Raw genomic sequence first — 144,179 nt, 5'->3', positions numbered from 1 at the left:
TACCAGACCTAAAACCAAAATAATCATTAATATAATTTATTCCAAAACATCCCTTGGTGTGCTGGGTAATGTTGCTATTTTTACTAGGTTACCAGGTTAAGGTAGACATCTAAAAAAGATATCCTGGTGAGAAATACAAATAGCTCTTGCATGGAAATTTAAGAATACTCCCATTGAAGAAGATATAGACATATGCTTTCATTATAGATAGCCCCAAAGAAAGTTACTGATGACTAATTTAATAACTGAGGAGATATTTTTGGTGAGTATTTCTCTGGATATTATAACAACATATTATAAAAGAAAAAAGTCTACTAAAGTCAATTCTATCACTTACATTTAGAAGAATGGAAACATTACTATTTAAAATTCATATTTTATTTTGTTTTTAATAAACAAGCACTCTACTAGCCTCTCGACATATAACTACAGTATAATATTTTATTAAGCTATAAATAGCAGCATTATCTGCAAAAACAAAACAGATCAAATAGCTAAAGGAAGTAGCTTGGGTTTTAGGAAGAATTTCATTTTCCAGGTGATATAAATAGAAACCTATTGAAAAGTTTTATTTGCTATAGGGCTATTCTGGAGATTTAAAGCCTCAGAGATGGTGAATATGAATACAAAAGGCTGAAAGGATTCTAGTTGTTCCACTCCACAGAGTAGGAGGGGAAAGATGAGCAATAGGCCTGCAAACTTTTCTGCATTGAGGGTCCCCCAGGGCCACCACCTTCAGACTGGGTAACTTGCTAGGAAGATTCACAGAATTCAGAAGCTATTATAGTCACAGTTATGGCTCATTTCAGTGAAAGCATCCAGATTAAACTTAACAGGGAAGTGCACACGGAATGAAATACAGGAGAAACCAGGCACAGCTTCTGGGTGTCCTCTCCCAGCAGATTCACACGGAGGTGCTTAATTCTCCCAGCAATGATGCGTGTCAATTGGTGCAAAGTGTTACCAACTGGGGAAGCTCACCTGAGCCTTGGTTTCCAGCTGTTTTTAACTACTCAGATTCCAATCCCACCCCCTCCCACCCCACCCCAAACAAACATACACACTCACTGTGCATCACATTGTTCAATTAAACCACAAGGAACAAACAGCATGGCCCAAGGCTTCAGGCCTACAAAAACACTCTTATCCAGCAAAGCATGCCATAGAAACCTGAGTTCCACTCTTAGGAGTAGCCAAGGGCCTATCCTGAAGAAAGGCCTTTCTTAGGAATGTGCAGGGTTTGAGCAACACAGTCCTGCTTGGGTTAACCCTTTCCTGCATACATGCAAATGACCAGATGTCATGCATGCTAAAGGCTTTTATTAGGAACAGAAAGAATAGACAGTCAATATATATTCAATGTGTTTAGGAGGGAAAACAAATATATGAGTTATTTAAAATAATCTGGATTTACAGATTTATGGGTGGTATGATTTGCTAGAAAATGGCAGGGAGGGGCAAGTGGTAATTATGCAAACAGTTAATTATGGGGTATGAAGAAGAGATTTTCTATAACCAAAGTTACTCCTTTTGTTTGAATAATTTCTCTGCATGTATTACTTAGAAAGAAACTTGTCTGATATATTTAATACCCAAACTCATCTGGGATGAGGGGTGTGGGGGAAGATATGCCAAATGTTCTCAGTCTTCTCCAAGAAAAGGTGGTTTTATTTATGCCTGGTATTTGCCTAATCCCTTGAATCTTTATTCAAGTTTGGTGACGGTAAGGAATAGAATTCAAAAGCATTTAATTTGATAATTCAAGCCTTGTGTTATCTCAGGGACACAAGTAAATAAAACAACTTTTCTCAGCCTAAGGCTCAAATTATTTACATATATATCAAATGGCACACTATCAATATAATAAATAATTGGTAATACAGTAACTGTTAGAAGAGAGAAGTCCCTTTAAGTAGTTTTAATAGAATAATCTAAAACTTACATTTCAAACAACATCCATACATGCCATACACAGGCTCTAAATTGACCAAGGAATGACATAATGTCCCTAAAGCTTTTCATTTTTAGCACAAGTCTGTGATTGTCTCTTTTCTCCCCCTTGGAAGCTTCTGTAAAATCCGAAAACCCATCTCACTTGTTCACACAATCACCATGGTCATTGGAAATGGCTGGAGCATTGACAATGGCTGCTAAGAAGGTAAACACTTCCAACAAAAACACGTCCTACCAAACATTACCATAAACCCACAGGAAATGTACAGGTGCTTTTCTTACACGAGATGTATGTTGGACTTCCACAGCCAACATGAAATCAGACTCTTGAAGAAAATGACCAAGAGTGTCAAGTGTGACATAGACCTTATTCATACATTGAAAATTAAGTTTAAAAAATCACCATTTCATTAAGCATAATGAACATATAACTTGTCTGGGATCTTTTCATTCAGGGAGGAAAAAGTAATTTTTTTAATGAAATAGCAAGGACAGCAATTTAGTCTTTTCAGTGATTTTTGTGGCTTCAGGAATGTTAAGAATCTAAGATCTAATAATTTCCTATTTATTTTATTTTTAGGGTATATGAATAAATTTCTTTACTTTCAATAAGTATCTTCTGGTATATGATATTTGGAGACCCAGAAAATATGAGCTCATAGGCATCTTTTCAACAAATATTTATTGAACACCTACTATGTGGCAGATACTTTTCTAGGCTGTGGCAGAACCATGGTTAAAACTTTTAAGAAACAACAAAACAGAAAAAGAAAAAAAAAAAAACCTTCCTTCAAGGACCTTAAAATTTTGCTCATTAGTGGTTTGTCATAAAACATCACATGCATGTCACAGTATGTGGAAGTCAGCTTGGCCATGATTCGTTACTTCCCCTGTGGGTCACATGCAGCCTAGACATTGGGGAAGAACTATCCCAGAATCTACACATTAATATAAACCTTTAAACTAACATGAGCTAAATTGAATTTATAGGCTAGAAATGTAAAAGATGCATTTAATTATCAGGCCTCCAGTGCTTCTGTTATATTTTGGCATTTATGAGAGTTAATAAAGTGCCATGGTTTCTGCAAATATAACTGGCAGTAATCCATAATTGATTGAGTTAATTAAGCATAACAATTGTAGAGAGCTAAAAATAATGAAAAGGAAGAATTTTAATGAAATGTGCGTAACACCGCAGAGCTGTACCAAGAAGTGCAGACAATCTGCTTGGAGATTTTCTCTAAGAGATTTTATGTGTGTTTGCTTTTAATGTGTCATTTTATAAAGTATTGTATGTTCAGAATAATGGACAATAAACTATTAGAATCTTGGTCCTTTCCAATATCTTCAATGAATACCCTCTAATGCTGACATTGAGATACAATGAAAGCATCTTCACAATATGAACACACAAATTTTTGTTAGAGCATTACAGTTACACATCATAATTGAGTTCATTGTGACAAAATCATAAACAAAAATGGAATTTGATTTACTCCATTTCAGTCCCTGTTTTCCACCCATCCTCCCCGCTCTCCTTCTACTCTATGGATCTTCCTTCCACTCATTTTTCTTTTTTGTTGTACCGGGGATTGAACTCAGCTGCACTCAACAACTGAGCCACGTCCCCAGCCCTATTTTGTATTTTATTTAGAGACAGGGTCTCACTGAGTTGCTTAGCACCTTGCTGTTGCTGAGGCTGGCTTTGAACTCATGATCTTCCTGTCTCAGCCTCGGGAGCCGCTGGGATTACAGGTGTGTGACACCGCGCGCGCCCCGCCTTCCACTCATTTTTGATTGATGCTTTCTACATATACATAAAAGTGAAATTTATGTACATAATGTGATTTTGTTAAATTCATTCTGAATTTCCTTCCCTTTCCTGTTCCACCTCCCTCCCTCTCGATCTTCTACTCTTCTACTCCACTTCCCTACAGGTGTGTGATATCCGACTGACTCCCCACCCCTTCTTTCCCTTATTTTGCTCTAGCATCCACATAGAAAACATTTCAACCCTTGCTTTTCTGAGTCTGGCTTATTTCACTTATCATGAGGTTCTCCATTTCTAGCCATTATCAGCAAATAAAACAATTTCATCTTTATGGCTGAGTAAAACTCCATTATGTATAAAACCATTTTCTTAATCCATTCATCCATTGACTGGCATTGGACTGATTCCATAATTTGACTATTGTAAATTGTGCTGCTATAAACATTGAAGCGTCTGTATTTCTATGGTATGCTAATTTTAGTTCTTTAAGATAAATATGGAGGAGTGGGATATCTGGGTCATGTGGTGGATGAACACACCATTAATCAACTCTTTTAATTCTAAGAAAGGAACCAGATAATGGTGCTAAAGTTACTTTTTTAAATTCAATATATTCATGAAAGGTTTAAAAAATCTTGCATTGCTTTCTTATGTCTGTGCTATGGCCCAAGGAGTCTGGACTGCAGGATATTTGATGCTTACATACATAAGTTCTTACTGAGCACCATACCCTGGGGTAGTACTCTGTCCCCTGGTATAGGTACCAGCTAACTATTGCTCTTGTAGCTCCTGAGGGCAATTATAATCAAATACCAGGAGAATCAGGAGTTAGAGGACATGGACAGTGAACTAGTAGGCCTCACATCCTAATAGTTTAGCTATGATCTTTGACAGTTTTCTTTCTAAAGTTATATTTATTTCTCTACTTCTACTGTGCCTTTTAATGACTGCTATCTCAACATAACTATTCCAGAGTGATTACTTTTACTTGGTATTTCAAGACATACAGTTCATAAGGTATATTTTATACAAAGATGGAGGGTTTGGGGACTAACAATACCTCTGTTGGAGTAGGCAGATAGGGAAATAAATATGGTCTAACAGGCTATTTCCAAGTCTTCATGGAACAGAGTTCAAGAGTGGACCCAGTAGAAGAAAGAGATCTCATTGTAATGTGGAAGTGTGACAGGGTATGTTGCAGGAGAAATTGTGTGTGGAATTAAATTCCTGAAATAGGTATAGTCCAGATGTACATGAAACACAGATGCAATTGTGCAACTGTACTATATCTACAGCCATCTGCATGGTAGATGTACATCTAAACCCATCTAGCATAAAACAGACAAGATGTGATATATGTATCCACGGACTGATGTGAGTTATGCAAGCACATCTCCTCAGGGCTTAAAGTGATATAAAGAACCTGAGAGTAATGATGAGCATAAGTCTAAATCTGACTAGCTCCTGAACTAAAAACATGGGACAATTTTTTAAGTGGAAATGTGGAATTAAAGGTTTGATGATTCAGATGTTTTCTGGAACTATCTATATCTTAAAAGACAGAAAATGGAGAGTGAGGAACAATTATCTAGCTCCTTACAATAACTCCCAGAGAACATGGTGAAGATGAATGCCCAGATGCTGGGATTCTGTGTCAGGAGGGGGACGGGCAGTTCCTTCTGTGTTTCAGTTGGGCAGGGTTGCCTCATTTGATAACACTTCCTTGAGGTTTTTCTTCCATCGACCTAGTAGTTAGTAATTTGGGAAATAGGTTCTCTCTTGGGCTTTTGTTTTTGTTTTCTTCTGTGTTTTATTATGGGGCTGGGTCTTCACAAGTTTTCTACTATGAATTTGAGAGAAGCCACATCAAGACTGAAAGCCTGATCCCATTTCAAACTCAGAGTCCTACACATATATTTGACTTAGAGATTGACATAATATTTGATTTAAAATTAGAGAATGAACTACTGGGCGGGGACGGGGGGAACCCAGGACAGACTTGCAGCACCTCCCTGACTTAACTGGTTGCTCTGAAACCTCAAGATAGGTCTGCCTTCTCCAGGGTGACCACACATCTTCAGGCAGCGAAGTCTGTAAGACCCTTTGTGCTGTCAAAGCACAAGGACACCTCTGGACTTAATAGTATGCACATCAATTGCCAAGAAAGGTGTGTTGATTTGCAGTCTTATCTGTAAGATTTACATAACAATTTGTAAAGTATTAATTTGAGAGGCAAGAAGGGTATCTCATTATTTTAATTTGCATTTCTTTGAATATCATTGAGGGAATCTTTTCAAAATGTGTTTATTAGCCACTTATTGCTTGCTTCTTAAATGACCTGTTCATATTCTTTATTCAAAAGGCCATTTTGGAAATAATCATAGCAAACCTACAATTAAGTTAAAGGACACCATTTCTTGGAACAGACAGTTTCCCGGTATATTTTAAAGAAGCAAAGGCAGTATACAAGTACACAAGGTATTAATACTATCAGGTGGCGAATGCTTGGAAATAACAAGTACAAATAAAACTCCTCCACTTTTAAAAAAGCACAAGGCTTTCACTTTGTTTCCAGGAAAGGACTGGTGGAACGGAGATGAATGTTTTTCAAATGTTTGTGCTATTTTGGTCTCCGCTTTTTTATTCCAATTCTAACATGAAAACAGCATTGGTCAGTTATAGATGCATAACAACCATTTCTCCCTTCGGAGTTATCACCCAAATGTTTGTTTTATGGGGCCATAAAAATTTTCATCATTTATCTGATAGAAAAATTCTCAAAAGAAAAATGTGTGCACACATGTGTGTCTAAAGACACTAGCAGTTAGCTATAGCACTAACTTGACAACATTTTTCACATCTAGCTGTTACCAAGGGCATCATTCCTTGCAGGAGAGGGCATAGACTGGTTAGTGGTTGAGGTTTACCTAGCCTGCATACCAAAATCAGACTAAAAAGAGCTCTCATTTTGTCTCTCCCCAAATCTCCAGAGCCACTAGGTAACACTCTTCCCACCAGATAATCATCTTCTGTAAGCTCCCTCATTTCTCCATACAACCATGCCCCACTCCTATTGACCCTGCTGACACAAATTCTCACATCTCCTCCAATCTACTAGAACAGCCTCTTTTGACATGAAATATTTGTCCATCCTCTCTCCAGCCAATCCAAATTCTTAAGGGCCTGGTCAGTCCCCACTTTCACTAAGGAACCTGTCCTAACCAGTCCAGTCTCCCCTGAACTCCCACTTGGCTAAATGCTATTGCACTGGACACATACCTTTGCCTGGACACGTTTTCTCCTTTGAGTTTTGAACTATTTTGCAAGTGCATATCCTCTCTTCCAAATTAAATATTAGGTGGAAACACTCATCCCTTACCCCTGCTTCTACATGGAAAGTTGTATCCAAAGGGAAAAGCCTGACCTTCCCTCACCTCCCAGTCCCTCACTTGCAACTCCCATGTTGTCTTCATCAGGGCAAACAGACACTTAGCATAGAGATCTGTCTTAACCAGAGCATGCAGATTCCCACTGACACCTGCTGTGCATCAGGATTATACTCTGAGTCTTGACGGAGAAGTGATGTTACACTGTGTTCACTGTGGATCATCAATGCCAGCCCTCACACTAGGACATTAAGTTCAACTACCAGTAATTGGTGTACACCTTATGCATTACTTCAATGAAATATTGTTTCTTGGCTATTTCCTGGGGTCATTTCCAGGCCAAAAGAAATTTAGATAAAGAGACTGAAAGTAGCCAAGTCTTTCTTTGCAGCACAAAACAACCAGAATTAGCCAAACTTTAGAGAATTTTTGGAGTTGTCAATGACTGTTACAAGAGTTTCATGAGAAACTCAGTTATGCATTTGTATCTTTTACAACAATTCTTCCAGAAAATTGAACAAATTCCTTACATATGCTCATGTACCTCCAGGTCCCTCACAATGTTTGTCCTGTTTGGCTGTGTTACACCACCCCCCTACACTTATGCCTTGTAGCTTCATGTAAGCCACTGAGAAGAGAAGTCAGATACACTCTGATCTTACATCCATGCTCTTTAACAAATTTCTCCCCAAGGTTTGAGAATTAGTTGGTATATGTTATATCAATAATAAAAAGAAAATCACCTTACTTTAGATCCAAATTAGACTTAAAAAAATATTTAGCACCTTACAACCTCTGACTAATTACCTTAGTTTTTTCATTGATGAATTCATAGATGACATTATGTTTTTACTATAAAAAGAACTGGTAAAGAAATTGAGGAGTTGGGTCAGGCCTAGATCACCCATGAGGGTAAGATATAAAGACTGAACTGGTTAGTGCACAGGTACAGTACTTAGAGCAGATGAATGATAATGAAAATGTTAAGTCAGATCTCCATCAGAGCAGCAATAGGAAGGCAGAGCTCAGAACTAAGAGGTGGATCAATGCAGCATGTCGAGTTTTATGAACCAGGGCACACTAGCAGCATGAAGTGAACCTTGGAGAATAATGCAGTGTGCTAGTCAATGTGGGGCTAATAAACCCCAATCGAGCTGGCATCTGGAGTGATGGGTATTATCATCCAAATATCCATAAGTATGGAGTGATAGCAGAGCTTCCCTGGAATAGCTCCATCACTATATAAGAAAAGGGCCCAGCAGAAGAAGAATTCACAGCCTACTTTCAAGAGGTAGGAGAGCTGAGACTGAAATGAGGTGGGATGGGGAAGTTGAGGCAAAACTCTCCAAGCCACATCAATATGTACCTGCTCCAACCATACCTTCCATGTATTATGTAGGCAATTCCTACACTGACAGACTGGGAAGCTATTATGAGATTCTCTTATTTTGTAGCCATAGAGTATTACAGTACTATTTAAAGACAGAGTATGATAGAACCATTTTGGAAAGCAATTCCACTCCTGTATATTTACCCAAGAGAAAGGAAAATCTATTTCTACACAAAGATGTTAAGTGAATGTTTAAAAAAAAAAAATTATCCAGAACAGCTAAACTGGTAATGCCCAAATGTCCACAACTGTATGGATAAACACAAAAATGTCCATACAGTAATACAAGAATATCCCTTCAATGTAATACTACTCAGCAATAAAAACAAACTACTGACACATATAACAATGTGGATGAACCTCAAAAGCACTATGATCAGTTGGGCGCCATGGTGCACGCCTATAATCCTAGCAACTTGGGAGGCTGAGGCAGGAAGATGATAAATTCAAAGAGACCCCAAGCAACTCAGCAAGACCCTGTCTCAAAATAATCATAATGCTGTGTGTGCCCTGGTTCATAAAGCTCAACCTGCAGCATTGATTCGCCCCACAAAAAGGTCTGGGGATGTGGTTCAATGGTTAAGCACCCCTGGGTCCAATCCCTGGTACCAACAACAACAAACCCACTATGATCACTGGAAGAAATTAGACTCAAAAGGTTACATACTCTTCCTCCTTGGCTGTGTGTGCCACTCCCCTAAATCTCTGCCTTGTTGTGCATTAGCAGCTGAACAGATGCTGGGTACACCTTCATTTCACATCCACTCACACTCAAGCTCCTGCCCTAGATCTGACAATCAACTGACACACTGTGCAGGGAAGATTCCATGCATGTGACATTCTGGTTGTAGGACTGAAGTCCCTGTGTTCTTGTCCAGATTCAATTAGTTCCACCCAGGATAATCTCCCTTCTTAGTACCTCAAAGTCAACTGATTAGGGCAAGTGACTCAATGGGGAGGCCACTGGGATGTACAAGGCCATGTGCAAGGCTTAGGCCACTGGGAGTCACTGCAGAATTCTACCTCCAACAATGATGAAGCCCTCCATTCCCACACTGCTCTTCCACGTGTTAATTCATGAGTGTGATTTATTCAAAATTTAAGAATATTTAGAATATGTAGAATATTTATTTTGTATTATAAAAATTAATGAATATGTATTATAAAAATTAATGAATATGTATTTTATTACTATCAATTATGCCAAATTCAAGAAAATGTTAAAAATAGGAAATAAAAAAATGCTGTGGAGTTACTGGATTTAATATATTTGGGCGATAAACGGAAATAATTCAGACACTGAAATAGGCACTTCATATATTTTTTATTAATTCTCACAATAACCCAGTGAGATGAACAGTATTAACAGATTAGGTTCTGAGGGGCTAAACAACTCTCCCCATATCACAGAGCAGATAAGTGGTAGCCCAACATATAACAGTTTTAAAATAAATAACATGCGAAAAGGAAATAAGATAGATCATGTGCTATATTGCAAAGTGTACAGGACTTTGTCCAAAGATTCTGGTTTACTAAGTGAACCCAAATCATTTTCTCAATGTTTTTTATACTTTAGTTTTATTTATTTTTATATGGTGCTGAGGATCGAACCCAGGGCCTCACACATTCTGGGCAAGGGCTCTACCGCTGAGCCACAACCTCAGCCCCTCAATTTTTTTTTTAACCTTGATTTTCTTGAGATGTGCTGGGGTTCAAGAAGAAAAGGAGCAGCTTTCTATTCCTCACAATCAAAACATGTACACATGGGTTTAGCAGATGGAGACCATTGTCACCTTCACTACTGATAAAGAGTTGATAGGTGACTTAAGACCACCATATAACAATCCCTGCCTGATGAATAGAGGGTTTGGGTCCTTCTGTACAAGGGAAAGAGGATTCTCTGGAACAGGCACACTTCACAAGCCCTGGGTGAAGAAAGCAGAGAGACCTACCTGCATGTGGAGCTTTTTTTTTATTAGACCAGTTCCACACTTGTGAAATTTGACCAGTGGCTGCACCTACCAGCACAGTTACTCACTTTTATCTCCAAAGACATTAAGAGAATCAGGGGAAAAGGCCAGGGGCATTTAGGAAAAGTCTTTAAGTTGCAAGGACAGTAACAATGCAATAGCAACTCAAAACACTGAATCATATACATAAAAATCTATTTATTTCCAATAAAATACAAAGTATTTTTCAATCATGAAGATGAAAGTCCTGATGTGTATAACTTGTAGACAGGATTTTTATAAAGCTCAAGATGAGAAGAAAAAGTGATGACTAATTTATAAATATCATCATTTATGTCAGGCACTATCATAATTCACATATAAGCATCTTGTGAATTTAAAGTTTGTCTTATTATCTTCAGTTGTTTCCTCTGCTGTGTATCTCCCTGAGGCTTCTTCATACATTTAACATCAATTCTCATGATGTACAGGAACTTGCTAAGGAAAATAACATTGACTGGAAAGTTATTCTGTGCCAGGGAAACTTGATGCACACGGTTCATTGAACCCTCACTACTGTCCTATAAGACATTACAGAATTCTACAGTCAAATAACTTGTACATGTTCATACAAATCACATGGATGGTATCAGGAAATGACAATGGGAAACTGGTTTGGGATGAATTTTTTCAATGCTAGAAACTGGGTCTAGAATATTTTGTGTAGAATACTCCTTACCAAAGGTCTCTTTATGTAGAACTTAAGGTCCGTTTTCCATTATTAAACTCCTAATGTGTTAAATATCATTGCTTTGCTGCTTTGACAACTTTCAGCATAGCAAATATCTTTTCAATGAGCAGAAGGCAACTATTACTAAAGTTTACCTATGAAGAACAATGGCTGAATTAGTTACTAACTGATTCACTTACTCCAGAAGTCTTCCTTTATGAATTATTAGCTAAATAACTATAAGATTCTGGCCACCAATTGTATAAGTGTACATTTAACCCGACTTTTCCTTTTTGTACCAAAATAAAGACATTTCAACAAAGAACATTATCTCTGTACTTTATTAATATACATTTTTCTTGCCATGTGAATAGAAAGCTTAGCACCCAGACTGGGCTCAAACATGGTGAAGTCAACGACTTGGTAATAAGGGTGGTAAAACTGTAGAATGGGAATTTGGATGTTGCCCAAGAAACCGTATGATATGTATAGAACGTGTTTCCCTGGTTAACTCTGGCCTCCAACTACCTCCCCAGATACACCACGTACTGACACCAGGCACTGTCCTGGCCAGTGCATGCACACATTCTCTAATCCTCTCAACCACCTTGAAAGGCAGCTCCACACCTCAAGCAAACTAAGGCTCCTTGGGAGAACTGTCCCCCTTCCCACTACTGTCCATTCAGGCAGCCATGGACTACATGACTTAACAAAAATGTTATTCCTCACAGTTCTGGAGGCTGGGAAGCCCATGATCAAGTTGCTAGCAGATTTGGTGTCCGTTGAGGGCCTTGCTCCCTACTTCACAGATAGCTGTCTTCTCATAGTATCTTTGCATGGCCAACGAAGATAAGAGAGCTCTCTGGGGTCACATCTCTGGGGTCCCTTTTATGATGGCATTAATCCCATTCACAAGAGCTTGACCTTCATGACCTAATTACCTTCCAAAGGCCCTGTTTCCCAACACCATCACATTTGGGGTTAAGATTTCAACATATGGATTGAGTGGGGTGGGTACTTCTGAGGGCAAACATCAGTCTTATCTGAGCTATTTGAATGTGTAAAACACATTAATATAAAACAGTAGGCACTTTAATTTATATTAGAACTATTCTAAACTAATGTGTATAATAAAATTCCTTCTCAAGCTTACCTGTTTGGTTTTCTTTGTAATATTTTTTAAAGTACTGGTTTACATATTTAAGAAGCCTAGGCTCTCAGCCAATACTATTTAACACTATATTATCTTGGCAAACTCGGCCATTAGCTACTAAAAAACAGTGAACTAACATAAGGCTAATTGCTAATGGCCTGGCAAACTGACCTGCTGTTCACTGATGTGTGGAATGGCAGGGAAGCAGCCATTCACTCCTTTTAGAATTATTGGTGCCTAAATATAGTGCAGATTCTTACAGGCAGTAAGGAGCAGCTGTGCCTCATTATATGACAGGCATTTATTATTTGTATGTAGGAAGACAGGAAACCCTGGACCTATCGGGCTGTTTCAAGAACTAGAAAGTTCAGTGCCATTCATAAGAGAAGAGTACCTGGGCAACACACAGAAGTGCCTGGGCCAGGGCAGCGAGTCATCCTTTAAAAGCTGTCTTATTCTCTACTGAGCCCACTATACTTTCAACCCTCTCGGATTCTGTCTCCACCATCTCAGCTACTACACTCTGGAAATTAAAAAGTCCATGAAAGTGAATTTTATTGGATTCATAGGCACCATCCAATTTAAAGTCTTTTCACTGGACAGAGAACTCGAACTGGATGGCCTCACAGGCTGCCGGTCTCCAGCATATCGGTGTGCAGAGTTGCTTTGGGCTTAGGAAAGGGTTGGATCAACCAGTAATGGTCATTGTAATCAGGAAACATGACAAAAAAATGTCTAAGTTATACAAAGAAATTGCTTATGGCCTCTTTATTCTAACAGGAAAACTGCCATGGATAGTCCTAAAGGTCTGTGGCCTAGTCAACTGGCCTACAGTTCAACTACAACTGTGAAAAATAAAAAATAAGTATTTGTTGATCCTGGCCTTCATAAAATAGTTTTGAGCTGCTCACAGCAGGTTTTCAGCAAGATTAAGGTAGGTTGTCTTCACAAGGGTTTTGCATTATCCTTCTACCTTAGTTTACATCAGGTTCTGTGAGAGAGGCTTGAAATTAGGTATTCAAGTTAAATATATTTTCTTCTAAAAGATTAACATTAAACAGAGACATGAGATGGGAGGGAAAGGGAGAGAAAAGGGAAATTGCATGGAAATGAAGGGAGACCCTCATTGCTATACAAAATTACATATAAGAGGTTGTGAGGGGAATGGGAAAATAAACAAGGAGAGAAATGAATTACAGTAGATGGGGTAGAGAGAGAAGATGGGAGGGAAGGGGAGGGGGGATAGTAGGGGATAGGAAAGGTAGCAGAATACAACAATTACTAATTGGACATTATGTAAAATTGTGGATGTGTAACCGACGTGATTCTGCAATCTGCATTTGGGGTAAAATTGGGAGTTCATAACCCACTTCAATCTAATGTATGAAATATGATATGTCAAGAGCTTTGTAATGTTGTGAACAACCATTAAAAAAATAAAATTTAAAAAAAAATATATTTTCTTCTTCTACTTGAAGTTTGGGGCGGGAGGAGGAATAGGGGGTATATCACTTTGAAAGTAGCTGTGTAAAGTTTATATCTATTTAAAAAAAATCAAAGATTTGAATAACATTATCGTCTGAAATTTAAAGTGTGAAAACAAATCTCTAAATTCATTTACAGATAACTTTCTTCAAGTCAACAAATTTGTCATGTTGAAAACTGAACCAACACTCTCTGAAAATGTTTACTGCCATCCAAAACAAAACAAAAACAAAAAACAGACTTTTATCAGTCTTTATCTCACTCATGATTATTTTACAGCTATTGCCACAACTGTTCTGCAAGATCCTTAAGGCAAGTAGTGGCATCTTTCATTTCTGCAGCACTAGTACCTAGCCAAGAGTTTGTAGCCAAGTTTGTTGACTGAATGAGTGCAAGCACTGCCTGGATTTAGTTGCTTAAAAAAAAAAAAAAAAAAAAAAAGTCTTTTCAATTAGATTTCACAAGTGTGTTAAATAAAAAATAATCTTCAAAGGAGAAATCAGTAATAGGTAGAAGGCAATGAGTAGGGGGTTAGGGGGGTTGGTACAAGGTAGCAGTAAATGTGGCATGAGCCTTCTCAAAGTTCTATAATGAAAAGTGACATAGAAATGAAAAAGCATGGGAAGAATAAGGGCCACTTTTGGGAAAAGAGGCAATAAGACAGGAGAGTAAGGAATCAAAAGCTGAAGAGGGGAGTTGTGAACCCTGGACAGAAGGAACTCTTCCTCCTTCAAGATGCAATTACCAATAATACAAATGAAGTGAAAATAAACACATCCAGTTCACACAGTGATTTAAAATATATGCAAACATGAATAAGCTATTTGTATTACTTGGTATTCTGAGTAATCTGAGGAGACATTAAAAATTTCACCTATTTTATTGCTGCCCTGAAAACAAAAACATTCTTCACTCATACATTTGTATATATTTTTATGGAACAATGGTAGGAACTGTCAATTCTTGTTTACAATATTTAAAATCAGTGAATGCTGTAGCAAATATAATTACCAAAATTAAAGCTTGTAAATCTCATCTATGAGATAATTTAAGCATGAATATCTCAAAATCATCAACTTATTTATATTACTACATGAATCAACATAAAAATAGCTTCCATTATACACAATGTAGGTTTTCCTAGTTAAGTAAATTTGGTTAGAAGCAGAACAAAGACAAAGTATTTTAGAATTATCCAGCTATGCTGATAATTTTTCCAGTGAATCACATATCCCTGTACACACACACACACACACACACACAGCAATTAGGAAAAAAATTGCAAAATCTGAAAGCAGGGGCGGGGGAGAGAACTTAGTATTAAAATGATATGAAGCAAAACAGCCATGGATGGATTTATTCTAAAGGAATTTCTATCCACCAGGGGGTCTTCACTGACAGTATAGAACAAAAGTGTTGCTGAAATAGCATTATGAAGAGCACACACATTAATGACAAGTAGAAGGTAAAATTCCTACTCCTATGGCAGGCAGAATGTGTCACCAGAAGCTCCCATGCCTGAATTAACCATTAAGACAACGAGTATCAACTCCCATCATAGCCAAAGAACTAGGATTTCCCAAAGATGTCTCATCCAGTTTGTTCAGTGTCACACTTGCATTCACTTCCAAAAGACAGAAGAAAAGAGCAATCTTCTGAAATTAGGCTAATGCTTGGCATTTTCACCTATGAGCATTTAGAAATGAGCACAGTAAAAATAAACCAGGGCCCCTAAAGAGCAGTGGTGTGGCCAGGCAAACAAACATTGCTTAGAAGAATCACTTAGAACACCAGGCAGACTCTGCCTATGCACACCTTCTCAGGAGTGCTGTGTGTAAGTGATGTTCCTGAAGGTGTGATGACAGCCAGATCCTGTGAGGCTAAAACTGCCAGAAAGTTTTTCCCAGATAAAGTAGCATGTTTGCAGCAGAAATGTTCATCAAATTCTATGTGGAAAAATCTAGATGTACTGATAAAGCTCTGCTGCCAATAAGCTAAACTCCAACCTAATTATACCTGGACATTCTTGAAAACTCTGAAGTTCAGCAGCACTTCCCAGACAAGAAGCTGAAATGCAAGGCTGGCAGCAATTCCAGCTTCTCCACTCCCAGGAGCTTGCTCCGTTGAGGCAATGACATGCATTCATGTCCACAGTACTATCTGATGGTACCTCAGACATATTTTTGTATATTGACTAAATTATCCCTCTCTTGTTATTGTCAATTCTGATTTGTTGCATAAGATAAGGACTTCAATTAGAGGAGACTGGATTTTTAAATGATTTTTTTAAATAGTTACAAATAAAGAATTATCTCTCCAACAGATAAAATGTATCAAATACATCAAATATTCAATACAACATTTACCCAATCTTTCTAAAATTCTATTACCAAGAAGGCCTCTCTTCTGAGCAAGACAAAGCAACCTCCCTCCAAAAACAGCCAAGAAAACCAAACAAAATTAATAAAAGCAGTTATATATCATCCTAGAAAGGACAATAATCCTTTAGAAATGGGAAATAAGGTGAGCCCTGTTTGTCCCAGATTACACCTGGGAAGGTTCTAGGTGAAGCACAGAGGGGAGCAAATAAGAAAAACTTGTTCCACTTCCTGAGCTAAGACAGGACTGAGATTTGGGGAAATCAAGGCAGCTCAAATTCATATGAGAGAGTACCAGCCTGGTAAGAATCGAAGAGAAAGAGAACCCCAAAGATTTGCCAAGGGCTCAACTCAGGTGTCTAGCAGAATACTGATCACATAAGTGAGAAAATTACCCAAAACCAGGGAAAGAACCATCAGAAACAGCAGCACAATAGGCCCTCTGTACCTGCAGGTTCATACTTAACAGACTCAACCAACCACAGATCAAAAATACATTTTAGAAAATTGGGTTGAATATGTACAGATTTTTTTCTTGTCATTATTCCCTAAACAACTATTTATGCAGCATTTCCATTGTATTATAAGTAAGCTAGAGGTGATGCAGGATGATGTACATAGATGATATGCAAATGCACTGCCATTTTACATAGGGGAGATTTATATCTCCAGATTTTAGTATCTGTGGGGTGAGGGGAGTGTTTCTGGAAATAATCCCCCACAGATTCCACAGATTGTATGTCCTCTTTTCACTGCCTGTTTTTTAGAACAGTTGATTCTCTGAATTGGGTAGGGGGAGAGTATTTCAATAGCATAGTAAAAATGAAGGGCAAAAAAGCCACTCCCACTGAATTTCATTAAAATCAACATCATTAAGTTAGGGCTATTCCTATATAAAAAGTACAGTCATTCTGTTTTACAAACAGCCTTAGATCTACTATTTCAATGACACATGGACATCAAGTACACATAAAACCTGTGGTACTTTTAAATATAAAGCTTTCAGTGTTGTTTTCATTTGAAAAAAATATACTTCTGAATACAATATTATTTATTAAAGTCTCTAAATTAAAACTAAAATTTCTGAGATGTAACAAAACATAGTTAAAAGAATAATCTGGATGACTTTTAGGGCTCAGGTAAAGATTTTGGGGACTGGGCTTCCCAGTGGTCCCTAGAGCTTTGCTTGCTCTAAGGATTAAATCAGCAAATCACAGAATCCAGAGTTTTTGGGGCCCTCTACTGGCCAGTGTTCACTACTGCAGTCTCATTTGAGTCCATGTTAATCCCAGTCATCTTCCTGCTATAATTGTGGAAAAAACAGTGTGGATTAGTTGAAGCAAAACCCATTTTGAAAGGGATATTATCATGGAAGGAGGAGAATAAAATATGTTAAGGGAAAGAATAAAATATATTAAGACAAGTAATCTCTAGCCAATCTTTCTATAAATGAGAAGGGACAAGTTTTGTTTTAAAATGATAGGAAAAATATAAAAATAAATTGTCAAGGAAGAGAGAAGAGCTCTGAGAAAAGATAGATGGAGACTATACTCTACATCTGAGACCTTGAGTAAAGCTTTCTACTTCATGGTATCATCTGTTTCTGAAGCCTTTAAGTTGGTGCTGTACCTTCTGTTATATAGTGATGATCTGGGTCTAGATATAGCTTGTGTGAATTCAGGTAGGCTTTAATTTGATGACTGCATACGTAAGTGGTTGGAAGTGCTTTCCTAGGACATCTCCCAGTAAGGTGACAGTATGTGTTTTCTTCTAAAAACATTGATGCATGCTCACTGCTTGGTAAAAGGTATGGCAGAGCTTGTCTGCTCATGATGGCTATGCCTTTTTCACCTGTAACAAATATGTCCAAGTACGTTAGTTCTTAGATATACCTATTCACAGTATTGAACTGTTCCTTCAAGTCCCCATGATGCTGGCGCAATACAGGAATAAAGACTTAGAGATGCCAATAGGTATAAAACAGCCAATAATTATTTCAAAAGTGGTCAATCCATGTTCTCTTATTTGAGTATTCAGATCTTTAAAAGAGGGCCAGCAGTAATGCTTCTGGAAATTTGAATCCAGTTCCTTGACTGATTTTTCTACAGTTCTCTTTATATTGAGATTTTTACATTCCATTTGCTGTAAGGATTGGGGATAAAGGGTGTGTGAAACTTTAATGAAAGCCCCAGACACTCTACAAAGCAAATAACTTATTTCTGCTGTAAAATTAGTTTCTTGGTCCAAATAATCTACAAAGGAAAGTAAAAATGAGGAATAATCTCAGTTGCTAGTTTATTTACCATTTTTTGTAGCATTAGTATGCCTAGTTTGATGGTATTTAGATATAGAAAGTCCATTTGATTCCAAATACAATCCATTTGATAATTTTTTTTTCAGATTGCGGAAATTTGTCTGAGTTAATAATGTCATTCAGAAATAAGACTTGGGTTGCAAGTTGAGTGTAGCAGGCATGGGACATCTATTTTTAGCTACCCACTGAGTGCTTGGTCAGCCCTACAATTTCCTGGAGCTACGGTAGCTTCCTTGTTATATATACCTTGGTATATACCAGGCAGTGAACAACCTCAACTTCAGTTGGAAGATGAATAGCCTGCAATAGAAATTATATCTGTATAGGTCAAGAATCCATGGAACTTCCAAGCTGAATCACAGCATGGCAGGCTCCACGGCATATCAGGAGTCTGTGTAAATAGTAGTGGTTTTTCCTTCTGCCAACGTATAAAGCTCTAGTAAGAGGTTTGAGTTTGGTGATGGGCTGATTTTTTGGTGGACAAATAGTACATTTCAAATATTTTGTGGGGAAATAAGATAGCCGGTTATTACCTTTCCCTAAGAATTTCATTGACAAGAGCTATCAACAAATTAAGAGTAAATTTGGACTGCTCAAGGGAGTGTCCAAGAGGGTTTCTTGTGGTTTACAAACCACCTCCTTGTTTGTAAAGCAATCAAGGGAACACAATTCTCCATAACCATCAAGCAGGGAAAAAACAGTAGCCAAGTTTAGAATATTACATCAGTACAAATTGATGGAGGGCTTAGTTAATAGAGCCCCTTCATAGACGATGGTCTGTTATCAAGTAGAGATTGTGTTTTATCACTTATAAGAGAACTGACTTAGCATGGGGAACACGGGTGAAGAGGAGGATAATGTAAGGGCACTAAACATGTCAATTAGGAGGTAGCTGAGGCTACTATGCATAGGCATTTGTTATGCCTGATGATACAGAGCCCAACTGGTGTGGAAAATATGACGTGGGACCTATCTGGACATGAGAAATATGCTATGTGACAAAAAGACTCCTAGAATATGCACAGCAATTCCAGTTTTTATGATCATAAAAATAAAAATGGTTGTCAATATTGGTTAGTTTAAAGATGGGGGATGAGGACAATACTTCCAAGGAAGTCAATGCTTCAAAGAGCAAAGTGTTCCATGGTTGTATCTGAGAGAAGGGCATATAAAGTTAGGCAAGGGCAGCAAAACTGGGAATCCATTGGTGGAAACAGTCAGCTGCCCTTAAACACTCACATACTGTGTCTTTGTCTTTGAGAAAACAATGGATAAAATTGACTCAAGGCTTTTTGGTGTGGTTTATTTGAGACACTGAGATATTTCATGGCCTAAATAGGAAACAACTATCTGTACCTACTGGTGTTTGGACCTCAGTCAACCAGTGCCTGCAGGAGTCTAGAGACCCACAAGAGCACTCGGGTTAGTTTACAAAGTAGGAGGTCATCAACACACAGGCAAGAATGGAATCTGGAGAAAATGCTATACAACATAAATTGGCCTTGAGAACTTGGAAAAACAGAGGGGCCGGTGCAGTGTCACACGCCTGTAATCCCAGTGGCTTGGGAAGTTGAAACAGGAGAATTTCGAGTTCAAAGCCACCCTCAGAAACTGCAAGGCGCTAAGCAATTCAGTGAGACCCTATCTCTAAATAAAATACAAAATAGGGCTGGGGACAGGGCTCAGTGGTAGAGTGGCCCTGAGTTCAATGCCCAATACCCCCACACACACACACAAAAAAAAAAAATAGAGGGGACTCACAATATCTTTGATATATTCAAGGTTGTGTCAGTTGTTTCTCCTTAAATATGAATGTGAAGAGTAATTGTGGAACAGGTTGTTATGGTATCAAGAAAAGAGTTGAGCAGAAATGAACTATTATAAACTAGCCTGTGCCAGCAGGGATTGACGTAAGGATGGTGACTTGGTGAAGAAATACAGGCTGATGAGGAGTCACAAGGGAGTTCATGGAAACTAAATCTTGCATAAATCAAATCTGATTCCCTCTTGAATCAAATGGTCCTTTTTTCTTTACTAGTGAGACAGGGGAGCTACAAGGTGAAGAGGAGAAGATAAGGACACTCTGTTGCAAAAGAGAACTTGTTACAGGTTCACTTCTTTGTTCTGCGTATCCAGTGAGGAAGTACTGGCCTACAAATGGAAAAGGATTATAAGAAAATACTATGAACAGCTAGCTGTATACAAACACACTGGATAACCTAGAAGAAATGGACAAATTCCCAGAAACACATACCCTCCAAGACTGAATCATAAAAAAAGAGAAACTATCTCAACAAAGAAAAGCCTAGGACTAGAAAACTTCACTACAGCATTCTACCAAACACTTGAAAAATTAATAACAATCCTCAAAACACCCTTCCAAGAAATTGAAAAGGAAGGGAATCCCTTCAAATTCATTCTTTGAGGGTACTATTATCCTTATACCAAACCTACACGAAGACACTATAAGAAAATAACAGACTAATATTCTTTGATGAATACTGATAAAAATCATTGGCAAAATACTAGCTACAAAATTAAACAGCATATTAATAGAACACTATATTACTTTATTACTATATTACTTTCGACAAAGTACAGCATCCCTTTATGTTCAAAACTCTAGAAAAATTAGGGATAACTGGATCATACCTCAACATTGTAAAAGCAATCTATGATAAGCCACAGGCCAGCATCATTTTGAATGGAGAAAAATTGAAGGCATTCCCTCTAAGATCTGGTACAAGACAGGGATGCCCTCTCTCACCACTTCTGTTCAACATAGTCCTCGAAATACTGGCCAGAGCAATTAGACAGTCAAAAGAAATTAAAGGCATAAAAATAGGAAAAGAAGAACTTAAATTATCACTATTTGCAGATGATATGATTCTATACCTAGCAGACCCAAAAGGGTCTACAAAGAAGCTATTAGAGCTAATAAATGAATTCAGCAAAGTGGCAGGATATAAGATCAACACGCATAAATCAAAGGCATTCCTGTATATCAGCGACAGAGCCTCTGAAACGGAAATGAGGACAACTACTCCATTCACAATATCCCCCAAAAAAATAAAATACTTGGGAATCAACCTAACAAGAGAGGTGAAAGATTTATACAATGAAAATTACAGAACCCTAAAGAAAGACATAGAAGAAGACCTTAGAAGATGGAAAAATATACCCTGCTCATGGATAGGCAGAACTAACATCATCAAAATGGCGATATTACCAAAAGTCCTATATAAGTTCAATGCAATGCCAATCAAAATCCCAACAGCATATCTTGTAGAAATCGATAAAAGAATCATGAAATTCATATGGAACAATAAAAGACCCAGAATAGCAAAAACAATACTAAGCAGGAAGTGTGAATCAGGCGGTATAGCGATACCAGACTTCAAACTATACTACAGAGCAATAGTAACAAAAACAGCATGGTACTGGTACCAAAACAGGCGGGTGGACCAATGGTACAGAATAGAGGACACAGTAACCAATCCACAAAACTACAACTATCTTATTTTTGATAAAGGGGCTAAAAGCATGCAATGGAGGAAGGATAGCATCTTCAACAAATGGTGCTGGGAAAACTGGAAATCCATTTGCACCAAAATGAATCTGAATCCCTATCTCTCGCCGTGCACAAAAGTTAACTCAAAATGGATCAAGGAGCTTGATATTAAATCAGAGACATGGCATCTGATAGAAGAAAAAGTTGGTTATGATCTACATGCTGTGGGATCGGGCTCCAAATTCCTCAATAGGACACCCATAGCGCTAGAGTTAACTAATAGAATCAACAAATGGGACTTACTCAAACTAAAAAGTTTTTTCTCAGCAAAAGAAACAATAAGAGAGATAAACAGGGAGCCTACATCCTGGGAACAAATCTTTACTCCACACACTTCAGATAGAGCCCTAATAACCAGAATATACAAAGAACTCAAAAAATTAGACAATAAGATAACAAATAACCCAATCAATAAATGGGCCAAGGACCTGAACAGACACTTCTCAGAGGAGGACTTACAATCAATCAACAAGTACATGAAAAAATGCTCACCATCGCTAGCAGTCAGAGAAATGCAAATCAAAACTACCCTAAGATACCATCTCACTCCAGTAAGACTGGCAGCCATTAGGAAGTCAAACAACAATAAGTGCTGGAGAGGATGCGGGGAAAAGGGCACTCTTGTTCACTGCTGGTGGGACTGCAAATTGGTGCAGCCAATTTGGAAAGCAGTATGGAGATTTCTTGGAAAGCTGGGAATGGAACCACCATTCGACCCAGCTATTCCCCTTCTGGGTCTATTCCCTAAAGCCCTAACAAGAGCATGCTACAGGGACACTGCTACATCGATGTTCATAGCAGCTCAATTCACGATAACAAGACTGTGGAACCAGCCTAGATGCCCTTCAATAGATGAATGGATAAAAAAAATGTGGCATTTATATACTATGGAGTATTACTCTGCATTAAAAAATGACAAAATCATAGAATTTGGAGGGAAATGGATGGCATTAGAGCAGATTATGCTAAGTGAAGCTAGTCAATCTTTAAAAAACAAATTCCAAATGACTCCTTTGATATAAGGAGAGTAAACAAGGACAGGGTAGGGACGAAGAGCTTGAGAAGAAGATTTACATTAAACAGGGATGAGAGGTGGGAGGGAAAGGGAGTGAGAAGGGAAAGTGCATGGAAATGGAAGGCGATCCTCAGGGTTATAAAAAATGTCATATAAGAGGAAAGGAGGGGTAAGACAAGATAATACAAATGGAAGAAATGATTTACAGTAGAAGGGGTAGAGAGAGAAAAGGGGAGGGGAGGGGAGGGGAGGGGAGGGGGGATAGTAGAGAATAGGACAATCAGCAGAATACATCAGACACTAGAAAGGCAATATGTCAATCAATGGAAGGGAAACTGATGTGATACAGCAATTTGTATACGGGGTAAAAGCGGGAGTTCATAATCCATGTGAATCAACCATGTAATATGATGTATTAAGAACTATGTAATGTTATGAACGACCAATAAAAAAAAAAAAAGAAAAAAAAAATGTGGTATATATGCACAATGGAGTATTACTCAGCCATAAACAAGAATTACTTTATGACATTTGCCAGCAAATGAATGGATCTGGAGACTTATTATACTAAGTATTATGAAATAAGTCAATCCCAAAAAACTAAAGGCCAAATGTTCTGATATGTGGATGTTAACACACAATAAAGTTGGGGAGGAGAACAGAAGTTCAATGGATTAGACAAAGGGGGATGAAGAGAAGGAAAGATAGAAATAGGAAAGACAGTAGAATGAATTGGACATAACTTTCCTATGTTCATATATGAATACATGACCAGTATAACTCCACATCACGTACAACCACAAGAATGGGATCCTAATTAGAATAAGTTATATTCCATATATGAATAATATATCAAAATATGCTCTACTGTCCTGTATACCTAAAAAGAACAAATAAAAGATTTTAAAAAGAAAATTTGAAATTGAAAAATAGATGCTAACCTCTTCCAGAAAAACCCTTCCTAATACACCAAGAAATAATGTCTGACCAGGTATCTGGCCATCCCTTAGTTCAGTCAAGTTGACACATAAAATTAAGCATTTGTGGAAGGATTCATGGATACACAAAATATGGTATATAAATACAGTGGAATATCATTCAATCTTTAAAAAGAAATTCTGTCACATGCCACAACAAAGGTGAACTTCAAAGAATTATGCTAAGTGAAAAAGACAGTCACAAAATTACAACACCCTAGGATACGATGAACTATCTTAAATAGTGAAATTAATAAAGACAAACAGAATGGCGGTTACCTGGGACTTGAAGGGATAGCAGGTGTTCTGTGAGATAAAAATATTCTGAATATCTTATATAAGACAATGTAAGTATAATTAATACAACTGAATTATACACTTAAAAATTGTTAAGGTAATAAAACTTGTTATACATTTTTAAAATCACAATAAAATCTCATTTAAAAACCTTACTTTTATTAATTCAGGAATTTTATAAAATAATTAATTTCCAACACAAGATATTTATAGGCTAATAGGGACTAGAGAATTCACTCTGCCTCTTCCCTACCATCCACTTCTTCCACCCTACAAGAGAAAAGCAAAGAGGTAAATGAGCCAGAGATACCACCCTTGCCACTCTGTGCCAGGCACTTATTTTCCTGCACAGCCCAGCAACTTCTGGGCATACTCAGAAGCAACCACTCTCACCGTTGCCCCAATGAATCCAGGTAAGAGGTGGGCCTTGTAGCTTTAGGCTCAAAAGACTGATGCAGTTCAGGTAGCATGGGATTTGCCTCCAAGCCATGGAAGAAATTGTGGTTGAGAAAGCCCTACCCACCTGCAAATTAGGCCAATCCCACATAGTAAAGAGCTTGACTTCCTTGAGTGCCCTGTCAGGAAAACTAAAACTCAAGAAGAATGTGAAAGCCAATACAGCCCTGTCCCTTACTGGCCAGAATGAACCGCAGGTTTCAACAAAAGAATTAAATTCTTCCATTGGAAAAGTAAGAGGAAAGGAGTGAACAGAAGGCAACACCAGCAGGCCAGGAACAAGGCTTGCACATCCAACACCCTTTACTTTTGTAATTTCCTCAAGTGGATTCAAGACTAAGTAAGCAGATTCAAAACTGAGTAAGCAGATTGCAGTTTATTATAAGTCTTCTTTATTTACAGTACAAGTCTCTAAAAGGTAAAGGCAGTTATCTTTTAAATAACATGTCAATCATATAAAACAGCTGGAACCAAAGTAGAGAAATATATACATTATAATACATTAAGTACTTTCAATATTGTTAAATGAGTTTTTCATATTAAATTAAAAGTAGCTATTATGATTTACAACATTATTTCTCTAGTTTAAAATTCAACCTGTCAAAAGACATAATATACAACTTGTATTTTACAAAACAGACACAGTAGTATTAATAAAACTGTTCATGATTTGTAATTTCTATTTTTTCTATAATACATTGCACCTGTGTTACCAAAGAAAAGAAAAGAAAGGCATTGCACTAGATGGTATGAATACTGCATAAGTCAGTGTTAACACTTGCAGGATAATGAATGGCCTGATCTGATTTTCCACCAGGCTCATTGATCACACTGATTTTTACTCTTTAAACTGAGCCAACTTTCTTTAGGAAGATATATTCTCCTTGGAAGTTTCATTCAAGTCCACTGGTAATAGGCAAAATGTCAAGATCTGATGACCACAAAGCCATCACAAAAGATGCCAATATGACCCTACTATTTACAATACTCAATAAAAGCCAAAGCTAGAAAACCACTCACTACTAAATCAAGAAAAAAATTATAAGACATTCTGTAGGAAATTTTGATTATCTATAAATTTAAGGTATTCAACAGACTATAAAAGGACTTAGCTTATTCCCCTTATTTTTCTTAGGCTGAGATAAGAAAAAAAGTAAATCCTTTCTATTTTTCAAATATATTTTGATGGAATCAAAAAGCTTCACATTTATAAATGAGATTTTTATAAAAAGCAACATGTTGACATAGTTTTCTCATGCTACTATCAATTATTTTTAGGATTCATACTGTATTCTCAGGAAAGAAATACTAAGATTTCTTCCTAATTTCTAACTTTTCAGCATTAATATAGAAAGGGAATTCAAGAAAGGAAAATAGTCACTCAATGATGAAATTGACCGGCATAGTAATTTGAAACACCTTATATATCTAATAGTGGCATAAAGAGGAACAGGAAGGAACCGGGCACATAGTTGTACCACTCAAACCAAACAGTTAAATTGTGCATTTTCCCTTCATGAATACAGCTCAGACATTAATTTTATAAGGACAAAGTGTCCTTACAAAGCAGCAACTCTTGCTTCAGAATGTTTAACCACCGAATTACCCATTAGGCAGGAGTACTTTAAAAAATGTTTTTTAAAGTCATGGGCAAGGTAAAGAAAAATCAGTATGCCACATTATTGTCAGGAGCTATTCTCATGGAGAGTTCCAGTTGTGTACATAGTATTGAAACTAAAAGAATGGTTAGTAGGGGACATCTTTCACTTCTACAGGAAATTGACAGGATAAATAACCCTATGTGTCCTGATAGGAAAAATAAACAGAGACAAAACCGTACTGGTATTTCAAATCAGACACAAAATCTCTTTTCCCTAGACACATAAAAATTTAATCATCTTCCACACATCTTCCATGTCTACACAACTCCTTTACTAATCTTCTGTATCAAAACTAAAATCATCAGTGTTTTGTGTAACTTCAAAAGGCACATATACATATTTAAGTGGGAGAGGAAACTTAGCATCAGATAAGTCTCAAGTCCTTGGCCAACTTGCTTCTAGTTCAAAATTAACTATATTTTTAATGAGCACCAAATACAAACCAATGCTTTCATTCTTTAAAGCAAGCTTTCCAAAATGTTCCCATTCATGTACTTACCAATGCATCTTGCTTTTTTTTTATGTGAAAATTAATGTACTATTATTATAGGAAGTCTGAAAAAGAATGAAATTCTAAAAATTTTACAAATCCCTATGTTGTTCTCATGACAGAAAGAAGCCAAAAAAAGAAACATTCTGGGATCAGAATTTCCTCAAAGTTGAATACTCCGAATCACTTTTTAAAACAAACAAAATTACTGGCCATTAAAAAAGAAGCTCCTTAGTATGATAACTTTATCTCTTAGTATGTCTCAGGAGCAGAACTAGTCAGTGTGTAGAAAACTGGAAAATGGGAATGTCCTGGAAATAAATGCCATTGAACTTGCTGGTTATACTGAAAGATACTTCACCCCTATATAAAGCAACCAAGTGTTTCCTTCTCACCCAATTTCTTGGATTGGATCTAATTTATTTTTTATACTCATAAAATTCCTGTGTTAATAATTCTTCCTTTAGAAATTCAATTATTCCAGACCAATTTACTAATGATGACTATTTCCCTAAAATAAGGGGGGGTGGCAAGACCTAAAATATGAACATACAAAGATGAGTGGAGTTTAACATAATGATTAGTCGAAAGTTTTAAACAAGCTTAAGAAGTACTCTAAAAAGGACTTTAAGTTAATGGCTGCATCCTCTTGTCACCAATAGAGAAGGCAGAATTATAAAACTGAACACTTGAAAACAAGGTAAATTGAGAAGACACAGAAAATTCAGACAGGATTTGTGATTTAAGTTAAATTCTTCAATAAATGCAAACCTGCTTACCTGGCCACTAGAGGAATAAATCAAAATTTTTCTTAAAGTTTTCAGAAATCCTGACAATAGGTAACATTAAATTCAGCAGTACTACAAATGCCTTTTAAGGAAAGAATGTGTCAACTGTAAGGCCAAGATAGTCACAATCTATAAGATAGGGTTTTTCTTCTCCAATTAAGTTAACAAATACAACTCAGTTTCTCACACCTTTGACTCATCTCTAATCTTAGCTCTTTGAAATGATCTGTATTTCAGCTTAAACGAGGAAATGTTCATGCAACTTCCAGACTACTAATTCACAGGTATCAAAATCCAAAGTGCAAATCCAAAGAAATTTTTACCCTTCAGACATGGACGATCTAAAGAGCCAAAGAACTAAAAGGACTTCTGGACACAGGTGAATGGGATGAAGAAATAAAACATGTCACTTATTTTTGGTCTCTTGTTCCTGACTGTTTTCTTTCACAGTCTACTTCAAGAAATGTGCTTGATTTCAACAGTTCAGGTCCAATCCTGTCCAGTGGTCTGGCACCATCAGGAAATATTTGTCCATTGCTTCACAAAATCTAGTCCTATACAACTCTGGAGAGACCACAGTTGGCATTTTACCTAAAATTATGAAAGAGAAAAGGGGGGGGAAAAAGCTGATATATATATATTTGATTGGGTATCAGATTTCAACCAATTATGTTGTTTCGTATAAACTTCCATAAAGACACATAAAGCAGAGCAGTCTAAGTGAGGAGGTAGGGTTAGCCACTGTGCCACCTGCCATGTGACAGGGTTCTTCCTGGTGGAAGCTTTCATTCTAAAAGATAAATTCTTTCTTAGAGATGAGAGATGGCTAGAGGCACAAATGAGGCTAGCAGTGCTCAAAGAACTTAGAAAATATCAAATGTTTAGTAGAGACAATCTCTTATTCAGAACTCTAGCTTTTTCTTCCTTTTTAACTCTTATTTTAACACAAATTTAACACAAATTTAAACCCAACATTTCCTACCTACACAATTCCCCTTAATATCTGGCCATTCTGGAAATGAAATCAGAGATAACTCTACATTTTTTACAATTTTAATAGCTCTTAAATTTTAAATAATAAGAAATATATGAGAATTTAAAGAACAAACAGAACAAAAATTTTACTTACCTTGTCCTCCTAAAATTCCCGTTGATTTCACCACCATCTCAAGCTTTTTGTCCCACGTAAATGTTCGAATATAATCTGAGGGTTGAAAAAGGCAGGTGCAATTGGCAATCAAGTTATGTTAATAAATATAAGCAAATGACAATAACTATTACTACTATTTCTATAATACTTAGCATTTATTGAGTGCTTCAATATGCTAGGACTTTTCTAAAAGTTTTCTCCATATTAATTTGCTTAATCCTTAAAATAATGACACAGGCCTAATCTGCAAATCACTTTAAAGGTTTTCTCCAAATTAATTTGCTTAATCCTTAAAACAATGACACAAGGCCTAATCTGCAAATGATTTTTGAATACATAGTTTGTGTGTGTGTGTGTGTGTGTGTGTGTGTGTACGTGTGTATATATGTGTAGATACACTTCTATCTCCAGAGCACTCTACCATTGAGCTACATCCCCAGCCCTTTTTATATTTTTTATCTTCAGACAAGATCTTGCTAAGTTGCTGGGGCTAGCCTCAAAATTGCAATCTTCCTGCCTCAACCACTAAAATCACTGTGATTACAAGCAGGTACCACCAAACTCAGCCTAAAATTATGTATTTTTGACAAAAATAATGATAATGGAGATGAAAAAATTGAATAGAAGGAACTAGGATGAAAAACTATTATTTTTAAAATTTCAAATGAAAGTTTGTTAAAGTACTCAATAAACCTAACAAGACTCAAAAGAATTTTACAATTTTTTCTCTTTCAATCATGAGCTATAAGTAGCATATATCTATTAACTTACCTATAATTCCAACTACCAGCTCATTGCTAGTATCATCTCGCCCAACCAGCAAAGAATAATCTATAATGAGGTGGCTAGAAAGGAAGTGGGAGTCACTATGGATGGAAGTTCTCAGAACAGCTTTGGAATGAGAACGAATATACAAAGGGTTGTCTCGAACCATCTTCAAGAGGTTTTCATCCAGCAGGACCACGTCACAACTCTCTTTTCCAGTGTCAGTTTTTACATTTCGATTCCTAAGTGAACCCTTCAAATCAAACACCTAGCAGAAAAAAAATTCTTTGTTATTTATGTATGAGTTGCCACAATGGTTAATTAATGAAATTAAATTAAAAAGGCAGACAGACTTTTTGTAGTGGTTACAATTATATACTTTTAAATTTAGTTTAAAAACTCAATCATAAATTTTAAAATAGTCATTAAATTTATAGCGAAATAATTGTACAATGCATAAAATACATGGTGATATAAGTATATCATATGAAACTAATACCTAGGTACTCAATTACTAAAACATTTCAGAAATTCGCTGATCAATTTAATAAATTTATGGTACATTAAAGAGTAACTCCAAAAATACATGATTGGATTATAAAGCAGTATAAAAAAAGATTCAAATTAACTTTCTTAAGAAACTTAGTCTTGATATCAAAATTGTACAATTACTATGGCAATGGAGAAAAAACTGTATAATTTTAGGAATAATTGGGTAGCAGGAAAAGCGGTACACTCAAAGGTCAGAGAACCTGAATGCGAGAACCAGTATGATTTGAGTGTAGTTTATAGACCATTGCTGGTCAATTGCTCCTGGCTTTTGATGATGTTAAGGAGCCAGTGACAGAATATAAATAAATCATTAGACTATTAAGCACACAGTTTAGTTCAGCTAATATTATTTCTCAGATGAAGATTTTCTCCATGAAGAAGCAGTGCACTAGATCACAGTTTGGCATAAGCTCCTTAACTCATTGAAGACTGGAAATAATTTAAGAACCAGAACTTTGAAGAGCACTTTTCTAGAATCTAGACCAACTTGAGATCTAAAAATAACTAAGTTACTCAATTTCTATGGGCTTCAATAAATTTATTTTTAAAATTCAGGTGGTGGAAGTCTGCTTTCTTATTCTACCAATTCTATGATTCTAGAATATTGATATGTTACATTTTAGGATCAGTCCATAACAATAATTTTTCTTTATTCTTTTTTCCAAGTCAAAAGTCCAATTTCATCTAGTAACCAAAGTTAAATATTTACTATAAAATAAGAAGTTATTTGAATTCATTATATTCAAGTACCAAAAGTACAAAGAGTTCCAATAGCTAAATGCTTCACAAAGTCCAGTGCCCTTACCTGTGCCATCTTTCTCCCATAGAAAAGATTTTCCATGACAAGAAGATCTAACTTCTTTTCTGTGTTGTTCTGAGAGTTCTTATAACCAATTCTATAAACTCCAAGAATTTTGGCTAAGGCAGTGGGCCTCTAATCAAGAAAAGATCAAAGAAAACTATTATTAAAGGGATTATTTGTGATCCAATACTATTTTTTATATTATGTGGGTTATTCACATGTTGTAAAAATGATTTCATGATTTACTGCTGATACAACCAGCCAAAGGTCCTGGAAAAGTAACTCAAACCCTTGAATCTCAGAAGTGCATGCAGTAATGAAGCCAATGAAAATATTAGACCCTTACCATTTTCCAAAGGGTCAATCCTTCACAGTTGTTCAAATTCAAGCACTTTATTATGATATCTAGTTTCCGCTAATAACTCACAATAAAAAGCACCCAAAATTCTATTCATAATTTTATGGAGGTGGGGGAAGGAGGGTGGTCATTGCTCGATGAAAAGTAGGCAAACCTGGGCCAATGACTTCCTGCTTTTCTAGCTAAAGGAGGCATATCCTGATTTCTCAACATGTTCCAAATTTCTGTCTCAACAAAATTACAAATTACAATATTTGCAGTTAACATTGTTAGTCTTAAATTTAAATTAACTTTCATATACATACTAATTAAAAACACTTTGCTCAAGATCACTTGACTCCTTACTGGCAAAGATAAGAAAACTACAGTGCAAAATCTGCATTCCACAAGACCTCAATTGCATCCTAAGATCCAGTCATGTCCCGTTCAGGGAGAACTATCATTAGTACTAACCCTCAGGATTAAAGAAAGCCCAGTAAAACTCTGATTGTTGACCAAGATTCAAGATTTGGATTTCTACCTTTTGTTGAACGGCATTTGTAATATAATTGAAGTAGTGTGGCGCAAAGTCAAGGAAAGACTGGACTTCCAGACGAGGCATCTGCTTCAAAATGAATCTATCATCTAAAAAGCAGAAATTTCAAGTATTTATTCAATCATAATATCTACTATCTTCTATAATAAATCATTCCAGAGATCCGAAATCATCCTTATTTTATGTTTTTAATGGATATTTTCTGATATTACCATCAAAATTTTGATCAGAACATAATTCTCAAGTAATGGAAGGGCTAGAAGAGATCCTGAGGATTTATGTAGTCACTAGTCTTCTACTCGGTATCACAAAATTTCTGTACCACAAAATTCATCGCTAGGTGACCTAATTTTTAGAACTATCAAATAAAGTTATATAAACTCCATTGTTAATAATCCACTAAGTCGCTATTATGAAAATATTTATCAAACAACTGTATTCTCTTAAATAACAGCTGTATTCTCTTAAATAATTTTGCTTTCAGTGGTTAGAGCAAATTGAATCTGAAACACAATGGTCACATATTCTGCAAACTTTTTAGGTTAAGAACTTGGTCTTTCTACTTTCAGGCTAAAAATATTTCTATTTTCATTTTTCATCAGTTCTGATATACCCTTTTGAGCTTTCTAGAAGTACTCTTTCTCTTTACCTTTGGAGAGCTCAGAACTAGAGTTTACTAAGGTAAGGACTTGACCAATGCCTGAATCTCATTACAAACACATAGAGGTATATTATTTTAAATATTTTATTAAATCCTCTTAAAATAAAATGGAAGTCAGAAAACATCATTTGCCATTAGCCAATACCCTACTACCTCAATTCAAGTATCATAAATCATTTCAGAGGAAAAGATGAAGACCACTCAACCAGAAAAATGATTAAAAAGTCTTGCCTTCAGTTGCATAGAAAGCAGCTCCTGATTTGCCTCCTCGGGCCTGCCAGGGCGATGAGTGGGAAAGGGAACGAATGAAATCTTCCTCACTGCTGCCCAGAATCACTTCACGCATCTTATGAAACTCTCCAGCGTAGTACAGTCGACAATAAAATTTGGCATTAGCATCAGAAAATTCTACAAAAGAGTTTTTTAAAAAATCTCTTATGAATCAAAAAAATACCTTTTCCTTCCCTTTCCCACCACTAAATGCAACCATGTAGGTTCCTCCAGGAAAGCATCTTTCATGTTAAGTTGAAATGCCTGTTTATTACCATGCTGTCAACATGATCCACAGGGGAGATTAGAAAATAATCATATGATCACTATTACACACTTTTAAAAATTTTTTTTTAAATAGAACCCAGTTCTACCTTTACATTGGTTACTCATTGTACTATTATACAACTTCTTTATAAACATCACAAAATTTATAGTATATGATACTATTCTGAACAATAAGTTTCTAGTACCCATATACAATTCTAAATGCTCTGTGTATATCCATTATACAACAGGAAAAGATTTAAATATTAGAAATTAAAGTATAATTTTATAAATTTATGAATTGTAACTTTAATTAAATTTCTTTATAAATTCAACAATACATTTTTAGAAACTAAATTATACATAAATAAACCTCATGTTGGCAGATTTTAATATTCATCTCAAGAAACAGGATATTTAACTAGTATAAAGCTAGAATTCCCAAGTAACAGTTTGCTTAATTATGGTCCCTGTGCCTAGGCAGACAACACATTATTATATACTTACGAAGTTCAACGTGAGGATTTGTGAATTGTTTCTTTTGTGGATCTCCTCCATCTACCTCATCTAAAAGGTTTAATATCATTAGTAAAGGCAAAGTTTTAAATAGTTATCAGTTCATTTTATCTTTTGTCCCTGATATAACAACAAAAATTAGTAAATCAACAATAAAAATAACCTAGTAAAATCACTATTAAACTCTGTAAACAATTACAATAAAATGTGTTATTTTAAAAGTTTCAATATTTAGATTAAAGAAATAGAGAATTCGGTTTGAATAATTTTACTTAACTCCTATTATAGCAAACTCAACTCTGACACCAAGAACTTCCATGGCTTCTTTATCAATTAGTGACTAGTTTTCCAGATATGTATAGAATAACACTTCCCCAAATATTAAAATCTAATTCAGAGGTTGTTTTTTTTTTAAATTTGACTGATGTTTCTGACAAACCTACAAGATTCACTGTTTACTGTATACTTGAAATACATATTAGTATCAAAAAGAACAAATTGTCCCCTAAGTTTTCACATTTCAAAATCATTTTCCAAAGAATCAAGACTCTCCAAGGATCACATTATAAACACCTGCGGGCCAACTGCAGCCTCCAGAACACTAAACAGATCTCTCAATTGCTAATCAAAATTTATTATGGTAATTATTATATTTTAACTACTAATTCATGATATAACCTAGGAGTCACTCAACAATTTCTCTAAAGGGACAGATAATAAATAATTTACTCAGTTGCAACTACTCAATGTAAAATCAAGCAGACAAAAATAAACGAATGGATCTGCCAAATACTGTTCTAAACCCATATACAAACACAATCAGATAGACATGGTTTTAAAATATCAAAATATAGATGGGCATAAATAGCCACAATTTTACAGGAATTAGAAAAGGAAGAGAACATCTTGGGGATGGGGCAGAGGAATGAAAACGTGAGGATTTGAGTTACATAGTGGGACCTCTGACCCATGCTTTAGTGTATAATGTCATTAAGTCATCAGCAAACCTTGGAATACACTGTTTTAGCCACTTTATAGGTATGGCAACTAAGGATTTCTGATTGTATCACACAGTAAATGATAGCAACAAAATCTGAAACCAGCTGGACTCCTCAAATGCCATGCTTTTTCTACTATCATGTTGAGGAGTGAGAACAGTGGACATGCCCTGGTTTCAGTAGTTAAGAATTACCTATGCAGCACTATAAGAAAACTTTAAAAACCAAAATAAATAAACTAGAGCCTGGAACCAGCACATATGGTCTACACACCTTGAGGCTCAATGCCTTGATTGTCCGTCCCCTCCTTTCCCGTCTGCCCAACCTGGTAGTAAGCACTATCTGCTCCACGTAAGGTCTCTCTCTTCTGGGAAGAGAGATCAGGGCTCTTGCCTGCTGTCCCTCTGAAGAAGGACAACATTCCAGAAGCCTTTTTGGCTAAAAATAAAAGGTAACACATTAATTTCAATTACAGGACACTGCAAGTGGAAAATAAAAATTTTCAACTTATTCCTGTGTTAGCAAAGATTATTATTCCACATGTTATTGTTGTTGTTTTTTGAGTAGTCAAGCACTTATGCTATCAGAAACACAGAAGGACAGCAATGCTCAGCTAGTTGACCTGTCAAAATGTGAGAAATTCTCTAGAAGGTCTTTCAAAACTGTCTTCCAAAAACAGTCACATCTTCAGCCAAAAGATTAAATTATAGCTAAGTTCTTATTACAATACAGTCAATTCAACTAAAACAATAATTCCACAAGCTAAAAGAATTCAGAGTTAAAGTTTACGTCTTTTCATCTTTTGTGTTGCGAAATGTTAAAATGGGAAAATGAGTTCTTTTTCAGCATCTTGCAAAAAATAAATACTATAGGATAGCCAAGAATTTACTATCTTGTTCTTTCATTCCTAGTTTTGAGCTTCCTTCATTAAATCACACATATTGTGATTCTAATACTATAAATTTATCATTTACCAAAATAAATGACCATTTACATAATCAATAGAAAATATCAGTCATGAAAATACTTACTTAAAGTGGTAGACACTATTATTTCTTCCTTAATATCCACTACTACCCAGTTCCTTGCTAAGAGAACTTAAATTTAGGGGGACAGCTATGTATGCAGTCTCAGGACAATGCTCCCCCTATTTTTTCACCAGTTAGAGGGGGCCCTAAGACTCAGTTCTGACCAATGGGACCAAAGTGGGTATCTCTGCTTCCTCAGTAAGAGAATAGCTGCAGGTTCTACTGCCCTTCTTCTGCCTCAAAAGCAAACAAAATGGAATATTATTTAATATGAGAAAAATTTAAGAGTATTCAAGAGAAACTATCCCTCAGTTGTCATAACAATGCTGAGCAGCTTGACCAATGCCAGCAACTGCCCACCTCCAGGCTGACCTATTTTAGAAAAGTAGACTGTCATATATGTTTAAGCCCTTAAAGACAAGTGAATTTTTTGTTCACTGTAGCTAAATGCATTCCTAACTGATAAAGTCAATAAAACCCAAGACCAAATCCCATCTCCACCACTGTCTAAAACTCAAGCAAGCTACTTAATCTAAACCTTAACTTCCTTTCTGAAAATAGGGAAGTCAAATAATCCTTATGGCTTATTGTGGAGATTAAAAGAAACAACGTAAAATTTTCATAGTGCCAACTAACAATATAAACTCAAAAAAATATATAAGTTCATGTTTTATTTTAGAATGTACATTTTAAATCGAAAGCTCAAAGAAGGAAGATGATACTCTTTCTTTTTGCATAGAAAAAGGAATTTCTAAGAATTTGAAGTTCAATAACTTGAATTTATATTTAAAAATCACATCTATAAAAGAGGATATTCAGGGATAAAACTGTAGTTAAGTGGTAGAGCACTAGCCTGGCATGTATAAGGCACTGGGTTCAATACTTAGCACCATATAAAACAATTAAAAATAAAACAAAGGCATTGTGTGCATCTACAACTAAAAGAAAAAAATTTTTTAAAAAGCATATTCAAAAAAAAAAGTTTAAATCCATACTATATTTCAAAGACCAGAAATAGTAAATCTTTTCCAAATGGTATTTCTGTGTTTTCTTCTTCAAATCATATTCACAAATAAAACAATTATAAATACTTCTCCATTTGCGATCATACTTGGTTGTGATTCTGCTTCTGCTGTGCGGCTGGTCTGTCCTCCACTAATTTCAGGTAATCTAATAGGGCTGCTACTCTTTGGCCTGCTGTCTAAAATACTAAGAAGAAAGACAAAGGAAAAATTAATTTAAACTATTCAGAACATAGAGAGTATTCTGATTCCTACACTAAACTACTAGACACCTAAGCCAACCCACAAAATCAGAAATCTGATTAATAATTTACATAAACACAGGTTAGAACATTAAACAAAAAGTTTTGGAATATCTACTGAAGAAAGTAAAATGCTTTAACTATAAAAACGTATGGAAATGTACAAAAGCCACAGACTCTTATAAAATTTTCCCCTAAGTCCATTAGAGTTAGATTTGTATCTGTCACCAAACAATTACAGAAAATAACAATTTCATTTTTTTCATTCTATTCATAGTGATAATTCAAGCAAATTTAACTAGACTAGTAAAATTGGAAAACCTATTTCATTAATAATGAGACTATGACAATTTCTATTTAAATGTCTAAAATAGTGAATAACCTGGTTTGGGGCTTTTTTTTTTAAATGTTAGGTATATAAAATTCACAAACACTTAAAATTACAAAGCCAAGCAGTGGTGTACTTTTTACAAGTTACCATTTTTAAAATAAAAACAGTACCTTTTTTTTTCCCCCAAAAAAAATGTTGGGAAGTTTAGAACATACACGGAACTATATGGCAATTGACAGAAAACTACATGCTAAGGGACTATTTAAGGTCTTTTGCTGTACTTTAATTTTGCTGTCTCAATTACTGGCTGAACTGAATGCCATTATCTGGATCCTAAAAATTTTAATACTGATAATATGCTATGATAGAACCGAAACACAAGGATACAGAAAATGACAACATAACTAAATTAAAATACAGTGTACTCAATCATGAATCACCTATTTGTTGGAAGCCCTTCTTCAGCACTGTTCCACAGAGTTGCTTTAGACAATTCTTCTAAGGCATTTCGGTATTCTTTACAACTTAAGGTAGAAATAGGTTAAAAAAAATGTTAAACATTAAGCTTTCTTTAAAAACAAATCATAAGCTTTAGAATAAATTTTGCATTACAGAAACATAACCATTATTAAATGTCCATGATTAAACAAATGCACTTCAGTTAATTAATGAAAGTGATCAATTAGAAGCTTCATAAGGAAGGTCTATGTATTTGTAAAGAATGATACAAATAAGGACCCACTGACTTCCAACCAGTACCAATAACCTTAGCAACGATCAAAAGAACCTAGTTACTAAAATTTAAATCAAATTAATCCGGGTATTGAACAGGTAATCGAAAAGAATAAATCCTCAGGATTTGATTAATACAGAATAAAGGAACTTAAGTGTGATTTTCTATTTAAAGGTACTAAATTTGAAGAAAAAAAACTTTTTTTTAATGTTCTATTAGCCCAAAACATTTGACTCCTGGACTAGTAATCTGGCAGTCATGCTTTAGATAAATCAAATGTCATAGAACAAAGAGGCATGTTGAGTATATTATTCTTTTAAGACATTGAAAAAAAATGTCTTCAACTAGAATACTTTCTTCCTAATAGTACAAAATATATATTTCATTTTGGCACCTTTCTTATCTATTGATATGCTATGATTAATCAGTAAATTAGAATAAAATGCTATCTTCACAAAGGATAAAAAGGCAAAGATCTTAAAAATTATCATATAAAATCTTATAAAGAAAAAACTCTTATTATCCCAACAGTAAACTCTAAATATCATAAAAGCAGAGGCATGTAAATCTTCCCAGGTGTTGTGGTAATCTCAGTGGCTCAGGAGGGTAAGGCAGGAGGACTGCAAGTTCAAAGCCAGTCTCAGCAACTTAGCAAGGGCCTAAGCAACTTAGCAAGACCCTGTATCTAAATAAAAAAGAAAGGCCTGGGGAGTGGCACAACAGTTAAGGACTCCTAGGTTCAATCCCTGGTACAAAAAAAAAAAAATTGTTTACCCCTGTATATACAATGCCAAATATTTGTTGAATAAATATACACCTTGTAACAAATATCCAAAAGGAAAAATTTAACGCCTTACAATAGAAAAAAACTTTTGATTCAACACCTTAGATTCTATTTAAACGGCTGAACCACTGTCAAGATACTTTTATGATCAAAAAGCTGAGGTTTTTTAGACATATCAATATTTTTAAAGTGGGCTGCTTCTTTTTTTAATATTTATTTTTTAGTTATAGGTAGAGACAATATCTTTGCTTTATTTTTATGTGGTGCTGAGGATCGAGCCCAGTTCCTCACAGGTGGTAGGCGAGCACTCTACCTCTGAGCCAGGACCTCAGCCCGGTGGGTCACTTCTTTAAGACACATGATAACTATGTCAGAAAGTCAAATATACCTACGACTTAAGGAATAGAAATAGCATTCTCAAGGTAGGAAAATTTACTTAGTGTGTATAGGAAGCAGAAAGGAAATGAGAACAGAATACAAAAACAAGATATTCACCTGTTATTAGGAAAATATGTCCCACGTATTATGTTAATAAGTAAATCAAAGTAAAGGATACAGGGGTACAAATTAAACAGTTACAGGATTCAAGGGGCAGTAAATAAACTCTCTAGTCAGTTCAGTTATTAGGAACTTGCTTAAGACTCATACTATACCCCATTATTTGAATAAAGAGAAGGTTTTCAGGTACAAACAGAACAGACTACCATGCTGAAACAAAAAGTATTTTTATTAATCATTTTGTTATGCTTTATGTGAACAATCTCCCAAATAGGATTATAGACATACATAAAATACACAGATATAACCATTGGGGAAAAAGTCCCAAGAACAATACCTGAGAGCAAAAGCAATGATGGAGCTGGGTTCTTTCTCACAGACTGCAATGGGCACCCGTTCATGTTCATACATTAAGTAGTGTTTATCTGGATCACTGTTTAAATTTTTAAAATGCATTAAATAAATAAAAATAAAATTAGCAGAAAATCAAATACAAAATCCATTATCACTCTGTAAGTAAATCTCAGGACAATTTTACCTAAATACTACAGAATTATAATTAATTAAGCAAAAATGTATGCAAATTATGAGAACTTGAATAAAAAGGAAACAAAAAACAATCAAGAAAAAAATTTGAAGGCAACCGGAAAATTATCAGAATTAGGTTTCAAATCACAGGACTATAGAATATTGACTCCAAAAAACTTTCTATAGCACCAAAATTTTGGCCATATTAATCTCAAAAAGAATTTCCAAAGAACCAGAGAAGTCTAAAGTACTTTGTTCCAGTATAAGCTTGAGAGAAAAGTCTTCTAGAAACTGTGAAGAAGACATACTACTAGTCCAACAAGAATAACCCAGCCACTCTACTGTTATTACATGAAAACTCAATGGCGACTCCCTCTCAATGTAAATTTTGCTCCCCTGACTTCCACTCTAACTCTTCTAGGTACTGTTAAGGCACATTCATTCATTTTATTTAGGTGCTATTTACTCAGCCCCTAATGGGCAAGGTTACGACATTAAGGAAAACAAAGCATTTTACATAAGTGAGAAATTAATAATGGTGAAAAAACAGACATGGTAGAGTTTGGAGTGGAATAAAAACACAAAGTTTGTATAATACTCACAAAGGAAATGGAATAGGATTATAGCTATTTCCTGGAAGCAAATTTGCAAAGATGGCTTTCATGGTTGACTTCTCTTTCACCTGGCTGTCTGTGGATCCCAGCAAATGTCCATCAAACACATCTAGAATAAAAAATATTCCGCTTGTATACTAACATTCAGGAAGAATAAAAAAATTAAAGTGTCAACTTTATTTCCCCTTGGGGAATACTGGCAGACATATCAATATCATAATTTTCAAATGTGATTGAAAATTTCTAATCTAGGAAAAATGACTCTTATGGAACGAAAGAGAAAGCACAGTGAAACATATATATCATTGACTCTAGAGACAGGTTTTCTTCTTTACATTTTAGCACCTCTGAAACTGAGATTATTCTACTATCAATGGTTTCTGCTGCAGGAGACAGTGAGTAGCCATAAGGGTATAACTGCCCAAATATGCATGAACTTCATTACAACTATTCATGTGATGAAGTTCAGGTTCAACTAAGTAATGAGCACTGTGGCTATTATCCCTGAAATTAGTAGCAATTGTAAAGTAATTCCAAATTTTATATTGAGCAATTTATTACTTAAACAGAAAGCAAGGAAAGAAAGGACAAGGCACTAATTTACTGTTAGGAAGTAAATATTTTTGTTGGGAGAAATGGCAGTGATTTCTCTTATTTCTTTCTTTCTTTCTTTTTTTTTTTTTTTTTTTTTTTTTTTTTTTTTTTTTTACAAAGCAGCAACCCTATACTTCATGGAACTTACAGAAGTAAGAGCCCCCAGAAGGTAAATAAAGCTGAATCACATTTTGTTATTGTACTTACATGTCAAGTAGTGCAACTAAATAAAGAAGTGACAGAATGAAAAGCTCTACCTTAAAAAGCACTTTTGGTAAGTATAAAATAAATATTCTAAGGGTTAAGAAAGCATTGTCAAAGAATTAGCAGTGATTTTTTTCTTTCTCAGAGACCCATATAAGCCAAAGAGACAACTAACAGCCTTAGAGTCAATGAAATATAGAAAAAGTGACTTAAACTGTACCTTCGGAACCACTGGCTGTATCTAGTTCAGGTGGGCCTCCCACTGACTGCTCAGTCATGACTTCAGGTGAAGTAGGCAACTGGAGATGGGTAGAACTGGTAGAACTTTGGCTGGACAGTGTTGTCAAGAAACGATCCTCTAAAAAAAAAAAAAAAATACAATCCTAAGAGTCATTTAAAAATATTAAGTCTATTTCAACTTACTATTAATGTTTTTAAATGCCAATTCATATTTTTAATTGCTAAAACACAGAATTTTAGCTTTTTAAAAATTATCAAGGTCAGGTAGCTCATGTCACAGAAATGGAAACAAAATTCCATATATGACTTGACCACAATCAAATCTCAGGGGACTATAACTATCAATCAAATCTGACTCCTATTTAACACAATACTCTTTCCACTATAACACAATGTCTTAGGACACTATGGAAAAAAAATCAGATGCTCATTCTGGGGGAGAAAAGATACTAGATCATAATTATTATAGAAAAATACCAAAAAAATTCAGTTGAGCTCTTGCCCAACAAAAATAGTCTATGTAAATTCTCCCACAAGGTTTCTACAATAACACCAAATTATCTAATGAGATACTAGAAAAGATATTTTAAGCCTAGTAAATATTTTAGTGACATTAAAAATATAAATTAAATGTTACAAGATTTTTGTAGTGAAACCTGGGGATTCAGGAATGAGCAAAATAGAAATTCAATTTCCTGTTCTCTATTCCTTCTTCCTTCAATAGCAGTCCTCTCTATATTTCATGTGATTCTGTCTCCTAACTTATCTTCTTACAATATATTATATGATAAGCTTAAGATGATAGAGTTACAAATGATCTATAAGTAGGAGGTTAAAAGTTTCTGAGTAATTGCATTGGGGAAAAAATGCTAAAATTGACAGTTAAAAACAATTCATTCAGTTATAAAACAACAACTTATGCAAACTTTCCAATGGCAAGTGGTCATTAGACTCAAGGACCAACCTTTCTCCCCATTTTGAAGTCCTGGAGAAATATTCCGTGGAGACGCATCCATTGCATTTATCTGTAAAGAAATAAATACTGTATTCTTAAGGGAATATTAAAATCACATTTTTAAAACTATCTAACCAAATGAATCTTGAACTTTTTCATGTCAAGACCTGTTATACTAAAAGTAACAAAGAACCACCTTTATAATTTAATGTAGCTTTTAATTAGAAATTAATTAATCTAATTTTTTATTAGAAATTAAACCTGAGAACATTTTATAATATTCATTTATTCATTTAAAAATAATAAGCCCAAGATGGGCTTGGTGGCACAGGCCTATAATCCCAGCGGCTCAGAAGGTTGAGACAGGAGGGTTACAAATTCAAGGCCAGCCTCAGCAACTTAGAGAGGCCGTAAACAACTTAGTAAGACCCTGTCTCAAAATAAAAAAGTAAAAGGGCTGGGGGATGTGGCTCAGTGGTTAAGCACGCCTGGATTCAATCTTCAGTACTCTAAAATAATAATATAGTAATAAGTCCATTATAATATTAGCACAAGTATAAAAAACATTGAGTAAATAAAAAATACTTATTTTCCAAAATTAAAAACAATTGGTGAAAAAGTGGCACTGTTTTGCATTTTTTCAATTATCTTTAGTGTCTAGCTAGCTAGATTCCTATTTGGCTTCTGCATTTAATCTGATGAATACACTGTTATGATTAAAGTTCTGGCTCCATACAGATATGTGGTTAATAAAGAGAAACTTACAGAAGCCCTGAAAAGGTCATAAACTCTCAACAGTCCTTGAACCACACTTTGAGAATATTGTTCTAAACAGAAGCTTACTTCTTGGCATTAAGGCATCTAGAACTATGTAAGATTATCATTAAGCTAGTAAACTTTTATTATCCACTGAACCTTCTCAAGTCCTAATTATCTGTGGATAAAATATATTTTGAATGACTATCAGTGTCACATGATTTCAATAAAGTCATTTCTAAGTTCACTGATTAAATATCATCACATCAGAGAGACCTCCTTGGGCACCCTACATAAAATAATCCACCACCACTTCCTACTCTTTCAGCAAAACTATCTCCCTTATTTCTTCCTTCAGAGCCTTTTTATAATTATAGGTTCACATGTGTACTATCAGTCTCTTACTTACTAGAAGAATATTTCATGAGGACAGTAACTCTATGATCTTTATTCCTAATTGCATCCACTATAACCTAGAAAAGTTCCCAGCACATCATAAGCACTTGAGAACTATTTATCAAATAATTAAATATAAAGGCAGTGCAACAGAATTTCAAATCAATCTTTAATCTTTCAAAAGGATAACTTTCTGTTGAATGATGGTATCTTTTCAATTCTGTATCAACATCTTACACCATTACCTTTGCAGTGCGTTCAGTGGGCAAATGGAAAGGTCACCAGGGGTTTGTGCTTATTAATAGCCCTGAACTAGCTGGAAAATACTAAAATTTAAATGATCATTAGTAATCTTTTTCTTACTCTCACCTAAACTGTAAGGGAACAGGATTCCTACACATTTGTTTAAGAGACAAAAGGAAAAATCATTATATATTACTAAAAAGCAAAAGTTTCCTGGATCCATCAGTGCATGAAAATATTCCTTTACAAATACAAAACACTACATAAAAAGAAAACACCCGCTCAAAGCTGTTGTGATATCAAAGCATGAGGACCTGAAAAATACTGATATCAACTCATGTGAAATTTGGGCAGCATGATGAGAATTCTAAGATGGTCACCAGCCCCTGGTGTGTATATACCTTCTTCCAACTACTCAAACACTGACTTAGGTACTGCTATGAAGGATTTTGCAGCTGTAATTAAAGTCCCAAGTCAGTTGACCTCAAACCTCAAATTCCAGGTGGGCCTGATGTACTCTCATGAGTCATTAAAACCGAGTCTATAAATAAGAGACAGAGGAAGTAAGTGATCTGAAACACAAGAGGGATTTGACTATTGTTGCAGGCTTTGAACAGGTCAATGAATGCAGATAGCCTGAAGGAGTTAGGAATGGCCTCCAAATCAATAGCCACCAACAGAAGGGAAGCTCATTCTTTTTTTTTTTTTTTAATGGGGAATTTCCACAGCCAGACATAATCTTTTTTTTTATTTGTTTAATTAGTTACACATGACAGTACAATGATCTTGACATATCATATATTTGAATCAGATGGGGTATAATTTCTCATTTTTCTGAGTGTACAGGTTGCCGAATCACATTGGTCATACAGTCACATATATACATATAGCAATAATAATGTCTATTTTATTCTGCTGTGCTTCCTAACCCCCCTTCCCTTCCCCTCCCCTCCCCTCCCCTCCCTTCTCTCTACCCAATCTGATGTGACACACTTCTTTTTTTTTTTTCTCACATCATCATACATGTATTCTGTAATGATGAAGGTCTCTTTCCATCTTCCGTGCAATTCCCCTTCTCCCTCCTTTTCCCTCCCACCTCTCTTCCCTATTTAGTAGTAATCATCTTCTCATGCTCTTCCTCCCTACCCCATTTTGAGTCACCCACCTTATATCAGAGAAGACATTCATACTATGTTTTTTAGGGATTGGCTAAACTTCACTTAGCATAATCTGCTTCTTATTACCACCAGAAAATGAATTCTGCCAGTAATCTGAATGAGCTTGGAAGAAGACCCTGAGTCTCAAGTAAGACAGAAGCACTGGCCAAAATCTTCATTTCAGTTATGTGAAATTCTATGCAGAGAACCTAGCCATGCTTGCAAGATCTCTGGCCCACAGAAACTATGAAATTATAGATTTATATTTTTAGACACTAATCTATGGCAATTTGTTCCCCAGCAAAATAAAGCTAATTCAGTTAAATTAAGATGTAGAACTTACCCAGTTCAGACACCTTAAGAACTTCTCATTTTAAGCACAGAGATAAATACTCATAGTAAAACAAACGAGGACTGTATTACACACTCTTGAGTACCCACACCTTTTCCTTTGTAGCACTTGCTATCACCATGAGAGTATCTCAGTGACTCCAGTGGAGAACAGATTTATGATAAATATTTCAAATAAATGAAACAGAACAGATCATTTATTTCAGGCTAGTACATAAAAGTATTCCAAGTCCTATATCTCCTTGAAACCTCACAACTTCAAGATGGAAAATCTATTAGATATTAATCAATTATGTATTAAACTACCACTTCTAAATGTTATGAATGGAATCAATTATAGTGAAGGACCAAAGACAAAAGTTTATTTTCCTACCTTGCTTTCTTCTCCTTGTCTCAGTCTTCCAGGACTTGGAGGAACTGAAGGTCTCTTTCTACCTTTTTCCTGCTGAAAAAGGTCCTGCAACCTGCAGTCAAAGAATATGTTTTGTTTTTTAGCACTTTTAATATTTATAAATTTTCTTTTTACACTCTGAAATCACAATCGTTTCCTATTTGGATTGCAACAGACTTTAAAGTTGTACCTATCTAGGACTAAATTCTTATCATATCTAACCAACAAATCAAGAGCTCTTGTTGATATGACTACAATTACAAAAGAATAGCAAATTAGTATAAAGAAAAATATTTCTAAAAATAAATATTTAAATAATGATATAAGATAAATACAGTAACATATTTGGAATTCTCACCCGTTATGGTTTATATATGGGGTATCTCCCAAAAGCTCATGTATCAGACAATGCAAGAAAGTTCAGGAAAATGATTGAATTATAAGAGCCTTAACCTAATAAGAGCATTAATTTCCTGAAGGGATTAATTGGGTGGCATATAGACAGGTAGGGTGTGGCTGGAGGAGGTGGGTCACTGACGGTATGCCTTTGGGGTATATATTTTGTACTTGGTGAGAGAAGTCTCTGACTCTGCTTTCTGGATCTACTTCCTGAGGTGTTTCCCTCTGCCATACTCTTTTGCCATGATGTTCTACCTCCAGCCCAGAGCAATAGAGTCAGCCATCCATGGCTGAGAACCTCTGAAACCATGAGCCACAAATAAACTTTTCCTTCTCTAATTGTTCTTGTCGGTCTTTTGGTCACAGCAGCAAAAAAGCTAACTAAAACACCCTCATATCAATTATTACTCATTGCACACTAATTATTCCAATTATTACTCATTGCACACTAATTCTGTCAAATTCCATTCAGCAGCATACACATTTGAAACAATACTGAAGGTTGTTCCCTTCTTTGGTTTTTATATCTTCACAAGCAATCTAAAGGTTAGACCATACATTTTAAAGGATTTAAAAAAAGGGAAAGGAGGGGGTGGGTGAAGTTTCTTTATAACTTAAAAATATGATGAAATGTCTATAATCAATAAATTATTTAAATTTTTCAAATGTCACGGCACAGCCAATTTGGCAATAATATTAATTAAATTGCAAAATCATATACCTGTTATTCCAAGCTTGCAGAACTTCACAAAGACTTTGTTTCTTGGCAATAAGTGACTCAAAGACTGACTGCAGTTGCTGAGGAGTGTCTAAAGAGGAAGACATGAGCCTTGCTTGCATCTTTTCAATCCAGTTCTTGAACTCACCTTCTTCCATCTAGCAGGTAATAAGATATAATTTCAGTAAATAGGCACTATATAGATAACCCTTCCCCACAAAAAACAATTTCTAGTAAGTAGACAATTGACTTTTTGATTTTCTATTAAAGAAATGAACTACCTCTTTTTGTGCAAAGATATCTTCCATTTTATCCTCTCTTGTTTTGCTAAATGTATCAGTTTTCAAAGATGCAAGTCTTTCGTCAACAGCTAGATATACCTGTGAAACTCTAAAACCAGAGAACATTACATACTTTAAAGAAGGTGAGATCAAATTTTCCACTCCACATAAACAGGGAAAAAAGCAGACACTAGACACAAAACCATAATTGAAAAAAAGTCCTATCTAATTAAAAATCATATAATTGTGCACACCAAAAGACCTGAAGGATATACTTCAAAATTTTAACAGTTGTTTGCATTGTCAGAGTTCAACTTTTTAAAAAATGCTTTCCTGTATTGTCTACATTTTTTTCCATAAAGCACATATAACATACAATTTAAAAAAGTTATCGACATTTTCAAAGACGGTTAAATGAACAAATCTTGAAACTTGATACTTGATACCTGTATATCACAGACTTTTTTAAAAAAAGAGGATCACCAAAGAAACTGAAACTTACTTCTGAAAGAAGTCCTTAAGGTCCTGAAGAAGGGACACCTTTAATGGGGCCTGGCGCTTAATGAATATTTTAGGGAGTGGAACACATACTTCAAGGAGCCGAATGGGAGAATAACTGAGAGAAGAAATACAAGTAACAGCAGAAAAATGAAAAATATTTTAATACCTTGAGCAGAGATATATCCAGATGGTCAATTAAATCCTAATAAGGCATAAAGGAAAATAAAGTTTCTATAAAATTGTATTTTTTAAAAATCAAAGTTATTGAAGACAAATTTCAATCATAAATATTTTCCCCAATTTTAGATTTTGTTTTGTTTCATCACTGCACTGTGATGCCATCATGTATCCTTTTGAAGTTATCCTCATTTGTTATAAAAACAAAACTGATTTTGATATAAACCTTCTCTATGAGTAAGGAAGAGACTCCTTCCTATAATAGGTATAGGTATAGATATTCTTTACCTTTCCACTCCTGAGGAATCTTCATGAGAATATTTCCTTTCCACCTGAGGTACTGCCTAGTCAATGCTATGCCCCACCTACACAGTACTTTCACGGTTAAAGCTCTTGCTTAAGAAAAGAAATAAGTTCTAATTAGCAAATGTTCCCTGAGAGTCTAAAATGTCCCAGATGCTATTTTAGATACTGAAGATATTTCCTCATGATTCAGGAAAAACAAGTAAATATTTAAAATAAAACAAATAAATTGGGGCTGGGGATGTGGCTCAAGCGGTAGCGCGCTTGCCTGGCATGCAGGAGGCGCTGGGTTCAATCCTCAGCACCACATAAAAATAAAATAAAGATGTTGTGTCCACCGAAAACTAAAAAAAATAAATAAATATTTTTAAAAATTCTCTCTTTAAAAAAAAACAAATAAATATTTAAAACACATACATCAAGTGCTAAGTGTCAGAGAAATACAAAACAAGAAAGAGAAGCAGGGGAATACTAGTCATGAGAGGGGATCAGAGTAGGGAAAACTGGAACAGACACTCATGCAAAGTAAGTAAACAGCAGGCAGATACCTGTGAATGAAGAGCTTAGAGAAAGAAGAACCAGCACAGGGCTCCCAGGCAGGAACCTACCTGACACAGGTGAGGCTGAGCCAAGGGGCTAGCACGTGTGTGAGGGGACAGTGATAGGCCCTAGGCAAACAGACAGAGCTTGTAAGGACTTATAGGCCAGTAAATGGACTCTGGCCTTCACTCAGGGTGAAACTGGGACTCTGTGCAGCATCTAGAGCAGAGAAATGACCTTGGTTGATTTTTAATAAGATCATATTAAAATTTTTTGGTTGATTTTTAATAAGATCATCCTGAACACAGGCTGTGGGACAAGGCCAAAAGGAAACTGTCTGAGACTACTAAATTTTGAGAGTAGTGAAAAGTGTTCAGATCCTGGATACATTCTGAAGCCAGAGCCTGAACCCTTCCTCAAATTATTTAATACCACAGTGGTGATTATTTACTTATTAAACTTGAAATTTTAGCTTTATTACAAGTATTTGATTATCTTTATGGTAGTTAATACCTTAGCAAAAATTCTGACAGAGTTTCTTGAATACCAAAACAAAGAGTAAAACCAAGGGGCTGGGGCTGTAGCTCAGTGGCAGAGTGCTTGTCTAGCATAGATGAGGCACTGGGTTCAATTCTTAGCACCACATAAACAAATAAAATAAAGGCATTCTGTCCATCTATAACTACAAAAAAGTTTTTTAAAAAAAGAGTGAAACCGATAGGTCAACCAGGGTTCAAATCAAGACCCCAAAACTTGTTAGCTCTATAATGAACTTACAATATTATTATCCTCACTTGTAAGGTCTATAAAGTCTATAAGTAAGGATAATAATACATTTTTTTTAGGTAGATTAAATTAACACTGATAGCTCTTAGCAGTGTCTGGTTCTGTGCTTTTGCAAGGGTGGAGGTGGGACATGACACATACAATTTAATTCAATCCAATAACAGTAGAAATGTTGCAAAACCTTCAGGAAATATGACAATGTACAAGATCCCTTTGATTCCTTACCTGAAAGATGCCACCATCTGGTTATAAGAAAAATACTGGTGATAATCATGATGAATAGAGTGACCACAAGGCTCAGCATTGGCTCTACGTGTGTACTGGTGCCCATAAAATCTAAGTTCAAGGTACTTTGCAAATGACATAGACCAGGATTCATTGGAAAGAGCAACAACTGGTGTTACCTGAAATTCGACAAAAATAATTTAAGTTATCTAATAATAATGAGAACTTCATTTTTTAAAATGTCTTTTCTAATACAAACAATATATTCTGAATGCAGAAAACAGGGAGAAAAAAGTTTATAGGTGAGTGGAGCTGAGGGTTGTGAGGGAGAGCAATATCACTGATAATCACATCACCAACAGCAATACACCTGTATGTTTACTTTCTATATATGAATATATATTTACACAGTCAATGTTACTTGTACAAACTCTTTTCCTACAATTTTATAAGCTTTTATTCTTTACTGAGCAAGAAATCATGAATATTTTTATCATAAGATAATCTTTACAACTTTTTAAATGGCTGTAGGATTATCCTATTATATGAGAATATTAAACCCAATCCCTACTTATGTGAATGTAAGACATTATAATTTTCACCTTATTTGGATGATGCTGTGTTGAACATCCTTGTACATACATAAAAACATTCATAGTTACATCCTTGAAATAAATTAATAAAATATCAAAGGGCATGAACATTCTTATGGTCTTTCATACTTTTTGACACACTGTCTTCCAAAACAGGTATACTAGTTTATAAAACCTCCAGTACCAACAGTATTTCAGAATATCAATCTCTACTTTCTTACCAATCCTAGGAATTATAAATATTTGAAATGCCATTTCTTAAAAAAAAAAGTCATTTTATTTAATTTCTACTTGGTTTCATTGCTTTGATTACTAATGTGAAATTTAGTTGCACATTTACTGTCCATTTGTATTAAATTGCTAGGTTATGCTCTTTGCCAATTGTTTCTATAACCATGGTTTCTAGAAATTTAATATATCTAATATTAAGTATATTTATGTTTGGTTTTTTTTAAGTTGTAACTTTTCTTACACTAGAAGTTCTTCATTTTTGTATAACAAAACTCTTTTCTATCTGAATCCCCAAAGCAGAAAGTTTTGTCTTTAAAATAAAGTGCATATACTGAAGTATGCAAGATATAAAGTTCAAATTCAAGTTATTCCTTTAATGCAATGATCAATCTACAGAGTTCACAAAAAATATTACCAACTATCTAATGAGAACTAAAGGCCTATAAGACAAATATGAAAGTAAGACTGATAAATGGTAGAATGATTTTAGGCTGGTATATTTGCTAATGCAGGAGGAACTAGATTTGACAGCAGATATTAACGTAAGTCATACTATTATTTTCTAATTGTCATATATTCCTTCCAAAAATAAACTCCAAAAAAAGCCATGGTAACAATGAAGTTAAACTGGATATATACTCACTGTAATTTGGATAAAAAAATTATGTATTAAAAACATGATTATGCTGCCAAATATTTGCCCCAGAGTTAGAAAAGTAAAGAAAGGCACATGAAAGAAATAAAACTCATATCTTTTTCAAGATTGTACATGAAAATCAGTAGGGTTCACTTTCAACACTGTCTCATTCATACCTCTTCAGAGAGAAATACTGATTTATAGTGCAAACATCCTGATATACTGCAATAATTAACTTTACAAATCTGTCTTATCCCCTAGATGAAAAGTCTCTATTCTTTTTTCATTCCTAGGACCTAGCACAGTACCTCCTGACACACAGATGGTGCAAAATGAGTTGTTGCTGAATGAATAAATAAAATAATTAATAACTGTCAAGATACGGTCTCAATATATTTACTGAACAAAGCACCTGAATTTTACTTAATGACTGATATATTTCAGTAGTGAAATTGTCAAAAAATGAACATTATTTTGAACATATAGCAAAGGAAGATAAAATAAGAGCCCAATTACAACCAGTTTCAAAATAATATAGATTACCACCTCCCCCAAAACTATACAAATAAAGAAATAAATGTCATATATTATAGTACCAAGGTATATTTACCTGTTTGCAGATTCTGCACCAGGAATACGTGAGAATTGTATGTTGATATCCAGGTACTGGAGAATCCAACTCCTTAAGGATTATCTGCACGCAGCCTTGCCCATGGACAAAGCGCCGAATGTGATGCACCATAGGAGTATCGCAGAACATGCTAGGGCACTGATAAGAAGGCCTTTGACAAACAAAAGAGCCCTTCTCATATTAAGCATAAAACATAGAAGCCAAGAATAATGAATACTGGTTACTCAGAACTACTGTCAATAAAGAGCAGCATTCTTGCTAGAGTATTGATGACCAGTGAGCAAAGTGTACAGCACTCCTGCTGCTCTGAGCTGCAGCTGAACCCCTGTCATCAACTACTGTGTGATGACAGGTTCTACTTGTTAAGTCATTTCTATTTGTCCAACAATTTCAAGATGATTCATTCTATCCATTAAAACCTAGACATTTGGGGGGACTGGTATTCCCTTTAAAGGGGGAATGGTAGAGATTAAATTACTTGCCTTTTGTCATGTAAGTGAGGAATGATAGCACTAAGATTTAAAATGAGGTCTAGCTAGCTGCCTCCAACACTTCCCTTGCCTGTCATTTGAATCACTATATGGACAAGACATTTGAAAAAACCCTAGGGATGGCAAGGTTATTAGATTGATAAATATATGAGAAAAGCGCCGTATAAGACATCCCAATTTGAATATGAAGTAGATTACTTCTTTGCATGGCATGGTTTAATGTGGTGTTAAAGTGAGGACCATATAACACTTGACACCAAACTCATACTTATGTTTTAGGTTGAAATTCTGGTCTTCAAAAAGCCATAATGGAACACAAGGAAATTAGCTCTTACCTGAAACAGTATCTCTCTAAAAATATTCCTAATGTAAGATCATTCTTCCCATAAAATTCCATTGTTACAATCCTAAAAGAAGAGATCACTTCTTAGAAACACAAGGATCACACAGCAAATACACTTCATGAGACCACACATTCTGATTATAAAATGGGCTTATAATGAAGTATTAAAGGAGGTAATATTTGTCGTTATAGAACAGGTTTTACATCATCTTGTAAAACAAGTTCGGACTAGCAACACCATACCATCTTTTCCACTCCCAGTCCATTAGTACCTTATGAAATTATTTAATGAGAATGCATAAACTATAATATTAATTAAGTAAAACTGATCTGAGTTAGAAAGAGGTAAAAGTTTCCTTTACAAAACCTTATGCCTCCTAAACATAAAAAGAGGACTCTGTCGTCTGCTCTCTAGTCCACACCTTTACTGAACATGGAGAACAGCAGCTCTTCTTACTAAGCATCCAACTGCTAACTTTTTATCTAATCTACAAATGCTCACAAACGAGAGAGTTAGGTTATATGCCTTTAAAAACCCACTTCTTAATCAAATTTTGACCTAAGGAGTCCCTTTTCTCCCAGAGAAAATCCCTGTGGGCTTCCCCAACCCCCATCTGCCTACTGGACCTATACCACTGCTATACCACTTCCAGAATATCACTTCTGGAAGTAAGTGTTTTGTCATGGAAACAATACTGCAGAAAGTATAATTACATTCTTATAGTACTTTGTCTTGTTTTGTGTGTGGTACTGGGGATGGAACCCAGAGACTCACAAATATAAACACACACTCTACCACTGAGCTACAAGGTACATGTTAAACTAAAGGTAAGCTATGTCATGTAAAACTATATAGTCTATGTGAGGATCATGTGCCTATGATTTGAAACAATAATTTATAACATTATAAAATGTGTTCCTGTCAATCAACAGAGAATTAAGTTTTAGAATAAAACCCATTAATAAGGCAAAAGACTGGGCTGTGGGTATAGCTCAATGGTAGAGCACATGTTTAATATGTGCAAAGCCCTTGGGTTCAATCCCCAGCACCAAAAATAAAAACAATATAGCAAAAGGCTGATTGCTTTTATAAAAATGGTATCTGAAGAAAAACTTGCCTAATAGTTATCATCAAAATTCAACTTGTGTCAACTTTCTTTCTGTAAGTACAAATTTCTCTTCTGTCTCTCACATTTTTTTCACTCTCAGGTTATTCTCATTTATTTCTTCCCATAAACAAATTACATATTTACAAATTTCAGAGTTTTGTCAACTTAGCTATGACCAGCAATGTGCCATATACCTAAAAACAAAGTATGAATGTCTACATTTTTTTCAGTTGCTAGAATTCTGTTCTTAAGTGCAATAGTTTACAGGGAGAAGAATCCTACCAAGGACTGACACAGGCACTGGGAGCATTGCTGGACTGGGCAGATGAGCTGCTAAAAAGCACACACAGTCTTTGATGGTTAGCAGGATTCAGACAGTCCACCTGAAGGAGAAGGAACACATGAGCCACTGGAAGTCAGAATACATCGAATTCCACCTGCTTCTAACATACAATATATTCCACTCTATTGGTAAAGTGTCCTGTCATCACTACAGGAGTTCTGCTGAGAATTTAATACTACAAGAAACTATATTTAAGGAAGAAGAACAGTTGATATTTGAAGAAAGACAATCTAAAAAGTCTAAATTAAAATGTAAAAAGATACTAAATAGTTTGTTTTCTTAAATACTCTTTCAAAACTATATTATTTGGGGAGAAAAATGAAACTAAAATGTCCATATGAAAGTCTGATCTGATAACTGAATATAACATTAATCAGAGATGCCCAGAATTCTAAATTCTAAGGTATTTCCTCACCTGTATTTTATGCCTGTTTTTGATCTCTATGAGGTAGCAACTGCTATCTGTTGAAATTCAAATTTATGCTACAGAAATCCAAAAAGAAGTTCTTAAAATACACAAAGCCTCTGCGCATCTGAGGAGAAGCTTTCCACCCCACCTCCCAAGCTCAGTGGTTTGTAGTTTAAAAACATATGTCCATCCTCTTTGCTAGCTCTCTAAAACATCCACACACACAAATACCCTCATAAGTATGAACACACAGGTGATTTTGTTTTATAAAAATTATAAAATGGGGCTACATATATTAAAATACAACTTCCTTGTTAACACACAACAATATATCACAAAGCCAGATGTCGTAGTGTCTGCCTATAGTCTTGGCAACTCAAGAAGCTGAGACAGGAAAATTGTCAAATTCAAAGTCAGTCTTAACAATTTAGGTAGACTATGTTGCAAAAAAAAAAAAAAATTTAAAGGTGGGGGGCTGAGGATTAGCTTGGTGATAGAACATCTCTAGGTACAATCACCATTACCACAAACACACACACCAAAAAAAACAAAAATGTATCACCGATTCTATCCATGTCATTAAATGCAACCCAATTCATTGTTTTCACTACAAACAACTAAACACATTGCTTCAATAAATATCCTAGTACATATATTCTTACCAAATGCAAGCATCCTTATACAAACAGATTTAACTGGTTCTTCAGCAATAGATTATAAAAAGTAGGAAGACTGGGTCAAAGGCATATAAATGTACCCATACATTAAGATACCTCCCTATCACTTTCAAGAAATTTATAGAAGTGTATAGAAATTTATGCAAGTTGTTTTTTCCATACCCTCATTAATCGTGGATCTTTTTGCCAGTCTCACAAATAAAAAATTGTTTAACACCACTACTATTTAGCATTTCCTTGATAAGGAAGAAATCTGAATGTCTTTTTTTATTAAGCAATTGCATTTTCTCATCTTACAGTAGATTTCTTCATTAATTACTACCATTATTAGTAATGTGCCCATAAACAAATCTTTCTTTCTAGAAAACAAAAGAAAAAGATCACTTTCATAGCTAGATAACAATGCAAAGTGTAAAGCCAGTGCCGTGGCTTACCTTTGTGGACCACAATGCATCACCTGGAATCAGCCCTCTCTCTTCATCACTCTCAGTTTTGCTTCCTGATTTGCCACTGGCAGTACCAGATGCATCCTTTGAGTGAGCAAAAGGGTCTGAATGTTTTGACTGAATTCTTCCTCCTCTGGCTCGATAATCAGCCAGCATTCTACCCAAGCTCTGGCTATCACCCAGATGCTCAGCAATCCTAGTGCTCACTAGCTCATGTGAGGGCAAGACTTGAATCGACTTGGCCTGAATACTTCCATTTATGCCCTGAAACCCAGAGAGATCCCTGAGCAGCTGTTTCTTCCTCCTGCTCTCCATTTCTTTGAATTCTTTATTGAGAAGAGGAGACCAGTAAATCTGCTCTGGAAAATAATCTCGAGTAGAGCATCTCATGCCCTTCTCAGTTAAAAGGAAAGGTTCCCGGAATGTGATTACTGGGGAGATACAAAGGATCACATCTTTTAACTCCTGTTTAAAGGCCAAAGAATAAGTCTTTCGTTTATCTTCAGAGGGGGTAACTTCCTCAGTAACATACAATCCAGTGTCATCCTGTAGAGGGTCTCTAAAGGTTCTCATCTGGCTTTTGGGATCTTGCTCATCTATTTGCTGCAAAATCTCTGGCTGTTGATTGCTGACAGCATCCTGTTCGTCCACATGAAGTGGCAACAATGATTCTGGTACCAAATGGAAAAGAGCACAGGGGACACCAGCTGGGCAAGCAGAGGTGGCATATTCTTGATGCTTCAAAGAGGCAACAGTCTGTGGAATACTTTTATTTTCCTGCTCACCCTTCTCAAACATAATCCTGGATTCCAGCAAAGTGTTATCATCAGAGGGCAGAAACTCAGGAGGGTAGTCAGGATCCCGGGGAAGGGAAGTTCTGCTATACTGCTCCTGCACAGCCCCATCTTCCTCCTGTCCCTCAATCAGAGAATGGAATGAAGGACTTTGCATTAATGTGGGAGGCATAGCAAATTCATCCATGAGGAAGGAGATTTCTAGTTGAGAATGATAGGCTACACAGATCATAAATATTAGGATCTCCTTGACTCGAGCCAGCTCATAATCAGAGCCTCCTCTGAGCTTGATTGTACAGCCTAAGTGCTGCGGGCAGCCTTCAAAAAACATCAGTGTTTTGGTTTGTTCTACAAGTAAACAAACAAAAAGTTAAGAAGGTTTAGGTGATAATCCAGAAGTCCCAACAGAATTAATTCACTACCTTAATGTCTTAAAAACAAAAACCACCCTTCCAAGAATAAGACTACAGTTGCCTACACTCACTTAACCACTGCTGCTTCATATTTCCTACTAACTAAATGCTGCAGTACTAAGGAGTTCATTAAATCTCTGAAATCCCCAATCTCAAGTGAATCTATGCCAAAGATCACTCACCATTAGGCAACTGAAATATCTGCATATAAAATTTGTGACAAGTGCCCAAGTGTGGTTTTGTGAGTAGCTGGTCCATTGACATCACTAAATCACCCTGGGTCATCCGACTGATTCGTTCTAAAACTTGCTACAAGAGAAAAACACTGTATTACAAAATTAGAAAAAAATAAAAACCTTAGTGAATTTAACCTGGAAAAGTAATGGGGATGTGAACCTCATAGTGAATTTCCTTAATTTTAATAATTAAAATCAGTTTTTTATTCTAGAATTCAAAGCAAATGAACATTATAAACAATAGTCAGAGTTAAGTCTACACTGGGTTGCTAAGTAATTAAAACATGCCCACTAAAATACAATACCCATACTAATAATATTATCAAAATGCATTTGAGTATCATGCATTATCACAAGCTACTGTGGAGGAAAAGAAAGAAAAACTCCCTAGAATTGGCCTCTATTCTGCAGAGGGTAATCTTTTCAAAGGAGAGAACATTTTTACTGCTATACAATTCCCCCAAACAAAATAAAGGACCAACAAATACTTGCTAATTAAACTTTTAGTAAGTGTCATATAATCAAGCAGATTTTCTTCTAATCTGAGATTCTTCAGTCTTAATAATGAAATACCTACCATGTCTTCTACGGTGCAGCAAAGAATTAAAGATAACTGTTGACCTACCATGCACAAATATAAAGTGAAAAGCTATGGATTTAAGTGACATAAAAATAAAAAAATAAGAACTCACTGACTTTACGTTAATGACCAAAGTAATGCCATGTTCCAGTAACATGTCCTGGGCAATCCGAGACACAGTTTTCTCAACCAGAACTAATGTAGGTCGAACATCAACTATTCGCTGAACATAATTCTTCAAGAATTCCCTTTCCTAAGTAAGATAAATCAGAAATATTATTATAATTCAAGATCTGGACATATTAAAATACCAGGATAACTTGACAATTAAAATTACTTTCAACCTAAATATTTTTATTCCACAAATAAATCTATAACCAAATTAATTCAAACACAACCAAGAATTTCATTAATCATTCTGAACTATATTACTTGTGCTGAAAAAAATTAGGAGAAACTGCAATCTCCAACTAATTTTACTTTGAAAGATTTTTAGTCCTTCATTATCCATAAGTACTAATACATTTAATTAGCTCTCAGAGTTTAAAAAAACTACAGCAAGACCAACCAAACTCTAACCTCACAGCTCCCACTTACTGAATTTTTTTTAATATGGTTATAATCCTCTTTTTTGAAACCAACAAAAGTCACCCTTTTTCTAGATATCAGAATAAATGACTCTCAAACAGACGCTATTTCAGCTACTTTCCTAATTCCAATCTCCCAACTGATCATATTCCACCCTGAATAGCTACAGAGATCTAAAACTAATGCTTAATATGATTTAATAACAAACGTTTGATTTCAAAGCAAATGAACATTGAAAACAACAACCAGAATTAAGACAAAACAATTCATTAACTACTTCATAAAACTTCTGGGCTCCAGATGGCAGACAACTGAAACTGAGCAAGCTTCCTATTCCATATGTCCAAAGTATTTTCTGAGCAAGACTATAATAATGTTCACAACCACCAAAAATGCAAGAGTTTATTGTTTATTCCCTTTAATGAACCTGCCTGTTAGGAGGTATGGTCCTTTTAGCCTTATACCTCATACAATTTAAGATCAGGATATATTAAAATATTAGGACAGCTTGACTATTAATATCAATCTCACCTAAATGGTTTCTATCACAATAAATCAGTAACCAAATTAATTCACACCCAATCAAGAATTTCATTCATCATTCTGAACCATCGATTACGCTTAAAAGAATTTCAGGAGAAATTCCATTATTGTATATATTTTCAAATTCTCCCATTATTAACAAAATGGAATGTCTTTTGTGAAATGTATTAATTTTCTATTCTGCTTATTAATTTATAATTTAATAGCATTTAAAGTTATTTATGAAGCTCCAATAAAGCATAATTAAAATAAGTTGATTTTTTTAAAATATTTTGCCTCTCCTACAGGAATGACAAATAAATTTCCTATTCACCCAACTCCAATCAACTACTGTAAGTGTACCTGAAACAGCATTTAAAAAGGGGGTCCGGCTAGAAAAGAGTAAGAAGAGGTAGACACAAAGGGGAACATAGCAAACCATCAGACCTAGTGTGTTTGGCCTTGTAAAGACAATATAATATCACAGCCTAATTATCTTCTTGCCCTTGTATGTTCCTTTTTCTGACTATCTACCTTTAGGCTTCTCTGATTACTAATTTCATTACTGGAATTGGGAGGGAGGAAGGAGGGGGAAAAAATCATATCAGCTGGTACTTTCTTTCCATCAATTCCAAACTGAAATGTTAGAAGTATCATTAAACTATGTTTAAAAACATTGATGAAAAGATAAGACACTTTCTGTTATCTGAATCAACCCATGTTTCTTAACTACATATTTGTCCAGAGCTTACCTCTCTAACATGAAAAGACTTTAGTTTGTTAATAGGACTGAAAGAATGGAGTATTAACAAAACAGATGAAGTATAAAATTTTTATAAACAATATCATGTTTAGTTTCAATTACACTAGTTCATTGATCCAAGTCATACAATTCTAGACATCTGAATATGTCTACAATCAGGATACATCCCTATAATCAATAAAATTGTGATTATTATCCTGTGAAAGTCATATGACATCTTCTCTGAGACCAAAAAGCCTCCGGCGCAGTATCTGGGGCTTTAGCCTGGTGGTAGAGGGTGTGATAAGCAAATGCAAGGCCTGGAATTTAATCCTCTGCAGCCAAAACCCAACATCAAAGCATCTTGGATTATATGAACAATAATAATTGTGTTTTTTCTTTGAAATCTCAAAAAGTCACAGTAAATTAGAGCTAGAAAGACTGGTATAAATCTAATCAAAACCCCTCCATTTTATTGAAAACATAGCTGAATTCCAAAGATGACAGAGTTCCAGGTAACACACTTCATAAAGTAAAAGAGCAGAGTTTCCAAAGCACTGTGTGCTGGGTGTAGTGGCACACACCTCCCAGCAGCTTGGGAGGCTGAGGCAGAAGGATCACAAGTTCACAGCCAGCGTTAGCAACCTAGCGAGGCTGTAACTCAGTGAGACCCTGTCTCTAAACAAAATGTACAAAAGGGCTGGGGTTGTGGCTCAGTGGTTAAGTGCCTTGTATTTAATCAATCGCCATAAAAATAAATAAAAAAATAAAAGCACTGTGCCTTTGACCACAACTTACTTCCTCACTTTTTCTGTGATACCTATGAAATTAGAACAAAAGTGATTGTTCCTATGACTCCTGGAAAAATGTGATTATCTATGAATTTTTAAGAAATGCTTTTCCTATGTTTCTTGAATTGAATATAAATGTTTCCCTGTAGTATTATATTTACATTGGTAAAAACTTTCCATTTTGAATGACCACAAACTACAATAGTATTTATGGGAGAAAAGAGTTGGGGCAGAAGACTTAAAACCTATGCAACAGCAATAACAAAATCACTAACTGGAACCTTAACAGAGAACTTGGAAAGACCAGGTACATTGTTCAGCATGGCTGGAGGCTGCCTCAAAAGAAATTTTAAATGCACAAAACTATAGCAGTACAAATGGAAATGGAGCTCAGAGCAGCAGAGCTACCAAGAAGCTACCCAGAGCTGGAAGGTGCACCTCGCTGGGGAGAGAGTCCTGCCAACAGATGCTCACTTTCAATTTCTTAAAATAGAGCTGAGAGACTTCTTGCTTATGTGGCAGCCAAAATGAGGGCTATAATCTTACTCCACTATTCTGGAACCCCATACTTAGGAACAGCCCCAGAATCAGCAGCTTCCATCTGACACTATTCCCCAAGTTTCTAACGACGTACAAGCTATGTTCTAGAAATGTGTTTTAGTAAAAGTGACTGTATTACAAACTGGAAAGTCTTTTAGAGATCTGAAAAGTTGGTGAAACTCTCTCAGTAAATCAATGGTCCAGGGAAAGCAATATTTGGATTTTCATTTTTTCTTCCATAAATTCCCAGTCATGTACATTTTCCTTTAACACTCTGAAGCTTTAAAAATAATGAGTGACAGAGATTTTGGTAAGCTATTTGTAAAGTTTAATTCATAGAAGTGTCTTCTATAACTAAATTTTAAATAAAACAAGAGCAACAAGTTTCCTTTCAAAATAATTGAGATAAGCATCATTGTACATAGCCATTCCTTCTAATTACCACTTTCAGTAGTGAGTGCTTACCTGAAGCACAATAGGATCAATGCAAGTAAACTTAGTTTCTTCTCTGTAGAGATACTCAATGGAACACTTTAACAGAAGAATCTTGGGGTTTTTAATACAAGAATTCATCTAGAAAAAAAGAACAGACTGTTAAAGCTGTTAAAGGTTTGCACTTTACAGACCTTCTTTAATAATTAAGTTCACATGGTTCCTAATTCCTGCTAATTTAAAATATCTCATTACATCAGTATTAATTTAATTCTTCTGGGTTATTCTTTCATTTTTTTAAAAACAAGTAATCTTTTCTGATCAATGAAAACTTCTTTAAAAATTTACTCTTTTGAAACACTAATTGAATCCATTCCTCTATAATCTAACTTTTTTCCCCCTAATGTTGTAAGAAGAGGTAGGAATGGGTCTTACAGATAGGCTATCTTAAAAACTCAAAGAGATCAGCAAATTTGAAAGCATATTTAATTCAACATAGAAAAGGAAGAAAAGAATTAAAATGCCTCCTGAGCATTTATAATGGAATAAATTTCTAAACAATCACAAGTTGGCAAACTGAACTGGGTAACATGAAGTTCATAGAGAAAGTCTTCAAACATGTCCAAAAACAGAGTCTGGCCAACCTTGCAACTAAAGTCACAGGCAAAAGGGACTGAGTTCTCTAATCAAGATTTCAGACTGACCCATCTTAGAGACCCCAAACTGGCAAACAGTACTGAGAACAGTGACTCACTAGCTGGGGAACTATATTCAAGGTTCTTTTAGCAAATTAAAGATTCTCTAAATATGGTCAGTAGGACAAGTTGGTCACCCATGCATACATTTCTACCACAGTTACACATGGTTTTCTTCAGTTCCTGAAAACAGCATGACACACTGACCTCTTAATTCAATAACCACCACCAAAAAACCCCACTTAATCTGATTTAAAGCACTACTTTAAAAGGTAATGTGCCGCTTTAATAAGTGTCTGTATGTAAATACTAACTTTGGACCACTGCTGAAAAATAATACTGAATTCAGGCAACTTTTACTTATCTTTGATCACTAACAATTCTCTAGAGGTAAAATGCCTTACAGTTGAAGCCCTCTGTATCTACGAGGTCCACATCCATGGATTCAACCAATCATAGACAGAAAATATTCATGGGCAGGAGGATTGTACCTAACTAAATATGCAGATTTTTTTTCTTGTCACTATTCCCTAAATATACAGTACAGCAACTATTAATCTAGTGTTTACATTGTACTAGCTATTATAAGTAATACAGAGATAATTCAAAGTATGCAAATACTACACCATTTTACATGAGAGGTTTGAGCACCCTCAGATTTTAGTATCCCTAGGGAAACCTGAAACCTTCCTATATGGAAGCCTGAGCCTCCTTCTTCCATCTGGTGAATGCCTATTATCCAAATTCCAGTTTATTCATCATCAACTCTGGGGGACTGTTATGGTTTGGATATGAGGTGTCCCCCAAAAGCTCACATGTGAGACAATGCAAGAAGGTTTGGAGGAGATCTGATTAGGTTATAACATTAAACTAATCAGTGAATTAATCCCTGATGGGATTAACTGAATAGTGGCTAGGGGCAGGTGGGATATGGCTGGAGGAACTGGAGTCACACTGGGGGTGTGACTATGGGTTATATATTTGTATATTGCAAATGGATTCTCTCTCTGCTTCCTGATCAAATCATGAGCTGTTTCCCTCTGCCACACTCTTATGCCATGATGTCCTGCCTCACCTGGAGCCGCCCCCTCCCAGGAATGGAGCAGTCTTCTATGGACTAAGACCTCTGAAACTGAGAGCCCTAAAATAAACTTTTCCTCCTCTACAGTTGTTCTAGTTGGGTCCTTTAGTCAGAGCAGCGAAAAGGCTGACTAAAACAGGGACCTTCCAAGAAACCTCCAAACTTTCACCCCTGTGACAAACATTACTAGTTGCCCCTCAATGTCTTATTCTCCTTTTTTTCCATGTTTCAGAAAGACTAGTTAACAGAGCACAGAGCCATAGTTCACTGAATTTCACTGTTGAACTAAATCACATTACCTTTTTATGTGCAATGTTCTTGGTACAAACAAAGCCATTGACAACCACAGAATCAAATTTCTTTCCACCTGGGATCTGATGGAATAATTAAAATTAAAACAAAAACAATAAACTTAAGTGATAAATCCTTAGTATCCAGCCAGATGGTGCTAACATTTTCTACTATACATCCAAATAAAGACAAGAAATTCCAGGATATAAATCTTCCTATCAACCAATGATTAATGGCATCTCAGCATGATTATTATCCTACTCCCAATTTTCTTATATAGTGCTGGTACTCTAACATACTCACTGATTGAATAAATTAGTTGCTTTGGCAATTAAAACTATTAAATATCATAGTACAAAATACAAAGTATTCCATTACTATCTAATTAAATTAATTACCCACTATTTTCCTCAGAATGGTGACAGTAATCTGAAACAAGATTTTCTCATAACTGATTTCTTTCTTAAGAAGAGGAAGCAAGAAAGGAGAAACTATTTTGGGGGATTATCCACCCAACTCACACCTTCTGTCCACCTCTCACTTCCTCTGAGTGGCCCTCATGACTCCTAAGTGCACTGCTAACAGAGCAGACACCAAACTTCCCACACTCAGCAACCCTCAGGGTAATGACTCTTTTTACATTTCCATTAAGACACAAATGCTACCAGGCCTGCCTCACTGATTCCTAGCATAGGCAGAGTATTAGCAGAGCTCACCTTTTTAATGTGTACAAATTGACGAATATCCATATCATCATCCTGGTTCTTGACATCAGGTCGAACTGTCTGAACAACCTGGCAGACCAGTGACACAATGATGTCCCTCCAAGATGGTGACAATGAGTCACTATGGAGCAACTGCTGGAGTAGTGCCATCATGTGGTTATGATTAGCTGAACTATGAAAATGTCAGAAGAAAGAAGTGTGCATAGTTAATATAACCAAACACATAATTCTAAATATACAAGCAGTCTACAACGGAATAAACATTTCAATTACACCTCACAGATGAATCTTCTAGGTCAATTTATATTTTCTCGGTGTATCTTTACCTTAATGATTTTGTACATAAATAAAATTTGTGAATAAATCCAACTAACATTCCCCATTAATTTGCTAAAATGAAATTTCACTACATAAATTCAAATGTGAACAGACAAGTCCCTTTTTAATAAGATATTTCATCAGAAATCAGAATAGGCTTTATTTTCTAAGTAATCTTTGTATTTTTTGCTTTATAAGGAAGAGGAACTACACATATGCCTAAGTCATTGAACATAAAAATGGACATTTAAAATTTAAAAGCTCTCTGCCTTACAGCAATCTCTCCATAGCTTGTTTTTCCCCATTCTCCTCCCTTAGGAGCTCCAGGTTGTTATGATGCCAGCCCAAAGGTGTGAAAGGCAACTCTTTGGATTTTTCCTCCACCCGACGATTAAATAAGGATTCTAAGTAAATATAAAATATGAAGTCAGTATTTTATTGCCATGTTTTATGCCATCTACTCACATATTTAGAAATTACCAACTTTTCTTTTGAAATTTTTTTAAGTTAGCCAATATAAAATACAAGTATGAAAGGGCAAAGATGTAAAATAAATACATAAATTATATAAAATATATGTAATAATAAACATATGTACATATATAAATACATTAAAAATATAGAAGCAGAGATTGACAGTGTATAGCTCAGTGGTAGAGCACGTGTCTAGCATGTGCAAGACCCTGGGTTTGATTTCCAGCACCACAAAAGAGAGAGAGAGAGTTGTGTATGCTAATTTCCCCTATAAAATTACAAACTGACTGCATTCAACTGAAATATGAATACTGACAGAATAATATATAATAGTGGGGATACTGAACTTTCAAGAAAGAAGCTCAACTCAGATATCCCAAAACAGAAGGTGACAATGTAGAAATCTATATAGACAATCCTTTATGGTGTTTCTTTTTCAATATTAGCAGAGACTTTTAAAGAAACTTGTTAACAAGATAGACCTGAAAATAAACTACAAAGAAATATTAAAACATGATACATAGCAAATTATACAAAGTTTTATAAAATCATTAAAATATTTTAAAGGGTAAAAATGAATCAAGACAAATTCAACAGATAATAAATGTTTTGCAGAAAAGATGCTTACTCTAAATAACTGAAGTGACTAAATAAATGGAAAGAAAGGAGATAGGTAATGCTTAGAAAAATCCTCTAATCCTTTCCCTTTTAAAGCATACCAATCCAGCAAAAAACTTCCACTAAACAGTCCAACAGTCATTACATAAAGTATGTGTGCATGATGTAGGAGGTACAAGACCTGCACATTTCAATCATATAAACTGCCAGTCTATAAACTTCCAGTTGAACCAGATGCTTAGAAGTGAATTTAGAAGGATTGCCAAGTGATCAGTTCCCTTGCACTAACTTGCCCTACCTTCTCTTTTATCCGAAACTCCAGAAGCCAAAAAGACACTAGGAAGGGAACTTCTCCCATATTCAAGACCTAAACTAAGAAGTATTGTGAACTAACTGGGTATGTTCTTACTTTACAGTAAGCTAAATAAGGAATGGGTAATAATAGGCTTATATTCTTCTGTATTCCTGTTCTCCCCAAGAAACTGATCAGCAAAATTAGTTCTTTAGCCTCTTTTGTCTATTTCTTTTCCCAACTCTACATGGGAAAGCAGCATCCTCAAATGGATGAAATCTGCCTATAGGCTTTTTGATAAAGCTAACAATCCCTGATGATATGTATATCAATATTTAATACTGTATTCATGATGTAAGACACTATCCATGCCTTTAAAAGAATAAAATTCAAATTCTTTTTAAAAGTTTTTAAACAATTACTTTTCAGATCCTTCTCTCAAACCAAATCTAAATTTATATTCTTGTCTTTCAACATTCTCAAAGCCATTATACACATTAAAACTGTGTTAGTAGTACTAATCAAACATATTTTCAGTACTTCTCTGTCAGTCAATGTGCTAAGCCCTAAGGATACCCTCCTGAGCAAAAGAAACACCATCACATGGACAGTTGTTGATAAAATTACCTTTGATGAAGGCGTCACTTATTGAGAGCTGTTGTCCTCCAGTGTCAGAAATCAAATACTCTGCATACGAAGGAGAGAACAGAGAGGAAGGAAAGACATATGACTATAATGGGCCGGCATAATTATACAGAGAGCACACCCACACACAACAATGTATTACTCATGTAAAACCCATCACTGCTTTGTTAACTCAAGAAAGCTTCAGACTAAAATTTTTTTTATACTTGCACTTCATACTAAACTTAATAACTCAACAGAACCATGAAACAGTTCACCTCAGTTCAAATGTCAGATCATTTAGTAAATATTCAGATACCAAAACTGAAATAGTTTATGAAAACTAAAATCTTTAGTAATTTGCATAAGCCTAAAATATTACATTGCTTTTCTCATATATAACTGTATTTTAATACATAATGACTTTGTCTATATACAAGGTAGTTCCCAGAGAAGCCATCTGAGAAAACAATGTAAGGTTTTTTAAAATTGCAGAATATAAACTATAAAACAAATTCATATGAATAAAGATATAACTTATCAGATTTTTAATTAGTTTTGAATTAGATTTTGTTTTTCAAAAATTCTAACGCAACATTGCCATTTGCCAAGAGATAACTCCTGAACAGGCGCTGAATGCTTTTAAAAATATTAAAGTGAAACTTACTCTTTACTTCCCTTTGAACTTTCCTCTAGGAGGGTGACCAAGCATAGCTCAAGTGGGGTTCTGTATACTATGCAAAGCAAGCCACAACACAATTTAACTCCACAAAATTTTTTCTAAGTTCATTTATAAACAAATAGGCTTTAAAAGGAACTATGTTTATGAGCCACTATGATCATCTTCCCAACCAGGAAGCAGAGAAAATATTTTATTTAGAAAATTCAAGTGCACCATGCCAAATACAATAAAGACAATGTTACGCTTTATTTCTATATTTCCCTTGCAGAAATGAATAATGCTAAATTCTGTTAGTTCAACTAATGTATTACAAGTCTTTTACAAGTTTTATTTTTCACTCTAAAGCTTAAATACAAAGGAGACTCCAGAAATTATGGATTTTCCCAAACATTTATTATGAAAAAATTTCAAGCATACAGAAAATATTGTATACCATCCACCTACATTCAACAATTGCTAGGGACTTGCCATATCTTTCTCTTCACATATACATATGCTTTTTTCCTTGACCATTTAAAATTACACACATCACATTTTACCAGTACTTCAACATGCATCCTTTTAAAATAAGGGCATGCTTCTTTATAGCCACACCACCAATTACAGACTTAAGAAAACTGTCAATATCTGTTTTTCATTTTTCTGGTACTAAGGATCAAACCCAGGGCCTCATGCAAGTTAGGCTCTGCCACTGAGCTATATCCTCAGCCCCTGACAATACCTTAATATCACAGAACTGGTCCATATTGAAATTTATCCAACTGTTCCCAAAATATCCTCAAACATATAACCAAAAAAGTTCATACATAATATTTGGCCCTATGCTTACTCATTCTCTTTTAATCTAGAACAGATCTCCTACCTTTATTCTTTTCCATGATAAAGAACTTTTAAGCAACCCAGGCCAAATGTCTTTGTGCAATATCCCACATCTGGATCTGAGCAACTATTCCTTCATGGTATGTTTAATCTGAATCTCTCCCCCATGTTTTCCTGTATGGAGGCTCAAGGAAGCCATTATTTTCTCTTTCTTTCTAGGTCATTCTTGCAATAACTTTCCAAGAATGGCTCAGAATTCTGCTTGCACCACATAATAAAACACATTTCAATTGTACCATTCTCTAAGACCAATAGTGAAAAATTAACCAAATCAAATGTCATATTTTAAGTGCAGATAGTTCAAAGTTTTTGGTTTTTTTGGTTTTTTTTTTTGTAGATGGACACAATATATTTATTTTTATTTGTTTATTTTTATGTGGTGCTGGGGACTGAACCCAGGGCCTCACACATTCGAGGTAAGTGCTTTACCACTGAGCTACAACTCCAGGCCTCAACATATTTTATAAACCCAAATTTCCTCAGTCATAAAAGATAGAGGATAATTGGTAAAGAGCATTGCTTTTAATTCCAATGAAAAAAATCAAACATAGTTAATCCCACCTGTATTTATTTAAAGGGAATGAAAACAGGCAGAAGAACTCTAATCTTTCACATATTCTTTTTTTTTTTTTTTTTCATACTGGGTCCTGAACCCAGGGCCTTGCATATGCTAGATAAGTCTAAGATAGATAGATAGATAGATATATATATATCTACCACTGAGATATATATCTCTAACTCTTTTTATTTTGTTTTAATACAGAGTCTCACTAAGTTGCCCAGGCTGGCCTCAAACTTGAGATTTTCCTGTGTCAGCCTTCCCAGTAGGTAAGATTACAAGTATGCACTACCATTACCAGCTCACTTTAGGAATCTTTACTTTCTGATAGGATCATTTTAACAACAAAGAACAAAATATTTTTATCACATTTCAACTTCATAAAGTAAATGGAAAAAGAATAATTCTTAGTATTTTAAAAAATAGTAAGAAAAGAAGGACACAGAGGCACACTTCTGCAATCCCATCATAGTGTAAACTTAAAATAAGTACTGAACAACAGTAAATATAAATTGACAAAGCCCTATAGTATAATTTAGGATTATCCCTTTCCTGCTGCTATCAAATTATTAATTGCCCTTTTAACATTTTGTCCAACCATTAAAATAAGCTATAAATTAATATACTAATATTAATTGTGGCACTGCTGAGCTCCTACATTCCCAAACACACCATGCTATTTGTGTGTTTCTCATACAAAAATTCCATAGTACAATGGTGAATATGAAATTCTAGGGTGTAAAGAAGATAGTGGTTAAAGAATATAAAGTTTCAGTTAGCCAGGGGAATAATTTTTTGAGATCTATTACACAGAATGATGACTATAATAACTATAATATAATAACAGTGTATTGAACATTTCAAAATTGAGAAGATAGTAAATTTCAAGAGTTCACACCACAAAAAATGATAAATAAATGAGTTGACAAATATGTTAATTAACTTGACTTACATTGTATACATGTTATTAACATCTCTCTGTACCCCATAAACACATACAATTATAATTTGTCAATTTACAATTTTGAAAAGCTCCAAAACCGGTACTTTAAATAATAAATATGATCACCTCCTTCAACTACCTCTTTAACAGATTTCTAGTGCAAAATTCATTATTGTCTAAAATGTTTTTGAGAACCATCAAATGCCTAACATCATATAAAATCGTATATATGATATTCTCCTTATCTAATGACCTCATATTAACATAAGATGAAAATGGGGTTGTTTTCAAAATGACTTATTTTAGTAAACCAATGCAGCTGCCCTTTACCACAATCCTTTTCTAAATATTACAGTACACCCAATTCACTAAATTTTCCTACAATTTTTCCAACTCCCAATACCACATCAAGAAACCACCTTAAAAAATGTAACTCATCTATCAATAGTCATCTAGATTCTATATTACCTTACACAATTCTTACAAAATAATCATCTCTGGCTCCATGACCTCAGACCCAAATTCTTTCAACAATCTTGCATGTGGTCTGCCTAAACCTGGCAACAGACTCACTGAAAATAGCAGGACATTTTCTATCTCTTCTCTCTCTTGGGCTTTGCTTTCCCCTTAACCATGTGTTCTTTCCTGACAAGATAAATCTTGACAGAGAAAAGGAAAAGTTTCTTTCAATATTATACTGACTTCCCTAAATAACCTGTCTAATTTTTCTTTCTTGCTATGGCAATATCTTTTCTCAGATATCCTTGGCCTTTTCTCCAACCTTTAGTGACATCTCAATCTTTAGTGCCATCTAGACTCCTGCTATCCTGTCATTTTCCTTAAGAGTGCTGGTCCCTCTTTTAGATTCATTATCATAAGAACATTGCCACTCACAACTTTTTTAAAGGTTTGAGATCAAAGAAGTTTCAGAGGAGTATGATGGCTTTTTCAACTTCAGGTGCTTCCCTTTTTATTCTCCCTGAAAAATGTGAGGTTGTGCTGTAAAAAAAAGGCATTATTGGAACCTCCTGATCCATTCCCCTCTCAACACTCTTAAGTTAGGTTTCCTAAAATACACGTGTGACTATGCTCAGTAGTGTCCCCCTTGCCATTATGAATTGTATGATGATAGATCACTTTCTTCAAGATTTTCAAAACTTTCTTAACTTTCCAAGAGGTAAAAGCATCAGCAAGTCACAAATGTATTTTATATTCTGCTTTTAGTGAAATGAAACTGCCAATACATATGTCCAGAACAGATGTCCTCTGTCATGGTACATTCTGCCTCTGATCCACATCTGTAAATTAATACTCAAAAGCATCATAATATCCTCCAGGTGACAGTTAATTCTCACAAAAGTGTCATGTCTGCTTCATTGTCCTTTCATACACACCCAAATTTTCTCCATCATTCATCCAATTTCTGTTTTGAGGGTTTCCATAAAGATGTATACCTTACTTATGCTCCTTGCTAGTCAAATCTTCTCCTATCCCACACTCTCTAAATTTCTTATTTTTAAATAAAACACATCTTATTATTTTAACTCTTAAAGACATTCTACCACAGCTTGATAATAACTTACATTGACAATTAAGAGAAATTTGGTTTAGAAATGTAAATTTCTTTCAAATTATTTTAATATAGATATTTAAGTTCAAAATCTTCCCATTTGTTACATTTTTTTTTTAAGCTCAAAACAGAGAGGAACAAAGAATTAGGAAAGCAGTCCAGATCTAAGTTCAGAGACAATCTGACCTGAGAAAACTAAATGTTTAAAATTCAAACTTCAGGTAAAATCATACAATAAAATACTTTATAATAATGACTTTTCAGTTATTATGACATAATAAACTCCCATAATTATTCATTTAACCATTCATTTGTTTTCATTTATGTACTTTTACATAATGCCATGTTAGGGCTATAATTTAAATTGGTTTTGATTATATCCAATAATGTAAATCTCACCATCCATTTTTTTTAAAGGCATTTTATTTTTTATATACTGCTATCTTAGATTTTAAAAATGATTTATCTAATTTTTCCTTTTACATCAAATGCAATTTGGATATGGCCATTATTATTATTATTAAATAAGTAGACTAATATCAACATAACTAAAAATAACAAATTAATTCACTTTTTATTAGAGAAGAATTTTTTAGTAAATATACTATATGTATAATAGGCCTTTTAAACTCCAGTAGAAAGATGTTTTAAATGTGTGAATAATTTCCCCCAATTTAATTCAATCATCTGAACAGGTTTAAATAAATATGTTATTATAAAATAGCATAGGTGAATAGGCTTTAAAATGTTAAACAAAGAAAGAGAAAAGAATAGAGCAGAACATCCATGTTATAAATGCAAAGAAATGCCACCTTGGAAGTTGCACATTATGGGAAGAGCAGTCAGATGTAGGTCCTTTTAAAAGACTACAAGCTTTAAACTGGGCATGGTGATACTGAGGGAGAAAACAAGAAACAAAAAGAACCAACCAAAACGGTGTAGGGAGGAGGTGTGGGGAAAATGAGAAAGGGTGAAACAAAACCCACATCAAATCCCCTCAGCCATACTGGAACAGAGGAAGCCAGAAGGACAAGCTGGCATGAGAGCCCAGCTCTCCAGCCTATTTGGATTCCAGATGGTGACTACCTCCTACCTTTTTGGTCAGCAGGGTGAGGGGGCACATGTGGGTACTTGGAGGGCTTCTTGATATGGAAGTTCACGTTGTCCAGCTCCACGTTCAGGCTGATAGACGCGGCTGAGTCACTGTCCACTGTGGACTGGAAACTGCTGACTGAGGTGCGCTTGCTAGGACTGGCAGAATCTTTTAGTGTTGGGGAGGGGAAAGAAATATAGGGAGAGGAGGGGAGTAAAAATGGGTTTTATCAGGGTATTGGAGGAAAGGAGAAAAATGTTTTTTAATATACAAGCCCAATGTGCAATACCAAAATGGATACAGTATTTTCATGTACTTCTGTGTAGACTTAATAAAATTTGAACAGTTAAATATAAAATCAATTTTTAAAATGAATAAGTATATTGGAGGTTCTGCAGAAAGAAAGTCTGATATCATAGGGAAGAGGTGAGAAAGTTATCTGCTATGATATTATTTGCTCAGAGTTATTTTTAAGCTGCTGCAAACTATAGACTATGGTAAAATCTGAAAACATCAGTTGCCTAACAAGTTAGTATCTCAAGAAAATACTGTATCTAAGACAAGGATTGCTACTAGATGTTTACATCTGGTTGAAGCCATAACTTTTAAAGCAGATTTTTTTTCAACGAAATAAATAAGGCACTCATTTTATCATACACACATAATGATCCATAAAAACTAAAATGTTAGAAAGTAAAACTCACTAGCCAAATTATCGTCACCTTCTTCAGCTATCTGTTCTGTGTCGCTGTCATCAAACTTTATGTCTTTAAACCAGGATGGCTCAGAGTGTCCTTCCACAGAGTTCACGGAGTCACTGTCCGGAGAAGGTGTCTCAGAAAATTCTGTACTCTGAAAGTATCAAGACAGGATCCAAGCAACTGATCCTCAATGTCAACGATGTTGGGGGTATCACACAACAAATAAATTGTACCCAATATTTTTATAAACATAACTGAGTAAATTTATTTAGAAAAATAAACAAATTAACAAGAACTAAGCTATAAAATATTATCATACAGGCAATTCCATTGTTAAAACTGTAATTTTAATTAACTAGAAGTCTTAGGTTAGCATGTTACAAACACAATATTTCTTTGATATAGATTTTTACAGGGTTTTATGTCATCCTTTAGTTATCAGAAAAGACTACACAGCATCTAGTCTAACCCTGAACAAACTCTGGGTCACATCCTGAAAAAATAACTGTCATACTTTAACAAATATACACCAGTCTTCAGGGTCATTTCTAACTACTGAGTTTCTCATTTTAGGTGCTAGGGATGTGCCTCAATGGTAGAACACTTGCCTGGCAGGGGTCAGGACATGCGTTTAATCACTAATACCTCAAAAAAAATTTTTTTAAAGTTATTTAGTAAACATACACACACACACACACACAACATATATATTTAGTGTGTGTATGTACTTTATATATATAAATATACATATATGGTTATATAAATATTTTTTAAATTTTCTATCTTTAAGTAATTTTCATTTCCCTTGAATTAGAAAGATATTATTTTATCATCAGTGCACAGTTTAATAGTACTAAAGAGTCAAAATCCATTTCTATTTACTTTCCATTTTTCAATCATTTTGTTATACATGCAACTTTTAGTTATAAAAACATAAACAGTAAAACTGAAAGCTATTAAATGACAAATAAACTATAAGTTAACTATAAAACTAAGCCAAGTTTAAGCAAAACCACACCAAATAAAGTATTTAATCCTAATAGCAGGTTTTCATCATTACTACCTTACTTTAAAAAAAAAAAAAAGATATTTAAAAAGGAAAAAACAGCATTGGGACTAGTGGTATAGCTCAATACAAAAAAAAAAAGTTGTAACTTTCCTCAAACAGCAAGGAAAATCTATTAGAAAAAAAGTTTCTTTGGTTAATTCAATTACTTTTTATTCTCACTGATGAAGAAAGACTTCAAAACAAGCTTGTTACATTCTCATTAGAAGTAAAAAAATGAAGATTACCTGCAGTGGTCTGTAGAGTGCATACTCATCCCTGAAAAGCTGGTCATGATGACTAACACAATCCAGCCAACGTCCATCAACCATTGCTTGTCCAATTGCAATAGCTTGTGCCCTGAATTAAGAGCAAGAAACATGAAATATTTTAAAAGTCAGTCAGAATAATTTTATAGTATAAGACATAATCTTTTTTTTTCCAGTTCAGAGTTCGAATTTCAAATTATCCTTGGACAGATAAGGAATAAAACAAGAGACTGGGGAGACTGGATGCAAATTAAAAAATTCCTCTAGATACCATAGTAAAGGATGAGAACCTATGGTAACGCAGTCCTAAAAACCTTATTTTAATTACAGGAAATACTCAATGCATGCACACACCCCTCTCCTTAATGGAAGAGTAAAAACATGCTAAAAACAGCATGCCTCCTACAAAGAACTTACAGTCTTGATGAAAAAACAGTAAATATTACAGATATAGATATAAAATGTATGTATGTGTGTTCTGTGTATGAAAGAAACATACTCAACACATTTTATTATGGGGCATTTCAGTTTATAAAGCACTTAATCAACATTTATTTCTTTCCCAAAGTGTATTCACAGGACCAAAATATTTCTCCCATGTTGGAACTAAAGGACTTAAGTCATAAAAAGATTGAATAATTTTACTAAAGGCACAAAACTAAAGAGGTATAGCAAAAAATTGGAATCCAGTTCTTCCCTGTTTAAAGTTATTTCTCTCTTTACTTATTTAAACATTTGTTTCTTCTCATAAGAGGAGAAGCAGCTCATCTGAGCAAGTTGTAAAACCTACGGGAATGTGTTTGTTAGTTTGAAAGGTTTTAGGCCCTTTCTGTTATTCTTTTGATTTGTGATCCTCCAGACATGGCTTATAAATCCAATTCTCAACACAGGTTATAATGTCTAGATTGGAAAAGAGTAACAGAAGAATCTTTTAACCTTAGAATCTAGCTACGTTCTCCAATCTTGCTTTACTACAGAGTTCTAAGTTTGAGGAATTACCAGATGCTTCTACTTTTAATAAGATAAACTTTGACACCCCCCCCCCATATTTGGCTCCTTCCAACTATTCTCTACTGGTGAAAACCAGATGGAAGGAAGGTTGACTAATTAGTTCCCCCAAACCATCAAATACATTAAAAAAAAAGGAATCTACAAAGAAATGTTATCCCTATATCTTCAAATATGTGTCCTCATTTAAAATAAATTAACAAATAATATCAAAACCTCTTTCTTAAGATCACAATACCTGGTAGCAATATGTCCATTTCGGATTAGCCAGTTAACCAATTCCTTTCCTACAATGCAATTGGGATGGGTTCTCAGCCAGTACCGGTGATCCTGAAACTCCATTCCACTACTGTGATGGCAGATTTTTTTCCACAGGTCCTTTAACTGAACACTGTCCTGCAATAAATTGAGAGCAAGTGTTACTCATAAGAATGCTATTTACCTGTACAGATGCTTTCCTGTGATTTTCACATTCATAAAAGGAACTTTGATTTGCATTTCTTTAGAGCAACTAATTTTTTTTAAAGATTCTTTTTTTTTATTGGTTGTTCAAAACATTACAAAGCTCATAATATATCATCTTTCATACATTTGACTCAATTAGGTTATGAACTCCCATTTTTACTCCAAATACAAATTGCAGAATCACATCGGTTACACACTCACATTTTTACATAATGGCATATTAGTGACTGTTGTATTCTGCTACCTTTCCTATCCCCTACTATCCCCCCTCCCCTCCCCTCCCCTCCCATCATCCCTCTCTACCTCATCTGCTGTTGTTCAATTCTCTCCCTTGTTTCCCTCCCCCTTTCCCCTCACAACCTCTTATATGTAATTTTGTGTAACATTGAGGGTCTCCTACCATTTCCATATGCTTTCCCTTCTCTCTCCCTTTCTCTCCCCCCACTCGTCTTTGTTTAATGTTAATCTTTTCCTCATGCTCTTCCTCCCTGTTCTGTTCTTAGTTGCTCTCTTTATATCAAAGAAGACATTTGGCATTTGTTTTTTAAGGATTGGCTAGCTTCGCTTAGCATAATCTGCTCTAATGCCATCCATTTCCCTGCAAATTCTATGATTTTGTCATTTTTTAGTGCTGTGTAATACTCCATTGTGTATAAATGCCACTTTTTTTTATCCATTCATCTATTGAAGGGCATCTAGGTTGGTTCCACAGTCTAGCTATTGTGAATTGTGCCCGCTATGATGATTGATGTGGCAGTATCCCTATAGTACGCTCTTTTAAGATCCTCAGGGAATAGTCCGAGAAGAGCGATAGCTGGGTCAAATGGTGGATCCATTCCCAGCTTTCCTAGGAATCTCCATACTGCTTTCCAAATTGGCCTCACCAATTTAGAGCAACTAATTTATATGATTTAATATAAATGACGCATACATGAGGAACAACTTGAACTCAGTTCATCTAATTCCAAGCATGACTTTTCTCTTAAAAATCAATGATCCCAAGTACTATATTTTTGGATCAATGGCACATATTATCCATCTCCTAGTTAAGTACAAAATATATTCTTCTTTTTTGGAAACTGGATAACTGTAGAAGATGTGACAATAGGCAAATCACAATAATCTAAGGTAACTGTTCCTGGTAGCCTTTATTCCACCATATTCATTCCACCCTTTTCAGCACCACCCAACTGCTAGATAAATCTTCAAAAAAAAAAAAAAAACTATCCATTGCTCAGCAACTCAGGTTCAAATCTAAACTTGAGTGACCAAATTCATTGCCTTTCACTGGGTAGTCCCAAATAACTCCACTCTCAATGCCCACACTCTCCAACTTAAATTTTCTCCCAATTAATAAATCCTACTTTATTCCAAGGAAATGCCATGCTTATTCTTATCTCTATACCTTTCCTTACATCTATATATAAGATTCACTTTCTTTACTACTTATCCAAATCCATTTCGTCCTTCAAAACATAGAGCTCAATACCTTTTCTGACACCCTAATTAATGATCAATTTTTTAAATCTTATATCATTCGTGATGCTCTTTTTAGTATTAAGACATATATGTATTTATTTTACCATTAAAAACCTTTCTATTGATTTGATTTCTACCTCCTGAATTAAAAGTTGAGGATAGAAGCCATATCTTTCATTTCTTTGAATCACTCTGTGGATCGAACACATGATTTTATATATAAGCAAATGGAAGAAACTAAATATTATCTCACATAAACTGAATAAACTGTCTCAAAGGCTTCTCCATGTGTATAAGAAACTTGTTTCAGGGGGCTGGGGATGTGGCTCAAGCGGTAACGCGCTCACCTGGCATGTGCAGGGCGCTGGGTTCAATCCTCAGCACCACATAAAAATAAAAGATGTTGTGTCCACCGAAAACTGAAAAATAAATATTAAAAAAAAATTCTCTCTATTAAAAAAAAGTTTAAAAAAAATAATGCTTCAAATTTTAAACAGCAAGCTGGAACCTAAGAGTTAAGCTCTCTTATATTATGTAGGAAACTGAATTCTGATCTTGCCAGAAGAAAGGGGTAAAAAAAAAATTAATGCAGTAAGTAGAGAAAGAATACTGACCAGTTTCTCAGGTGATCTGAGTAAAAAGTTAAGCTAATCATTTCTGTTTAACTGATATGCTATTTCATTTATGTTTCTTTAAAAAAAAAATCAATGAAATAGACATCCTTATGATCAAAACTAGCAATGGGTCAAAGACAGTGTACTAGTACCAGAAGAATTTTGCGTTCATCCTCAGTGGTCTCTGTCCTAATATATGTTCGGTTAGCCTGGGGACTGACAGATGTCTCATATGAAGGTACCATAGGAGAACCAGATCTATCCAATGACAGGTTAGTAATGCTGGCTGATCTGGAAACAAACAAACAAACAAAAAGTAAAATAGCAGTTGTAAATTCATCTATAAATAGAATACAGTAAACATTCATATTTAAATAAATGCTTACTTGCCAATGTTAAGGGCAATTTCATTTCTTTATTGATTCTTTTTAGTTATGTATACAAGACAATAGAATTTATATTGATATAATTATACAAGCATGGAATATATCTTGTTCTAATTAGGACCCCATTCTTATGGATGTACATGATGTGAGATTCACTGTGGTATGGTCATATATGTATACAATAAAGTTATGTCAGATTCATTCCACTGTCTTTCTTTTTCCTATCCTTCATTCCCCTTTGTCTAATCCAATGAAATTCTATTCTTCCCCTACTCTCTCCCTGTTGTGGCTTATGGTCCACATATCAAAGAACTTTGGTTTGGGGGAATGGGTTATTTCAATTAGCATGATAGTGACCAGATGAATCTATTTACTGGCAAATGTCATAAAGTCATTCTTCTTTATGGCTGAGTAATATTCCATTATGTACATGTATCATATTTTCTTTATCCATTGATCTGTTGAAGAGCACATAGGTCGGCTCCATAACTTAGCTATTGTGAACTGTGCTTCTATAAACATTAATGTAGCTGCGTCACTATAGTATGCTGATTTTAAGTCCTTTGGGTATAAACCAAGGAGTGGAATAACTGGGTCAAATGATGGTTCCATTTCTAAGGAATCTTCACACTGCTTTCCAGAGTGTGTGCACCAATTTGCAGTCCCACCATCAATGTGTGAGTATATCCTTTTCCCACACCCTTGTCAACATTCATTGTTACTTGAATTCTTGATAACTGCCATTCTTCCTGGAGTTTACTGTATTCTCAGTGTAGTTTTAATGTGCTAGAGATGTTAAACATTTTTTTCATATATTTGTTGACCATTCATATTTCTTCTTCTGTGAAATGTCTATTCGGTTTTTTGCCCATTTATTAATTGGGTTATTTGATTTTTTGGTATTAAGTTTTTTTGAATTCTTTGTATATCCTGGAAATTAACACCCTGAGGTGCAAGTGACAAAGATTTTCTCCCATTCTATACGCTCCCTCTTCATGCTCTTGATTGTTTCCTTTGCTGTGAAGAAGCTTTTTAGTTTGATGCCATCTCATTTATGAGTGTGAGGACAATCCAGCTGTGACATCTGTTAACCCATTGATTGCCAGAGCTGATTCAGTTGATTTGGCTGCCTAGGTGGATGCCCCCTTATTCGCTCACCACTTCTTGTATGTCCTCCCCACTGTGTGCTCAATTGAAGAGGATGACCTTCTCCAATAGTGGAGGACTGTTCTTCAGTCAAGGGTATATTAGTAGCTGCATTGCCCTCCTAGAACCTCCAAACAAGCTCTCAAAGGCACTTTTAAAAGTAGTTATGATGATTATGTACAATGTCATTATTGGGAAAAACTAGGTGAAGGATACTCAGAAATTGTACTATCTGTGCAATTTCTATGTGAGTCTAAAATCATTTAGAAGTAAGTTTAAAAGAAAGTAGAAAGTAATTATGGAAATATTACAGAAAAATAATTATAGTTATATATCAGTAATATTTCAAAGGAAGTAGATATAAACACTTGTTAAAAATATTAAAAATTAGGGGGTTTTATAGAGAAATATAAAAAATGGTAACTAAACGTAGAAATAATATTATAAATCAGGAAGAAAAAATTATGGTTCACAGGTCAAATCCATCCTGTTTTTGTACAGCTCAAGGAACACCAATTCTGAACCCCAACTAAGTGAAATGTTATATTCAAAAAAAGAATTCCTCTTTTCTTATTAGCAGACCTACATTTAAAATATTGTCCCGTTATTATTAAATTTTCACTTCATCAGTTAAAAAAACTAGTGAATATTTGTTTCTTCTGATGACAAAAGTACTTATACATACCCTTAAATGATTTATAAGTGTATTATCAACAGCATCAAGCAAGCTATTTAAAAAAAAAAATTATGTAGCTAAAAATTTACTTTGCTTCTACCTAGGAAAAATGAAACCAAATTTTAGCTTCCAAACAAAGGATAAAAGGCAGAAGCATCTCTGTGTTAGATACTATGTAACCCATTCATTAGGGCAAAACACACACACACACACACACACACACACACCTTATTTAATCCTCACTGTATTCTGTAGAGTAGGTATTTATAGTTCCTTGTTATAGATAATGAAAGCCAGAATCAGAGCTTTAGTTAATTTTAGGGCAACTCAGCTAATAAGCATGAGGGCTGCCATTCAAAATTAGGTTTCAGCTGGGTACAGTGGCACACTCCTGTAATCCCAGCAGCTCAGGAGGCTGAGACAGGAGGATTGTGAGTTCAAAGCCAGCCTCAGAAAAAAGTGAGGTGCTAAACAACTCAGTGTAGACCCTGTCTCCAAATAAAATACAAAAAATAGGGCTGGAATGTGACTTAGTGGTTTAGTGCCCCTGAGTACAATTCCTGGAACCCTCCCCCCACCAAAAAAAGAAACTAGGTCTCAAATGAAAACTATCTTCTTTCCAATATAAAGATTTAAAAATATTTTTAAATAATTTAAGAAATTATTCAGAGATTTAGCAGAAAGTCACTATTAATGATTAATATATCAAATAACCTTTAAGCAATATTTTTAAAAATAATCAGCTATTCATTTCTTGGCATATTCTTTTAGTTCAAAGATTGCCACTATGTCTTACTCAATTAAAATCTCTTTTCCAGTTGGAGCATTAGTTCATGCATTCTGCTTTGTCTAATGTTCTAACCATCCTGCATGTATATTATTACAGTGGCAGTAAGAAAAAAGCAAATTGGTTAATTTTGTTGTCAAAAGCGCTAATGAATATGCTAGTGGTGAGAATGCTGATGAAAATTATAAGCATAAGGGCTGCCATTCATTGAATAAATTACATCTCTCCTAAAGACCTTCATCAATCTTAGAATTACTTCAAAACACATGAAGATATATTGTAAACACAGCCATCTCTTTGAGTACATGCCCACAGGAATACTACAATTTATCTTATTTTTTAAAAACTTTCCACATCCCTCTGCTGTATTTCCTTCCTTCTCTTTATAGCAAAACTCCCATTTCCAATTATTCCTCCATCCTATTTTAAACCCCAACCAACCCACTGAAATTACCTAGTATGCTTTAACTCATCTTACTTAACATTTCAGCATTTTAATTCCTTGAAAACCTTTCTTCTCTTGTCTAGTAAGGCAAACACACCTGTCCTGGTCAGCCTCTCCATCTCCTTCTTTATTGGGTCCTCTTAACTTCCCCAACCTCAGTCCTTGGTCCTGTCTCCTCTTTTCACACTCACTCTGCTGACGATCCCCATCCAGGTTTATAACCTTAAATACCATTCACATAATAATGACACCCAAGTTTATATTTCCAGGCTGTACCTCTTCCCTAAATTCTGGACTCATATATCCAACTGTCTATTTGACATCTTCCTTGGATCTCTAGAAGGTGTCTAATTCAGCTTGACACCTGTTAGTCAGAACTGTTAGTCAGGCATTGTGGCACATGCCTATAATTCCAGCAACTCCAGAGGCTAAGGCAGAAAGATCACAAGTCCAAGGTCAGCCTCAGCAATTTAGTGAGACCATGTCTCAAAATAAAAAGGGCTAGGAATGTAGCTCAGTGATAAAGCACCCCTGGGTTCAATCCCCAGTACCAAAATAAATAAATAAAATCAAACTGTTACTCCCTGTCTTCCTCCATCTCAATTAATGGCGACTGCAATTGCTCAAGTCAAAAACCTGAGTCATCTTTGAATTCTCTTCCTGTTGTGGCCTACATTCAATTGACTAGCAAATGTCATTATGTCTATACTCAAAATGTATACAAAGATCATTATTAGGAACATTGATAAAAACAGAATACATACAACACATCAGATGACAGAAATTTCTTACCATTATAATTTCCAGAATTTATACATGATTATGTAAGGGACCTTAATTTTTTGTTCTAAGGGAACACAATTAAATATTAATAAGTAAAAAATAAGACTTCCTGTTTCTGGCCTGACATGTAAGAATCTTAGAAATTTTTACTCTGTCCCAACAACCAAAAGGCTAAAAAAACTGAAAAGTCAGCAATTCTTCATAGATCTGTCAGACAAATGAGATCACAGGACAAACTGCTACTCCTATCATAAGAATGAGACAGGTGCGTACAGAGAATAACAATTTACTGGAGCAGAAACTCACAAGTAGAAACCTCCCTGAAAAACAACTCATTTTAGGTAGAAAAACCTGAACTATAATTGACAAATTACAGATAGCTCAGTGTGAATAAGCCTGAAAACTCTAGGTGGGCCAAGTATTGGGGAGTGGGGCATGTATTTGTGAGTTTCATTTTCAGGAGTGCTACCAGGTCCTCGTGGTGAATGTCAAAGAAAAAGGCCCTCCAGCTCCCCACCAGCAGGGAGGAAAAAAAATACAATTTTGAATATGCCAGATCTTTTTAATAAGGCCTTCCCCGAGAAGAAACTATTTTATTAGAGCCTAACTTAGTAAAACAGCAGAGCTAAACACTCCCCCCTCCCCAGGGGAAGAGAAATACCTAATACCAGCCCCCTCTAAACCAACCATGTGGGGGAAGAGAAATACACAACTCTAGCCTCTTCCAACCATCCTGTCCCACCTAAGGAGGGCAAAGGAGGGGGGACAAGGACAGAGGGATAGGGAAGTACTTAAAAAGTTTATAGTCCCATGGCACAGGCTCACCAAAAAACTGAGACTTAACCAAAGGAGTCTGAAGATACTTCCCCTCATCCATGCCTTATCATTACATGACTAAAGAAAGGCCTATTTACTGCAGTTTCTTTCACCTACTACATCATGTCTAGTTACCAACCCAGAAGGCATACTAAAAGGCAAAAAAAAAAAAACAGTTTGGAGATATAGAACAAATATGAGAAAAAATTGGGTACGGCACAAATGTTGGAATTATCAGTGCAAGAATATTTAACAAAACTTGTATGAGATCTAAATGAGGAAAACTACAACACATGAATAAAATAAAGAATAAATAGATATTTCATGAATAGGAAAACTCAATATTGTCAAGATGTCAGTTTCTCCAAACTTGATCTGATTCATTGCAATACCAATCAAAAACCAGCAAGTCACTTTGTAGACATCAAAAAAGTAACTCTAAAGAATATAAGAGGCAGCAAAACACCCCAAATACTCAACACACTATAAAAGGAGAAAAAGTTGGGGAACTGATACAACCTGACTTTAAGATTTACTATAAAGTCACAATAATCAAGGCATGGTATTGGTAAAAGAATAGCCAAATACGTCAACAAAACATAAAAGAGCCCAGGAATAGACTCACATAAATTGTCAACTGACCTTTGACAAAGGAATAAAAGTAATACAAAGGAGCAATTAATCTTTTCAAATAAGTTTCCAATCTGAAAACTCAACTGTCCATCCACATATTAAAAAAAAAATAAATCTAGAAAAGAACTGATACCCTTCACAAATTAACCCAAAATGGATCACAGACATAATTGTAAAAGGCAAAACTCCTAGAAAATAACATAACAGAAAATCTAGATGATCCTGGATATGATAATGAGTTTAAAAATATGACACTCAAATCACAGTGCATGAAAGAAATAATTGATCATCTGGACTTCATTAAATTCTTCTGCTCTGCAAAAGACAATGTCAAGAAAATGAAAAGACAAGCCATACACTGGGAGAGAATATTTGCAAAAGACACATCTGATAAAGGACTATTATCTAAAACACAACAATATGCTAGGTGTGGTAGTACATGCCTCTAATTCCACCAACACAGGAGGCTGAGGCAGGAGGATCACACGTTAGTGAGACTGTCTCAAAATAAAGAATGGAAAAACAGTGGGCATGGGGGCTGATGATATAACTCAGCAGGAAGGCACCTCAGGAGTCAATGTTCAATGTGAGTAATGCCAAAAAAAATTTTTTTTTAATTAACAATGAGAATTAAAAAACAATAAAGTTTTTTGCTGTATTAAAAAAAAATAAAACAGGGCTGGGAATGTGGCTCAGGCAGTAGCGCGCTCGTCTGGCATGCGTGCGGCCCGGGTTCGATCCTCAGCACCACATACCAACAAAGATGTTGTGTCTGCCGAGAACTAAAAAATAAATATTAAAAATTCTCTCTCTCTGTCTCTCTCTCTCTCTCCTCTCTCACTCTCTCTTTTAAAAATAAATAAATAAATAAAACAAAACAAAATTTTTTAAAACCCAACGATGAGAAAATAAACAAACTGATTACAGATGGGCAAAAGATTTTGACATCTCACCAAAGAAGATATACAAACCACAAGAAGGCAGATAAAAAAGATGTTCAACATCGTATGTCACTAAGAAATGGCAAATTAAAACAATAATGAGATACCAATATACATCTATAACATTGGCCCAAATCCAAAACACTGGAAACACCAATGCTGGTATCATGTGCAGCAAGAGAAACTCTCATTTCATTCCTGGTAGGAATGAAAAATGATATAGACACTTTGAAGAACAGTTCGAAAATATCTTACAAAAATTAATCATGTTCTTATCAAATGATCAAGCAATCATGCTCCTTGGTATTTATCTGAATAAAGTGAAAATTACTCGTACACAGGTATTTATAGTAATCTTACTCTTTCAATTGCTAAAACTTGGAAGCAATCAAGATGCCCTTCAGTAGGTAAACAGATACTGTACAACTGGACAATGGAACATTATTCTGCACTAAAAATATCAAGTCATAAAAGATATAGTGAAAACTTTAATGCCCATTACCAAGTGAAAGAAGCCAATCTTAAAAATTTACATACATTCAGTGTATATAATTCTGGTAAAAAGGAAAACTACGGAGACAATTTAAAAAATCAATGATTATTATGGGTTAGAGGGACAGATGAACAGACAAAACACAGCAGATTTTTAAGGCAGTGAAACTACTACTCTGTATACTACAATGGTAGATACATGTCATTTTGCATTTGTCCAAATCCATACAACCTACAATACCAGTAGACCCTAATGGAAACTACAGACTTTGAATGATAATGTGTCAGTGTAGGTTCTATAATAAATATACTATAATAAATATACCACCAATGTCCCAGATATTCACAGTAGTGAAGGGTTGAGCATATGGAGAACAATGGAAAAGGGCCTCTGTACTTTCTCCTCAATTTTGTTATCAGCCTAAAACTACCATGTAAAATAAATCTGATGAACTAAAGAAATAAAAGATAACAATGTGTGAAACATACTCTCAAATGGTTCAGGAAAAAAATGTATGTGCATGTGTAAAATGACAGAATAGGCAAAAACATAAATAAGTAAATCTTAATGAATATATGGATATTTATTTTCTTATTCTTGCAAATCTTCTGCAAGTTTGAAAGTTTTTTAAAACAATTAAAAATTCAAGAAAAAAACACTCTCCCCATCTCATTCAGAGTAAAAGTCCTGACAATTAACTGTAAAACTGATCTACTTCAGACTCACAGGATTGTTTCTTATTAGTTGCTGGGAACTTGTCATTCTTGTTTTCTTGGTACACTCTTATACAAAAGGTCCACAAGGTTTCGTTCTCTCACATCATTCTCTCACATCCTTCAGGTCTTTTTACTAAACTAGAAGACAGAGGATGGTGTAGGTCCCAATATCTTAAGCCATTGATGAATACTGGAAAGAGCTACTCAAAGAATGAAAGCAAGAGCTGACCAACAAAAAGAAAATGATAGTTTAATTCAGCTTTTAGAACTGGGATTATAACAAGCAATCACCTTTTTTAATGCTTGTTGTTATTACCATGACAGGAAATAAAAAACAGACACAGAATACAGTGTTTCCATTTAGCATTTACCTATTTCGAGCGGGGGATTTCCCAGCATCCTCCTGAACAGATACAAGTCTTGTTGACAGAGCAGTGTTGGAGGAGTCTGGATGAATCAAACTATAAAGAAAATAGGAAAATATTGAGATCGCTTGGAACAGTAAAAGGCAAACCCAATTCCAATGAGATGCTTTAACATTTAAAAGCAAATTAAATCTCTTCCCCTGAAATTGGGGGATTATGGGTCACTTTTGCGCTTGCTTGGATTAAGGTGAAAACTGTGTGATTATCATATCAAATGTCAAAAGAATGATAAAGTTTTTTAAGTATACCAAACATTAAGAACACCAATAGCCAAACACGGTGGTGCATGCCAGTAATCCCAGCAACTCAGGAGGCTGAGACAGGAGGACTGTGAGTTCAAAGCCAGCCTCAGCAATAGCGAGAAGCTAAGCAATTTAGTACAACCCTGCCTCTAAATAAAATATAAAAATAGGGCTGGGGATGTGATTCAGTGGCCATGTGCCCCTGAGTTCAATCCCAAATACAGCCCCCCCAAAATAACAATAAAATAATAAAATTGGTTGGATAAGTGACTTACATGATAACTTCCCAAATCACATATATATAAGATGGAAATGATTTGGGAAATATGAGTTCTAAAACTTTACTCTCTGTCCCCACAGCCCACTGGAATAGCAAAATAAGAAGCAAACCTAGGTCTAAGAGCAGGTTCCACCTCTTACTAGCTGTGTGACCAAATTTATTATTTAATCTTTCTGAACTTCAGCATCTGCATCTGTCAAAAGGAAAAAATAGTGCCTACCAAAGAGGTATAATGAATAAAAGAGAATGAATATTAAATAATTAGCACAAAGTCTAAAACTATTATTCTACCTTTGACATCTATCAAACACCTCTCAGGAAGCTATCATACCTGGTTTGTTTTATAAAATTTGTTTTATTAAATTGTACCTGCCAATTAAGGGCTCATATAGCCAGATCATACACAATTAAAAGATATTACTAATTAAAATAAGCAAGAATTGAAGACTTTCTATACTTTGTACTATATTATTAAATATAGAATCAATTTTTTAAATTTATAATAGGTATGTAAGATATAAAGAATCATGGTACTACAAACATCAAAAGATTCATCAAGTAATTTAAGAAAAAAAGAACACTATCACTGATTCCAAAGTACCTATGTTCCAACCATGATTTATTTTGTATACTTCTGAAGTTTACATAAATGAAAGGTTTGTGGATGTATGATTATACGAAACATCTTTTCCATTTTATATTATGTCCCTAAGATTCATACATGTTCAACTATAGTGGTAATTGGTTCATTTTTTTATTTGTTTAAATATAATGTACAGTAAAATTCCTCACTTCCTTAAGATGTAACTGAGAAAATATCTCATCAGAAAAATGTTGGTTAAAACTCCAAGCTCTTTGATATGGTCAGATTTGGTATTATGCTTAAGAAAATTATGTTGCTAGAGAAAGCGATCAGAAACTGATGAACCTAGGACACTAACTCAAACAATTCTAAGTAACTTCCAAGTAACTTCCCCTACTACCAGTCCATTTAGACCTGCAGAAAGACAGGAAATGTACCTTTGGAAGGAAAAAAATCTAATTTCATTTAGAAATATGAATACAAATCTCATGAGTATTATCCCTAAAAAGACTTCATTAGGAATTATTAATCTCAGTGACTTCTGTTGCCTATTCATCAAATATCATGAAGTTTATATACATGCCATGTGCTATTCTTGGTGCCAACAGTAAAACAGTGAGTGAACAATGAAGATATAGTCTCTCGTCTTATTGAGATTATACTCTAATTGGTCAATAACCTCACTACCCATAAACATCTATGATCCTGCTGGAGGTGAACCAAAGAGAAAGGAGAAAATGGTGAATTTGAAACAATTCAAAGAATAAAAGTCAACCAAAAGCACTTATAAGTCAAGAAACTTAGTATTTCTCAAGTTTAAATAAAATTATATTCAAGTGCCAGTACCTTTGCCAGGCCAAATCATCCTCTAAGAATATGTTACGGCTGGCTTTTCTACTCCCAACAGGTGTTCGGGGTTCACTGGGATCAAGTACAGACACAGAGCAAGCAGAATCTGAAAGAGCATTCAAATCTTCCCCAATGGAATTACTGTCTGTGGAATGAGCATAACTTAAGGCTATTTTTCTACAATAGGTGCAAGCTCGGAGGTCTCCTGGGAGGAAAAAAAAAAAGAGAGAGAGAGAAAAAGGAAAATGAGTAAAAAATAGCAATACTATATTATTTAAAATATTTTAAATCCTTGGGTTAACAGATAATCTAATAACAGGAAAATGTCTTCTAGTCTTAAAAGACTACCCCCCCAAAAAAATTTCTTTAAATATTTATTTTTTAGGAGTAGGTGGATACAACACAATGCCTTTATTTTTTTATGTGGTGCTCAGGATCAAACCCGGGTCCTGCCCGTGTGAGTCAAGCTCTCTACCACTGAGCCACAATCCCAGCCTCCCAAATTTTTTAAAGAAGTAAAATACTTCAGCTGGCTCTGTTAAATATTTTAAGAATCATCACTATAATAAATTTATCCAGGGGCTGGGGTTGTGGCTCAGTGGCAGAGAACCTGCCTCGCACATGTAAGGCACTAGGTTCAATCCTCAGCACAACATAAAAAAATAAATAAATAAACAAAATGAAGATATTGTGTCCATCTATAACAAAAAATACTTAAAAAATAAAAAAATAAATTTATCCAAGTGTCCAAATTACTTCAAATATTTATAACAAGGTAAGAAAATCTGACCCAATCATACTGGAAAACTCTGTTTGTAAGATATCTTTTCAAAATTGTAAAAATGAAATAAGGGATCTATCAAAGGTAGGAATTTCAAACAGAAAAAATTTCAATACAGTAAATAAACCAATGTAAATGTAAACAACACAATTTCCCTAGGCAACAAGTGAGGAACTTAAAGTTTCTATTATGAAGCCCTGAAGAGTGGCCTCTAGAAGGGTACACAATTTTGAAATAAACTAAGAAAATGGCCTAAACACAATATGATATATTGAGATAAACTTTGCTGAAATTCTTATAACGAAAAGTTAAAATAGAAATGAAATGTACTTGGGAGAACAAACAAGATTACTTAATACTTCTAAATTTTTTGTTTTTTTAAGGATGTAGTCCTGCCCAAAAATAAGTGTTAATTTCTACCTTGTTTTTCTAAAACATTGTTTTGTGTGATTCCGTAACAATTTGGTATATTAAAAATGGAGGTGAAATAGTCATATGCCACATAATGTTTTGGTTAACAAGATCACATAATACAATAATTGTCACATAATGGAGCCGAAAAACTCCATTTTGTTCCCCCCACCTGCAGTGCTGTGGATCAAACCCAGGGCCTCACACTTCTGAGGCAAGAATACTACCACTTATCTGTAGCTCTGGCCCTTGAAAAATTCTTATCACCTGCTGATGTTGTAGCCATCATAATGTTGTAGGGCAACACATTTCTAATGTTTGTGATGCTGTTATAAATAAATCTACTACTCTGTAGATCTTATAAAAGCATAGCACATACAATTACATATATTACATAAAAGTTGATAATGATGATAAATGACTATGTCACTGACTTATGTCATTATGATTCTACACTTTTTATCATTATTTTAGAATGAACAACCTTTTACTTATAAAAAAATTTACCATAAAACAGTATACCATGTTGGATCAGTAGCAGTCTCTCAATTGTTCAAGATGCTATGTTGATACTCAGAAGGCTAGATAGAAGGAACACCTGAGGCCAGAAGTTCAAAACCAGCCTGTTCAAAACTGCAAGACCCCAAAAACCCAATCCACCCTACCAAAAAAAAAGGGCCATAGGGATCTATTAACCAGCACCATCCAGGTTGGTTTAAGTATATTCCATAATGTTCACACAAAGATAAACTCACCTAAGTGATGCACTTCTCAGAACTTACCCATCATTAAGCAACACAAGACTATATTTAACTTTACATGTAATTTAACAATTCTACCTTAATTATTTATTACCACTACTACTAAAAATCTGAAGTGACAGAAAAGATTTCTAAAAGTTCACTGCTTTTGCCATAATTTCACCAAGTATAATAATACCTGTTTTATTTTAAAACTATTATTATATAATACTTAATTTTATTAAACTATACATGTATCTTAATCAAAATAAAATGTCAGTTGTTGATATACTAATTTCTGTCACAATTTAAAAGATAAAATATATTAAAACTATTAAGAAAAATAGATCTGCATCCACTTCAATCAGGACCCCAGAAAACAGTAACAACAAAGTGAACACCAGTCTAGGATAATCAAAGCACTAGGATAATTACCATCAACTGATCAAGGCAGAATTACAGTGAAGATGTGAAATTACTTCCTTCCTGAAAGACCTACTGTTTACCATTACAAAAGCGGGTTTGTTTCTTACACTATTAAAGGAAATCTCCCTGAACCAGTCAGCTCTCAAAACTAAAATTATCAAACCAATAAAGACAGTCAAGCCTGACCAGAAAAGTTTCATTTCATTAGAGCATTCATCAGCAAAGGCCACTACACATATAAGTGTATTATATGATGGAAAAATAAAGGCTAATGAGACACAGTCCTGCCACCAGAGAACTCACAGTATACTGGAGATGATGGACATATATAATTTAAAATGCTGCATGATGAATGCATAGATATTACTTTTACTATTACCATAATAATTGCTTAATATTCATGGATCCTTTGATATGTGCCAGACATTGTTCCAGGTATTCTACATTTATTCAGCGTCTCAATGTGCAATTGTGCACTAAATATATTATTCCCATTTGTGATGGTTAATCTCAGGTCAACTTGGCTAGACAAGGGGTTTGGTCAAATAATCTAAACAGTTATCTGGGGTGAGGGGTGCAGGGAGTATGATTAAAATCTACAAATACTGAAGCAAAACAAATTATTCTCCATAAGGTAGTGAGTCTCATCCAATCAGTTAAAGGTCTGAGGAGGTAAGACTAAAGTTTCCAGAATAAAAAGGAAATACTGCAAGGCAGAAATCCTATAGGAGTTTTCAGCCTGCTAGCCTCCTTGAGAATTTCAGACTTGCCAGCCCTTCACAATCATTAAATCACTTGAGCCAATTCCTTAAAATACAGATAAACTTCTCTCACTCATTTGCTCAGTGTGTGTGTATAACTCCATTCATTCTGTTTCTTTAAAGAATTCTCACTAATGTAGATTTTGGTACTGTTATGTTTGAATATGAGATGTCCCTCAAAAGCTCCTGTAGTAATGCAGTAATGAGGTGAAATGACTGGATTGTGAGAGCTGTAATCTGATCAGTCTAGCCTAGTTTAAATGGACCTCCTGGTAACTGTAGGTAACTTGTATGTGGCTGAAGGAGGTGGGTCATTAGGTTTATGTCTTTCCTCTCTGCTTCCTGACCCCACCATGAACTAAGCAGCTTTCCTTCACCACTCCCTTCTGCCATGAAGCTCCATCTCATCTCAGGCCCAGAGCAGTGGACTCAGTTGACCATGGATTAAACTTCTGGAACCAGGAGCCAAAATAAACTTTCCCTCCTCTATATTGTTTTTGTCAGGTATTTTTTGTCACCAGACACACAAACATAACTAAAACTGGTAAAAAGAATGGTTCCAAAGGAAAAGAATTTTAAGGATAAGGTTCCTGAATGGGCTTTCATGTTTCTAGAACTGGTTCTCTGATTGGACTGAAAGGCACTAATGATTTTATTTCTAACAGCAAAGAGAATATTGATAATCTATGGTGTGCTTAGCAATACAAACATGCAAAATATCACCTATGTATGGATACTCCTAATCAAATACTTATAAGAAGCAAGATTATGAGTTACTACGTATTTAATATCTTTGAACATTTTTGTCAAACTAATAAGTATATTAAGATAAACTTATTGTTCCTAATTGCACTACACAAAGTAGAGAAATAAAAGAATAACCTCAGGATTCAAATTCCCAGTTCAAGAACTGAACTAATTAAAAGTTTCTGTCTTCCCTGAAAGAATCCTTTATCTCCTATGGCCTCAGTGCTAAGATTGCTGAATATCTAACCAATTCTCAAAATACAAGTGGCTGAATTAATACACATAACAACAAAGACAGAGACAGGAGTGATGGATCTGTTCACAAGCCAAAGAACATGAAGAACTACCAGCAACCACCGGAAAATTAGAGAGAAGCCTGGATGAATTCTCCCTTGGAGCCTCCAGAAGGAAGTAAGACTGCCAATACTTTGACTCCAAGCTTTCGGCCCCCAGAAATGCAGAAATGGGAGAACAAATTTCAGTTGTTTAAAAAAAAAAAAATACCAAACCCATAACTTCAATTACCAATCTTGCAGTATGTCTGCTAATAAAGTGAGGACACTGATTAGGAAGAAATGGGATCCTGAAAATTAGAATGAAGATATATGGAAAAAGCCAAAAGAAGCTAAGGATATTAAACCCCCAAATCTGAACCTCCTGTCGGAAGTGGCCTTTCCAAGTCATCTGAAATTAACTCTGCTTTGCTTCAGGAATTTGTAATGCCCTCCCTCGAGTTAGGTGCCTTGCAAGACACTTCTAATTCCCCTCAAGATCTATTCCTAGTACCTCCATCCCATAGTCAAGTCCTGCCAGGTCTTAAAGGTAAGGTACAAAGTAGACCAATGTGGATGTATGCGGTATACCCGAAGAACCACATGATTATTCCAATTAATATAGACAAAAACCCAAGGAATGTGTGAGATGGCTATTGAGGGTATAGGATAAGAGTGGACAGAAAATTGGCGCAAGTTGAATTTACTGATATGGGACCACTAAATAGAGATTCCAGATTTAATCTTGCAGCTTGAGAAGTTAAAAGAAGCTCTTAAGTCTATTTAGTTGACTGGCTAAAATATGAATCTTTAAAAGGTGGCTTATATTAAAAATGAAGATAAAATGCCTGAACTTCCCTGACATACTACAGAGCAAGGAATACATAAGCTTAGGAAACAGGAATGAGTCAATTTTGCACATACATAACCACACTCCCTCTCTTATTATGTGATGCTCTGCATGACCTTTGGGCTCTGCTAGCAAGAAAGACATCATCAGAGGAGTACCCTAGACCTTGTACATCTACAATGAACCAAAACAGGTATTTGGGGTTTTTTTCCTGACGCCAATTATGAAACAGGGATTGGTATGTACTGGTTTGGCTAACATAGCCAAACCTGCAGAGGAACTCAGTACAGTCAATTCATTGTTCAACAGCTACTGGGTTTATTTGGTCAAGATACTCACTCGTAATTATGGAAGCAGAAGCTTCTCATACCTGTTGTATTTGGAGCTATCACCAGGAACTAAAAGCTAAAGTAAACAAAAGACTTTCTTCCTGATAACTTGAATAATCTGGATGTGGACACAACCACTGGGACCTAGTTATGATTTGATTATTTATAAAGTAATGCTAATTGTGCTAATTCTTGGAAAGCATAAAAAAATCTAGTTGTGATAGTAGTGTTTGATTTGACAGAAAACTAAAGTAAACTTTTAACAATAGTCTCTCTTTACATATGACTTAAGGAATTTACCTATGGATATTAGTAACCTTTTTCTATGATTTGCCCGTAATAAATCATACTTGGTCACACACATAAAATAGAGTGGATTTGCCATATAAGACCTGCTCCGTTATCCCTGAAAGATATAACTTTCAGCGCAACCATGAAACATAAATTTGTGAGGGGAGACTCAGAATCCCTGAAGAGCTCTGGCTGCTATTGCTTTTCTTTTTAGATAAGAAATTACTGCTACCACTGCACCAGGAAAACCAAATGCAGTTGGGATAACTGGATCCTCAGGTATCAGGGGCCAACGGGATTTATGGCCTTTGAATACTGTGACTATACAATTAAAGCAAGGAAACAGTCAACTTTTTCAGGGATTACCAGCACTAACTCTAAACTGAAACTAATTCCAGGGACTCAAACATCACTGTTGTTCACCAGACACAGCAGAGGCTTAGGGAGGCATGGCAACTGATGGGAGTTTTAGCTCAGGTACATCTCACAGTGAGTTTAGTGGGTCCCTAAGCCCATTCTGAGGTTATTTCATCAGTTCTAGAATATATAATTGATATAGACATATTCAGCAACTGGTAAAATCCATACATTGATTCCTTAACCTCTATTATGGTGCTTCTGGCCTCCAGAACTGTAAGACAATAAATTTCTATTGTTCAAAGCCACTCAGCCTATACTTTGTTATGGTAGTCCTAAGAGACTAAAATGCCAGCCAGGCATGGAACACACACCTAAAATCCCAGTGACACAGGAAGCTGAGGCAGGATGATCACAAGTTCAAGGCCAGCCTCAGCAATTCAGCAAGACCCTCTTTCAAAATTAAAAAAAAAAAAAAAAAAAAAAAAAGACCAGGGATCTAGCTCAGTGGTTAAGTGCCTCAATAAAAAGGAAAGAAATCAATCCTAACCGTATGAGATAGATTTTATCCTAAGGGTAATGATAGCTCTGAAAAGGTATTTATCCCAAGAGTACTAAGCAGGGAAATAACCTGACATGATCAATTGGCATTCTTCAAATACTGACTTGAATATGAAAAATGAATTCAAGATAGGGAAAAACTAGGGGTAAGAAAATCTCTTAAAAGCTCTAGTCAATCTGGATGAAAGATAATGAACTTGTAGCAATTTTAGTTTCTTTTTTTTTTTTCAAGTGAATGAAAGCAAAAGGAAAATCTATACAATAACAAAAATAACATGAGAGAAGTCAAGAGCATTTTCTTGAGTAATTTCGGTCCACCTTCCACTCCAAATCACTGCATAAATCCACACACCATTGTCAGCTTTCTTCTGTTTCAACAAATAACTTGAATTTTCAGTATTGCTAAAATTTGACTATGTTCCTTATGGAAGAATAAGAGTAAGATACAATTTGCCAAAACATAGTGTCATATAAGTCAAGAAAAAACTTTAAAAATAAGAACTCTCATAATAATATAAATTAGAAATCTACTCTAACCATCTTGTCTGATAACTTTTAACATCCCTAGAGCTTTCTCCTAGTATCTATGATACACTGTCTTTTATTCTAGTTATTTTTTAACTTTCCATCTACTTTATCACTTGACTGTGAAGCGCTGTCGCCCTCACTATTGCATCCCCACGCCTTACACACATGGCCCAAAATAAAAATTGGCTTATTGTTGGCCCTGTATTATAATTATTTTATACTTATGACCTTTAAAAATTGTAATACTGTCAATAAAATGCATTTACCTGTATAGCCCATAAATTTTCCAGGGATTTCTTGATTACAGCAACGACTGCAGAAAATCTGCCCACATAGTCGGCAATGGTGTCTGCGCCTAAAGGTTGTGAATTTTTCACTACAGTCATAGCACTCTTTACATTGGCTATCTGGCATCCAGTATTGCTTCAGGTCACTATCCTATAACAATAAAAATGTGTGAAGACTTCTTGAAAATACTGATTTTTATATTGTAATGGCAAATAAAATCCTTGAAGATTTTTTTTTTACAGAAATTAGAAGTTAATTCTAAAATTCATAAGAAATGCAAAAGACCAAAATGACCAAGAACAATCCTGAAGAATAAAACAGGATTTACATTACCATCCATCAAGACTTATTCAAAAGCTATATAATTTTAAATAGTACTGCTGCAAGGACAAAAAAAATGGAGATATGGAACAGAAAAAAGTAGCTTAGCATACACTAATGTGTACATGATTTTTGTGATAAGATTTACAGCACAATCAATGACAGATGGTCTTTCAAAAACTATGGTGCTATCCTCATGTCCATTATATCCAAATAGACATGAAAATAAAAGGAAACTTGACCCTATTAATTCACACAAATAATAAAGCTTCTTAAAAAGAATCATAGGGGTATATCTACAGATCCTGGCCTGAAACTAAAACAGAACTATTTAAAAAAAAACACTAGCCTTAAAAGGAGGAAAAAAAAAAAACTGATACAATAAACCACATTAAAGTTAAGAACTTAGGTTAAAAAAATTGTGGTTTCACAACTGAAATAAGTAATAAATATACTATCATTTTATTCTTTATTTTTGGTACCAGGGATTGAACCCAGGGGCACTCAACCTCTGAACCACATCCCCAGCCCTTTCTTATATTTCATTTAGAGATAAAGTCTCACTAAGTTGCTGAGGCTGGCTTTGAACTCAAGATTCTCCTGCCTCAGCCTCCCAAGCCTCTGGTATTACAGGTCTGCACCACCACACCCAGCTTAACAAATACATTTTCTTTCAAGTCATATTATGGCATTTTTCAGTGGGAATGGTATGATCCCAAAAAGTATGTAAGAAGAAATCTTCCAAAGCACTAATTATTACCTGGCTTTTTCCCTCCATGATTTCTTTGAGACGTTTTAATACTGTGCTGAGGCTTCGAAGCTGAACAGCTGTACGAGGATCATGACCTCCAAAGGTAGGTTCTGCTTTCCTTCTTGTATCTGAGTCATATTAGAAAAAAAGAGAAAGAAGAATAAAGGCAATCTTGTTAACGGTTCCTTGTGTCTATATAAAACACTGCATCTATGTGATGTGAAGTGCTTTTATTACTTGTATTCTCCCAACCAGTGACATAGGTTGAGAGTTAAGGGTGGTCTTTATAAGGGTAACAGACTGTTGAAAGTATTTCTTATTGCCATGTAAAATACTATTTCACAAGCAAGTAAGAGCTATCTAAGACAAGAACTATCTGAGCTGATGGTTTGGAGGCCTAAAACAGCAGCATCATCTACATGGTCAGAATTCAGTAATGATTTCTTTTGCTCTTTGGTCCCAACCTATAATAAATACCTGGACATTTAACAGAAGAAAAAGCAACTCCAGAGGATTAAACACTAGCCATAAAAGGAGCAAAAAAAAAAAAAAAAAAAAAAAACTGATAAAATAAACCACATTAAAGTTAAGAATTTAGGTTAAAAAAATGTGGTTAGTTTAGCTTAGTCTCTATAGTCAAATAGGTAAGCAATAGGATCAAAGGGTTCACTTCTGGGGCTAATCATCAGAAAGAAATAACTCACCCCTAAAGATTCTGATAGAGGGCTGGGGTTGTGGCTCATCGGTAGAGCACTCGCCTAGCATGTGCGAGGCCCTGGGACTGATCCTCAGCACCACATAAAAATAAATAAAACAAAGGTATTGTGTCTAGCTACAACTAAAAAATAAATATATTTTTTTAAAAAAAGATTCTGATAGAATTCAAAACATCCAAGAGGGTAGATTTGACCATGACAAAATCTGACAAATGTCCAAGCATATTATAACTGCCAGAGAATTGCTAAAACTCTAGTCCTATCCTTCTCTATTGCACCCAACCCAACCCTGTAGTTCCAAACTGAAAGGGTCAGGTATTTTGGTCATAGTGACAAAAAGTTAAGGCACTCCAGCTGTTTCAAAACCTAAGGGTGAACAGGAGGTGATCTGACAAAAAAGATGAGTTATCTGACTATGGACTGACACCTCTGTAACCATGAACCCAAAATAAACTTTTCTTAAAAGTTGTTCCTATCAGGTATTTTGGTCATAGTGACAAAAAGTTAAGACACTCCAGCTGTTTCACTGAAATGGCAATACTAAACACAAATCTATCTATAATAAAACAAGCCCAGATTCTAGCTTTGTAACCAGAATGGTAGATGCCCACCAAAAGTGCCACTAGTAGGTAACTGTACTTTTCTTGTGGACCAAAACTACTGCAGTTTCTATTCCTGGATCAGTGTTATGGTTTTGATATGAGGTGTTCCTGAAAAACTCAAATTAGTTAATGCACAAATATTCAGAGATGAAATGTTTAGGCTATGGACACTATAATCTTATCAGTAAATCAATCCATTTAATGGATTAATAATCTGAATGGATTACTGGGTGGTAATTACAGGCAGCTGGGGCATGACTGGAAGAAGTAGGCCAGTAGGGGTATATCCTTAGGCCTTATATTTTGTTCCTAGCTACTCACTCTCTCTACTTCATAACTGCCAAGAGCTGAGCAGCTTTCCTCTACCATGTCCTTCTATTCTAACATTCTGCCTTGCCTCAGGCCCAGGGTAATGGAGTTGGCTGACTATGGAGTGAAACATCTGAAACCATGAACCCAAAATAAACTTTTCTTAAAAGTTGTTCCTATCAGGTATTTTGGTCATAGTGACAAAAAGTTAAGACACTCCAGCTGTTTCAAAATCTAAGGGTGAATAAGAGGTGATTTGACAAAAAAGATGAACATCCAATTAGCTTAAACACTCTAGTCTAATAACCCATGGAGCTCCCACTAACCTAAACAGATTGCAGTTACTTTCCAAGGTTTCAAGTACCCACAGGCAACTGCAGTCTAAAAATTTTAACATTTGTCTTCATTCTTTCAAGAGAAAGAGACAACAATCACATAATTTTTAATATATTTATTGTCATAGTTATTTTTGTTACTCTCTTTCTATGCCTAACTTACAAGTTAAACTTTATCACAGATGTGTACATATGGGGATAAAAAACATAGGGTCTGGTACTATCTGTGGTTTCAAGCCTCTACTGGTACAGAAAAGAAGGGAGGTTTAGAGTATATCCCTGCAGATAATGGGAACTACTATAAAATGGAAAATCTGGGGCTGGGGTTGTAGCTCAGTGGTAAAGCACTTGCCTAGCATGCATCAGGCACTGAGCTCGATTCTGAGCACCACAAACAGATAAATAAAATAAAGGTCCATCAACAACAACAACAACAAAATAATAATAATTTAAAAAATAAAATAAAATGGAAAATCTGCCTCAAACTCACTATTTGCCAGATTTATATTAGGTGTGCTTTGTTTTAGTTGGGTAGGAAATAAAAGATTACAAAGAAATGAGAGGTTGATATCTAAATCCAAATTTACAAATAATTACCTAAAATAATTTAATGAAATAATCACTGTATCTAAACTGCACTTATTTTTAAACACTTTGAAAACTTTTTATCTTAATTTAGCATTAGTAATACCTCAGAGGTGGTACTAAAATGTAAGTATTAGAACAACCAAATTATTCTTGAGTCTCAAAATGTAAAGCAACTATCCATGAATTATAAGTTGAAAAAGGAGACAAAGCTGTGAGAATTACAATGGCAATGCTCCACATACCGGCAATAACAAACTGTGAAGCCCCTTGCATTTAGCTACTTACAAATACAAGATAGTATTAATAACATCATCCACTGGAAAAGGATGAGTGAGGCTCTTCCTGGAACCATGAGCACTAGTGCCCTTGAATTAAGATGAACAGACCCTGAGAAAATCTAGTCTAGCTCTTTGCTCTTAGGCAAATAATCTTAGCTGCTTCTTATAAAACAGATACCAGAAAATTAAATTACTTTCCTAAGGTCTAAAGCCAGTACATAGTTACAGTTCTTTAGTGAAGAAAGGAACTTATTTGGCCAAACAGTCCCAGGCTTTTGAAGTTCAAATGCATCTAAGGTAGAATCCAAGAATAAAGACAATAAAAAAGGTAGAGGGGCTGGCGTCGTAGATCAGTGGTAGAGCGCTTGCCTAGCACATGTGAGACACTGGGTTCGATCTTTAGCACCACATAAAAAAACTAAATTAGTAAAATAAAGATATTTTTTAAAATTTTTTTAAATATAGAAACTGCAACAAATGAGACATTAGAAGCTCCATCTAAAAATATTTAAATTCAATTGTATCATAACACCACAGGCAAAGTTAGGCAGTCTGTCACTACTAAAAGATGAGTTTCTACTCCAACTCCTCAACTGAACAAGTGAGGAAATCCTGTGCTTAAAATGGAGACTGCTGCTCTCCTTGGTCTCCTTTTCTTCTTTCTGTAGCTAAGGAAAGCGTGGTATTTTGAAAAATTAAGACTCAATAATTCTGCAAAGAAAAGTGGTAGGTGAAATTTTCAGACAATAATGTCTTCATTCAATATTATTTAGTTAGAAGGGCTCCCTCAACAAAAACAGGCTGTTGGTCATGGACCAGGTATAAGAGCTAAGGTTAAAGGTTAAAGTGGAGATGTTTTAAAATAAAAGGAGAGCTCCTTTCTTTCTCTTCCCTTGCCCACCTTCCAATTCTTAACCAGAGGTTAAAGCTCACTGCCTTAGAAGTCCTGTAAAGATGACACAGCCAGCTCTGGTCCAGTTCTTCAGCAGTACTTCTTCTGACTTGATTTCTCTTGCCTCTTCCACTAAACCAAATCTCAGCTAGCAATAAAATATCCTCTGCCAAACACCATTGCTTTCATCTATTTTTCACTCTCATGGGGAAGACTGGCCAGGGCCGACAGGATCTGGTATTCAGGGACACTTGATTTCTCAATGCTGTATCCCTTTGCCTCTATTACACCACTTCCCACTGCCTTCTTCTATAACCTTGATAGATGGTTGGGCAAACCATTCTACTGAGTTTAGCAATCTAACAGAAATAAAGCATAAAATATTTACTCTCTCTAGTTTCTTCACTTCACTGATCCCTAGCACGCACTCATTAGAAGAGCATGAAAATAAGGAGATGACTGTAATAAACCAGGATGGAGAATAAACAGGCAAGAAGAGCTCAGCTTATACAGCCACATTGACAGTTTGCACCCCACAAAAGACACAGGCCAAGAGCAAGTGGCAGCCCAGCAATGGAGTTGAAGAATTCTGCAGCCAGAGGCATGCACATCACATTTCACTAGCACCCAAATACAGACGCAGAATTCATTCACAAGACTGAAACTAACCTGTGTTCTCCTGGGGATGCTGCAAATTGTTCTCTGCTGAAACTCAAGCAAGTAATTAATCAAAAAGCAGCCAAGAGGTCTGTTGTTTGCCTAAATCAAAGTTTAATGACATGTTTAAGAGCTTTTATTCAGATATCAACAAATTCTTTCACTAACTAAGTAATAGTTTTATTTATTCTGGAGAGTACCTGACTATTCCAAACAACAAGAAAGTTAAGTCAATAAATAACTTGGGAAACACAATGACCGTGGAAAAATCTTAGAAGAATGAACACTGTTTTACCTAACACTGAAGAGCGTCGCTGAAGTTCCTCATTAAGCTGTTTTTTATAAGGAACAGGTGACCTCACTGATTGTGTCCTTGAAGGGAGCTGAGGGCTGGACCAACTTCCACTGGGAGAAGGGTGCTCTCCTTGGCTCCCTTCTCCTCTCTCTGTAGAGCAAAAGAAAGGTTGACATTATCTGAAAAATTGAGACACAAGAATTCAGCAAAGAGAAAACATGAAATTTTCCAGACAACTATATTTTATTTATATATATATATATATATATATATATATATACACACACACACACACACACACACACACACATACATATATATACTTATATATATGTATGTATATATTACATGCATAATTTAAAATTAGGCTTTTGGATTTTTTTAAAAGAAAGAAATCCAAAGAGTAGAGCAAAATTATAAGCCAATAATCACACCCTTGGTATATGTGATTTTCTGTTTTACTTTTCATTTGAAATTTGAGGAAACAGAATGCAAGCTTTTTACACAAAGGCCCAGAATTTTTGCTGTGTTTATGGAAGAGATTCCTTGTACTATTGAAACAGCACCCAAAATAGTAGCTGCTCAATAAACGTTTACTAAATAAATAGAGTATTATCTTATAAAGAGTCTACATAATATAATATCTTAGATGGAATCTTATAACATTAAAAGGACATTATGTAAAAATTTTAAAACTCTGAATAAAATACATACAGTAGTTAGTGAAAATTGTAAAATCTTTACATCAGTGCAGTAATACTGATAGTATAGTAATACTAACCTAAGATGTTAATAATAGCAGAAACTGAATGTAGGGGTAAACTAAGTGCTCTGCATTATCTTTCCAATTTTTCTATAAATCTAATAAAACTGTTTTAAAAATTAAAGCTTATTTTTAAAAAATTATCATCTTAAAAATGTACCAAGTTTTTATAGTACTTTAAACCTAACCATTAATAAACTTAATTAGAACTATCAAAATTTCTACTGAGGGGCTGGGGTTGTGGCTCAGTGATAAAGTGTTTGCCTCGCACGTGTGAGGCACTGGGTTCGATCCTCAGCACTACATAAAAACAAGTTAAACAAAATAAAGGTGTTGTATCCACCTACAACTAAAAACAATATTCAAAAAAAAAAAAAAATTCTACCTAGTCTGGGCTCAATGGCACACATTTTTAATCCCAGCAACTCAGGAGGCTGACACAGGAAGACCACAAGTTCAAAGCCAGCCTCAGGAAATTAGTGACACTGTAAGCAACTCAGCAAGACAAGCTCTTGCCCTGTCTTTAAATAAAATATAAAAAAGGGCTGGGGATGTGTTCAGTGGTTAAGCACCCCTGGGTTCAACAGTACCCAAAAAAAAAAAAAAAAAAAAAAAATCTAGCATTTTCTTCTTAAGCAGAAAAATCTGGTGATATATGAATAAAGCACCTTGTTAATATTTCACTTTCTCACAAAGATACAACATGAAAGTTGAATAAGGGAACTATAAAGAATCAAAACTGTAAGTTTTCTGATGCTTAAGAGTAAGTCTTACCTTTGTTAAATCGAAAAAGATTTACAAAAGAACTATATGCTGATTTAAAAGAAGGTTCATCCTGGTCAGGAGTCAAAGGTTTAAAGTGTGTAAGATGAGAAGGACTGGTAGGAGGTCGAGGCAAATCATTAGCAGAGTCCAGTGTTGGGGAAGTCTTATCATCTGTGGCCATTTCATGAGTCTGCAAAAGAAAAAAAAAAAAAATGTTACTGTTTCAGAAACCAAAAGTTAATTTCAAACAATATGCATATATCTGGAAGATCCTATTCTGTGAGAGTTTTTACCTATGAAAACCAAAGAGTCAGTGAATTTAGTTTAGCAAACTCAAGTGAAGGTTTAAAAACACTGCTGTCTAAATCAAATCTCAACACCTAAAACTGATGGTCAACCTAATTTCAAACATTACTATTAAAATCATTTTAAAATTTTTAAATTAAAAAATTTGCAGGTAAGGCATAAATGTGAGCAGGCAAAGAAGAAAAATATTTTCATATCTGTAAAAATTTTGGGGAAAAAAAAAAGGTACTTAATAGTTTTTTAAAGTTATAGGGGAAAACTGGTTTATGCCAACATATAAATTCCTCCATCTTACTTATTTCAGCTTTTCCCTCTAAAAATATAACAAAAAATTATCTACCTAAAGAAAGGAAATAAAATAGTCATCCTTTAATGACATTTCTATATAAACTCAACAATTAGCTCAAGTTACACCTTATTTGAATATTGACAACTATTCAAATCAACAAGCTGTGCTCCATCATGTTTCCTCCCAGGAACATGAACTTGCTATTTTCCCCTTTAACCCTATATAAATATTAAGATAAATATATTAATATTAATATTAGTAAATACTAATTTAACTCTATATAAATATTAAGATAAAGATCTTCCTAAAGGGCTTTTTCCCCTAAATTACCAAAAATCATAATTTAGCCAAAGCAGTAAATCTAACTACATCAGCGTTTACCAAAAAAGCACCGATTTATATTTTGCTATTCGGAGTTACAGTTCAACCAGAAGAACCATGCATACCTCTAGCTAGTCATTAAAATGCTTTAGTTTCTAATATAATTTACACTTTTAAAAAGAGGACATTACACTCTTGTAAATGCTTTGCTTCTCTGAAATCATATGCTCCATCTCATTTTATTTTTACAATCCTAGAAGGTACATAAAGCAGTCCTCATTACATTTTTATCTTCAAGGCAACCAAGGTACTCTGAACCTAAAATAACTTTCCTGGGGGGAGGTCACAAAGATAGTTTGGGAACCTGTATCTAATCTCACCACAAAATTCTTTAGATTGAAATTATTTTTGTAGCTTTTCACAGACCTCCAAGTCTAGCCTATAAGCTATTTTCTAGCTACTCAAGACTACTCAAGACTTTGCTTTATTAATAATTTAATTGACTTTTAATTAAAGCACAAATGAAACCACTAACCTAAACAGAATTTTGGCAATAAATATTTATTAGAAGTTGGGGCAGGGAGGAAAAGAAAAAGAGTAAGGGGGGAAAGTGAGAGAAGAGGAGGAGGAAGGAAAAAGGGAAAAGTCTTTAATATCATCTTCTATTGGGGAAAGTAGTTAATAATCCTTCCAAAGTATCATGACACTCCATATTCCAGCTTCACGACTTAGAAAATAAGATGGTGACTGATTAAGTACAAACTCAAATTTTTGTTCTGTATTTTTTAAAAGAGTACTAGAGATGAAGGGCATGAAGACAATAGCAACCTCAGGCCTCAGAAAACAACCTATATTCTACTTTCACAAAAGTAATATCAGAAGCAGAGTTAAAAATCTGCATAAAGAGCCTTAGAATTACCTTGAATTACTTCTAAAGATCAACTAAACATGAAACTTTTATTAGGTTTTGGAGATATGAAGATAAAAAATTACAATATTAACATATAGCAAGTATTGTCTCTACAACATAAATACAATCACATGGAGTTATCAATAATAATTACATGATACTGGGATCCTGAAAAAACTACATTACAACTCTAATTTTTTGACAACTCAATAACTGCTTATTATAAAAACTAGGACTCCTTCCTGACAGGTAATTAGAAGTATTTATCTACTTACTCAAAGACCTCTGATGTATCACCAGCACTCCACCTCTTTCCATTTCAAGGTTAGTGTAGTATACGCATATTACCTTGTTAGTAAAGCTAATCAGTAGGCTATGGGGTATTAAACGTAGGAAATAAGTTGCTCTATCAGCCAATATCAAAATTTTAGTTAGAATATCCAAGTATCAGCCTAGTCATCTCTAAGTAGTTTTTTTAAAAAAAATACTCAAATTTTATCTAATAATGCAGGACAGTTTAATACTGGTAGTGTTGGCTTCCACCAACAAAGAGTTTTGTTGTTGTTGTTGTTGTTGTTGTTCAATTTTTGCCAACAAAAATACTAAAGGAATACCAAAACTGATCCATATTACTCTTTCCAGAAAGAAAGAGGCAGTTCCCAGGAAATTAGTCTTGCCTGTCAGAGGAGTCAACCTGCCCAAACTCAAGAAAAAGAAACTAAGAATATTTTTTGTAAGAATAATGACAGAGTAGGACTTTTGGAGAGGCAGAAAACGAGATTCAAATAAATCCGAAATAAAATACTGCAAATATGCCAAAATACTATCTGTATTGTCATTGTACTAATTTTTACTAAATGAATGCACGGAATTAACATCTTAATAATTTAACGTATTATATACATCAGATACACAGAAATAACCGATTCTGCTTGATACAGAATTCTAGCATTTTTCATATTTCTTGAATGTCTTAATAACAAACTCTAAACTAGGCAGAAGACCCCCATATTCCTAAAAGCATCCACCCACTTCATTCTCGTCCTTATGTTGAGAACATTCTTTAAGAAAAGGAAGTACTAATTTGGAAACCAAGTCTCCCCAAAACACTTTGAAATAAAATCGCCTTTAATGGCAGAAACAAGCTTTTAAGGAGATATACGCATATTTGAAAGCCCAAGGTTGTTACCAGTTCTGTAGCTTATGAACTTTCTTTTCCAGCCTAATGATGTACCTCTTGACACATGGACCAGAGCTCGTCCACTCAAAGGGAAGAGGAGTGGGCATTCCTCCTCCTAAATAAGTTCGGGCATGAGGGTTAAAAGAGGTGCAAGGGAACTTCAAATGTTTCAAGGAACCCTCTTCAAGAAGTGCCCTACGCGGCTCCCGTTCCACTCGCCAGACTCAGGGCAGCCTGGAATTAGGAAGACCAGCTAATGCTTGGGACAGGTTCTTGGCCTTTCCTGGCCCAGCCGCAGCCCAGCGAAGGAGCCCCATCTCACACCCTCACCTCAGCTTTCCCCCACCGCTCTGGCCCGCACAGCACCCAAGCCGGCCTTCTTCCCACTATCAGCCCCAGCTGGCCACACCCCAGGCCTCTCCTTTATCTGGGCCTCCCGCCCCGGCCCCGCCGGCCTCCCTCCACCCCAACCCCAGCTTCACCCCGCTCAGGTGCAGGGAGCCCGCCCCGGAGCGCAGCGAAGGGGTACTCCAGTCGCTGGCTGTTGCGGCAGGAAGCGAAGATGCTTACACGGTAGATGCGGCGTCTCCCTTCCCCCCAAGGCTCCGCCCCCCCGTTCCTCCTCCCCACCAATCCGCAATCTTTCCTGGGGGCCGACTCCGCCCCCTCCTCCCCGCCCGCACGACGTTCGGATCAGACGCTCAGGCAGAAAGAGTCCAGCCCAGAGAGTGTCGTCTTGGACCACTTGGCCAAAGCTAGGCCTCCTCCGCCTTTTTTGAGGAAGCCAGGATCACAGCGCGCGTGAGCGTCACGCGCGTGGGTCACTGGATGCGTGCTTGGTGTCCTGGGCACCGGACGGGTGCTGGCTGGGCCGCGGTTACCGTATGTGTTCGACACCGTGAGCACTCTTAATGGGTTACAGTGCTCGGCGTTCTCGTGACCCGCACTTTGACTTATGTAGCGCCGATCAGTGGGTGAGAACGAAGACGCCGGTGTCAGACTTGCAGGACTCCGACCATAGCTAGGCATATTCCCGTAGATAAATTGCTAACTTCTTCAGGCGTCAGACCTCTGGTGTGTAAAATGGAGTTAATAATAGCAGTACCCACTTCACATACTTTTTTTTTTAAAGATTACTTAAAACAGTTCATGAAAAGCGGTTGGCAGAGTGCCTGACCCAGAGTTAGTGATGTTGGCTCTAAGCTTTTCATTCAGGTTTTGAGTTGCAGATGCTAGGGCTAGCTGGATCCTCACTTTGGTTCAGTAGAAAACATACCAAAACCTGCTGACTGAAATTGTGGGGCTTGGCAGAGGAGCACAGAAAGGAAAAGAAATATAAAGGGAGGTTCTATTTTAATTCAATTCTGGGGATTCTTTTCCTCAAAAAGTTTTGGCAAATCCTCATTCAAGCTTTCTTTTTCTTTCAGCTGCTAGAGAGTACCACAGAAATATGTACTAGTACAAATCCTGGTCACTACCCTCAACTGGGCCCTTCAGCAATCAATCTAAAGAGTATATTCAGCTTCCCCTTCTCATTCTTCATTACTGCGGTGCCAAACACACACACACACACACACACACACACACACATTACCTTGACTAGCATTCTCTAGAGAATCTTATCTAACCAAGTGAAAAAGCCAAGGTTACTTTGGGTGCAATCCTTAACAACCTAACCTCCCCCGCCACAGCTTTTTCCTGCATCCGCATATCCACTTCTACCCTGGCCTACCTGGATCCCTCCTCTCTGGTAGAGAGAGGTCTGCTCTTTCCCAGTTCAATCCTCCTGGCACCCAATCTACTCTCCTGTTCCTGGTATCTTGCACTGTATCTTCAACCAATCTTTTCCCAGTGACTCTTTGTTCTCAGCCTATGAACATGCTCAAGTCTCTGCCTTCTAGGAAGAAAAACAAAAACCCTTTCTTAAATTAGTCCACTATATATTAATATTTCATAAACCTAAAATAAAGTACAAAGTAGACCCAGAGAGCATATGAACAAAGTAGTCATTCTAGACAGGAAGACCTTAATGTATATAGAAACTCCATGTATGATTAAAAAAATAATAATAAAACATCTATTCAACAAAGCACCAGCACAGGGGTGCTTTACCGCTGAGCTATATCCCCAGCCTTTTAATGTATTTTTAATTCTGAGATAGGAGCTCATTAAGTTGCCCAGGCTGGACTCATTTTCCATCCTTCTACCTCAGCCTCCCAAATACCTAGAATTCTAGGCATGTGCCACCACACCCTGTAACAAATATTTTTAAGTCACCAACAATGTGTGTTGTTAAGTAGGCGCTACACTAGGGACCAAACTATGAACATGATTATAGTCCATGTCCCCAATAAGTTTTGCAGTCACTTACAGTTTAATCTGTGGGGGAAAAAAATGAAAAACTGGTTACCATTTGGTGGTGGGGAGAGAAATCAGTTTAGAGTCTAACCTCATACTAAACATCCAAAGTCATTCCAGATGAATTTTATCTGTAGAGAGATGATTTGTGTAAATATCCTCCCAGAAAACTCATCTGAGCCTCCGTTTATAATTCTTGCTAAATTGACTATTGTTATAGTACTATATTTATATTTCTCCCCATATATTAGTTGCATTTTGCTGAAAATAGCTTTTTCTTTATATTGATTACTATCAATATGGATGCTAATCAATTTTCTGTGCCTGACTCATTCCACTTAATGTCCTCCAGGTTCATCTTTATTATCACAAAGATTTTTTTTAAGATTCACTGATATTCCATTATGCATATATACCACATTTTTTCTTTATCCATCCCTCCCTGATGAACACTTGGATTGATTTCAATTTGGGTCATTGTAAATCATGCTACAGTTAACATAGGAGTGCAAATATATCTTTGATATTCTGATTTCATATACCCAAAAGTGGGGTTGCTGAATCATATGGTAGTTCTATGTTAAATTTTTTGAGGTACTTCCATACTGTTTTCCATAATGAGTGTACTAATTTACATTCACATTAGTAATATGCAAGCTTCCCTTTTTTACTCATACTCTGCAATGCTTCTTATCTTTTGATAATAGTCATTCTAACAGGTTCGAGGTGGTATCTCTGACTGTGGTTATAATTTGTATTTTTTCTGATAGCTAGTTATATTGAGCATTTTTTAAAAGATATTTTATTAGTTGTTGGTGGCCCTTTATTTATTTTTATGTGGTGCTGAGAATCGAACCTAGTGCCTCACACATGCTAGGCAAGTGCTCTACCACTGAGCCACATCCCCAGCCCCAATATTGAGCATTTTTCATATCTATGGGCCATTTGTATGCTATCTTAGGAAAATTCTATTCACATCCATTCCCCATTTTATAGTTTGTGTTTTTCATTTTTTTATTATTAAGTTGTTTAAGTTCCTTGTATATTTTGGATAATAGCACCTTATCGGATGCAAGTTTGCAAATATCCTCTCATTCCGTAGCTTGTCTTTTTGTTCTGTTGATTGTTTGCCTAGCTTTGCAGAAGCATTTTGGTTTAATATGTTGCTCATTTGTCTATGTTGCTTTTGTTGCCTAAACTTTGGAGTCATAACCAAAAAAATTATTGCCCAGGCCAATGACATGGACCTTTTCCCATACATTTACTGCTAGTAGTTTTACATTTTCAGATCTTATATTTGGATATTTAATCCACTTGGCCTACTTTCATTCTTGTGCATATGGACCTCTAGTTTTCCCAATACCATTTATTGAAGACACTGCCCTTTTGCCGTAGTGTGTTCTTGGCAACTTTCTGAATAACCCATTTACCATAAATAATACTAAACATCCAAAGTCATATATTTCTGGTCTACCTATTCTGTTCCATTGGTCTTGTGTCTGCTCCTTTGCCAGTAGCATCCTGTTTTGTTACTGCAACTCTATAGTGTATTTTGAAGTCAGGTAGTGTGAAGCTTCCAGTTTTGTTCTTTTTGCTCAAGATGACTGGCTATTCAGAGCCTTTACGGTTCCATGTTCCATACAAATTTTAGGATTGCTTTGTTTTTCTATTTTTGTTTTTTAAAAAAAGTCATCAAAATTTTGACTGATATAGATTGACTCTATAGATCACTTTAAGTAATATGCACATTTTAACAATATTAAAATCTTCCAATCCATGAACATGGAATGTCTTTCCATTTATTTGTGTCTTCTTTAATTTCTTTCATCAGTGTTTTGTAGTTTTCAGTGTGCAGGCCCTTCATCTTCTTAAGTAAATTCATTCCTAAGTATTTAATTTTTTGTAGCTGTCATAAATGAGACTATTTAAATTTTCTTTTCAGGAGGGTTTGTTGTTAGTAAATAGAAATGCTAATGATCATTGTACGTTGATGTATCCTACAATATTGTCAAATTTGTTCATAATTCCTAACAGTTTTTTTGTGTCATCTTTAGGGTTTTCTACATGTAAAATCAAGTCATCTGCAAAGAAGGACAATTTAAGTCTTCATTTCCAATTTGGGTGCCTTTTATTCCTTTTTCTTGCCTAATTGCTCTATCATATTATGTTGAATAGTGTGGTGAGCCGTGTCAGCGGACCGTGGTCGCCATTACAAGATGGCGCTGATAAGCGCCGTGGCCTGTGATAAACAACTCCTTATTTTGGGAGAGTTGGCACGAGGCTGTAAAACACCCTATGAGAAAGATCCACGTGGCGGCTTTGCATTGGGGCTTGGTATGCTTTATTAGGCTGGGGGGTGCGGGTTAGAAGAAGAAGCTTCTAGAGACACATAAGTAAAGGCCTGAATAAACTGCTGAAAGAAGATTCCTGAGTTGCGTCTTCCTTGCGGGCAATGGGTCTCGACAGAATAGAAGTGGCAAGAGTAGGCATTCTTGCCTGATCTTAGAAGAAAAGCTTTGAACTTTCCATCATTGCGTATGATGTCAGCTGTTGTTTGTCATTGAAAGCACTTCCTAATTTTTGACCAGTAGGCTTATCTTGAACTTCCCTGTCCAGTGGCCTGGAGTCAGTTCTGTACAAAGAGCTCTAACTCACTTCAATAGGTAATGCAAAGATGTTTTTGTTGGTTTTTTGCAGTACTAGGGGTTGAACCTGGAGCCTTGTGCATGCCAGGAAAGTGCAATCACTGAGCTACATCCACAGCTCTATTTATAATATTTATTTGTTTGTTTGTTTGTTTTGGGGAGGGCTGAGAAAGGAGAATTGCAAGTTCAAACCCAGCCTCAGCATAAAGCAAGGCACTAAGCAATTCAATGGGACCCTGTCTTTTTATTTTTTTAAATTTTGACACAGGGTCTCCATAAATTGCAGAGACTGATCTCAAACTTGGGATCCTCCTTCCTCAGCCTCCCAAGTCACTGGGATCACAGGCATGCACCATGGCACCTAGCTGCAAAGATGTTTTTTAAAATTATGAAATTCAGTTCTAGCTAGGATATAATAAAATTAGCTCCCTTTTACCTTTTATATAACTATATAAATTGTTATATCCCTTCTATAGAATGATTTGGTAGATCTAACAAGCCTTAAAAATTATTTTTATTTATTTATTTTAAAGAGAGAGAGAGGATTTTTTAATATTTATTTTTCAGTTTTCGGTGGACACAACATTTAATTTTTTTTTATGTGGTGCTGAGGATGAACCCAGGGCCCCGCGCATGCCAGGCGAGCGCATTACCGCTTGAGCCACATCCCCAGCCCTGTTTATTTTTATGTGGTGCTGAGGATGGAACCCAGGGCTTCATGCGCGAGAGGCAAGCACTCTACCACTAAGCCACAACCCCAGCCCATTACCAACATTTTTTATGAAACTATATTTTAGGTAACTTGAAGGATGCCCTGAATAAGAATGGGTATGATTGCTTACTTTTAATAAGCAGCAAGGGATAATAAACCACGGGAACCAGATGTGATATGGAGTAAAATTTACAATCTCAGGTGACCAAAGATCTGAGATTTGAGATGCAGATACACCCTTTCACTCTTTCATAACCATTTTTTCAGGAATAAGTAGACGTGGATGCTAATATCCGTTAATCCATATTAAAAACTAATAAATTGGCTGGGTTTTTGCTTTCTTCTCCCTTTTCTCGTGGGAAAAATGCTAGTGCCCTCTAGCGTCCAAAATGCACCTTGAGCATTTTGCCCTGCTTGTCAATTATAATCCAATGAAAGATTATTTTAAAAAATAAAATTTCGAACATTGACTCTTGATCATGCTATTATCCTACAAATAGCAATATAAAATACTGTTTTTCCCATGTTTTCTAGACTAAGAAATACACATACAAAAATGAATCTCTGGAGGAAATGGAATTTTTTTAAAAATCCACTGTTTTCTAAGGCTTCACATCTTTAGTGCAGCTACCTTGGAACCCGGATAATCATCTTTTTCATTATGTTTTAATGCAAATTGTAAATGGGGCTTATTATAGTATATGGTAATAACTGGAATTATAGGTGCATAAAACCCTAAAGATCTCGTTATTGGTTGTGGTGGAAATTATTTACTGAGGCAGGCAGGGTTGCTTTTATATCTGTTGCATCCTTTGCATTCTGGCAGCCCCAAAGCAACCCCATGTTGGCTGGAACACTTTCCTTCCAAAGGCACATTACAATCTACAGACCATCTGGCAGAAGCGGGTAGGGAACCCGCCGAGGTGCTGGTCTGGGTGCCTTTACTGCGGACCTGAAAACACGCTTCACAATGCTCAAGATTGGTACATGGCCGGGCTGCCGCAGCCTCAGCGCGGCCAGCTCCCCGGCCTGCAGGTGGCATTCACGTTCCTCGGCAGCTGGGCTTGGAGAGGAATCCCAGCTGCAAGGAAGCCCCTTCCCCCACCTGGAGGACACGGAGGTCGCCCCAAGTAATAAGCCCCAGCTTCCCTGGGCCCGCCCCTAGGCCCTGGCCCCGCCCAACCCGAGGAGTCGGCAGGCGGCGATTGGAGACAGGGGCGGGGCCCCGGGAGGTGGGCTGAGGAGGTGGGGCTTGGGAGGGGACAAAAGCCGGGAAGAGGAAAAGCCCTGACCCGCCCACTGGTCCCTGGATCTGTACAGAGGTGGTGTCACAGGCTGAAACAGCTGGGCCCAGTGAGGATTGCCTGTGTGTGCGTGTGAGTTTGAGCGTGTGAATAACTGTGGCGCCTCCGGCTGCTCGCCAACGTACCTTCCCCTGCAGGTAACCTCAGGCTTCGAGGGGCGGCCCAGGTCCCTGGCTGCTGTGGGAGGCTTTAATTCATAAAAGGCTGGAATGTGGAAAAGAAAGAAAGCTCAGGTCTTGGCTATGGAGGGAGGAACTTAGCGGCAAGGCCTAAATTCAAGTAGGGACAAATCCAGGTATTCAGCATGGGAAAGGGAAAAAAGGAAGAAGAGGGTGCTGGAGGTAGGGAAACCTGCTCTTGGGCATGGGAGGAAGAAATTGGGCGCTGAGGAAGTGGGATGCAGTGACAAGTGGAAGACCAGATCTGCATACGGAAAGGAAAATCTTGCTGCAGGAGGTTTCAAAGATGCTTAGAAGACCGTCTTGGATATAATAGGAAGAAAACATGCGACAGTGGGGAACTGGGTGCAAAGAAGGGTGTAAGCTGAGGACTTGGGCGTGGACAGCGAACTCAGGCTGCGAGGGACTGGCGGTGGCACATAGGCTGCGTCCGCCTGGGGGCGCGAGGGGGCGGAGCTCTGGTTTGGATCCGAAGACTGTTCCCTAGGACGCCCCGGGGCGTGGTGGGGGTCGGGAAAGCATTCCTCCCTTGAGACGGGATTTCAAGTTCTAGGAGGGCGTTATTCCGCCAGCTCCAAGTGTCTGGGTGTTAAAGGTCCCGACACCCGATAGGGAACATCAGGAGTGGAAATCTGGAAAGAGGAACCCGTCCAGATTCCGTTGGAGCCCTCTTGCACAACGTCCACAGGGACTTCTGCAAGCTCACAGCGTCACCCAAGGACGTACAAACCCCTAGGCCAGCTAACAGACTACGGACCAGGGACACACCCTCTGACGCACCCTCAGATGTGTGCACGCAGAAAGATTTGTACTCCCTCGACCTTTATTTGGAAGGTGGACTTGGACCCAAAGCTGCCCTTTGCTCCTCTGGATACTCAGCACTGTACTTTAAACCAGATAAATCAGGCAACCTGACTGGTATTAAAAACAGCTAAATCCTCCTGACGTGTGTGTGTGTGTGTGTGTGTGTGTGTGTGTGTGTTTTAAGACTTTCTATTCCCGGTTTTGTTGTGTTTTAGGAGATAAACTGCAGTTGAGTCCACAAGATTGAGAGGAGTTGGTGTGACTAGAAGTCCATTCACTGTAAAGGTGAGAATTCATAATTTCTCTTCTTCTGTACTTTCTTTGATGTGGCCATCCTGCCTTTAATTAGTTTTGAGGGCAAGCTAAGGTACTGCAATGGAATGAGTCAAGAATATTTCCAATGATAAATTGAAACCGCTTTATTTATTTTAGCCTAGCGTCTTCTCTGATCTGCAAGAGACTATATTTGGCCAGCAATTATTGTAGTTCTTAAACATAGCCTTTAAAAATTGGCTAAAAATTTGAGGTTAACAAAAATAAAATAGAGCAAGTGGCTCTTTTTACTTGAACTACCCTGTATTATTATTCCAAGTTTGTTTTCTGGAATTACACTAGTATGTCAGGAGATTGGAATTCAACTACCTTCAGATTAAATAAATGAACTGGTGGCTGTTCATTTATTGGGCTTGAAACAGCCCTTCTTTCAGAAGTTGGGGTTGGATGGACACAGAAAATCAGAGAGGTATAAGAATTCAGTGAATCCAGTGAGATCTAAAGCCCAGGGCATTAAAATCAAATCCAGAAGAAACACACTAATGCCTTACATTGTAGTAACAATAATTCTTTGTTGTTGTTGTTGTTGAAAGATGGTAAAAATTTAATACATAATTAATGCAGGGAAAACTTAAAATGTTCAGTAATGCATTATAACACGTAGAAAAATTATTGCAGAGAGTATGTTTGCATTCACTGAGAAGGAAACTAAAAAAAAAAAAAACTGTTCCTTAGTTTTGACATTTTAAGTACAGAGTCTGATCTATTAACTGTATTTGCCATCAAGGAAAAATAGCCCAGTCATAACTATTACATAATACTGTGTAAGAACATGGCCATGAAAATGTACTATCAAAACCAAGATTAGCTTGCCGCTGCTTTTATTTGTTATGTTTTAAAGCAAAGACAAGTATGAAAGTAGGATTAAGCATGACAGATTCATACACTTAAAGCTATACTATAAAATGTTCTTGAAATTACTGATAGAAGTAATTAACTCATCCACAAGTTTGCTCATTTCTTTTATTCTAGTTGAGTTCCAAGTTCCCTGGTAAGATATAGGGAGCCTCCTGAATACTAATAAGCAGGAATCTAGAACTACAAATTTGAGAAGTGAAAGTGCGCCTGGGGTTGGGATTATATCCTCATTTATCACAAGAAACTAAGGTTTACAGCTTACTAAGTATTATAATTTTTTATTTAAAGGCCAGAATGCTTTAGCTCAACTGTTCAAGAGAGACTGTTTTTCAGCTTCTGATCTAATCTTCTTATTTATTTTTGTATTTTTTTTTCAATTGATTTCTCCTGACTTTTCAGTCCTCACTCTAACTTAAGGGGTTAAAAGTAATTTGCAGTTGTGTTGCTGGGCAAAGTTTCTATTAAAGTGTCATGAGAAGGAACAGATTCTTTTAGCAGGCTCAAGGCCTGTGTCTCTTCGGGAATAAGCGTAAACCATGGTCTTCTTTGAAGGCTCACAGTTTCATTTCTTCCAAAGGATCCAGCTTTGTTCTTTATGGGATTAGATTAATTGGTATTTTGTACCCCCACATGCCATTTTTTAAAGGGCCATGCCTCCCTAAAACAATGCTGTTTCCCCCATCCCACCCACTAGCAGCTTATCCTCGCCTGTGAAGGGCCAGAGGAACCATGGAGGAGTTAGGATACTGAAGAACAAGACAGGGACATGCTTGGGTCCTGGGCAGGGGACCTTTCCTATTCAGATTTCTCTAATTAAGAAGTCACTTTTGTATTTAGCTTCACATCTCTGAAGCCTGTGTTGTCTCTAGGAAAGCAGAGTTCTACCAGGAATTCTTTATCTTGCACAGTTCCACCAGGAATTCTTTGTCTTGCACTTCTGAAGTTATCTGGAATATGGGTCATAAGAACCAGTTGAATCTCCTCAATGGTAGTTATTTTCACCAAAACAGCCTTTTAGGAGAAATACTAGCACTTGCTGTTCTGCTCATCTTATGGGCCCAATAAAATGAGGAATTGAATTGGATAAATATGTTCAAATAGGATGATATTGTGAAAATAATCTCATTTCATAAGACAAACCAATAGTTGAGAATAGTGATTGCATTATTAAGGACATGTACAAGGTCAGACACCCCTACCCTTTAGCAAGGTGGCCTTGGGCAAAGCTAGTTTTCTCTAAAGGTAAAATGGTTAAACAATTTCCATCTTATAGGGCTGACTAATAGGGCTGACACAAACCACAAATAAAGAACACAACACAATGCTTTATACAGAGAAAATTCTCGATTCTGATGGTAAATATAATTGTTATTTGCTTTGCATGTAAGAACTATTATGAACTGTTCTTTTAGTAGTCACGAGATTGTTTATATTTCATTTCCACTTTATAATGAAATAATGACAAGGCATATATCCAATCTGTTCTTCTTTTTAGATTTATTGAAGTAAAAATGTCCCAAAAAATCCATGGCGGTTCTGTGGTAGAGATGCAAGGAGATGAAATGACACGAATCATTTGGGAACTGATTAAAGAAAAACTCATTTTTCCTTATGTGGAATTGGATCTGCATAGGTAAATGAATTATTCCTCCATGAAGCTAGCAGATTCAGAAAGTTTAATCTAAGTTATTTCAGGGTGCAATTGGCTTTTAAAAATAGATGTAGCCATGTTTTGTGAACAAGGCTTAAATATACCTAATGAACCTTCTAATTTAACATTCTAGTAGAAAAACTGGATTTATCATTATCTAGAACTCAAGAATTGTAAGGGGAACAAATTTTGAGGGCTTTCTTACCTTGATTCCAGTGATGGTTTTATTTGTAATAAATCAGTGCCCATAAGTAGCACAATGAATTACTTGTGGAAGAGAAAAAAAAGAGAGGATGTAAGAAACAGTAAACTAAATTTTATCCTTTCAATCTCAATTTTCTATCATTCTCTTAATCAGTCAGTGGATGTTTCCTTTTCATTCTTGACCTTTCGCCCTTTCATACAGCTGCTGCACTGAAAGAACCCTCATGGTTCTCTGAGACACCCACCTCAAACCTAGTTCCCTTAGGTCATCTTTGTCTCTTTGCCCCATCTTTACAGTGTTTGGGGGCAGATGTGAAAGTATGTTCGTATGTTCTCTCATTTTTTTCTTGTGTCTTTTATAAGCGGCTCTTGTTTTTGAACATTCAAACTAAGTAGAGGCAGAATGTTTAAAAAGGTGAAGTGGCTAAAGCCTGGTATAGTAAATGTAGAGCAACACGTTTCAGACAAATTGTTGGCAACTATTAAGTGTCTGCCTCCATCCAGAAGTATTCAGAATGTGTCCTGAATACTTGCTTTGGTTTAGACTTTCAGTTAACTTGCTTTGGTTTAGACTTTCAGTTCTCATGCTGCCATTAGACACCCTTTTTAATTGTTCTAAAATTAAGCTGCTGATAATGTCTATATTGCAGCCACCATGTGGTGTAAAGACTGTGCTTGTAGGAGTCCACCAAACATACAGGGAACAGAGCATAAAAACAGTTTCCAAGTGGGTTGAAGAAGCATTTCACAAACTCTCTCCTTTTTCAGAACTTTGCATGACATTATGTGAACTTGCAGGGGTTTACAGGGTCCAGAATAATAATGCTAGCCTCTTTACTATAGACTCATAAGGCCTTTTAAAGGGGTGTCTTTATGCGTAGGCAGAAAAAAAAAAAAGTCAGTGGCTACAAACTAAAGAATTCTTGCAAGTTCAAATAAGTTTTAAGTTGTTCCAAAATTGCTGTTATTTCTGCTTCTTTTTGAAAGAAGTGTAGTGATTGATTGTTTTTGATTTTGTTTTTTGATTTTTGATTTTGTTTTTGTTGTTGTTGTTTTTATGAAGACTCAGTAGTGGTCCTGGCTATTTATTTCTTCTTTTCTTTTAGAAATGTTAAGGGAAGCAGAAAATCCACTAATTTTCTGGTAGATTCTTCTGATGAGAATCATACCTAGGAACATGAAAACTGTGGCCATCCTTCTTGTGGAGTTGGGATTAGACGTTGTCTATATTCAGCATTTCCTATGCAGGAAGATAAGAAAGTATATGGCTTTCTTAGATTTATGTGAATTATCTAAAGTTGAAGCATTAGACATTTTTTTTATTTGCGAATCAATCAAGATTGCTATTTCTATGTTTGCATCAGCAGTTGGGATATCTAAGGAAAGAAGATGTGAAAACTAAGAACAGAAATCTAGAAACTATTTGGTTTAGCAATTTTTGAGAGCTGAAAAACTTTAAATTCTTAGAGAACAAAATAAGTTATTCTATTATTTTGTTTTTACTACTTTCCATAAAATCATGTTTTTGTGTTCCATGAACAGCCAACATTCATTCAGCTCTGAATGACCTGCAGTATGGGTGTTGGTGTACGTTGAGCTAAAACTTTCTGGTGCATATGAAACTGTTGATGGGTTCTACTATTTATCCAATAAACTGCAGGCTTGTTTCCAGAACATAGAGACTTGCCCAAGAATTAGGGGAAGGTTCACCTTATGACTAACTGGCATAAATGAAGCAGTCATTAGTATTTTTTGCACAACAGTAATCTCTATACCCTTCACTAATGTCAGAATACAAAACATCCTTTAAGCCTTCCACCCCTTTATTTTTCAAGCACAATATTTACTAAGGGAAAATTAGGTGGTGCTTAGGTTTAACTTGTATGCTAATTATATAGAGGGAAGCCATGCCAAAGGGTTGTTCATGTGTTGTTATTGCCTCAAGATGGTGAAAAATAGGGGGCAATTTGGCAGAGTTCGTTGTTTTCCATTCAATTTCCGGATAGACAGCTGCCCACTAGCCTAGTTCTCTTGACTCTTTACTTCCTTCTTGAATTGTCAGTCATCTTCTATGTTTAGGGTACATCAGTGCTAAAACTTGACAGATTTAGGTGTCTTTGAGGCCTTTATCTTCTGCATAGCAACCTCTGCCTGTCACCAGTGGGGTCATGGATTATAACTTATTCATTTTCCTGAAGTATTGATACTTTTTTCCCTTTCTAGCTATGACTTAGGCATAGAGAATCGTGATGCCACCAATGACCAGGTCACCAAGGATGCTGCAGAAGCTATAAAGAAGTATAATGTTGGCATCAAATGTGCTACTATCACCCCTGACGAGAAGAGGGTTGAGGAGTTCAAGTTGAAGCAAATGTGGAAATCACCAAATGGCACTATCCGAAATATTCTGGGTGGCACTGTCTTCAGGGAAGCAATTATCTGCAAAAATATCCCACGACTTGTGAGTGGATGGATAAAACCCATCATCATAGGCCGTCATGCTTATGGGGACCAAGTAAGTCATTTGGGCATAATTTTCCATATATTTTTACATGGCCCAGCAATTCTGATTTATATGGGTTTTATCCTTATCTTTTGGTGTCTACACCCATTAAGCAAAGTTGCAAAATTTAGAAATTCTAGTATGTGTAGCTGTATATTTACCCACATTTAGGTAGAGGTAAATACACATAAACTTACTGTAGATACCCATCTCAACACATGATTTTTGCCAAACATGTTTTTTTCTTTCTTTATCCTTTGTTAGTTATATCACACAAATGGCCAATTATTTTTTATTTTTTTTATTTTTTAGTAGTATCATATGATCCTACCAGATCAGTGGTTTTCAATGCTGGCTGCATAATAAGATCCACTTATGAATGATTTATTGGTTTGGTTAGGTTTAGCTTTACCTTTTTGGTTTTTGTCTAATATCTGAGTCCCATCTCCACCAGCTGAAATCTGAATTCAGGCTTTTGAATCAGTTCCACAAGTGATTCTAATGTACAGAGAGGGTTGAGAACTACCAAATATGATATTAAACATGATAACTGGCTTAGTATTCAAAAGCAATCTAGTTAGAACATTCTTTCCTACTTGAAAAACAAAAATGGATTCTGTATTCCTATACAAATAGACTCATTGCCAAGTTAAGCAGAAAAGTTGCCAATTAAACAAATTCCAAATTGTGTTGAGACAGGTTTCAGATTTTCATAGAAAGAAGCTTATGTCTTACAAGAACCTTAAAAACAGGAATTCCCTAATGCTAAAATCCAAAATCCGCACTTCTATGTAGTCATCCCTGTAAACAGTGTGGCCAGGGAAGATGTTTCTGGGGACAGGGTTGCCAGCTCAGTCCCCAAGGAGTCGGTTAACTTTGTTCCACCCTGTGGCTCATACTGTCCCTTCATCCTGGCCAGGCCCCTCACAGGTACCAGAGTCCCAGGCAAGGATGCATAGGTGGCAGTTCTTACCAATTCGGTCTGTCTTTTTTTTTTTTTTTTAATTGTAGCATCAGTCATTTGTAATAAGGGACATTCTGTTGTTTAAAGTCAAGATTAAAATTTTCAAATGCCAGGTTGATTTGCTGTGTAAATGTGCATAAACCCTATGCAAAGCATTTACAGTGCCTTGATGTCTCAGTTCTTCCTTTTGAGAAATGGAAACAAATCAGCAACCCATAGTGAATGACTTTATATGTCATAAGTGTTCTTTGTAGAGTAGATATTTAATCTTTTTTGTTATCTGAATGCTCTTTTACCTACTGTTAGTATTACTATAAACCTATAGGTGTGGCTGGTGCTTGTTAATTCCTAACTCCAAGTCTCCCAATTAACCCAAGTCTTTGAGTAAGGTTCAGTGCACGAATGACTTGTGAATACCTCATGTATACCAGGTACATTTCTCCACTGGAATGGCTTATGCTCATGAGGGAGGTGAACAGGATTTTTGGGGGGTTCATCAACTGTCACAGCAGCTTCCAGATGATTTTTTTCATGTGGACAAGTGATAACTGGAACGACAGTCCTGAAAGTCTAAGTAAGGATCCCAAGTCTCTAGACTCAGGATGCATTATTTCCATTATATCACACTGACATCTTTGTAAGATTGATGTGAGAATCAAATGAGATCATCTTAAAGCATTTGATACATAGTAAGGACAAAGCATCAGCTCTATCATCATTTTCAGCACAAGTAGGATTATAATCCTCCCTGCAGGACAGCTTCCTCAGCCCGTAGGCCAGGTCGTATCTCTTCATCACCCTGCAGCATTTTTATTGATTTATTAGTTTATGACTCTCTGACATTTGAAAACTCTCTGTCACTTCTCACTTAGTATTGTCTTTATTAGGTTGGTAAGCTTCCTAAAGAAAGTATCTTGTGTTATTCTCTGTGTTCTCTGTATCAGTGCCCATAAAACTGTCACATACATGGTAGCCTACTAATAAATACTGACTGACTTTTTAATGTGCACTACCACTAACTAGAGGAGCTCTGGACTATCTTCATTTCTATCTCTTTAAAGATCTGCCAGATGTGGTGGCCTGTAATCCCAGCAACTCAGGAAGCTAAGGCAGGAGGATCCCAAGTTCAAGGCCAGCCTCAGCAACTTGGGAGACTCTGTCTCAGAGTAATTAAATAAAAAAGACTGGGAATGTAGTTCAGTGGTTATGCACCCCTGAATTCAATCCCTAATAACAACAACAAAAAAAAGGACAAGCTATATTCTCTTGTTTATCTTGGTGTCCTCTTATGCTCATGTGTGTTTCGCTGTCTCTCTCTCTCTCTCTCTCTCAGATATATATATATATATAAAATTTCCTTATAATTCCTATTGGGATATTTTTCTTTTTTTAATACCTTTTTCCTACTTATATAGTATAGAGCAACTGATTTTGTTGTTCCTGGGCCTGGAAAAGTAGAGATAACCTACACACCAAGTGATGGAACCCAGAAGGTGACATACCTGGTACATAACTTTGAAGGTATGTATGAGTCCATCATAAGCTACGTCTTCTTTTTTTAAAAACAAATGATTTAGAAACATTATTACTGTTTTTTTTTTCAAAATTAATTATGTGACTGCCTAAAAATATAACCTAATTCTACACTTCTACAGAACCAAAAATCTAACATAAAAAGTAGTTGGTTCCATGCCCTCCCATGGCATGAATAAGGCATGAAGGGTTAGTCACTTAACTGGAAATGCATATAGGCAATGACAAGGAGACATTTATGCATTTGTCTTAAAATATGGAGGGAAGATTGGCAGGAATACCTTATGCACAAATAGTATAAATTAAACATTAATAGCCCCAAATCATCTGTCATGCAATCCTGCCCTTTGCTCTGGTGGGGTTTGTATTTAGAAATGGTTGCATTATTTGCTAAGATTTTCTCCTTGCCCTTCTGGTAATTTATCCTGTGAAAGTGAAATATTTGTTTTTTTTTTTTTTTACTTTTCTCCCCCTACAGCTTCAAAGTTTCATTAGGGCAAATCCTACCCAAAAGTTGTTGAAAGTACTCATTTAAACAAACAAATTTTAAAATTTTTAAAAATTTAGGGCTGGGGATGTGGCTCAAGCGGTAGAGCGCTTGCCTGGCATGCATGCAGCCCAGGTTCGATCCTCAGCACCACATACAAACAGTGATGTTGTGTCTGCCGAAAACTAAAAATAAATATTGGAAAATTAAAAAAAAATTTAAACAAACAAACTTAAAAAAAGATAACACCTATATATCTTTTTTTTTTCTTACCTCCTTTAAAATAATGTCATCTTAATAGAATCTACTTCTGTGAGTTTCAGCACCCTGGGAGTTGGCATGGGTTCAAGTTTCAGTAATAACAGAGTTCAACTAATAAAAGTTGTGAAACACGAATGATTACATGTAGCGTAATTACTTCCACCAATTGCAGTAGACATGCTTAGTGTCCTTCTGGAAATTACAAGAATTTTCATTTAGTATTTAAAATGCAAATCTCTCTCAATAATTATGGACTGAGTACACCTTTAAGTTCAAAATACATGTTGGAAATTGTTAAAGTACATAAAAAACAAATTCAAAATTATTTGCCCATTTGTGAGTATATTTCTGTCACATTAGCAGGTTTTTTAAAATATTTTTTTAGTTGTTGATAGATTTTTATTTTATTTATTTTTATATGCAGTGCTGAGAATCGAACCCAGTGCCTCACACATGCCAGGCAAGTGTGCTACCGCTGAGCCACAGCCACAGCCCCCATATTAGTAGTTTTTGGTATTTCAGTATCTTTGGGATCCTGAAGACCATATGTTTTTCTTATTTCCGTGGCCCTTCCAAAACAAGTTAGACTATTCTTATCTAGAACTGATTTTCATTCTATCCTGTCCCTCGAAAACTCCCGAACTGTTCAGTTTGGAAGGCTACCAGGGACTTGAAGTCTAGGCTCAGCCAGGGGAGCCAAGAATTGGTATTTTGGTTGTGGAGATTCCTTTAACCTCGCTCCAGCTATCCCACATTTACTTTCTTTTTTTCTCTCATTGCTCCCTGTAGCGGGTGGTGGAGTTGCCATGGGAATGTACAATGAAGACAAGTCAATTGGAGATTTTGCACACAGTTCCTTCCAAATGGCTCTGTCTAAGGGTTGGCCTTTGTATCTGAGCACCAAAAACACTATTCTGAAGAAATATGATGGACGCTTTAAAGACATCTTTCAGGAGATATATGACAAGTAACTGCCATTCTTTATTCCTTTTTCTTTCTTTTGTTTCCAAGTAAGCTGGCATTTATGGTATAGAATTTGCATTTCCTTATCCCTTTGATTCTGTGACAAATCAAGTGAAAATCTTCAATAATCCTTAAATTAGATAAGAGCAAAACTAAGATTTAGCAGGAGTAAAATAAAACCACTCTAAATTGTTTTTGGAAAATAAACATGTTCTTAAAAAAGGGCCCATCCTTAACTTTTCACAGAGCCAGGATTGTTTGTTTCGTATTTGACTTAAGTACCCTGTTAGTGATAGAAAGTTCTGATTTGTCAAATATGTCAGTTTATGAGTCAGGCCCATTTTCTTCTTTCTAAAAATTATTGTAATGATTGAAACTCTACCTTACATGGTCTTTTGAACTTAAGTATAAATTTATAACAACCTCTGGCCCAGCAACCTGTGAGGTAAGCCTGTGTTAATTCTTCAGACAGCATCACTTCCTATGTTGTTCAGATGCAGATTTTTCTGGATTAAAAAAAAAATCTTTCCAAAGTCATTTTGATTCCCTCTTCCAACTATCCATCTGTACTAAGCCTAGAAACTGTCCCATAGTACATCTAGTTTCCTGAATGATATCATGTCATTGGAATATCTTTTTTTCCCTTTGTTATATTATTTTTTCTTTTCAGCACCAGGATTGAACCCAAGGGTGCTTTACTAATAACCTATATCCTCAGCCCTTTTTATTTTTTATTTTGAGACAAGGTCTTGCTAAGTTGCTGAGGGTCTTGCTAAATTGTCGAGAAGTTGCAATCCTCCTGCCTAAGCCTCCTGGGTTGCTGGACTTACAGGAATAGACCACTATACTCAGCTTCCTTTGCTACATTCTTAAAAGAATCTGAGTCTCAAGAATATGATCAGTACTATATTGGAAATTAGAAATTAAAGCAATAGTTGTAGTTGTATCACACCTTTCCTGCAACATGTGACAGGTAGCCAAATTGGGGTTTCATAGCCAGAGAATGCTTGAGCAGAGATTTAGCCTGTGTTAGAGTCCCACGTTTGTGCTCCGTCTACTGAAAAGGCTGCTCCCTGTCCCCTTCCAAGCCTTTGGAAGAAGCAGATGACAGCCCTGAAAAGCCAACTTCTTTTTTAATTGTTCTAATTTTTCTCTTATTTCTTAGGCAGTACAAATCCCAATTTGAAGCCCAAAAGATCTGGTATGAGCATAGGCTTATCGATGACATGGTGGCTCAAGCTATGAAATCAGAGGGAGGCTTCATCTGGGCCTGTAAAAACTATGATGGTGATGTGCAGTCAGACTCCGTGGCCCAAGGTAAGGAGCCAGAGCAGCAGGTGGAGGTGGATGGAGCCTGCTAGCCCTGAAGTCATTCCATGGTAGATCTATAGTTTGGGAAGAGTGATTTCATAGTCCTTAGTTGTAAAACCATGAAATGCTAGTGCTACAAAGCACCCAGATCCATCATTCATTTTTTGACACATAAAGAAATTAAGTTCAGATGGGGAAGTGAATTATTCAAGGTCACAGGAAATAAGTGGGGGTTTGACACTGCTGGCTCCAGCCTTAGGTTAAACGCACCTCATCCTTTTTTCCCACTTGAAGTTTTAAAACCTCCAACAGGTAGCCAACTACCTGGTCCAAAAGTCACCCCTTTTCCTGTATTTATTTTCCCTCTGGTGATATTATGAAAACCAAGTGTACCCAGGCAAGGAGGAGCAATAAAGTGAGTCGCCTGGGTTGTTGGGCAACTGTGAGCAGTATCTCCAGGAGTTCATTCACCTGGCAACAGGTCCTGATCATGCTCCTGCTGCCAGCCTTGAATCAGGCTGCTTTGTTACTGTGTGTGTATGTGTGTGTGTGTGTGTGTGTGTGTGTGTGTGTGTGTGTGTATAAATATATATATATGTGTGTGTGTGTATTTTTTTTAATTTAAGTTTACTGCTTAGCTTTTAACAAAGGGGATTGTACAAAGAAATATTGAGCAAAGTAGTCCAGGGCCATTCACAGAAATTCCATGCCAGGGGAATTGGCCAAATCAACAGAAATTCGCCTTTCCCTGTTTTCCTCAGCACCAAGTTGCTGCTCAGTTTCAGTTACTCTTGGTAGCTGTAGGAACTTGACTCTCCCCAGATGAATGTTTGCATAGGCTTTAATTATGTTTGTTTTCTCCCAGGAAGTACTACTTTTTCTCTTTGAAAGTTAAAGATCTCTAATCAGTTTGAAAATCAGTAGACCAGCCCCAAGATTACTTTTATATCAGATAACTGAATTACACAACTCTTTACCACCACCACCCCACCCCCTCTGTCTCCAGATCCTTGGTGGTTGGTACTAAGTACATACAGAAAGGTGCACTGCTTTGTGGTGACTCCACAGAAGATGAGGAGAGCTATTCCTTGTCATTGGAGTTCTGGGAGAGGGACCCAAAGTTATTCCATGTTTAAAGGTTCTCATGGCAATAAGAAGAGAGTATCAAAAGAAATATTTCAGATGTAAATGTCCAGTTATAAAAGTTTAAAGGACTATGAAGCAAGAGATCTGAAGTACCATGGGCCCTGATAAGAGACCTACTCAAGACCAGAGTCTGGTAGATCAGGTGATCTCAGCTAAATAGATGAAAACCAGCCCAGCTATCTTTTTGTTCATTCTTCTCTAGAGATACAAACTACTTCAGACTCAGGCCATTTCATTTATGTCCTCAGTTTTGACAATGGCATAAGCTTATATCCTAATATTAATAAATAGACAAATTCACCATGGTATGGTCCTGAATTCTCAAATCAATTTAATTTGAGTATCTATGAAGCCTCAAAGAAATACAGTGATATGGAAGGAACTATTAATTCCACACAGAAATTTCTTAACTGGGCTTAAAGATGACCAAAAACTAAAATGAAATTAGAGTAGATCCACTTGATCTCTGCCCACACAAAAGTAGCCATTTGTTTATTTATTGGAAGTTTACATTATTAACTTAATGAGAACTCATAGGTGGTGGCACAAATGGAGAAAGGGTCCCTTGAATTCAAGTGAAAAAGTATACATAAAAAAAAAAAAATAAGTGAATTAACTTAACTGCTGGAATATGGTTCTCTGAATAGGAAACCATGGAAGAGAATTGTTTTGTTGAGGGTATTACAGAGAACAAGGAAGAGCAATTAGAATGTTCTTGGATCTAATCCATCCTATATTTATGAGCCTTTTTCCCATCCCCATGAGTTTATAGTAAATTGAAGGCAGGAGACAACTCTTTAATCTTTATTTCCCCAGAATAGCAGAGTATCTGCATATAATAACAACAAGATATTGAGCTCTTACTGTGCAGATATTTTTCTAAGAAATATGAATATATATTCACAAATTATATTCATCTAATCCCACAACAACACAGTAAAGTAGTTCCTTTTATTATTCTCATTTTATAGGTAGGAAAACTGAGTCACAGCAGATATGAAGTCACAGAATAGGGTGAAAAACAGGCAGTCAGACCCCAAACCCTCCATCATGAAGCAGGTACCAAAGATAAGTGAGAAACAGCTCAGCTTCTCCAGATCCTTGACTCTGAGATCTGGATACTTCATTTTCTGAAAGGCAGAGGAGCTACCAATGACTCCATGTGCTCATGCTTACTTTGCTTACCAAGACCTGACAAAATTAAGTCTCTTGCTCTCAATGCTGAGAGACCAGTCTTCTCGCAGATGGACCAGTACTTAATGCTCTGCCACCTACAGGTTATGGCTCCCTTGGCATGATGACTAGTGTGCTGATTTGTCCAGATGGCAAGACAGTAGAAGCAGAGGCTGCCCATGGGACAGTAACACGCCACTACCGCATGTACCAGAAAGGACAGGAGACGTCCACCAATCCTATTGGTAAGATGGTGTCTACTCCTACATTGATTTCTGATAAGAGAGTGTTCTCCAAAGGAGATCTCCAGAGGAACTCAGGCACATTCCTTAGGCTACTCAATGTTTTGTGTGAAAAGTCATCAGCAAGTAGCTAATGAATTCTACTAATAGGAGCTATTTTAATATTTATTTATTTTTGTTTTAGTTATTGGCGGACACAACATCTTTGTTTGTATGTGGTGCTGAGGATCGAACCCGGGCCGCACGCATGCCAGGCGAGCGTGCTACCGCTTGAGCCACATCTCCAACCCCTAATAGGAGCTATTTTAACATGCTTAATAATGTTCTCAAAATGTGCTTTTCTATTTTGTAGAAGAGTATACATTACAAAAAAGAATATTATCAACAAGTGTATCAACTGTCCCTAGAGCAGTGAAATGTCACTGAAGGCTACACATCTAAAAGTCACATGGATAGATCCCTCCAACAAGGTGTCAAGGACAGCACTTTAAAAAGAGATAGCAGCCTAGAAAGAGGAGACCAATGTAGACAAAAGATAGAGAGACCTTTTCTAAGACAGTAAATGCCTTAAACATCAAGCACTAGTACCATACCATTAAACTGTAGGTGTTTTTTCCCCACACTTTTTATTAGTGCATTATAGTTGCATAATGGTGGGGTTTGTTGTTACATATTGTACGTGCACAAAATATAACAACAAAATTTGGCCAATATCACTTCATAGCACATTCCCCCTCTCTCCTCCCACCACCTCCTGGTCCCTTTCCTCTGAGGTTTTGGGGTGTTGGGGGGGTAGTTTCTATTTGGGAGAGTATTTCCAGGTTTCCTAAAACTTCTGCTCTATATGGATATCATCTAATAAAGCCCACAACCTAAATTTTTAAAAAATGTTCTGTTTGGGGGAATTGTGAAAGATTTGGGAATTCTTAGACCTGGGATGACTGTTTCTCTTTTTTAGCTTCCATTTTTGCCTGGACCAGAGGGTTAGCCCACAGGGCAAAGCTGGATAACAATAATGAACTTGGCATCTTTGCAAAGGCTTTGGAAGAAGTCTGCATTGAGACCATTGAGGCTGGCTTTATGACCAAGGACTTGGCTGCTTGCATTAAAGGTCTACCCAAGTAAGTATAAGATGCCCTGAACTCTGGGTCAGATTGCCATTTATCCTCACCAGCCTCAAAACACCAGTGTTTTTTGTAATTATGTAAATTGATATTCATCATCCTTTTTAGGGGTCAGTAGACATTATCTATGTAGTGTCAGACAGTGAACATTTCAGATTGTGTATGTGTATGTGTTGGGGGTTCTGGTGATTGAACTCAAGAATGTTCCATCATTGAGTTATATTTTTAGGATTTTTTTTTTTGTTTGTTTGTTTTTTTGCAGGGTCTTATTAAGTTGCCCAGGCTAGCCTTGAATTTGTGATCCTTCTGCCTCAATCTTCTGGTAGCTGGGCTTACAAGCATATGCCACCAAGCCCAGCTACATTTTAGTTTGTGGGACATACAGTCTTTTGGGAACTATGCAAATACTAAACTTGGCATCTATTGTTGTGGCAGGAAGGTGGTCATAGATAATACAGAGATGCATAGATACAGCAACTTGCCAAGTATACTTTTGTGTACAAAACCAGACTACAGGCTAAATTTGTTCTATGGCTGGGCTATAATTTGCTGATCTAGTTAACAATAATTGAATGAACAACTTATTTAATTTTAAGAAAATGATAGTCAATTAGAAAAAAAGGGAACTCAGAGTCTAGCTAATTCCATCCCATATTTTCTTTAATTTACAAATGAGAAAAATAAGTAGCACAAGTATAAGATGTTCATTGATTACCATCGCTTCCTTAAGTTTCACCAACCTTCAGTACAGTGGAACTTACTGTGCATTGATTGCCTTGGGCTTTTCTGAGGACATGGTAACCAGTATTCCATTGCATTAGCTGCTAATCAGATAACTCTCTCAAAGTCAGAGTTAGTTACCAGGACTCATCTTAAGAAATTTTAGAAAAAATTAACACTAATACCAAGTCCCAACTGGTATATCCTCAGAGATTTCAGTACACCCCAATAAAGTGCATATACTCAATCACTGCAAATTTCTTAACTTGAATTTCCATCGAGAATACAATGTTTGAAATGTTCCAATCTGTATAGTATATGTAGTATCTATAGGATCTTTGCAGCCTATTTGATGGGCGTGTACCAGCAGGATTATGTCAGTTAGTCCATTCTTTTTTGTTTTTCTTAAATAAAACACTGATGAAAACAAGAGCATTTAAGCTTTTTTAAGAACATGTAACGGTGAATGGGAATGTAGGTAAAGGCATGGCTATACTCTCAACAGGTTTTGTTATTTCTAAGAATTAAGGAGTAGGATGAGTCTGCTCTCATTGGATTAGTCTAAACTGAAACTTTTGATAGTTTCAACCTCAAAGCTACATGGCATGGTACCTACTGTGAATGTTTGTGCTTGAGCCTCCACTGCAGGATGCCCAAGACTGGGTCAGCCCTATGAACTGGAAACATAGTCATTGTCTGTATTCTTGTAGCTTGGTAACATTAATTTGTTGACTTCTAGAAATAGATAGAATACTATGTTAAGTAGTGTTTTTAGGATTTTTTTTCTCTACCTCCTACTATATTAGAAACAAACTAAATTTCCATCTTTTCTTTTTTCTCTCCTTTTAGCGTACAGCGTTCTGACTACTTGAATACCTTTGAGTTCATGGACAAACTTGGAGAAAACTTGAAGATAAAACTAGCTCAAGCCAAACTTTAATTTCATTTCTGGGCTTAGGAGGATAAGTGGTCTTGGTAACTAGGTCCACAAGTTTACATTTTTTTGTATTACACTCACAGGTTAAAACAAAATCAATTTTATAATTTGTTTGTAAGCTGGAGTTGATCTTTTCTATAAGTTTACACCCTTTTTCTTATATATACAGTAATTGCCACCTTCCTGAACGTGGCAGGGAACTCTTTTTAAATTGTGTTTTATTTTCTAGAAGCAGCCTAGGAGTTACTTTCATATTCAATGTTATTCCTTCACATGTTCCAATATAAATGACCAAAATCAAGAGTGCTCAAAAGGGTTAACAATAGCCACAGTATTGTTCCCTAAAATCTGTATAATATAGTACTTTACTCCCTTCCCCTGTTGTCCATGACTGTGGGCACTGGGAATTTTGGTGTTACAGATGTCCCAATATGTGAGGTAGCTACACATTGAACTTGCACATGACTAGAACAAAGAATGTAAGTGTAACTAAAACATGTTGAAGTCACTGCAGTCATTTTTTTCAAGAGCATAGTGAATGTGTCCAAAGTGCTAAATACTTTTGAGGACACTGGAGAGTTCAGAATGCAAAATAAATACTTCCTAGAGATTTATCTTCTGTATTTGTCTTTTCTTCCTCTTCCTCTGGCCTGAGGATTTTGCCACCCTAAATAGCATTTTATCCACGTGCAATAATGTAAGCTGTACCTTTTTTAGATTTCTCCTGGCCTGTTTCATTTGTTTTATATAAATGTGATTTCTCAGAGGTTGATATTAAACACTATTCTAGTCCAGTCTTCATTTGAACTGTTAATTTTAATTAAAATCAAGTGCTAATGACTCTTTTCTGGGTTTTTATTTATGCTTATGCCCAGCACATTCTGCCTCCTTGCCATAGGGATTTGATCTGGGGTTGGGGGGCTGGGGAAATCTCTGCTCTCAAGAATTAACTGGGGGGGAGGGGGGGATGGATAAGTAAACAGTGAGAGGTGGATCCCACTACATCCAGAGGAATGAGAATGGCCAAAGGTCATTACTAAAGGAGTAATTAGACAATAGATTCTGTCCATGCACCGCTGAGGAGTTCAGGCATTATCTTAAAGGTTAGTAGGGAGCCAATGAAGCCTTTTAAGAAGGAAGGGACATGATTATAGTTTCATTTTTAAAAGTAGCACTTAGGGCAGCTCTTTAAAAAGAATAGGTGATGAGGGGTAGAATGGTGGGCACATGGAGAGAGGAAAACCTTCTAATCCTGTTGGATTACTGCAGGCAGGAAACAGTTAAGACCCAGCTGGAGCAGTGGCACTGAGAACTGGATGAATCCCTGAGATAAGTTGAATGAATGGATACTGGCAGGGCACATGGGGGCTGAGGGAGAAAAACAAGTCGAGGAGGCTTCCCTAGCTTACCATACTTAGAGAAAGGCTGTCCATATCCCAGCATCTTTGAGAGGGAGGCCCTGTGAGGTTTTGCACTCTCATGCCTCAGAATTCAGTAAGCTGGGGTGGATATCTCTTGGCTATTTCCTGGCAAGCTTGGAGTCAGGCCACAGACACTTCCTTAGCATACCCACTTGTAGGCCCAATAACACATGGAGTTTTTCAGACTCCTGTGGGGTACAGCTAACTCAAGATGTACATTTGACCAAGTTTCCTCAGTGCTACCCTTGAGGTACACCCCAGTCTAAGCTCAAGAGCCTTGAACAGCCCCACACAGAAGAATATCATTAAGCAGGTAAGGCCCTGTGTCTTGGGCAATTTATCTCCAGTCAAACTGAAGTTAGAAGGCAAGGCACATGAGCCCTCTTGAGGGATGAGGGAATGGGATATCCATTCTTCTCATACAATCAACTATGTCACTCAGGCAATAGGAAAAAAAGCATTGCATCCAGATAAAACTATTCAAAAAATAGGCAATAAATGTTTTCATCTCCCATACAGATTTTTTAAAAAGTTTTTATAACTATAGTTATGAATAAGATTCTACAAAATTTAGAATTAACATGCCATGATATTTTGTTTGGCTTTGAGAGCATTGTAAACTGGTAAGTTATTTTTTGGCTAGTATTTGTTCCAATATAAAGATATACCAACAAATCAATTTTAACATTAACGCTTCTAAATCTTTTTTGTTTAATAGTATAAATTTGGATTAGAAGGACAAGGAACATCAGTTCTTTTACATAATTCTCTACTTGCATTTAATTCTCACTGAAGTCTTAAGAGATTGTACAACTGTTTTTAATTAGAAACCAGAAAATTAGGCTGATTAACTTAGAGTTGGAGCTGATATTCCCTTAAAGCCCCTTGATGTCCAACAAACTGGTGAAACTTAAGTTCCTTCATATTATTGAACCTTTGGCCTTTCAAATTACTTCAACATTTAAAGTTTACATCTAAAAAAAAAATTGTCAAATAAAATATATTTGCACTCTCCTTCTCATCTAAGCCACCATAACTATTAGAGGACCCAGTTCCCCTTCCATTGATATGATTTGAATTAATTTAAAAAGCAGGACTGGGGATGCAACTTAATGGTACAGAGGTTGCCTAGCTTGCATGAGGCTTGGGTTTGATCCCCTATTATCCCTTTGCTCTACATAGCAGCCCATGTTTGTTCAGCGTTTCATGGGGAAGGTAAATGGGGCCTTTGATCAAGATTGCAAAATACATTGATAGCCACTAGTGCTCAGGAATCTATAACAGATCGGGCTCTTTCCACCATCTGCCTGTTTCAGGTTTGGGTAAAAGAAGAAAATATCGAATGTTTTCTTTTGCCAACAAATGATAGCATGGGATTGGATGATCTTTAAGTCCCTCTATCACTCACAGATCCTGGGAGTTCATGAGTGCTGCTCCACTGGCCACCAGGATCAGCATCTTCCAAAAATACTTAATGTTCTAAAATAATCAGATGAGCAGATGCTGACCAATACCTCCACAGGGTAATGGTTTATTCTGAAACAACTAGAGAGTCCAAATAGTTGACCTGGAAAATGTGCTCTTTAGCAAAACATTGATGGTAGGAAGATCCAGGGACAGAAATGAAGAGAGTTCCAGACTTTGAAATTCTCTAAATGTTGCAGATACTGTTCCTTAGGAGGAATTTTTAACTGAAAATATTTAAGTGTTAATCTTAACAATTAGAATCACAGCTATCCCCTGTGTTCTACATGAAATTTTTCTAAGACACCAACTCATGACTTCCTATCTCCCACTTCAACATTTTTATATAATAAAAATTTCCCTGAAATTAAGAGCTTGGTTAAAGAGAGAGGATTAGAAGCTAATCTAAAAATAATAATGAAATCTTGATATTATGTCAACATTCAGTAAAATTGCTGTAGTCCTATCACTTCTCTCATATTGGAGGTTTTATTCCATAGTCCCTATTTTTTAATGTTAAGGAAAATAACTTCTGAATTGCTGATTGCTCTGGAAAAAGAAACAACTTTGAATTTCCATGATATCTCAGGCTCTGCAGGAGCCTGAAATTTGCAGGCATTGTAGCATTGTTTATAACTTTTAGTTTTGATGCTGTTCCAAACTTACAGAAAAATTCCAAGAATAGTATGAGGAAATTTTTACTATTCCACCATTTGATATATCATATTCTCTCCACTGCCCCATGCATGCAAATATGCTCTCCCCCTCCTCCCCCACACTCCCTGAGCTACTTTAGAGTAGTTTGAAGATATTTTAATCCTTTGCTCCTAAATACTTCAGTGTGTATTTTCTTTAAAAGACAAGGATATTCTCTTATACAAACACAGTGAAATTATCCAAATTGGGAAATCTAACATTAATACAATGCAATACAGTCTCTATTAAAATCTCAACAACTGCCCCAGTGATCTTTCTGGCTTCCCCTGTTCACCTTTAGGATCATACGTTGCATGTAGTTGTCAGGCTTCTAGTCTATCAATTCAAAACCAGAAACTAAAGAATACTTTATTTTGGATCTTAGAATCTGCAATTTGGAAAACAGCTCAGACAGTTCTAAATCATGGTTTCAAAGAAGTAGGGGAAGCAAGGAGCTTTCCTGGGCAAGCAGTTCTGAATTATGACAAAATGGCAAAAAAATTTTACACAGGAAACTTCTATTGAATACTGGGAAAGAACAGGCGCTGTTAGATGGGTAGAAGATAGAGAAAAGAATATATGTGCTTAGTAAGAATATCTGTGAAACTAGAGCTCAATAACCTCTTGACCCACATCTTGAGTCTCTGAACATGATATAATTATCTGGTCATTTCAGATGCCTGAACTCAAAGAGTGGAGGTGGCCAAAATTCACATTCCCAGGTTCTCAGGCATAATCTGGAGATGCACATGAGTGCTACTTCCTTAATGGTGTGTGCGCACGCGTGTGTTTTGCAGTACTGGGGACTGAACCCTGGACTTCCCATGCTAGGCAATCTCTACTACTAAGCTACAACCCCAGCCCTCCCTCCACTCCATTTTCAAAAACTCTTCCGGTGTTGCTTTCACCTGATTTTCCTTTTGATTTTCACACTCCACTTGTCTTAAATAGGTCCTCAGCCTTTCTTTGTCTTCCTAAACCTTGACATTTTTTTAATAATATAGGCTAGTGTAAGGTAAAGGAAAATTTCCTGTCTGCTCTTTGAAATTTCACTGAAATAAACAGAAAAAGACAGATTAAATAGGAGAAAAGACATGCAAACTTGTTAACGTACAAAAGGAGAAAAATCACAGGAATGAGATAAACAACTCGTCCATTATTCAGAAACTTTCCATTATTCAGAAACTTATATACTCCCCTTGTTCTGGTATATAAGGTGATGGAGGTGAAGAATGGGTGATAGTGAAACATCTTTAAAAATCCATGGGCTTAGAGAACATGCAATAACCTGGGACCTAGTCCCTTGGCCCTGCAGAACAGACAATGGGTTGTAAATGATTCTCTGTGGGTCCAAAGTAGAGGACAATGCAGTGTGACAGAAGTCTGCCCAAGTGTGTTGACAGACTTTAATCTTTATACCCACCATATGTGTTTAGTTTTCTCTGATTAATGATATTTCTGTAAAAGAACTAAAGACAATTATTGTGCTCTTCTTTTGGATGATCAGGTGAGGTAGATAAAGGAACTTTCAGAGTGCACCAACGCAATATTGCACCCTCAGTGTGTAATAGTGGGGAGAAAGGGGGAAGTGTGCATGGTGTTGGTTTGCACCAATACTGGTGAAGTTATCTTTGCTCAATTGGTTAAGGTAGTTCTTGTTTCCTCCACTGTGGATGGACTGTTTTCCCCTTTGTAAACACATAGTAGGCAGAGATGCCATGCATGCATCATCAAACTTCACTCATAGTTTACATATAATTATAATCAGTGTTTATATTCCACTGTAATGAACAGATTTTTCTTCCTCTATTTATCTATTTATTCCTTCATTGACATTAGTGTGTACTCACAGATTCTTATTTTATTCCATGGACTATAATCCATCACCATCATTATATATTTTGATGTTTCAATTGCCTCAGAGTTGGCCAGGTGTGAATTCCATCAAGTAGGGTCCTGTCAGCACTGTAACATTAAGTATTTTGTAAGCAGTTAATTTGACAAGAGAAAAATACTTTCTGTATATATTAGGGCACCTAACATCACCACCCACTTTCTTAATTGACACTTCTTCTGAAAATGGCTATCACACACAATCTTCTTTTTCTACCAGTAAAATGTCTTTGTCCTTTCCTTCTTTCTAGATCTGACCTCCCACCAGCCCCACCCCAGTGGCTCAGCAAAAATTGTTGTTGGGAGATTGCCATTTTCAAGATGGGATCTCCAGACTACAGACTTATTTAAAAACTTAAAGGTAACATTAGAAGTCAGGTCTGGATTAGAAACATAAGAGGATACTAGGGTGCTGGGACCACCAGTTCCTAACCCTTTGGAGAGATGTGGAATCTACTTTTTGTTGTTGTTGTTGGTATTGAGAATTGAACCCAGGAGTGCTTAACCACTAAATTATATCTTCAGCCCTTTTTATATTTTATTTAGAGACAGGGTCTCATTGAGTTGCTAAGTGCTTTGCTAAGTTGCTGAGGGTGGCGTGATTCTCCTGCCTCAGCTTCCCAAGCCCCTGGTATTACAGGTGTGCACCACCATGCCAGGCTTGGAATCCACTTTGAAAGTTCTATTTTTAAGAATGAATTAGAGGAGCTAGAGTTGTGGCTCAGTGGCAGAGCGCTTGCCTACCGTGTGTGAGGCACTGGGTTTGATTCTCAGCACTGCAGATAAATAAATAAAATAAAGGTCCATTGACAACTAAAAATATTTAAAAAGAAGAAGAGGAAGAGGAAGAGGAAAAGGAAGAAGAAGAAGAAGAAGAAGAAGGAGGAGGAGGAGGAGGAGGAGGAGGAGAAGAAACTAACATCTGTGGGCTACATGATTAGATGATAATCCATGGAGCAGGGCAAAGTAGGATTGGGATGGGCCCTGGAGGGCTTCAGGGCAGCTAGCAGTGTTCTATTTCTTGACCAGGGTCGTGATTCCTGGAGTGCCTTGTAGTAATTTACTAAGTTCTACCTTTATTTTGTGTGGTTGACTGTATCTCTTTCTTTTGAACATAAGAAGTTTTTAAAAATGTACCAGGAAACCTATTCTGAATCCCTTTGAGTTAGCTGGCATATGATCATGTTCTCCTGGAACAAAGCCCAGAACCTTCGCCCCAGCACTAGCTTACCTTCCTGACAAACCTTTACTTTGCTATCTAGAAAGTGACATCATCTATTTCAGTCACATCATCCTCAATCTTTTCAAACATAAGTCAGAAAGTTGCTCTCTAAGAAAATGTTCTGCCATCCAACTGGAAAATTCCCTAATCTTGATTGGACCATACACCAAGTATTATTTCTAGGGACCGCTGGGGCTTCTTAGTTGGTTTTATGGACCTTGATTTCCTTACCTTGGGGAAGCCTTGATGCTTTCTTGTTAGAAACATTAGGGGTTAAATCTTTCGTTTGGTTTCTGAATAAGAATAATTGTTTTCCTGGTTGGCCTTGCTTTGTTTTGTCTGGAAAAAAAATGTCTTAAACATTATTTATAAGTTCAGAGATTAAGCTTCAAGATATATTCTAACTGAACTGAATTTTCCTATTTTTCAAGTCATGAAATTTTTAGATTTCAAATTTTTCTCCTGCTTTTCCTACTGCAAGAATTTTTGAGTCCTACATGGTTTCAATGCTAAAAATGTCCCAGGTACACTCCAAAATGTCTAAACTATATGACAGAAACTGATAATTTGCATTTTTGTTCTGATGTCCTAGAGCAGCTCTTGCCTATTTAAAAATTTCCATGGTTTCCAGTTGCGACTCCTTTTAGTAGAATTACTCAGTGAGTTCGTGTTTCTTTTGGTCATATTTCTATTTGTATTTACCTGGACATTGGTGATTTATTTCCTGCAAATTAGTTGCCCTATCCTTGTACTATTCCATGAAGACTTATAACTTGGATCTCAGCCAAACTTTTGAGTATGTTTTTTTCCATCTTTATGGGAGAGGGTTTTTCCTTTCTTATGTCTTTGAATCCAAATCATCCAACAAATAGTTTTGAGTATGTCTTCTCATCATGACACTCTCATGGGAAATCAGTGTCCCATAGAACCTACACTCTTCTCTTTCAGGTCAGACCATAGCAGGTGCTCTTAGTTGAACCCGTGCTGAGTTCCAAACAGTTATGGATTCCGAGTCAGTGGGGCCGTTGTCGGGCTTGAGTGTGATTATTTTTAGAGTGGGAATGCCTTTCAAAATGTATTTGGAATTAACATGGGTCTATGTTTTCCATGAACACATTCTTCAAATGTCCTAAAGCAGGCTAAGCAATATCTTTTTCAGTACTACGAATGCTTTAATTCTTGACTAACTGGCGAAGTTCAGTGGTGTAGGTGCCTTATCATGAATGCACTTATGTTTCCTCAGGCAGTTACCGGAAAATATCTGGCCCAATGTGGCAGCCTCATAAACTCTCTTCATGGCACAGGGGAGGGATTTAAGAATCAGGATGTCTTTAAAATGACAGTATGGTAGCTTCTACATTGTCTACTCAGCAGATTTCATTGTTTATGTTCAAAATAAAAGGAAGAGTGCACTTTCAATATGAGACCATTGTAATGGGCCAGCCTTGCTCCATGGTGACCATGAGTAGCCAAAAGGTGGTGATCAAACATGACACACTGGAAGAGACAGAGAGGACTAGGTAGAGCACACTCTCAGACATTGAAGAAATGTGACAGGAGACACTATATTAAAATTGTAAGTTTTTCTTTTTCTTTTTCTTTTTTTTATTGTTGGTTGTTCAAAACATTACATAGTTCTTGATATATCATATTTCACACTTTGATTCAAGTGGGTTATGAACTCCCATTTTTACCCCGTATACAGATTGCAGAATCACATCAGTTACACTTCCATTGATTTACATATTGCCATACTAGTGTCTGTTGTATTCTGCTGCCTTTCCTATCCTCTACTATCCCCCCTCCCTCCCCTCCCCTCCCCTCTTCTCTCTCTACCCCCTCTACTGTAATTCATTTCTCCCCTTTGTATTATTTTTTTCCTTTCCCCTCACTTCCTCTTGTATGTAATTTTGTATAACCCTGAGGGAATTGTAAGTTTTTAAAATAAATGTTTGACTCATTTATATGAAGCTAGTCACCTTCCCATCTCCTGGAGTGATCCTCTTCACTGTCTTTGATTAGGAATCACCCTGAACAAAAGCAATAAAATCATTATCAGTGAAAAAACAAAATACAGAGTATCATGTAGACAATTGATTAAGATCTAAGAGAAATTTATCTCCTACTGAAACTCCAAACCTATGCATTTACTCAACAAATATTTGGGATGGGCGCGGTCCATATGTGCTGGGCAGTGGCCTAGCCAATTGGCACATTGTGATAAATCAGTCTTGGCTTCTGCCCCTCAAAGTTAAATACTATACCTTTTATATATCACCAAAAAGAGAAGCAGACTAGCAAGGTTGCAGTCATTCTGGATCAGCACTCAGGGACCATGTACATAAATTATACAGGCAACATTTGTAAATCAAATGAAATCCACTACTTCAACAATTATTATCAGTTATTCCCAAGAGACTCAGTTTTATTCAGATGTAATGTGTGTAGGAACTTTTAAAATTTTAGTTTCAAATGGTAATATATTTAAAATTATTTTCTTCATCTGCTATGTATAAACCTTGAGGAACCATCAATGTCCTCAGCACTGTTTCCTTAATCGGATCTGTTTAAATCTCATAGAAAATAAGTTAGCTAATAACATTCTGTGGGGGGACGGTCAACAAGGAGAGAAACAGGAAGAAAAGGGAAGAATAAGTGCCTACAGAGCGCTGAGATGGAGAAAGGGTGACAAACTCTAGATATAGATTGGAGCAGTGGGGATATACAACTGGGATTAGACTAAGTAAACTGGAGTTATGGAAATGTACAGACTGAGTTCTGTGGGATTATACTAAGTAAACTAAAGTTATGGAAAAGTACAGTCTGAGTTCTGTAAAATTAAGGACCTTAGCATTTGTGCAGGCAGTCTATAGCATTAGAAGATAAATTGGTTTGGGGACAAATGATCTGTAAATAAGGTTAGCCTTATACAGATTAAAGTGAAAAACCAGCCTCTATCTCAGAGCAAAGCCTGTCCAAGGAAGGGACATGACCTTTGTCCTTGGAAAGACCCACAGAGCACCCCTAGGCACATTCCCACCCTGCTAAGTTGTTTCTCTACAAATAACAGGAGAGATCTGCTGCGCCAGGTGTCCCTGACTCAGTCAGGCTAGGTGGAGATCCATAGCAGCCCCCTAGCAGCCACCAATCAGCATGAGACAGGGAAATACCTGGGATGCCAGATGACCCTCCCAGTAGTTTATGGTGGTTGATAACAAGTTGGGAAACCATGTAGTTCAGCATGGACACCCCTCTTAGCTCGAACCAATCAGTTCAAACCAATACCCCTTTTGTTCTGACCAATCACCCCTACCCAACTTGTTCCCGCCAGTGAATGTGCTAATCATGTTTTAGAGTTATTATTTGATTTTCTCGAGGTGTGTGATGATTTGCTATGATGTATGTGAAGTCCCTGCCCTCTCCAAAGAATGTATAAAACTGCTGCAAACCCTGGGCTCGGGGCCTCTCAGCGTCACCAGTTGCTGTGTGTGCATGCGGAGGACCGAGCTAGCTCGCAATAAACACCTCTTTGCTGCTTACATCCATCTTGGGTCTCTGGTGGTCTTTGGGGGTCCTGAATTCGAGCATAACAAAAGGTGCAAACTTTTAAACTGTTTCCAAAGGTCAGAGACTTCAGTTATTCAGCGCTTATACATAATTTCTTAGAAAAGCAATGTAGAAAGTCTTCAGTTTCTAAGTAAAGGTTGAGGGAAACCACATGTAGGCATGCGGTCCTTTACAGATATTTTCACTTAATTTCCACAATCCATCACTACAGTTTACACAGGAGGAAACAGGCTCAGAGAATAGAAATGTTTTACTCAGGATCAGTTAAGTAGCTAAACAAAGGTCAAGCTGCCATTTTCTCAATGCATCTTAGATAAATCTTTCCAAAATATGAACCAAGGCTACCTACAGGAGACTTACCAGGGATAAGCAGAGCACTCAATTAGAGAATTCAATTGGAAACCTCCAATTGGATATTCAAATGCAGATTCCTGAATTCCACCTACTAAATCCCTCTGAGGGCAGAGCTCCAGGAATCACCAGTTTAACAAGACCCCCAAGTGATTTTTAGGAAAGGTAAAGTTTGAGAACCATGAAAGGTGAAGTTACCAGATGTAATAAATTTTTCATAAAGTCCTGATGGGCTAATATCAGCTGTTTTAAAAAGAGGATGATTATTATGACTGGAATATGAGGTGTCCCCCAATAGTTTCCTGTCTGAGAAAATGTACAAAAGTTCAGAGGTAAATGATTAGGTTTTGAGGGCTGTGACCTAGTCAGTGGATTAATCCATTTGATGGATGAATAATGAATGGATTACTGGGTGGTAACTGTAGGCAGGAGAGGTGTGGCTGGAGGAAGTAGGTCACTGGAGGTGTGCCCTTGGGGATTATATATCTTGTTCCTGGCATCCTAACCTCTCTCTCTTTCCCTGCTGCCTTGAGCTGAGCAGTTTTTCCCTGCCATGCCCTTCCACCAGCAAGTTCTGCCTAACCTTCAGGCCCAGAACCATGGGATCTGCCCACCCCGGAATTAAACCTCTGAACTGTGAACCCAAAGTAAACGTTCCCTCCTGTAAGTGGTTCTTGTCAGGTATTTTGGTCACAGTGAAGCAGACAAACACAGTGATGATGATGAATTGCAGGAATCTCTCTGTTGCCTATAATCTAAGGCCATCCAATAAGCTGTATCATTAATTTGTTCCTTGCTAACATCAGCAACTTTCTGTTTGTGGAAGACTTTTTCTTAGGCCCACTATTCTAAGCTATTGATTTCAACTGCTGTTCTTCCATTTCAGAACCTCAAATGGTGAATCTGGGTTTGGTGTCATTGTTATTCCTTTAAGAATTCCACTAGTGAGTTCAGGAAGTGGCAGGGCTTGCTGTGACCCTTTGTTAAAACAGAATCCTTTGATTTAAGTCAGGAGTTTTGGGTTCTGCAGCTGCCAAGAAGATATTTGGTAGTCTTCAGGCAAGTCTGTGACATCTTCCCTAGAATCTTCTGGATAATATGCTTATTCACATCCAAAGCCACTTTGCATATGAAAACCATGAAGTCCATTAACCACAAATAAATCAGGAAATATAATAATGTCTCCCTGCAGCAGTGCTCAGTTTATTGTGGGGGGTGTGTGTGTGTGTGTGTGTGTGTATTTAGATCTCTGCTTTCCCTAGCATCCCTCTTTAACTTTCCCCCTGTCCAGATGCCAATTATCAATTTTCTCTCTGTTTCTTTCTGTCTAGGGATTAAATATTACTGGCAAGATTGGCTTGAGCTGAGTCAGCCATGGTGAATCTAGATTCCTAGTTAATCTCCAAAAAACATAACAGACCAGGGGCATAGACCAGAATCTAATAGTTAATGATTTGGTATTTTCCAGAGTCTGAAATTTTAGGTACTTTTCCAAATGCTGCCTGAGGGCTTCTATAGCAAATGTGCATGCCTGCCCTTCCAGACAGCCATAGTCAGCATCTTTAGGGGAAATGGGCCATCCTTGATTTCTGACCAGGCACTAGCCCTGAGGGTGGTCTCTGGACCCCTAGCTCTTCATTAATTCTGCCTTTCCTTCTGCCTTTCCTTCCCTCCAAAGGCTGTCTGCTGATCTTACTGATAAAGACACTGACAATAACTATTTTTTCAGGAAGTAGAAGCATAATGGAAATTATGGTAATTATAGTTTTTTTCCATAAATGATTGTAGTAACAATGAACCTTTAAAAATACCTTGATTTAACACATTATGATACATTGGAAAAGAGAATTAAGACCTTTTATAATGCTGTGTATTACAATAATGGGATTCCAAAATAGCAAAGGCAATAGAATATCCATGAAAGAATATCCTTTGACCCCAGGGGCATATTAGCAATCACAGGTACTTTTGACTCTACAGGCCTTTACCGATAAAGAAAAAAAAAAAAGTTACTACCGCTGGGGTTGAGGAGGAGTGGACATCTCAATAGAACCATCATTTATATTTAGAATGTATGTTTACGGTACACACCAACCAAGAGATAGAGGTCATCTAAGGATGTGCCCAAGATAGAATCCATTCTGTTGCCAAGTTCTTGTGGCGTAGTTTCAATCTCTGGGGACAAAAAGCAAAAAGTCATTCAGTGTCATTTGGTATTGACTTAAGTTAAGTGAGCTATTTCATATCTTTCTTGTCCTTTTTTTATACTTTGAATACCCTAGGATAATGACATTTATTAATCAATAATTTATTATCTCATTTATAAATCTCATTTAATCACTCCTTAGGTTCTTTATTTGGTTATTTATTTCATGCTTATAGTAAACTTGTGTGTTACTTCATAAATTTAAAAAGTTGAGGTACAGAGATGTTCAGGTGATATTTATGGTATTCTGTTCATCCTTTATGGCAAAATAAATTATCTCAAAATGTAGTGGCTTACAACAGCAATCACTTTCTTTTTACCTCCACTGGTTCTGGGGGTTGACTGGGCTCAGGGAGGCAATTCTCACTTAGGGTCTTCCATGGAGTTGAAGTTAGATGGTGGCTATGGCTGGGACCTTAAATAGGCTGCTCATTCAGAACCCTACTTATGGTCTGTGTGGCCTGAGCTTCCCCACAGGATTGATGCTAGTCTCTAAAAGCCAGCATCCCAATGGGACAGGTAAAAGTTGTGTTGCCTTCCTAATTTCTTAAACTTTGAAGTATTAAAGGCTAACCAGGAATTACAAATATAGCAATGGAATTCAGTGTACTCTTTACTTGGCTCCTCCCAATGATGAGATCTTCTGTTTTTATTAAATAATATCATAACTAGGAAATTAGCATTTGCAAAATGACAGAACTTATTCTGTTTTGCCAGTTTGGGGGTTTATTTCTTGTCTTTTTTTTCTTTTCTCTTCTTTTTTGTGTGCTGGTGGTGGTACTAGAGATTTCCCCAGTACCAAAAAAAGAAAGAGAGAGAGAGAGAGAGAGAGAGAGAGAGAGAGAATGGTGCCGGGCATGGTGGCATATGCCTGAATCCCAGTGGCTGGGGAGGCTGAGACAGGAGGATTGTTAGTTCAAAGCCAGCCTCAGCAAAAGTGAGGCACTAAGCAACTCAGCGAGACCCTGTCTCTAAATAAAAAATAGGGTTGGGGATGTGGCTCAGTGGCTGAGTGCCCCTGAGTTTAATCAATCCCCATTACCAAAAAAAAAAAAAAAAAAGAATGTCCTGCTAGTTGCTAGTATCCCAACTCTACCTCATTTTAATTCAATTTGATAATTATTATTACACATTCCATATCTATTTGAAACATACATTTAGTACTGAGACTAGTTTTAAAGGAAGATACTAACAAACCAAAAAAGATAACAGATTTGGGGTAATTTCTTTCTTATTATTTTTCCTTTTTTCTTCCTTTCTTTTTTTTTCTTTTTTGTGATGGCTATTCAACAAGAACCTCCTGAATGCAGGGCACTCACTCTAGCGCCAAACTCTAGCCCAGGCAAATTTTTGACAAAACAGAATAGATAAGGCTCACCTTTGGCCATGAAAGCATCCTAGAATATTTGAAAAACTATATAGAAAAGGGAAAAAGCATTTCCACAAGGATTTACAGGCCTGCTTTTGGCATGAAATGTCAGAGCACAGAGCGAAAACACAGAGGGCAAGTGTACTGCC

The 144,179-nt window shown here is 36.1% G+C and overlaps 2 protein-coding genes across 4 annotated transcripts; one reads left to right on the top strand and one right to left on the bottom strand.

The window, feature by feature from the left end:
- Positions 1-25,375: 25,375 nt before the first annotated feature.
- Pikfyve (phosphoinositide kinase, FYVE-type zinc finger containing) lies at positions 25,376-105,985 on the bottom strand. Its single transcript, XM_077803415.1, has 43 exons — positions 105,912-105,985; positions 102,433-102,613; positions 100,896-101,045; positions 100,613-100,648; positions 96,233-96,351; positions 95,130-95,301; positions 87,807-88,014; positions 85,802-85,891; positions 77,761-77,899; positions 75,289-75,446; positions 74,022-74,133; positions 72,732-72,879; positions 72,028-72,195; positions 66,305-66,364; positions 64,568-64,697; positions 63,967-64,147; positions 63,259-63,333; positions 61,217-61,324; positions 57,681-57,821; positions 56,935-57,061; positions 55,534-56,687; positions 53,953-54,053; positions 52,554-52,625; positions 51,707-51,878; positions 49,636-49,814; positions 47,606-47,719; positions 47,104-47,212; positions 46,826-46,980; positions 45,688-45,778; positions 42,421-42,481; positions 41,437-41,574; positions 40,407-40,527; positions 39,614-39,709; positions 37,702-37,785; positions 36,778-36,875; positions 34,912-35,076; positions 33,632-33,691; positions 32,819-32,995; positions 31,912-32,015; positions 31,037-31,165; positions 29,686-29,947; positions 28,894-28,968; positions 25,376-28,355 (listed from the first exon to the last, which is right to left on the bottom strand). Exons 2-43 carry the CDS (start codon positions 102,602-102,604, stop codon positions 28,240-28,242), a joined length of 6,327 nt encoding a protein of 2,108 aa, XP_077659541.1. The 5' UTR covers positions 102,605-102,613; positions 105,912-105,985; the 3' UTR covers positions 25,376-28,239.
- A 6,450-nt stretch (positions 105,986-112,435) lies between these two features.
- Idh1 (isocitrate dehydrogenase (NADP(+)) 1) lies at positions 112,436-130,679 on the top strand. 3 transcript variants are annotated; one of them, XM_077803401.1, is made up of 10 exons: positions 112,436-112,585; positions 113,647-113,716; positions 116,118-116,255; positions 118,701-118,992; positions 121,360-121,465; positions 123,015-123,192; positions 124,354-124,505; positions 126,923-127,063; positions 128,019-128,181; positions 129,754-130,679. In XM_077803401.1, exons 3-10 carry the CDS (start codon positions 116,134-116,136, stop codon positions 129,842-129,844), a joined length of 1,245 nt encoding a protein of 414 aa, XP_077659527.1. In that variant the 5' UTR covers positions 112,436-112,585; positions 113,647-113,716; positions 116,118-116,133; the 3' UTR covers positions 129,845-130,679. The 3 variants fall into 3 exon arrangements, with proteins under 3 accessions (XP_077659527.1, XP_077659536.1, XP_077659530.1); XM_077803410.1 differs by having other exon boundaries at positions 112,442-112,520; XM_077803404.1 differs by lacking the exon at positions 112,436-112,585 and adding an exon at positions 113,212-113,545.
- Positions 130,680-144,179: the final 13,500 nt, after the last annotated feature.

This window comes from Urocitellus parryii, chromosome 1 (genome assembly GCF_045843805.1).
Source record: "Urocitellus parryii isolate mUroPar1 chromosome 1, mUroPar1.hap1, whole genome shotgun sequence".
NCBI classification, from domain to species: Eukaryota; Metazoa; Chordata; class Mammalia; order Rodentia; family Sciuridae; genus Urocitellus; species Urocitellus parryii.
The sequence above is the reverse complement of the archived record's forward strand: the minus strand, read 5'-3'. Positions and strand labels throughout refer to the sequence as shown.

Bases quoted from the DNA above. Each gene is read 5' to 3' on its own strand.
- Idh1 (XM_077803401.1), top strand. From the start codon at position 116,134: ATGTCCCAAAAAATCCATGGCGGTTCTGTGGTAGAGATGCAAGGAGAT. The intron at 116,256-118,700 runs GTAAATGAATTA...TTCCCTTTCTAG, and splicing joins GTGGAATTGGATCTGCATAG to CTATGACTTAGGCATAGAGA. The intron at 127,064-128,018 runs GTAAGATGGTGT...TCTCTTTTTTAG, and splicing joins GACGTCCACCAATCCTATTG to CTTCCATTTTTGCCTGGACC.
- Pikfyve (XM_077803415.1), bottom strand. From the start codon at position 102,604: ATGGCCACAGATGATAAGACTTCCCCAACACTGGACTCTGCTAATGAT. The intron at 51,879-52,553 runs GTAAGAGCTAAT...TGTTTGTCAAAG, and splicing joins TTAGAGAGATACTGTTTCAG to GCCTTCTTATCAGTGCCCTA. The intron at 31,166-31,911 runs GTAGAAATCCAA...TTTCTTGATTAG, and splicing joins CAAATGCCGTTCAACAAAAG to AGGCCCACTGCCTTAGCCAA.